The sequence below is a fragment of the Diadema setosum genome, chromosome 2 (assembly GCF_964275005.1).
Source record: "Diadema setosum chromosome 2, eeDiaSeto1, whole genome shotgun sequence".
In the NCBI taxonomy this organism is placed as follows: Eukaryota; Metazoa; Echinodermata; class Echinoidea; order Diadematoida; family Diadematidae; genus Diadema; species Diadema setosum.
Window position 1 is genome coordinate 33207856 of NC_092686.1, and position 121896 is coordinate 33329751.

The 121896-nt window shown below is 38.9% G+C and overlaps 2 protein-coding genes across 2 annotated transcripts; both read left to right on the forward strand.

Annotated features, from left to right (window-relative positions):
* The first annotated feature begins 15693 nt into the window (after positions 1 to 15693).
* On the forward strand, positions 15694 to 16314 carry LOC140244255 (GTP-binding protein Di-Ras1-like). Its single transcript, XM_072323897.1, has one exon. The coding sequence runs from the start codon at positions 15694 to 15696 to the stop codon at positions 16312 to 16314; it is 621 nt and encodes a 206-aa protein (XP_072179998.1).
* Positions 16315 to 28462: 12148 nt separating this feature from the next.
* LOC140244265 (uncharacterized) lies at positions 28463 to 121551 on the forward strand. Its single transcript, XM_072323908.1, is given in 40 exon segments — positions 28463 to 28571; positions 31228 to 31622; positions 32312 to 32398; positions 37740 to 37849; positions 38265 to 38384; positions 40743 to 40819; positions 44904 to 45041; positions 49041 to 49120; positions 53169 to 53334; positions 54249 to 54289; positions 54292 to 54454; positions 55613 to 55674; positions 55677 to 55757; positions 55760 to 55772; positions 56114 to 56213; positions 63474 to 63505; positions 64351 to 64558; positions 65912 to 65986; positions 76475 to 76627; positions 78899 to 79107; positions 82876 to 83030; positions 85328 to 85378; positions 87780 to 87862; positions 89183 to 89263; positions 89898 to 90048; positions 90549 to 90706; positions 94655 to 94739; positions 95305 to 95483; positions 97319 to 97360; positions 98665 to 98793; positions 100035 to 100352; positions 101923 to 101986; positions 110082 to 110999; positions 111895 to 111965; positions 112645 to 112700; positions 113344 to 113424; positions 114851 to 115002; positions 116498 to 116888; positions 117882 to 118025; positions 118629 to 121551. Coding segments are annotated over 39 exon segments (5733 nt in total). The 5' UTR covers positions 28463 to 28571; positions 31228 to 31363; the 3' UTR covers positions 118879 to 121551.
* The last annotated feature ends 345 nt before the right edge of the window (positions 121552 to 121896 follow it).

Below are 121896 nucleotides of genomic sequence, written 5' to 3' on the forward strand. Positions count from 1 at the left end.
CTTATTTTCGTTACAAAAAGCAGCCAATGAAATATAATCCCCTAAAATTCCATCAGAAAAGCTTTCATCTTCCAACCAAAATGCAGTTTTTAGAGGAATTCATACTCAGTATCTACACTGTAAAAATTTGTTTAGTTTCTAAACACCTAACTAAACACTTTTCTGTGACAGTTTTAAAACACTGCGACGCGTTTATATATTGAACATGTTTAGGAGCTAAACACATGCTGTGTTTATTTTCAGCACACCCTAGGTGTTTATCATACACACATGTTTATGTTTTAAACGGTTCTGATGTTTAAAAACTAAACACCTGCTCTGTTTATAGCCTAAACACCAAACGTTTACATCATAATCACTCACAGTGTTTAAATACTAAACACCGCACAGTCACATAATCACCCACAATGTTTAAGATCTAAACACCGAACCAAAAAATAAACATGACGCACTGTTTACAAAGTAAACACTGCGACATGTTTATTCCCTGTGACAGATTAAAAACACTGCGACATGTTTATTTGCCATTTAAGTGTTTATTCTCAGAACACATGTCTGATTTTTAGATCGATCACAAAATTGCATACACTAAACATGTGACATGTTTACATAGTAAACATGGCAATTTCTCAGTGTTTATATGATACATGTTTACACCTTAGACATGCTAAGTGTTTATATGAGACATGTTTACACATCATACATGCTAATTTCTACGTGTTTACGTGAGACATGTTACTCATCATACATGTTAATTCTCCATGTATTTATTAATGTAAAGTGGATTGTTTCCACTTTTGCATGGAATAAGATAAACGCATAACATTATATAGAATTTACCCACTATTCAGTTTTTTGCCAAATTGCATCGCTGATTTTTAATTAATTTTTCTCTTCATTTATTTTGGTATCTTTGGTACGAATTTGTGAAGGGGTCTGGGACATTCCATTTTATTTACAGGTGTGAGCCCTATATAGGCTGTGCTCATAATATGGGAAAAAGTCAAACTAGAGGGTTGGTCTAATACAAAGTTAACAGACGTTGTCAGATATACTGAATTATGAGTTTCAAAATGAATCTAAGATGTTGGTGATCATGGGAGCCTGAAAAAGAGTTGAAATTCCAGTGCAGTTGAAAAGAAAGAATAAAATTTTCTTATCACATCAAAAAAGCTTCATCAATATTGGATGAAAAATAAGACAGCGTATGACATTTTCAAGTTTCCCTTACTTTCTAAGAAATAATTCTTGAACACTAGATACATGTATGAATATCAAAATAGTACAGTAATGATGTTATCCCTCACAACCTGTCATATAGTTTGTTAGGCCTACATAGAATTTAGCAATTTCTATAGTTTTTCATTCAAACGCCCCAGTCTCTAATCCTGATTATATCTGATCATTGTTCTGAAGCTATTCAACCCTGTCAGCCAAGACTATCGTCAAATCTTACATTGAAATAACAGTAATGTTGAATTTTCGTCTTTTTTACGCAATCAATGGAAAATTTTAAGATGATGACATCATTAGCTCGCTCATTTGCATAAAATTATTCGCATGAACTGTATGAGAAACTGTTCGGCAGAAATTTACAATTTCCTATAACTTACCTGTAATTTTCATCCAATTCTGATCAAGTTGACATTGCTGTGCTCGTAACTTTTTACTCTTTTTATCAGACTAACTTATAATTGCAATACATGGAAGGGTAAAATGAACACAACGGAAGTTAGAGAATAATTAAGAAGGGAGAAAGAGCGGAATGATCGAGACTAAGGAAGGAGCAAGGAGACGGAGCACAAGAGAATATATATAGAGAGAGATAGGAGGAACAGGGATTGACAGGTAACAAATAGAACTAAGCAGAAGAATATTAAAATGGTGAAAGAGAGAGGAAGATAGGTAGAAAGATTGAGAGAGAAGAGAGCCAAAAGAACGAGAGAAAGTTGCATAAAGATCATTCACTTTTTCAAGCGCGAGGGTGATAAATAGTTATCAAACAAGTGCAACTGAAGGTATTATGATATATTTGGGTTTCAGGGTCTCGCTTGTAGCATGCATTTCCAGTGCAATTTAAGTTATTAATGCAATATAAAGTATATATTGCACTGAGTCATTATATCGTGTGCACAAAATCAATGAAGTTGCATAATAAATGACACAAATTGCTCCTGCGGATTTGCACGTAACGGGCATTCCAGGAGAAATGGGCACGTCATCATGGCCGTATTCCTTTTCAGTACACTTCGCTCTTGCTTCTTTACCAAGATTGCGATTACAGGCTAATGGATAACGCTGGAATTCATCTTTTATCAGATCAACTTCAGAAAGCAATAAAAGTGTGATTGGAAAAAGTGATCATCGGCAGAATTTCACGTGCGAGCGTGCCAATGACATGACAACAGGGATTTGCGCCTTCCGAAAAACACACCAAATATGTCAATTTTACCATCTGTATTAGTAGAGAAAATCCCCCTCGCCTTTTGTACAATTAGTTGTCTTATTTCCAGAATAGGTATTTTTCTCTAGAACATCTTGTCATCGTAATGATCATGATGATAATCTTGTTGAAAGTTTACCTATTAGAGAATCCAATTCATTAGATTTTCCCAAGCTAACCCTAGCTGAAAGGTGGAGTCTTCGTGGATGGTAAGTCTCTGTATATACAGTTACTTTCTCACCAGACCCTGTTGATGATGAACATTCAACTGAAAACTATAGAGTTATTTGAACTGTTAATAAATTGATCAAATGATGAAATTATATCATAACTTCATCACTTGAAATAACTTTGTTTAACGTATATTCTATTCTTTCAACCTCTTTATCGTAAAGACAAACGAGCCGGTTCAATTTAGTAAAATATTTGGGCTATGATATCCATGAGGCTAATGTTGAACAAACCCAAGACAGATCCAGAAACAAAATAATCATGTTAGAAGTGAAAGAGGATTATATGGAAAATACCAATGCTCAAACTTAAAATGATATAATTAACGACGAAAAAAAAAGAAGAGCAACATATTGGCAGGCTTTACAATAATTGACGGCAATGTTCATTTCACATATTTCATGTAATGTTACTACAACTCCTCCTCCCAAGCTAATATCCTGTTATATTTTAATATAGGTTTTCCCGCACAATTTCATTAGATTTGCGTTCGAATTAATGAACAGGCGTTCAAATTCAAGCGATTTGGGTCACTGCTCTCCTCTAACGGTTCAATTTAATTCTTTGAGTATTCAATTTCATTTCATGTCATTCCTTTTATATTTCATTTCATTCAATTTAAAGAGAGGTTTATTCAATCTAACTACTCAAAGTTAGCATTCAATTTCGCGCCAGCTCGATAGACGTTCAAATTCATGCCAAATTTCAGTTTCAATTTCATTTATGGGAACACAACTTTGTACTCTGATCGTTCGAATTCAATCAACATACACAACTTCTACGGGCCTTTTTTCACTGTCTTACGATTGGATGATGCAACAATTTATTTTCATTTCAAAGTCTCATCTAATGATCGTAATTGTATTGGGTGTATTTCTTTCCTGTCGACCTTTCTGTCACTGTCAATTCATCCCTAAAGGCCGTGTCACACCTTTCCGGGCAATTGCGTGCGACTTGCGAAGAACAATTTTTACTACCCGGATGTCCCCGCAGACAACTCGCACATGACAGTACCTAGCACGTATTTCACCCGTAGTCGCCCGGAGGTGCGCACGCAAATCTTTTTACCCGCAACTATGTTTAGGCCCTGTCACACGTCCTTGCTGCTTGTAGGGATTTTCCAGCATACCGGACAATTTCTGAGGGCGGACAAGGATTTTGGCGAGTCAGTGCATGTGTCTTTCTTGCTGGACGCGCTCTATTTGCGGGTATTCTGTGTGACAGGCGCGTGGGGGCTGACAACTCAGAGAAGGAATTCCTCTGAAGGAATGGCAGAAATCCCACAGAATGTCATTATCTTGGCCGCATACGGGGACTGCGAAGTACCTGCGTGGGAGTTGCCTGCGCGGTGCTGCCGCTAAGGGCCTCCTACTTGCGTTCTGGGTGGACCTCTGCGGGCAATCCCTGCAATTCACCGGAAAAAGTTTTGGTCATGTTCAAAACTTGTCTGCGTGTAAATAGGACTTGCGTGCGCACCTCCGGGCAACTACGGGCGAGATACGCGCTAGGTACTGTCAGGACGGTCCGGACCAACTGCGGAGAGCTCCGGGTAGCAAATTTGTTTCCAAGCAAGTCAACCCGAAAAACTTCCCCAGATCTGATCAGATGTAGATAGACCTATTTCACCAAAGGGTTGTATCGCCAGTTTTGCTGGTTGTCAAGGTCATGCTTCATCCTCTAATTCTGTCCGTATTCGAGATATTTACGCTACTCTGTAATGTAGCAGCGGCTAAAAACGTATGTGAATAAAGTGTAAATGTATGTGTTTGAAGGTGGGGTTATACGAGTTATTATATTAGTAGCTAGTATGAGTCAAAAATAAAATTTCAATGTATATTAAGTTTGCATATTCAAACAGCTGAGTAACTACCAAGAATAAAAGCAACAACGAAAAAGACTGCCCATAGACAATACATACTCAGCAATCGTTTGCCTCATCGTGAATTTGAATTCTCTCCACGGCGATGCTGATGCGAATTTGAATGCGTTGCACTTGCATTTTAAATTTGAATGCCCTTTACACCCTCGTGTGGGAAACTCATGCAATCGCTTGCTGATGAAATTGAATTGAATGAACTATAATGCATCCGTTTTGAATGTCGATCTCGGTGATCATTCAAATTCACTCGAACTTGAATGACCGCATCGTTAAATCGAATGCAAATCTGATGAAATTGGGCGGGAAAACCTGTACCATAAATCTTATCCTCGTGTGTATGATACATTGCAAAACGGATGAATGTAGTGAAATTAGAATATTTTACATAAACTGTTTAACTCTTCATAGCGGTTCCACAATAAAAAGTCCTTCGAAAAAACAAACAAACCGGAAATCCCTAACCAACCGACATACTAACACCATGTGCTGGAATTATGGTTGTTGACAGAAATGGATACATGAGTGTGCGTTTCTTTTTGTGGCGTAATTCAGATATCTTCATTTTGAGGGCATTTTCCCCTTTATATATCATTCAAAACAACTCCCAAAATACATGTAATATAGGTCTTTTTCGTTGTTGCTTTTATTCCTTGCAGTTATTTAGCTGCTTGAATATGCAAACTTTATATACCTTGAAATGTGATTTTTTTTTTTACTCATACTAGCTAATATAACCCCACTTTCAAAAATATACATTTATACTTTATTCATACACAATATTAACCGCTGCTACATTACAGAGTATGCGTGAACACCTCGAATACGGACAGAATTAGTGGATGAAGCATGACCTGGGGCCCGTTTCATAAAACTTGTTATCAGTGACAACTGACATTTCTATGACAAATTTGCTCTCCTTGCCAGTCAGATGCAAGGATTTCAGTAGCTTGTCACATCTATGACAATTTGTCACTAATGACAAGTTTTGTGAAACGGGCCCCTGAATTGACAACCAGCAAAACTGGCGATATAACCCTTTGGTGAAATAGGTCTATCTACAGCTGATCTGATTGCGGCAACTTATGGTATGGATATGGGGAACTAAGGAATGGAATAAAAATGGACCAATATGGATTTGGACCCCTAAGATATTCTGGGATATGGCTTTTTCCTAATGTTATATCCATGCTGTAAGGGATGAATTGAAAGTGAAAGAAAGGTCTGCAGGAAAGAAATACATGAAATACAAATAAGATAATTAAATGAGACTTTGAAATGAATTTGAAATTGTATCATCCATTATGTGCGAAGTCGTGTTCCTTTAAATGAAATTGAAACTGGTATTTGGCACGAATTTGAACGTTTATCCAGCTGGCGCGAAATTGAATGCCAACTTTGAGTAATTAAATTGAATGACTTTCTCTCTAAATCAATGAAATAAAATCTAAAAGAAATGACATGAAATGAAATTGAATGCTCATAGAATTAAAATGAACCGTGAGAGTAGAGCAGTGACTAAAATCGCTTGAATTTGAACGCGTTTTCATTAATTTGAATGCAAATCTGATGAAATTGGGCGGGAAAAACCTATAGTATGCTCACCAATAAAACTAATATGGTTGAATCAACAATACCAGCAACAGAAACAGTTCGACATGCAGTTCGACATTACAAACATAAAAAAAAAAAAAAACAGAGTCATCTGACATCCAGTGCCTGTCTGTTCATATGAACTCACCGAATGCAGTATCTCAAACTTGAACCCGGTTCTCACGAGACCAAAGAAAGCAATGCGGTTCTGACGAATAAGAGTTGACGAGTTTCGGACGTGCACGCATCGTTCTACGCAAAGGGGAAAAATACATAATATTATGATATGAATACGACCAAATTAACACCCGACCGTAGTCTTTCACCGATAATAGATCTTGCGTTTATCATGGCCAGCATACAGGCCGTCATTAAAAGACTTGTCACTGACTGGCGAGAACAGAACAAAGACGGAAAAAAAAATCCGTATGGCCCTGGATGGTGGATCAGCATTCGCCATTATTTCCTACATTTCTCTTTAATTGTCCCGATCCCAACAAAATTCTACCTTTATATCACGAGATTTTCGAAAAAAAAAAAACAGGTAAAATTCCCTCCCCCCCCCCCCACCCCATAACTGGTATGTGGGAGGGAAGCTAAGTATACGTATAATCACCGTGACGCTTGTACAGTTTGCTTTGCAGCAAAACGTGCACCAAAAAGCCGCATTTGGCTCCCCTGTTTCAGAGTTCTGGGGGCTTTCAAACTTACTCTGTTCGGTACCCCTTTTCAGGATTGTTTTCAAAAGACTTGAAGACTGCTCCTTGTGTCCGTGTGTTATTTAAATTATTTTGGGGAAAATGTGAAAAGACCTTCAATTCAACATTTTTTCGGGATTTTTACACGAATTGATGAGCCCTAAAATACACATCATATCCCGAAGAAAAAATGGAAAACACCTGTGATGTAGATAGCCACCTGAGTTGGGGGGGGGGGGGGGGGGGAAGAGGGGGTTTACCTCTCTTGATCTCTGAAACCATGGACCCTACAGGATCCATGCTGAAACGTTGAAACTAGCATGATCTCCGACCAACTTCACTTCACGTTTACCGATGTCACAAAAAAGCACGTATCATCGCTTGGGTTACGCTTCGGGTATTTCTCGCCAGTTCTCGCTCAGTTGGGATAATGGGACCTATTTTCATTCGACGTCTGCATCGACATTGATACGTATTTGATCAACGTTGTACAGGACGAATACAAGCGAGAAAGGAAACAAAGAACTCAAATGCCACAATACTGCTTGTGCTCGCCTAGGTTATGCTACCCTTCATTCCCATTTTTGCAGTGTCTTTTTGGACACTTTCTTCCTTGGACTTCCTTGGACTCTCCCGAACTCCATCGGACTGCCTCGAGCTCACTCTAGCCCGTGATATTGCCTCATCACAGCTAATTCTCTTGACCAGTTTCAGTAAGTGGCAGACTAGATGCAATAATATTACAAGATTACAAGATTCACGTACAGTTTTCATTACCTAAATGTTTGAAATTGAGATCCTAGTATTCACCATCCAAAGAGTGTCAGGGATTCACAGGTTACATTACTGTACAATATGTACCTAAATCAATGATGCGAGATATGTAAAAAGTCTAATGATCCACATTTGGATCGACGTACGAATTTTTGTATCCACTGTTGTATCTTTCAAGAATGGAACACCGCCATATTTTTACACTACGTTGGTTATGGTGTCCATCGCAGTCTTCATGAAAAAAAGTGGTTTCATGCTATTGCAAGTCCTACACGGAGAGTGTACACTGTCGTTAACTTTTTCTCGTATGTACATTTCTGCTTCAGTAGAGCACAGATGGTATACGTCTTTTTTTCAAGACCTTCTCTAATTTTACCATTTAATGTTTTGCCATACAAAATTTTATGTGGTATTTTATCCGTACGGACCTGCGGAAGAACAGTCTTCGGACTAAAGTATTTTGCCGTGCTTAAAAAATGAAATGAAATGAAATGAAATGAAAAGAAATATATATATATATATATATATACCGGCGGTTTCACACCATCGAGCACTTTTCATCAATCCTCAACATATATTCCCGACATAGATTATATATATATATATATATATATATATATATATATATATATATATATATATATATATATATCAATGGGCAAATGAATACACACATTGACACTCACGGACACAAAAGTCATGCACAATTGCTGTTGTTACCGTTGATGAGATCATTAATACCATCACAATATAATATTTATTCGTATATAGGCTTATATATATATATATATATATATATATATACATATTACCATTTTTATCTTTTTCGTATCATAATTCTTATTACGTAAATCCATTCGCTCAGACAGCAATGCTCAGAAATATAAAATGTGTATTTCATTTTCTAAGTTCGTTATTCGTTATCCCTTTTATTATCATAATTATATACACATTATGTTGAGTAATTCGTGGTCCACGTGTTGGTACAATAACATCAAAGATATAGAACAGAACTCAAGAAATATATCGTGCTGTCAACAACAACACTGTTTGAAGGACACAAATTTTCAGGCTCCCTGCCCTATACTTGGTAAGTGATTTTGATTTTGATTTTGACGAACGGGGGACGAAAATTTGGAGTTGTGATAAAAACCAAATGGCAATAATGCATTTTTCTATCGTGTCATTCCTTCTGTATAATACAATCATTACTGCCAATACGCGGATCAAATTATATAAATATTAAATACAAGGTGGAGTTGGCTTAGACACATTATATACGTGATGGGTGCTGTATTGTATACAAGTAGTCGTGACGAAGGAAGAGCTATAGCGGACGTTGCAGTAGTTAACCTATTGCCTTTCCTGACGCCGAGATTTCAACCTTTTTACGGGTCTTCGTCAGTGTTTAGGAAGTGAACATAACAAAAAGAAACCAGTTTGCGAATTGGTTGCTTTATTCGAACATATTCGGAAATAATATGTCAATCTCCTGTACTTACTATACACTGTATATGGAAGGGGACCTAAACGAGGGAGGGTGTGAAAGGGGAATACCCCCTCCCACGCCAGGGAGATTTTTTTCATCTTCAGAATTAAAAATCAACAATGTTGCTCACTATGGGTTAAGTATTTTGACATTTTTCTATCAGAAAAAAAAAGAAGGAAAGTTTTCTCCATCATGTTGGGAATTATTTTGGGGCAAAATAATGTGTTTGTACCCCCCCCCCTCCCATCATTATTTACCGCGGGGGCCTCCTCGTCCTTTAGCATCGACGTCACTGCATACGAGGGAGTTTTTGAGTTTTTAGGACTCAAAAGAAAATATCTCGTAAACATACTTTCACTAGAATTTGAGAAATTTTCAATCCCCAATGTGAACTAAATCTTCATGGAGGGGAACCAAACAAGGAAAGGGAAAGGATATTGTTATCCTTCCCACACGAATGAACTATTGCATTTTTTTTTTTACTGAAGTGACAGATACGGTGAACATTTTTGATACAAATTATTCGTCAATCTGTCAATGATAATAAATGTGTACTTTTTATATAGGTCTATGTCAAAGGACGAATTATGGGGAAGGTGCAATAAGGGAGGAAGGTCCTCCTATACGCGACGTGTTTGATTTGATTTGATTTGGTTTGGTTTGGTTTGATTTATTTCTGCATTTTTCACGAATACAACGTAACAAACAATAAATTTCCGATACCATTCACATTATATTCAATCCAAAATGATGTATCAATAATGAAATATTGTATAGGTGAATTATAATCGTGCAAAAACATTTGGAAAATCATTGATTACTCAATATACATACAATAATGTTTCGTCAAAGTGTTGCAGTAAAGATACTCACAAAGTCCACTGATTGGATCGCGATGTTTGAATAGGAGGCCCAAAAGTGTAATTATGGATCTGGAATGGACTTATGGGTTTTAAACTGTTTCGAACTGAAAGGGGATTTGGGAGTTGTTTACCCAACGTATACCGCTATCAGGGGCGGATCAAGGAATTTCGTAAAAGGAGGCGCCTTTGCAAAATCAAAAGGGGGCGCACTCGCCCCCCCCCCCCCAATTTTTTCTTTTTATTTCTTTTGTTTTAACGAAAAATGAAGAGGGGGCGCGTCCGGTGCGCCCCCTCTGGATCCACCACTGGCTATAGGCCTGTGATATCAATAGCAGTTGAGTCAATGGAATTGAGAGGGTGAATTATTGCTAAAATTTCTACGAGAGTTGCATGCATACATGTATATGTCTTACCTGAAAAGACGCATGATCAACGAGAGTTACGGGCGAAATGGATCACATTGCGTGTAACCTTTCTCAATGGTTACACGCGAGACTCATGACTTTTGTGATTTGTTGGCTTTTTTCCCCATCAGTGAAAATAATCATGACGCTACATGTAAACGTCTTGCTCCGTTATATATCTGAAAATACACACAGACACGCACATACATTATGTACATGTATAATTATGTGTGCGTATAGGCCTATATGCATAATGTTGATGCACATATACACACATAATTATACATATTCATTCATTCATTCATTTCATTTATTTTCGTTCTCATTTTTCTTCCAACAAAACATAACACAAAATAAATCAAGAATTCTATCATAAGCATACATTAGAAAGTATGACAAATAAACGATAATCAACAAACTAATATACATACATGCTGGAAATACAAAGTTATGTTTAGAGGGGGAAAAGAGAACTGAGAGGTCCACTAAGAAGCATTGCTTGTAGATTGTGGACCACTCAAGAATTTCTTCAAAAATACTTACTGTAATTACAAGTACATGATATAAAAATAATTAAGACAAAATGAAACAAACAACAAAGACACAACAACATGGCATGACTAAACCGAGGGGGATACGATTAAAAGGAAAAGGGCAAAAACAAAATTAAAGGAAGAAAGGAAGGAAAGAAAGAGAGAGAATACATGAATATTTTACATAAACAGAATTGTAGAGAAGTTTCAATGAAATCGAAATGTAGGTAGCAGTATTATAGATTGTTTCCTAAGTCCGATAAAATATGTTGTTGTTGTGTTTTAAAGAAAGAAGAAAAAGAAAAAATGGGACCCTATATATACAACAAATAATTTGCCCCAGACAATACTGACATGAATCAAGCATAATAAATCTTAAATGTATCAAACAAGAATAACAGAGATGTCAAGAAGAACCAGGGATGTCTCCACGAGGGAGCTCAAAGTCTCAACGAGGGAGCACACAACGTCTCCACGAGGGAGCTCATATTGGAAGTCTCAGCCAGTGAGCTCATAAAAGTCTCCACGAGGGAGCTCATACAAAATAACTCCACAAAGGAGCAATGCAAATATTAATTCTTAGAGTAATATTACTCTGATGATTAATTAGAGTAATATAATAAAATAATACGATAAAATATGAACAAGCGTTCAGTTATACCGGGGCAATGGTGTCTTCTCTTTACTGACCTGTAAATACAAAGTCCATGTTTATTAATTTTGATTTCTTTTTTTACGTGATAGCAATATGTTCTTTGTATTAAATCATTATAGTTTTGTAATATCTTGGCAACGGTGAGTTTCAGGGGGATATAATGTATGAATGTTCGTGACCGAAGAAAAGGCAAACATAATTAATTTTTGTTATATTTTGTGTCCAAATCAAGAGCTAGGTGAATGTACAGTATACATCATTGATTCTCTGCATTATGTGTTTACGCGTATACAGACAAAACATTATTCATATACTCGGTGGTAAGCATGTATGGAAACGTGAAATTCTATCCTCGATAACTTTCTAGAATAAGGTACGATTTCGATGGAACTCGCACCATTATAATGTTCGCCTTGTTATGTTCTATGCATTAGTCAGTTGTGGATAAGTCACAGTTTAAAACTGCTTTAGTAGTGGAAAAGTGATAAAACCGGCCTTCCGGGAGGGTACAGTTTTAAACACTTTCACATAATACAGCTCTGATTTACACTTTTGCACATATTTCTTGAAGGGATTGACCTTTGTTTAATGAGCTTTATCATTAAGTGAGATTTCGTTTTATTTAATTTAATAGATAAACAAGCAAAATATAGCCAAAATGAATCTTCAGATTGCTCAGCAAGACGGCGGCATCAAACCCCGCCACCAAAGGCACAGATGCACCTGTGGAATTCTTTTGTACATCAATAGAAAAGTGACAACTGTTTGAATAATTACAGCCAGTTGGAACTCCATCTCTTAACCCTAAAGGGGCCGGGCTTTTTTGGCTATGCTCAGACCGGGGGGGGGGGATGGATTCCGCCCCCCCCCCCCCCCAGATCTCGGCCATCGGTGGTGCGATCGCGATGAAATTTCGCATGCGTGAGACCCACGTCATAATCTACAAGATTGTGTCATAAGATTTTTTGAAACAATCAATTTCTAATTTTAACTAATTAATTATGCAAATCAAGCACAAGATCATATTTTAGCCTAATTAAAAGCATTGAGAGTCTAATTTTTGATCTGTGTATCTGTTTTAGCATATTCAACAATAATTGTACATCACAAAAAGTTTCAAAACTCATTTCAATTCTTATGTATTGTATTGTTTTCAGAATTTCTTATGTATTTCTCTGTTTTTCAACTTTTGTTTTTCCTTTGTTTTTTCATTGGAAATTGTCACTGACCATTTTTCTACCACAATTAGCACAAAATTAATAAATGAAAGTGATTAATTGTAAAAATAATCAGGTTTTTATGACAGAGCACTGTTTTCCATAGGAAATGTACACAAAATCACAAAATTGTGCCCGTTTTGGGGCGACATTCCGTTACAAAAATGGCCGTGGCTTCGCAAAAGTATGCACGGTCGTTGCAAATTTGGTCTCAAAAGTTGGGCGAGACTTGAACAAATAAAGTCAAGAAGCTTCGCGACGAGGCCTTCTCGCGTTACAGAATTATAGCGCGAAACGTCGAGGGGGGGAGGGGGGCGGATTCCGCCCCCCCCCCCCGGCCCTTAACCCTAAAAAGACTGGGCTATTTTGGTAGCTCGAAAGACTGGGGGGGGGGGGCCTAAAGGGCCCCCCCTTAAGATCTCGGCCGTGGATCACCGCGGAAATTTGCACAATGGTAGTGTGCGATGTAATCTACAAGATCGTGTATTTAAATTTTCCAAAATAGTCTTCTTTTATTTTATTTTGATTAATTATGCTAATTTATGCAAGAAATCAGACTTTTTGATCTAAATCAGTAAATAAAGCTCCAAAAGTGTTCATTTTTGGTCTAGATATTCTTTGTGGCATTCTTAGCAAATGCACTTGAAAAAAAAAATTGGTATCAAAATTAATTTCTTATTTATTTTATTGTTTTATGAATTTCTGATGTATTTCTTTGTTTTTACATTTTGTTTTTGTTGTTTTTTTTCAGCAAAATTTGTGGCAGACCCTTTTTGAAGCATAATACTACTAAAAACAAATTGATTTTAGCCATTGAGAGTAAAAATAAGCATATTTATATGAACCATGTGATAAAACTCAATTTGTATTGACTTTGTACACAAAATCACATTTTTGAGCCATTTTCGGTCTCACGTGCATGTACAAAAAGTTATGTAACTTCAGAACCGTACCCCCGGGCGTCACAAATTTGGTGTCAAAATGTGCGGGAAACTCGAAAGAAAAAAGTCATACAGCATCGCGGCGAGAGCATTGCGTGTTGCTGAGTAATCGCGCGAAATGTCGAGGGGGGGGGCCTTTTAGGCCCCACCCCCCCCCCCCAGTCTTTTTAGGGTTAACCTCCTTGCTCCAACACAACTCCTCATCCCGGCAAATCGCGTCAGCCAGGTAAGTTTCTTGGTAGACTCTTTCGATATAATTATTGCAGGAAATATGAAATGGTGTCAGACGGGTTCTCAAACCCTTACCAAAACTGTGTTTTCACGTTAGCGCCAAACACTGCTCTATAAATTTCCTTTCCTTTTCATTTTTTTTTTCTTTTTTTCACACAAAAAGGTAAAATATTGAAATGAGGGCCCTTTGTCAGCTGTCGGTACGTCTATTTGAATGCTTAAAAAGTATATATTGTATGTTTAACAAAAATGAATAGATATAGAGGGGGGGGGGGGCGCGCCCGGTGCTCCTCTCTGGATCCGCCGCTGAGTCATCAGAGCGTCTGACCGTTCCGTATACTAAACCCAAATAATAATAAAAAAAAAAAATACAATCACGATTCACAAAGATAATCATCGTCAAGAGAGATCTTTATATCGTATAAATGAGCTCTTCTAGTGGGTTGCAGACACACACACACAAAAAAAGGGGAGATGCCTTCAATCACTGGATTTTGTATTTTGTTTTCGAGGTGAATTAAGCACTTCAAGGGCAGTGGTGGATCCAGGGGGAGCACACCGGGTGCGCCCCTCCCCCTTAGAGTGTCAAAACAACAGAAATAAAAAGAAAATATGGGGAGCATGAGGCCCCCCTCCCTTTTATATTTTGTATAAAGGCGCGTCGTCATTACGGAAATACTGGATCCGTCCCTGAAGAGTATATATTTTATATGCGCATCTATATGTTTCTACCCCTTCATGCTTCGTGTATGGTGCGGCCTATTATGACCCGAAGGAGGTTCGAGAGATGGAGTCACACGGACGGCCGGCGCCACGTTTTGAAAAGTGGGGGGGGGGGGGCAATTTATGTTTCTGGTGCCACTTCCGGGTTTTATCAGCTAACAAGCAAAAATGAAATAAAAATGAAAAATAAAATAAAAAAATAAAAGCGGCTACGAGCATGGGATCAAAGCGAATAACATTCGATTTGATCACAATCATGCTCGTAGCCTCCACTAAAAATATTTGAAGTAGGCCTATGTGCCAGATTCGATCTGCCGCACAGACATAGGAAGACCAATGTATTTACGTGTCATTGCATAATCACCAGCTTATAAGGAATATGCTCAGATGGTAATTACTTTACACTATCCCTATATATACGATGGGCGGTGTAGACATTCTTCATGATAAAGACGGGAATAACTGAAATATATCAAAATTACTTGTCATAATCTTAACATTACCCATAACAGGCCTTTCAAAATACTAGCTGTATTTTCTGACTATACATTCTCTGTATTTTCTCTTGTTGTTGACCTTAGTGAACATTCATTAGGGACTTCTTCTATACAAACTATGGATGATCCAATGTTCAATCACCGCGGGCCTAGTAGATGTAAAAATAAGGGGGGAGAGAAGTCGCTGAGCAAATATGATGTACTGCATTGGTTTGTTACGTACTTCACCACATGCTTCACGTCTCCTGCGGTTCTGGATGTTGATTGGTTCCAAACTTCACGGTAATTGGATAATAACGACCGAGAGTCTCTGATTGGGCGGCAATCCGAGTGAAACCCTTAAAGCTCACCTAGTCGTCAGTGCGACATAGAACAGTGTGCAATTCGCCTACCATTTGCTTTTCATATGGAAAGGAGAAACTGAGCTCGACAGCATATAAATAGAGGTGTCCATCTCCCGATACAACTCACATTCTCGTTCACACCGAGAAGATTCGCCTATAGAATAGCGAGGCATCAGCAAACATGATTGGTAAACTCTCTCGAAGTAACTCTGTCACCAAACGGGTCGTCTTCTTCGGCGCCGCCCAAGTTGGGAAGTCAGCTATCATCCGCCATTTCACCAAGAAGTCGTTCCCTACACATTACCTGCCGACGGTCGAAGACATGTACGACTGTGATGTCGAATACAAGGGAATGAGTGTCAGACTGGACATCCTAGACACGGCGGGCAGCTACGTCTTTCCAGCTCTGCGACGACTGGCGTTGAACAGCGGTGATATCTTCGTTGTCGTTTACGCGAGCGACAACAGACAGTCGTACCTGGAAGCCTTGAGAACATGTGCCGAGATCACGGAGGTGAGGGGCCACGACGTCCCGATCGTTGTAGTCGCCAACAAAACCGACCTAACCGAGCAGACGGTCCCACGGCCCGAAGCCGAACTCATGTTCTGTCAGTGGAACACTTTCACGACGGAATGCTCAGCAGCGGACGAATGGCGAGTCAACCGGGTCTTCGACAAGTGTTTGAGCCTGATGCTGCCCTGCAGCGAGTACCCTCTCGAGTTGCTGTCCTCTCCGCAGCCAGCTAGGAGCAGTGGCTTGAAGGCAGTGTGGTTGCAATTACGACAGTCTCTTAAAAAGTGAAATTTATCGTGACGCAAGAAATTCGGACATGCAAAATGAGTCCACCATTCTCGTTGAATTTGACTAAAGATATCTTGTATCAAACGAAGTTTTATCTCTTTCCTCGGGAGATGGAAGAAGTTGAACGATGCAGTACTCCGTGAAACCAGTTTGAGAAGGTGTCGCAGAGATGGATGCGTGCAGAGCCGTTATAATCGCTTAAGAAATTTAATAATACGACGCTTTAAACTTTTAAACTGTGGTGATCGCCACCTGCACTTTGATCCGAGAACTTTCGTTAAATCAGAAAAGCTGGAACTCTTGCATTAGGGTGTAACTGGATCGATGAACATCGGAATGTGATGACAATCGCAAATTACTCTCGAACTTACTGCTTCAATTTTCTTTGATATCTCAAGCATGAAATTGTAAAATCGTGGATTGAACTCTACTTTAAACTGCAATGGTAAATAAATTTATGAATAAAATAGCGCAAAGTATTTTATATGTCATAACATTTCATTTGTTTTATGCAGTACGTGTATTGTACTATATAATATTTTATACTATAACCAGCTCGGTGTGATTGCGCGAGAGTTTGTGTTTGTATAGTTATAATCTTGCGGTGATCGTGGGATTGCGTTGGAACAAGACTTGATCTTGTAACTGAGAGGCCTATCTCTATTTTCTTTCGATTTAGTAAAATCGTGGAGGTTCAAGAGATGGAGTTCCAATATTGACTACATTATTCAAACAGCTGTGTGTGGATGCACCAAAGAATTCCAGCTCCACACGTCCATTTGTGCCTCTGATGATTGGAATTCGACAGTTCGTTACCGTCATCTTCTCGAGCAATCTAAAGATTAATTTTAACGCTAACGTGGTATCGGACATAATTTTCTTTGTTTACATAATGAATGGCGAAAAGTTATTTTCCGTCGAAAAGATATTACCGTATGGAGATATCTATAGCTGGTCATTATAAAAAGAGACGCAAATCCACGGTCCTCCTAACTGAGGGAAAGATTTCCAGTTTTGCACATAATTACACTGTTTCTTAGTCGAACGTGGGATAAAGAAAATAAGACTGTTGTGACTACTCACGAACCTTTTTGGGCAAAACTGAGAAAGCGTACCTTTTTGTCAACTTGTCGTGTGCACTGCATGTTATTAATTTCTTACTTAACAGTTCACTTCATTAAATCTCAGGGAACATGGACATCCAATGCCCCCGTCCCACCTTCCCCTCCTCTTTGTCTTCAACAATGCAGTCGACGTCCCCCATGTACATTCATTCATGGGCATAACTTGCATTACAAAAGCCATTTGGGTGATGCTCGCTATTCCGAAAGTCCCTAAGCCCTCTGCATGCCAGGATAATACCCTGTTCATAGGTTTTTGTGTGACATTTTGTGCACATTGGACTGATTGGCAAATAAGGGGTTGATCCGACACTAAAATGAGGTTCTTTATTCCTAAGGTTTCTCTAATCCAAAACTGAAATAAGGTTCGTTAGTCCGAAGGATGGACGGTCTGAAATGAAATAAGGTTCGTTAGTCCAAAGGATAAGACAGTATGAAAATGAAATAAGGTTCGTTAGTCCGAAGGTTCGTTATTCCAAAAATGAAAATATGGTTTCTTTGTCTGTAGGCCTTACGTGCTGAACCGTCTTTCAATTATTGAAGGGGATGATCAGTAGACGCGTGTTTTTTTTTTTCTGTCTGAATGGCCTCTTGATTATTCCAAGTGATGCTTTGCTCACACTGTTCATGGCAAAGAGGAGGGGAACATATAAGGATGAGGAAGGGAAATACTTCTTTGTTCATGGCATTAACAGGCTACAATATTGAGGATTGTATTGCAACTTCTCCAATAGGTGTGTACTAATGTCGTGTTTGTTTGTTTGTATGGGTGATTAAAAGTTTGTTTGCGTGCGCGTGTGTATGTGCGTGTGTGTGTAGTGTGTGTATATTAAAGGCAGGCAGATATAAGCATTCAGGGATCCCCCTTGGTAAAAGTATATCTGCTTCCCCTGAAAATTTTATTTGACGTTGAAGCTCAGATTAAACGTGAGGTTATACGAATGGTGTTATACGGGGGCGGATGAGATGGGCATCCAAAGAATAATATCAAGGGTTCTTCACCAACCCCCCCCCCCCCTCCATTTAATCCACACATACACACATTATATTACAGCTGTATATATACAATACATTGCACTGTCATCATAAATTATATATATATATATATATATATATATGTATATATATAATTATATCTATTATATGACGTAGTTTCATCACCCTGTGTTTCTGTTTTCTCTGTTCTGTTGTTATTTATTTTATGTATGAGTTAAGTTTTTCATTTCTGTACATTTATGTGGTATTTTATCCGCACGGACCTGCGGAAGAACAGTCTTCGGACTGAAGTATGTTGCCGTGCTTAAACAATGAAATGAAATGAAATGAAATGAAAAGAAATATATATATGTATATATATATATATATATATATATATATATATATATATATATATATATATATCGGCGGTTTCACACCATCGAGCACTTTTCATCAATCCTCAACATATATTCCCGACATAGATTATATATATATATATCAATGGGCAAATGAATACACACATTGACACTCACGGACACAAAAGTCATGCACAATTGCTGTTGTTACCGTTGATGAGATCATTAATACCATCACAATATAATATTTATTCGTATATAGGCCTATATATACCTATATATATATATATATATATATATATATATATATATATAGATATAGATATAGATATATTACCATTTTTATCTTTTTCGTATCATAATTCTTATTACGTAAATCCATTCGCTCAGACAGCAATGCTCAGAAATATAAAATGTGTATTTCATTTTCTAAGTTCGTTATTCGTTATCCTTTTTATTATCATAATTATATAAACATTATGTTGAGTAATTCGTGTTCCTCGTGTTGGTACAATAACATCAAAGATATAGAACAGAACTCAAGAAATATATCGTGCTGTCAACAGCAACACTATTTGAAGGACACAAATTTTCAGGCTCCCTGCCCTATACTTGGTAAGTGATTTTGATTTTGATTTTGAATCAAAATCACTCGACAAAGGGTTGGGCGTATTCATCCCTGACGAACGGGGGACGAAAATTTGGAGTTGTGATAAAAACCAAATGGCAATAATGCATTTTTCTATCGTGTCATTCCTTCTGTATAATACATTACTGCCAATACGCGGATCAAATTATATAAATATTAAATACAAGGTGGAGTTGGCTTAGACACATATATACGTGATGGGTGCTGTATTGTATACAAGTAGTCGTGACGAAGGAAGAGCTATAGCGGACGTTGCAGTAGTTAACCTATTGCCTTTCCTGACGCCGAGATTTCAACCTTTTTACGGGTCTTCGTCAGTGTTTAGGAAGTGAACGTATTAAAAAGAAACCAGTTTGCGAATTGGTTGCTTTATTCGAACATTCGGAAATAATATGTCAATCTCCTGTACTTACTTTACATTGTATATGGAAGGGGACCTAAACGAGGGAGGGTGTGAAAGGGGAATACCCCCTCCCACGCCAGGGAGATTTTTTCATCTTCAGAATTAAAAATCAACAATGTTGCTCACTATGGGTAAAGTATTTTGACATTTTTCTATCAGAAAAAAAAAGAAGCAAAATTTTCTCCATCATGTTGGGAATTATTTTGGGGCAAAATAATGTGTTTGCAACCCCCCCCCCCCCCCATCATTATCTACCGCGGGGGCCTCCTCGTCCTTTAGCATCGACGTCACTGCATACGAGGGAGTTTTTGAGTTTTTAGGACTCAAAAGAAAATATCTCGTAAACATACTTTCACTAGAATTTGAGAAATTTTCAATCCCCAAAGTGAACTAAATCTTCATGGAGGGGAACCAAGCAAGGAAAGGGAAAGAATATTGTTATCCTTCCCACACGAATGAACTATTGCATTTTTTTTTTTTTACTGAAGTGACAGATACGGTGAACATTTTTGATACAAATTATTCGTCAACCTGTCAATGATAATAAATGTGTACTTTTTGTATAGGTCTATGTCAAAGGACGAATTATGGGGAAGGTGCAATAAGGGAGGAAGGTCCTCCTATACGCGACGTGTTTGATTTGATTTGATTAGGTGATCCGAGTATCCTCTCGGATCACCTTCTGTATTTGTACGGATTCTTTGTTGGTTCTTCTTCTTATTTCTGGACAAAAGTTGTGTATCTACTTACTCAAAAAGTTCTCAGAGTATCAATTTCAAACTCATACCATATATGTATCATGTCCCAAAGACGACAAATTTTATGTATCACTGTGATCAGTCGACCGTGACGTCACTATGACGTCATTATATGAAAACACATTTTCATTCATATCTCATTAATGGAATAGAATTTTTCAATGAAATTTACGTCACATACATTTCAAGTTATGCGCATTTTACTCATATTCTCAAAATTCATATTTTCTCTTAAAACGTGCGCGTACGCGCGCGTTAAAATATTTTTATGCTCAAATCGAGCTCAAATTTTTTTTGCACACGTTTCAGACCATTTGGAGCATTTTTTGAAAAATTGAAAAAATTGGACGGACGCGTACGCGCGCGCACATATACGCACGTACAGCTCATACGCAATAGAAATTCCCCGTTTTTTCACACTTATCGGATGCGTAAAATGTCAAGGAATATTTCTACCAAGTTTCAAGTCGATCCGACTCAATATGACGTCATACGGGCCCGTCAAAGTTGAAATTCCGCGCGCGCGTCAATGGCGATATACAGTGCAACAATGCAAAAAAACCGCCAATTTTGAATCCGATTTTACTCGTCAGGATGGACGGTGACCCCCCATTTTCTTTACATATTCTGAAAGCTGATGAGTTGTACATGTCATTTCATGGGTTGGCGATGCTGAAAAAATGATAAAAAGATATCAAATTTCTTAATGAATTTTAAAAAGTAAATTTTCAAAATGACGTCATCAAATTTCAAGTTCATTCAAGCATATTTCACTTATTCTTTAGTTGATTTTCGTCCAAATTTCAATATGTTGTAGCTTATTAAATGGTCTTTCAGATATATAATAACAACAATTTGATTGGATGACGGTATCACCTCGTAAAAAGGGATTAAAAGTAACATTGTTAAATTTGACCAGTTTACGTGTTATCTCTATGGGAGTGCAGGTTTTCTGGAAATGAAAACTGACATGACTATCTTTATCGAGCACTAGCTCACTTATGCTTCGGTGAATTTCTTTCATATTTTAGTATGTTGTAGCTGAGACTTTGGGCTATCGTAAATGTGCCCTTCGTTTTTTCATACGGAGTCGGCATCATGCCCAAAAACTTGGTTGAAATTAAAGCTTATCTTCCATGTATTTTCATATTCCTTTCTTTCTGCAACTTTCTTTGCAATAACTCAAGAAAAACAAGCTCTATCAGCCCAATATTTTGCACATGTTTAGTTTATGTCACGTACATTATTTTATAAAATAACAACTACTTGATCGGGCACCTTCTTGGGTATGTAAATTAGGGTCAAAGGTCAAAAATGTTTCATCCTGTATCTTGGTGAATACATGTCTTATCTTTCCCATATTTTGCATACGTAAAGACCATGTTACAAGAATCATTTCACAAAATAACCACTTTTTGCTCAGACGCCATCTTGTCTGTTCAAAGTAGGGTCAAAGGTCATATGTACTTCTTTCTTTATCTTCATTATGACGTGTTATCTCTATGGGAGGGAATTTTTCTAGATGTGAAAATTGACATGATTGTCTTTATCGACGACTAGCTCAATTACCCTTCGGTGAATTTCTTCCAGATTTTAGTATGTTGTAGCCAATGTGATACTCTTTAAGTTTTCTTCAATCAAAGTTTTAATCGGATGATGTCTTCACCTCGTGAAAATAGATATAATGTAACCTTGTCAAATTTAACCAGTTTACGTGTTATCTCTATGGGAGGGAATTTTTCTGGAAATGAAAATTGACATGACGGTCTTTATCGAACACTAGCTCACTTACTCTTCTGTGAATTTCTCCCAGATTTTAATATGTTGTAGCTGAGACTTTGCGCTATCGTTTCTTTGCCCACTCTTTTTCATGCGACATCGAAATCACGTCGAAAAACTTCGCAAAAATTAAAGCTTAGCTTCGATGTATTTTCATGTTACTTTCTTTCTGCAACTTTCTTTGCAATAACTCAAGAAAAACAGCCCCTATCACGCCCATATTTTGCACATGTTTAGTTCATGTCACGTACATTATTTCATAAAATAACAACTACTTGATCAGACACCATCTTGGGTATGTAAATTAGGGTCAAAGGTCATAAATTTTTCAACCTGTATCTTGGTGAATACATGTCCTATCTTTCCCATATTTTGCACACGAAAGACCATGTTACAAGGATCATTTCACAAGATAACCACTTTTTGGTCAGATGCCATCTTGTCTGTGCAAAGTGAGGTCAAAGGTCATGTGTACTTTTTTCTCTATCTTCGTTATGACGTGTTAACTCTATGGGAGGAAATTTGTCTAGATGTGAAAATTGACATGATTGTCTTTATCGAGCACTATCTCACTTACCTTTCGGTGAATTTCTCCCAGATTTTAATATGTTGTAGCTGAGACTTTAGGCTATCGTAGTGTGCCCTTCGTTGTTTCATACGATGTCGGGATCATGTTAAAAAACTTGGTTGAAATTAAAGCTGCGCTATCGTTTCTTTGCCCACTCTTTTTCATACGACATCGAAATCACGTCGAAAAACTTCGCTAAAATTAAAGCTTAGCTTCGATGTATTTTCATGTTTCTTTCTTTCTGCAACTTTCTTTGCAATAACTCAAGAAAGATATTCCCTATTACCCCCATATTTTGCACATGTTTAGTTCATGTCACGTACATTATTATAAGATAACAACTACTTGATCGAACACCATCTTGGGTAGGTAAATTAGGGTCAAAGGTCATAAATGTTTCATTCTGTATCTTCGTTGTAGTGTATACCGAATTTGGTACCAAAGATGGCAGACCTGACTCTCTTTTCTAAATGAGAATTAAAACATCACACGGTCAATGTCATTAAACACAGATGAAGCCTGTATGGTCATGCCTATTGCGATCAGCACTCGAATCATCGATTAAAAAAAAATCGGATCACCTAATTTGTCAGTGTTGACAAATTCCAAGTCTAGTTTGATTTGGTTTGGTTTGGTTTGATTTATTTCTGCATTTTTCACGAATACAACGTAACAAACAATAAATTTCCGATACCATTCACATTATATTCAATCCAAAATGATGTATCAATAATGAAATATTGTATAGGTGAATTATAATCGTGCAAAAACATTTGGAAAATCATTGATTATTCAATATACATACAATAATGTTTCGTCAAAGTGTTGCAGTAAAGATACTCACAAAGTCCACTGATTGGCTCGCGATGTTTGAATAGGAGGCCCAAAAGTGTAATTATGGATCTGGAATGGACTTATGGGTTTCAAACTGTTTCGAACTGAAAGGGGATTTGGGAGTTGTTTACCCAACGTATACCGCTATCAGGGGCGGATCAAGGAATTTCGTAAAAGGGAGGCGCCTTTGCAAAATCAAAAGGGGGCGCACTCGCCCCCCCCCCAATTGTTTTCTTTTTATTTCTTTTGTTTTAACGAAAAATGAAGAGGGGGCGCGTCCGGTGCGCCCCCTCTGGATCCACCACTGGCTATAGGCCTGTGATATCAATAGCAGTTGAGTCAATGGAATTGAGAGGGTGAATTATAGCTAAAATTTCTACGAGAGTTGCATGCATACATGTATATGTCTTACCTGAAAAGACGCATGATCAACGAGAGTTACGGGCGAAATGGATCACATTGCGTGTAACCTTTCTCAATGGTTACACGCGAGGTTGGCGGTAACATATGAACGAAATAATAATGTACAAATTTAAAAGAAATGTAAGTTTTCATAGTGGTAATTTTCGCAATACGATTCTAAAAATTTGCGTCCAATTTAATGAAGCCTCGATGAATCTTTTCGTCCGAGGGCCCTTATTTTTTTTTTTAATCGAATTCGACATTGAGAAAGACAGTGGTTTCATTTCGACTACACGTGTACCATAAGTCATGTGCATGTCTCGCAACATAAAAACTGGCTTCGATCACTTTTGAGGGTTCCATTGAATAATTATGTTCATTAAAATAGATGGTTGCCTTTTTCTCTTTATTTCTATCTCCCTTTCTCTCTCTCTCTCTCTCTATAAATACTGTGAGATGTACAAGGAAGCAGTGTGTTGGATCTATAGGCCTACACGTCCAATTTGGAGTGCCTACGTCATCGATCGTCTATAGACTCATGACTTTTGTGATTTGTTGGCTTTTTTCCCCATCAGTGAAAATAATCATGACGCTACATGCAAACGTCTTGCTCCGTTATATATCAGAAAATACACACACACACGCACATACATATGTACATGTATAATTATGTGTGCGTATAGGCCTATATGCATAATGTTGATGCACATATACACACACATAATTATACATATTCATTCATTCATTCATTTCATTTATTTTCATTCTCATTTTTCTTCCCACAAAGCATAACACAAAATAAATCAAGAATTATATCATAAGCATACATTAGAAAGTATGACAAATAAACGATAATCAACAAACTAATATACATACATGGTGGAAATACAAAGTTATGTATAGAGGGGGAAAAGAGAACTGAGAGGTCCACTAAGAAGCATTGCTTGTAGATTGTGGACCACTCAAGAATTTCTTCAAAAATACTTACTGTAATTACAAGTACATGATATAAAGATAATTAAGACAAAATGAAACAAACAACAAAGACACAACAACATGGCATGACTAAACCGAGGGGGATACGATTAAAAGGAAAAGGGCAAAAACAAAATTAAAGGAAGAAAGGAAGGAAAGAAAGAGAGAGAATACATGAATATTTTACATAAACAGAATTGTAGAGAAGTTTCAATGAAATCGAAATGTAGGTAGCAGTATTATAGATTGTTTCCTAAGTCCAATAAAATATGTTGTTGTTGTGTTTTAAAGAAAGAAGAAAAAGAAAAAAATGGGACCCTATATATACAACAAATAATTTGCCCCAGACAATACTGACATGAATCAAGCATAATAAATCTTAAATGTATCAAACAAGAATAACAGAGATGTCAAGAAGAACCAGGGATGTCTCTACGAGGGAGCTCATATTGGAAGTCTCAGCCAGTGAGCTCATAAAAGTCTCCACGAGGGAGCTCATAAAAGTCTCCACGAGGGAGCTCATACAAAATAACTCCACAAAGGAGCAATGCAAATATTAATTCTTAGAGTAATATTACTCTGATGATTAATTAGAGTAATATGATAAAATAATACGATAAAATATGAACAAGCGTTCAGTTATACAGGGGCAATGGTGTCTTCTCTTTACTGACCTGTAAATACAAAGTCCATGTTTATTAATTTTGATTTCTTTTTTTACGTGATAGCAATATGTTCTTTGTATTAAATCATTATAGTTTTGTAATATCTTGGCAACGGTGAGTTTCAGGGGGATATAATGTATGAATGTTCGTGACCGAAAAAAAGGCAAACATAATTAATTTTTGTTATATTTTGTGTCCAAATCAACGGAAGAGCTAGGTGAATGTACAGTATACATCATTGATTCTCTGCATTATGTGTTTACGCGTATACAGACAAAACATTATTCATATACTCGGTGGTAAGCATGTATGGAAACGTGAAATTCTATACTTGATAACTTTCTAGAATAAGGTACGATTTCGATGGAACTCGCACCATTATAATGTTCGCCTTGTTATGTTCTATGCATTAGTCAGTTGTAGATAAGTCACAGTTTAAAACTGCTTTAGTAGTGGCCTTAAAGGGTGATGTATAGCCCTATCAATGTGCAAAAGATGTCAGAGCCAGATTACATCACTTGGTGCTTGGCTACTTTTATTTGAATTGATATTTATTGCTATATTTGCAGTAGAATTCGTGTCATAACATTCTTACCACCATTTGACCCTGTATAAAAGGAAACTATAATGTTTGAATAATGTTTACAGAATAACTAAGTTTCACGGACACTTCCCATTTGAGATTACCGTTTAATTCTAAAACAAAACAAAACAAAACATAAACACAAACATGATCTTGACCGTGGATTATATAGGAATGTGACATACTGTCTATTAAAGTTTACCCTTTAGCTGCGATTATATAGTTTAGTTCATTATATATACTGAGACCAAATCGACGGCTGACAAAGGGACATTATCTGGGCATCCAAAAGAAAAAATTTCCCTTAACTTTGGAGCAATATGAAATATTCGTTTAAAAACAATGGCAGTTTAATAAGTTATTACTGATATTGTAATAATAGTTGGTAGACAACAGGTGCCTCAAATTGTTTATCATTTAAATTTACTGTGATTAATTTGTAAATGTCACTTTCATGCTGAAGGATGACGGCAGACACATCATAGACACAGTGGATGATTAGATTGAACTGAATTAATTGAATTGAATAAAGTGCAAAGGCAAACAATAGCTAATTCAGATGGCCCTGCCTGAGAAAGTTCCAAATTAGGCTAATCAAAATGGTTCGCTGCTGCTCAGAAAAGAAAAAATGCATCTTGACTGTAAGGCTAATAAATAGGAAGATTTTTTTTTTTAATGAATTGACTTGAGAAAGTGTAGGAATAAATAATGGTGTTTTACTTTCCTATTCGTACATAGATTATTCATACCTGCTCGTTTAAATACAATAATTCCGAAGGTTCGTTACTCCAAAGGTTCGTTAATCCGGAAATGAAATAGGCTAAGGTGCGTAATCCTTGCATTAACCCTCAGAAGCAACCAAAAAGGTTAGAACCTCTTTGGAAGCAACAGATCATGAGATTTGAGAGTAGGAATATTATTGTAATAGGAGAAAGAGTGGGACAAAGGGAAGGGAGAGACGAGGGAATTGGGAAAGGAAGAGAGAAAAATTCAACAGTGGCGGATCCAGATCTGAGGGGGGCATACCGGGCGCGCGCCCCCAATGCCGTTTTATTTCTTAAAGACTAAGAGCATGCGTTAGTTACTGAAAAATCGGGAGATAGGCCTTCTATAGAAACAAGACCTATACTTTCCGAAGGTTTCGTCCTAAGACTACAGGGATAGCAAGGAGGTACCCCTGAGAGATTGGTACCCACAGAGTTTATTTAATAAAAATCTCGTGTACCTTGCCTGCCCGCCGGCGTGTTTTTTTTTTTAGACGGCACAGATTGGGGACCCTATCCCTAAACCGTACCCTAATCCTAATCCTAACCCTAACCATCAAACCCTAACCCTAACCCCAACCCTAACCCTCACCCTAACCCCAACCCTAAACCTAACCCTAACCCTAACCATAAACCCTAACCCAACGTTTTTCCCATAGGTTTAATACGCGCCATGCCCCAATCTGTGCCGTCTTTAAAAAAAATGCTGCCCGCCGCCCACTGATCTCTGGAAACGATAGAGGGCGGTATTCATTTATAGACGATTGACTAGTGGCTGTAGGTAAGCACTATTTGGGCACCCGTCCCGCTTCACCATGAATATTCATCATCTACATGTATCCGTAATACCGTGGAAATACATGATTTTTACATTTCCCGGCAGCGTTTTGACATTTCCCGGCAAAACTGAACATTTTTCCATCTCCCGGCGAGACGTTTTAACATTCCCCGTTGATGCATTTTTTCGAGATTTTTATATTTCCCGGCGATACGTTTTTACATTCCAAGGCACGTATCCAGTGTTCTGCCATTTAGTAGTACAGTATCTTACTGCCTGATGAATATTCATGATGAAGCGGGACGGGTGCCCAAATAGTGCTTACCGTGGCTGTATGGCGTTACGTTTCCAAGCGATGATTCCCCAGCCCTTTCGATGGTGCAAATTTGCAGTGACTTGTGTACGGTGCTGCTGGCGGCTAGCGCAGCAGCGAGCCTAGCCTTGATGTTCGCCGTCGCTAGCGCTGCTGCTACTCGGTCGGGATCGGGCGCTCGCGCTATCATTTTGACAGGAAAGCTCGCTCCGGGCCGGTGTTTACGTTTGGTTCTATAGTATCCAAACTACGTTTAGACTCGCTCTTCTCTCTAGCAACGACGTGAACGAGCTGGCCATACATTCCACCACTCGGCTACCGTATATAAAAGGTATTACAGACAGTAATGGTCTAGACTATAGGCCTACTAAATTTTCGTAGCAGTGTAATTCCCGGGTATTGTTTAGATGGGAACTAACGTTAGGAACTTACCCAGTGCAGTCGATCGAGTTTTGACGGAGCCGGAGCGGATATGTTGAGAGGCGCGTAGGCGCGGACAGTCCCTTTTTACCTGGTAAAGTTATATAATGCATATAACACTCAGAATCAGATTGAGATTGTTGGTAATACAGCCTTGTTGGGGTTAAATGCATTGTCCTAATGATTTGAAGGAATATGTGAAGACGACATCAACTGACATAAGATTAAGAACACAGGTATGATTCAGACAGGAACAGATCTAGAGAGATCAGACAAGAACAGAGATGAAATTGAAAAGGCTAGATAGGGGCCTATTAAATTTTGATATGACATGAGATGAGAATAATGAGATGATCTAGCTAAGACTAAAGAGCTAATTCTAACAGTTACATGTAACTGTAAGAGAAGAGGGAAGAGGTGAGTTACCGGAACAATTGGTCATTGGTACATTGTAACGTTTTTCCATAGATAATTAAATTCACTATTAAATTCATTTCAGGTTTGATCATTGAGCAGAAGAGAACTTGTTAAGTTTCCCCCTCAGAAGGCATGTTTTGAATTTGAGAGTGAAGTTGACAGTAGATGGTTCTAATTCCTAATTATCCCAGGCACACTTGCAAAGTATTGTTTTGTAGGGCCAGCACCTATATGCCCTGCATGCAATACGAAACAATAAATCGCAAATGTGGCCAAAGGCATGTTGTTGTTCTTTTAATTTTATGGAGCTCTCTGCCGGGTGGGCAATTTACTCCAAAAAATATATTGAATTCAAATATTTATCTAAATACATTTATAAAAATCTACACTACTTTTAATTATCTACAAAATCTAATTATATTTATTTTAATATTCACAAATGAGAGTATTTAGGCCTACAGAGAAAAAAGGGGACAGGTTTTAGGAAAGATGTCGCCTGCCTACTCCTGCACCGAAATGCAAGGTTACGCCGTTCCCGTCGGCCAGGTAGGTAGAGGACCCACCGGCCGACGCCGGTGAAGTCTCGGCCTTTCCCGGGGGCAGGCGCCTCTAGTGACTTATCGGCCTAGGTGTTATATTATTATTAGCCTCGTAGGCATGCAGGGACATCATGGAAGAGGGCACCAAAGGCACCAAAGGCACCAAAGGCACCAAATTAAAGGTCTTTATCAGGACATCTTGACTTTGGAGAGTTCTTATTACTATACACAGCCCAGTCGCTGTATAAATAGCTTTGCATGGCATCTGGTTGTGCTAGAGAGTTCTGATCCTATAAAATAACATCATACAGTCACAGGATGATCTATACAGATAATGTGTTGTGCATATGACATTCAAAAAAAGTGATGAGCTTCAACCCCTGTGGCTTCAGATAGGGTGTTGCTTTGAATGTTTGTTACCACTTCTGGCCTATAAATGTTTGTTATGCAGTAATCCTAAAATTGATTCTAGTTCACAAAAGTCTCATGTTTACACTTTCCATGAGAGGGTTCTACCAAGGAGGCATCTTTCTTCCATCTCCCTGGTTCAACCACAGAGACTCCAACTCTCCGTTTTCGACGGGAGATCTCCCGCCGAAAACCCACTTTTGCAAAATCTCCCGCTCTCCCGTTTGAGATTTAATTTCTCCCGCCCTGGCTCAATGTCTCCCGTTGGAAAGGATTTCTTACTTATTGCTATCGTATATTGCAAAAATAAGCCTTAGATAGCACCAGAGAGCATCTATAACCCTAGGAACTTCGCGCTTCGCACACATAAACTTGGGTCTCCCGTTTGCTAGGGGTTTCAGGCGGGAGAATCTCCAGATCAGAAGGTGCTTGGGGTTGGAGTCTCTGCAACCATGCTGTCCAGTTTTCAGGTGTGAGAGCAAGGGATGTGCGTAGCTGAAGGAGGTGAATCAGTCAGAACTCAAAAGTGGAAAGTTCCCAGAGCAAACAGAAGTATTCATAATTTGTGCAACTATTACATACTTGCCAACTCTACCACATTTGGCGGTAGACTACCGCTTTTGAAAGATTTCATTAGCATTCAAGCTAGCGCTGCTCGCATAGGCATCCTGGATTCTACCGCTTTCTCAAATGAAAATGTTGGCAAGTATGCTATTACATTGACACATGCAGTCCTGCCGCTGTACAGAAGGCGCTAGTGAGTTTTACACGGCGTCTGGTCGGGCTTAGTATACTGTAGGAGCTGAAATTTTTGCGAATTTCGCGAATCGTCTTTGAACCGCGAAAATAACAACACGCGAAAATAACAACGTGCAAATAGTTACGTTCAGTTAGACCGTTGCAACCGCGAAATTAACAACACGCGCAAATGTCCTCCAAGTAGCAATTCGCGAAAATATCTGTACGCGAAAATTTCAGCTCGTACAGTAGTTTATAATGTGTTTTGCCTTGATGTTCAACAGCTATCCAATGAAGTGCTGACTTTGAAATCAAATTTTACTGCATATCATAAAAACATGGATTTTTGTGTCAACTTCGATTACATGCATTCTATACATGTATGGACAAACTCTCTAGTTTCAAATGCGAAGGTCAAAGTACTCTGATTGTATTAGATCTTTTTCTGGTTTATTCTGAAAGTAGCATTGCTTGGCTAAGAATGAGGACGTCATTCAACATGTGAGCTGCAGATCATGGCAAAAGACTGTCATCCAGTTTTCTGCCACACGTGAAATGCACTGCTCACTTGTCACGTGACCAGTGAGCGGGAGCGGATAACATGGCGCAGGAAAAAGGGACAGCAACGCCTCCCCGAGATGATGAGAAGACTGGAGAAGTGGCAGGAGAAGGGCTGAAATCCGATGGATCGGACCACAGGAGTGATGGCCCTGAAAATCAACGCGTGGGTTCTGCAAGAGGAAGTTTGTCAAGCTCAGAGGAACTGGCCAGGGCATCCTCAATGTATCAATTTGTCCAGGATGGCTTCCATCTGAAGAACTCTTACGAGCACAGCAAGAAGCTGACAGAACTAGTAGATGGTAAGCTCATACAGTCAGTTTTGATGAGAGAGAAAATGTATGTTGTAGTTAATCTTTATGTGTTTAAGAAAGTCTACAGTCAATTCGTATGTACATATCAATGATTGGGGATACAGCCATGTATGGTAGAAGCCTTGTTTTTTTTTTTTTTTTGCTCTTACTGGGTACTTTCTTGATGTAACATTGGTGAATTGTTTTCAGCTTGTCAAAACCGGCAGAACTAAATCCAAGAAGTTTGCCTTCGTATGGTAACGTTGTCTCTCTGTAAGCTGCAGTGTACACAGACATGAAATCCTATCTACAACTGTATGTTAGTTTAAGTCACAAGTAAAAGGGATTCTTTACAAGTGTGATGTCAATAATTCTCAGTTCACATAATACCGCATTTACTGCATGTAGTCACAGTGCCTTTGATATCTGCTTTTAAAAGTAACATGAACCCCACTCCCTTAATAGAATTATGACAATGGACTCGTGTCTCATGAAATGAAATTTTAACATTGGCTCTGTCAAGGTTTCTAAATCATGTTTTTGTGAAAGTTAGTAGACCACAAATTGCACAACTTTTATTAGCTCATTTTTGCAGCATGCTTTGTCCAATTCTTTTACTGCTGTGAGTGCACAGATATTACAGCACATGATTTGTTGATAAGTTTTATTCCCCCCCTTTTTTTCCCCTTTTTGGACAGTCACATACAATCCCAGAACGAAGCAGTTCATCTTCATGGACACAAGAGGAATTACAACGTGGTACAAAGATGGAATCGGACACACTGGTGAGATGTCATTCATAATGGAGTCTTAATCATTCTGAAGATCCCAGTTCTAGAACCTTCTATATGCCCAGGAACTTAGCATAACGTACCATATGCTTTTTCATCAGCATTTTTTAGTAATCCAATCAAAGCTTGACCTAGTTGTAAAGTTAGCAAGCCCATTCAGGTGCACACTTTGTAACGATGTGCTGCTGTCCAACAGGATGGCCATGGTGATGCAATAGTGATTAGGGGGATACAGGTTCAATGCACTCTCTATTCATTGGCAATCAGCTGCCTGACATCTGTGTCAGTTAAAACAAAGTGCATTAGGCTGGGTTCACATACCGGTATGTGGTATACGGTATGAACACGCTATTAGCTATTCGCTATTTGCTATTCGCTATACGCTATACGGGCATGGCGGGTCACATAAGGTAGCACACGTGTCCTACTTCAATATTCTTTTGGCACCTACCTGAAGTTAATTTCTGTAAAAAAAGAAAAGAAAAAAAAATTTTTTTTTTTAATATATATATAACTTATTGATATTCGAAAATAGACTTGTTTTGGACTAACTTAAAGCAGAGAAATCACCTCTGCAAATTATTTAACTTCTAATTACAACTTTTCATGATTTTTTTAATGGGGTTTAGTTCAGCCAGTCGTTCGAGATGGGGTTATTTGAGCCATATGATCTTACACACTAAAAACTAAATTTTATTTACTTTTTTTTTGGGGGGGGGGTGGGATGGGGTGGGGGGATGGGGAATATGGAAATACTGTAGATATTTATTTTAACATTTCAAACATGTATCAGCCTGATTGATTTTATCAGTTATTACACTATTTTTGCTTTAAATTGATGACATCATTTTTTATGGTGGGGGTATATAGCTTAGTTCTACTCCCCCATCCAAGCTCTGTGAACTCATAGCAAAAGTGAAATGATAAAGAAATCATTTTATAAACAATATTTTCCTGGATTAAATCTATTTCCACATTTATTTTCAACTTATTATAAGAATAATTCAGTAATTATTAAATATTCCAATAAAATGAGTACCAAGAAATCCTATACAATCTGTAATTTGTAACTTACCTTATTTAACCAAAGCACACATTCAGAACACCAGCTGCCACACCCGAACAGGATGGTGTACGCTGCATGAAAATCGAATAAGCACGATTCCCAGAATACTATGCTATATGCAGCTATGCGGCATTTTTGAATAGTGCCCTCTTATGTGACCCGGTATTAGGAAATCCTATTGTTCGATTCAAGCTATTCGCGTGCCCTCGAAAACGTGCACCGTATATACTTGAATAGTATACTCCTATGTGAACCCAGCCTTAAGGGTAAACAGCCCTGGGAGCAGAGCATTATGTACCCATGACATGAGGTCAGACACCAAATAACAGATTATCAGTCATGTGTGTGTATCTGGTCCTCAATTATAAGCTGCAGCTGCACCAGCCTGAACGCAAAGTATTTGGGCCGCAGGGCAAAGTTCCCTCGCCCAACACATTTCTTGACATGGCTCACTCAGATCACGAGGATTGGAGACCCAGAATACAGGGTTTTGTTTTGAAGAATTGGTATCTGTGCTGTTAGATAAGATATTAACAATTTGCATCATGGAGAAATTGGTGCAAAATATAATCTTTTATCATAGTCAACTGAAAGATTTTGTCTGAGCCTTTAATCCTTTCTCTGCATTTCGGCAGCCATTTTGCCTACATGATACTGTACATTACAATACAGTGTATATGCCATTTGTCCTGAAGCATACACAGCAGATGTACTAAGAGCCCTGCTGTCGGTTATGCGTATGTTACATTCAGGGCTGCACACTAACCCGTTTTTTCTTCTGGTCCTACCTGTCTGTTGGACCAGTAGGTACCCACTTTTTATGCCTCCGCCACGAAGTGTGGCCGGAGGCATTATGTTTTCGGGTTGTCCATCCTTCCGTCCTTAGTCCGTCGGTCGATCCGTCTGTAATCAATTTTGTAGACAGCGTAACTAAAAAACCGTTTGAGGTATCCTAATGAAACTTGGCATGTGTGTGTATGAGTGGGCGAAGTTGTGCCTATCAACTTTTTAGTGCGAATGCTCAAGGTCAAAGGTCAAGGTCGAATGCTCAAAGTATCACTATTTCCCCCATATCTATGCAATGCCAGAAGGTATTTTCTTGAAACTTAGTGTATACATGAACTACCAAATGAAGATTCTCTAGACAGAGTTTTGGGTCATGAGGTCAAAGTGCAAAGGTCAAAGGTCAAGTCAAAATATTAAAATTTCATTTTTTTCTCCATATCTCGGAAGTGGTTGAAGGTATCTTCATCGAACTTAGTACATATGCATGTACTGACTGGCAGTGATTATGTAAAGAATTTGGGGGTCATGGGATCAAAGGTCAAAGGTAACTCCTCAAAATTTCACTTTTCCCCCTCATATTTATGCAATGCCTGCAGGATTTTTCTTGAAACTTAGTGTATACATGTATTACACAATAGAGATTCTCTGGGAAGTCTTTCGCCAAAAAAAGGTTAAAGGTCAAAATGTCAAAGGTCATGTGAAAGTGGTAAATTTCACTTCTTCCATATCTAGAAAGTGGCTCAAGGTATCATGAAACTTAGTATGTATTTATGCATGTTCTGCCTGACAGTGATTCTCCTGGGAATATTAGGGTCATAGAGTCAAAGGTCAAGGGTCAAAGGCCGGGTTAAAATGCTAGCAATTTACTATTTAATACTGAAATTATAAGTACCTTTTCTCTATACCTTGAAAATTACTTAATGCATATGTATATAAAACTTATAAAAGAGTCAAAAGTCAAGTAAAAATCCTCAAATCCCCAAATACATGCTCTCTTAGAAAATATAGCCATTCATCCAATTAAACCTAGTTCAATGAAAGTGAACATTCAAGACATTTGTGACAATGAATGTCATTTTAATATTTTGCTAATTATGTTAAACTGGTATCACACATTGTCAAGACGTACTATAGAGACCTATTAGGAGAATCATGCATTGTGGCGGAGGCATACCAGTCACCATAGTGACATTTCTAGTTCTATTTTTTACTGATCCATTCCTTAAAAAGTTACTGATCGGACAGTGATTTTTACTGGTCAGGGACCATTGGCCTAGTGCTATTGTGCTGTGGTGGTTATATGTATTCTGTGAACTTTCTGAAAGTACGGATAAAACGCAACACATACAGTATCCAAAAACTCCTGGATATTCGCAATCTGAGAACTGATATGAATATTCATGAGCCAATGTTCTACACCCATAAAGTAATAGAATGTATGATGTTTTATTTTCTTTCCCCCGTTTAAACACATGGTAAATGTAAGAGTTCATTAGTTGTTTGGAATTTAAATGAATCACAATAATTTGCGCATGTGCAGTTAAACCTACTTTACTATTCCAAGGGAGGTATGTGATTTGGACAAGAGTGCAATCGGCTGGAAATGGGGTTTTGAAGATCCATCTCAAAGATGATGACAGTTAATATCTTTGTTTTCGGAGACCTAAGTTGTAAATGGTGGTGATACATCTAGTCGAAAGAAATAATCAACAACATGGCATTAAAGGTAGGGGATACCTTTTACAGACCTCCCAAAACGCAGCAAAACATTAAATATGAACCTCAGGGGACTTGTTTAGCCCACTGCTGAGAAATTTGGAAGTCAACAGTTATCTACAATTTGAATAATGCACAAAACTCAACTACTCAGTAGTTCTGTGTGTCAGCCACACTTAAGCCTTTTTGTTGCAGTCTTCTGTATTTTTTTATCTATAAACACAAATCTAAAAGTATAAGAGCTGATGTAATAACATATAGAGCGTGTGGCAAGAATATATGAGGGTTTGTAAGTTTTGATGAACTTTCTTCACAAAATATACATGAATTGATGGACACACATGCAGTGCATGGGTCTGCAAAGGTAGCCTAGTAATGTACTGGAATTTACGGTGAGCCCCGAAAAAAAATTAAATTCAAAATCTAACGGTCAATAAAAATGTACTAAATGTTACCTTCCACTTTCAATACTTTATGGGAGTTTCTAAAATGATACTCTCTTCAACATACCACTGTATTTATACAACTCTTCATTTGAGGCATGCAAATGGGATTCCCTACCTTTAAAATGTGCAGCTTTTGGTCGCAAATTCAAGTTTTCTTTTGAACGATGAGTGATTGAAAGAATTGCATGAATTGCAATGCCTTTTGATCACTTCAACAAGCTGTAGGAATAAAGCTGTCAGGGTGCTGCCACCGCTTAATGGCAGCGCCCCAGAATTACTTTAAGGAGCCAAGACTAGACGTCATAGATTTCCTTTTCTTTATTGAGACGTTGGCGAACTCTCTTGTTACCATTAGCAATTAAATTGTACAGTGTTTTTTGCATTTGTTTGATATTGTTTCTGGCAGGGTTAGGTAGGCAGTTTGTACTTCTGTCCCAAAGTTCGGGTCTAAGCTGACAGAAGCAAATATCATGTATTATAGTTGATTTAAAAAATGTTTGTTTCTCTTGCCAATGCTGGCAAATCACTTTTTTTCTCTCTCTCTCTCTCTCTCTCTCTCTCTCTCTCTTTCTTTCTTTCTTTTTTTTTTTATTTTCCCACAACTTCTGTAAACAAAATATCTGGAGAAATGTCAAGTGTTTCATTGTGAACAAGTTATTTCCAGTGCACAGTAAACAAGTACAGTGAGGAAAATAGGCTTAGCATGCAAACAAAATGTCATCATGCAGTTTAGTTTGGGAAGGACAGGAAATACTTGGTTGTATCAGTGAGGAAATCAAAGAAAATATGTTGATGTTAGTGTATGCTTTCTAGAGCAAGGTTAAGATGTTATTGTTTGCTTTGCACAGCACAGACTACCTTGAAGATCAAGGTGTTCTGTATTTGAGTCAAAACATTTGACCCTTTATGATATGCTAACTGGCTAAATCTCTCCTGGCCATCATGTTTAGCACAAACAAGAAACTTGACTGAAGTTACCTGCAGCTGAAGATAATATTTAATGCAATTCAAAATATATTGTTCCTGTTTGTACCTTCACATGAGTTGTTGCACTGTCATGCCAAACAAAGAAACAAGAAACTTGACTGAAGTTACCTGTAGCTGAAGATTATATTTAATGCAATTCAAAATATATTGTTCCTGTTTGTACCTTCACATGAGTTGTTGCACTGTCATGCCAGGTTTACCTAGAGCCAGCATTTCAAAGAAGTTGCATACGTACTTTGTAAAAGGACAGGGAACTCTTCGATATCAATGTCATGTGAAGTTGTCATGACTTTCACAATATTCTCTTCTTTCATGCTCTCTTAAACTTCTACAGTGAATCGGAGCATGACGTTTCCAAAGTACCAGAACAAACTTCTGAGGAATATTGTTTACACCCGCAAATACAATGTGTATTTTTGTCTTGCCAAGGACTTTTCTCTGAAGGTGAGTGCGCAAGTAGGAAAATATAGATTTATTTCATTTCTGGGTACAACCCCCCCCCCCCAAAAAAAAAAAAAAGCCATGAAATCAATACTGTGACGTTATATTCAAGTGACTAATTTTTGTTGGATATGCAACTTTATTCCGATGAATATATATTGTTTTTTCTTCTTCGTTATGATCTGCTCAGTGTTCTGTTATGAAAGGAAAAATTGAACAAACAAAAAGAAACAAGGAAAGTGGTGGTGAATCTGTGTGAAAGATAATTTACAGACCAATAGAGTCAATTTGTGTGTGTGTGTGTGTGTGTGTGTGTGTGTGTGTGTGTGTGCCTGTGATCAGCCAACTGAATGTACTTAAGTTGAATCCCTCTGAAGGAAAGAGTATCCAACTGCTGCGCATCTCCCCTCCCCCACAGGTGCTGAATAAAGACTTTGAAGAAACATGCAATGTCAACTCTGATTTGAGCTCCGTCATGTTCCTTGTATTCAATCCTGTCCAAGATGAACTGATCACAGGTGGTGTCAAGGGAACAAAGGTATGTAGGTGAATGCTCCTGTGAGGTGGTTATAGCTTTATGCTTTTAAGGATGTCACTCCCAAGTGCAGCTTCTGAGACAGAATGTATGCTGCAATGTACTCCTTCATGTGGCAATATGCACAAATATTGATACACATATTTACATCTGCTAAGGTGGTTATGGTCTTCTTTTTTTTCTGGTGTTGGTTAATTTGATGTCTGTTTGCAAAATAACTCAAAAAGTTGTGCGTGGATTTAGATAAAACTTGCAAGAAAAGTTGATAATGACACAAAAAATATATGATTCAATTTTGGTAGTGATCCGGGAATTTTTGTTAACTGTTGAAGAATTATTTTTTTCTATTGGCAGAAAAGGTCAATGAACTTTGGAGTTCTAACTGGGCATACTTGAGGTTTGCATATATGCGCACTAGAGTGCTTGCTCTGCTCGGGCGAGGCGCTGCGCAGCTGGAAGCTGATGACATAAACAAAAAGGCTTCCATATTGGGAAACTGGGCAATTTTCAGCATGCATTTATGTGTGGGAAATGAGCTGCTTGGCAGAGGTCTGCACTCTCTGAGTGTTTTTCTAGTTTGCAATGTTCTGACTTCTACTAAATTCTACTAATTTCATAGCTGTTGAAATAACAACTTGCAAAACTTTGCGTGCTGGAACTCATATGCGTCGAATATGATTTCCAGGGTGGGAAATTGCTAATTTTTCTCTTAAAATATGATAACTCATTATGTCAGTGTTACTCTAGATTACTAATTCCACCACTTACAAATCATCTCACACGTCCCAATTTGCAAAATACTATGTTTTGCGAAGTATGTGGCATATACACCAGCATGTTTGAGGTTCACACAATTTGCAGTCTACAGTATTTTTATGGTGGGGAAGTTTTCATGCATGTTGTTCAGTGTATGACCAGTGCAAGAATGAAAGTATCAAAAGTGCTGAGTTCACCACTTTGCCTAGATGTAAATTTCAATGCTATTACTAGTATTGCATTAATCTGCAGTGAAATAAAAAAGAAAACAAATTGATTTCTACTGGATTGAGCACCAAAGATTAATCTTTTGAAAATACCATGTTTACAGTATTCATTGTGAATCACATTTTCATTGTATTCCATACAAATGGGAGTATCAAAAAGCATATGGCAACAGACCTCAGAACAATACATTAAAAATCATTGTATATGTACAACATTCTTATTGATTTTATTCTATGCTGCTTTGCTTTGATTTTTTATAATTTGTTGACATAATTTTTTATTATTTATTAGTAGTAGTATTTTTATTATCTCGAATTTTGATATGAGGTTTTTGTAATCTTGCTAATTTGATCAATAAAAACTCAATGATAAAAAAAATCAAGCAGCAGTGTTTTTTTTATAGATTATGTGTATTGAATTCAACACTATTGGTATATGTTTCGAATGAAAGTAAGTTACAAATAGCAATTTAAAAAAAAATGCGATAAGAACATAATATTGTTGTTTATGTGTAGTTTCAACCTTCCTAAGAAGCCATGCGAACAGGAACTTTCTTTCAGCCTGCTAAGAACCAGAGGGGGGCAAATAACATCTAGGCCTTCAGCTTGTGCTACAAAGGAAGTTTTGGTTCTCAACTGAACATTTGCAAATTAGCATGATACATGCTTTCCTATATTTAGTCTATGTGATCTTGGTGGTGATCATACATGAGAATCCATATACCACATAAAACAGTAATTTGAAGATAATCAATGTCACTGTGTTTTTCACTTCCTTTGAACTTCCAAAGTTGAAGAGAATCTGATATCCAATATATTAATGATATGTATTTTACTTCAAAGTAAATTATTATCCCAAATTAAAGTGAATTAGCATCTCATATTTGGAATCCTTCTCAACCAAGTCTGCAAGACCACAATGATTAGCTGTAATGCCAAGAGGCAGGGAAGATTTTCATGTCATAGTTGAGTACTGTAAAACAAGGAATGCTCACATGCATTTTAATTTCACGAATTTCGTGAGCGGCAACATTCGCGAAATTAAAATGCACGCAAAAGTTCTTGCCTACACAATATGCATTGGATGCCAGTGGCAAGTCACAAAAATTTCATGCTGTGAGAAAGGCCGTCGGCTCCAATTCGCAAACTTTTCATACCGAGAATATATCGTATTTTACAATACTCTGAATGTGATAAATCTGTGTAGAGTCCATTAGGCCTACATAGTTTTCCAAATACTTTGCACAGTGTTGTTCCCAGCAAAAAAGAAAAAGAAAGAAAGAAAAGAAAAGTGTACAGTCACTCATTTTCATAATTGGTGAATCACTGTCAGAGGCAACGTGGATGATTGCTGGTTTATTGATGTTGCTCGTTACAGGTCTGGCAGTTTCGTCAGGTTGCAGATGAAGTGTGGAGAGAAATCAAGCCAATGGCAAATTACAAGCTGCTGCTAAAGTAAGTTCATATCATTTTTGTCTCAACAGGAAGAGAGTGAGGGAAGTTTTTGACTTCCTATGAGAGAAGCATGCCTCGTTCAGTTGTGTGTCTTCTTATCAATTCTTATTTTTTAGTGATTTTGATATCAATATTCTATTTCCTCTCCTTTTCGCCATGGTGATTAAGGAATCACATTCTCTCTCTCTTAACGTTCCATGGGTGTTGCCTGTTTAAACATGGTATATTATGTATATGTCCTTCTGTTTGAAATATTTTTCTCTAGAGAGAGCATGGAGGGTGCAGACGTGACAAATCATGTGCATTATTTGTCTCCAGAGGGGGCAAGGACAGTGTAAACGTGGCACGCCATGTGTGTTCTAGTGATATCCTTGCCCATGGCCTCAAAGGGACTTACCGGTATTTACATGCAAATTTGAATCAATTTCATGTTTGTCATGATCGACTTTTGACTCTTAACTATTTTTTTTCCCCCACCCACACTTAGCGTGGGTTGGGGTAACATAGGAATCACTCTGATGTCAGGTAGCTGGGTGGTCGGGCGGTCGGGCAGTTGGGCCGTTGCAAAATCTTTGGATCAAACTACTTTCTTATTTTTTGAGCAATTGACCCCAAATTTGGCATGTGTGACAGCTATCAAAGGAAGATATGCAAAACACCTTGTTGTTTGTATTGCATAATGCATTGCCATGACAATGGCAAATTTTTAGAAAATCCTTCAAAATGTGGGTCAAAATAAGTACTCTTTCAGTTTTACAGCAATTCAGGTTAAATTTGGGATATATGATCAGAGTAAAGTGTAGTTGTTCAAGACACCTTTTTGTGTGTGAACAAGTCTGTTGCCATGGAAACAGCAGTTTTTTTACCAATTATACAAAAATATGTGGATTGACCTAATTCCCTAAGTTTATGAGTATTTGGCTCGAATTTTGGTACATGTGACCACTACAGTATGTAGATTTGCAGAACACATATTTTTTTTGTGTGTGTGTCTTAGTAATCTTTACTTGATTTCTACAATTCTACATACACTCACACAAAGACGGACAGACAGACAGACACACACACACACACACACACATGTACATTCATTCGTTCGTATCGTAAATTAACAGTCTACACTGTATTAACTGCTCATTTTCCCACTGAAATGGTTCAAAATTCAGGATGCAGTTTATACACCATTACAGCCAATACGTGTACCTGCATAAGTGTGCAGACAATGTTGGCAAATACATGTTGTACAATCTACCATTCTCATCTTGCCTGTGAGTGGGTAGTATAATGGAAAGTTCAAATAAAGACACATTGGAGACATTTTAATCAGTCAACATTTGATTGTGCACCATGAAATTTGTTTTCAGCAATACAGCTGTGAACAGCCATATCGCAAGCCATTCAGTAGAGCTAACGGAAGAAACACCGTCGTACCAGTGGCCTTGATGTTCTTAATCTCATATATCAACTGTCTATCACTTATATGCATCACTATCACTACCAAACAAACATACAAACAAACAAACAAACATACAAACCACCAAACAGCCAATGAAAGGTGCCATTACCAAACAAAGAAAATATAATACAAATGATCAAATAAGAGAGAACAAACCCTTCTATTCTTTCTTGCTCATTTTCTCATACGTGGTCTTTCCTAAACCGAAATTGGTGAAATAATTTCCTCTTCATTTCATTAGGCAGGCTACTGTACAAGCTGTACTAGTATATTTCCTTCTTTTTTTAATGACACAAAAATCAGCACGTTTTCTCCCCCAAACATTTCACTTAATTTGACCAACATGTCGGCAGTAGCCGCATTTGCGATTAATGCGGTTAATACATTGGTGTGGTTAATACAGCGCTATTTACAGTACATAAATACATACATATAATACATATACTTACATAGTACATACATACACACATACATAAGAACATCAATACATGTGATTAACGAAATTACTAATAATAGTACTGGGGGGTTGAATTTCAAGTAGTTGCTAATAAAATGTTGTTTTTCGGGGGAGGGGGGAGTTCCTGTGGCATTTAATTTTGTTTGTCTTCTTAAACCTTTTTTGCTCTATTCATATTAATTTATTTTGTTTTTATACCCCCGCCAAACGAAGTTTGAAGGGGGTATATAGGAATCAGCGGACAGTCGGGCGGTCGGGCGGTCGGGCGGTCGGTCCGTTGCAAATCTTGCGTCGCGAACTACTTCCTCAGTTTTCAACCGATTCCCATAAAACTTGGCACAGATGTGTGCCTTGGGTTGTAGATGTGCAAGACGTATTTTTTGACAGTACCCAAAAGTACGTTGCCATGGTAACGGCATATTATGGGCAAAAATGGGTACAAATCTTACGTCGCGAACTCCTCCCACAGTTTTTGATCAATTTTTATGAAATTAGGTACAGATGTTCATCTGAATATGTTAATGTGCAAGACACATATTTCCGCAGTGGTAAAAAGTGCGTTGCCATGGTAACGGCATGTTATTGGTAAAATATAGGGCAAAATGCTTCATGGCAAAACTGCTTCATCAGTGTTCTTCCAATTCTCATGGAATTCATATTGAATGTTTGTCTAAGGATATAGGTCAGCATGACACATTTCTTGATAGTGACAAAAAGTATGTTGCCATGGTAACAGCTCACATATTATGAGCCAAAATGATGGAAAATTTTGTGTTGCAAACTACTTCCTCAGTTTTTGCCCAATTTCCATGAAACTTGGTACAGATGTGTGCCTTTGGTTGTAGATGTGCAAGACGCATTTTTTGACAGTACCCGAAAGTACGTTGCCATGGTAACGGCATATTAATGGCAGAAGATCAAGGAAAGATCTTGCGGATTTAACTACTTCCTCAGTTTTTTGACCAAAGCTTATGAAATGTGGCACACACTTTGATCTTGGTGGGAAAATGTGGAAGACATATTTTTCGGACGTGTCGGAAGCTGCGTTGCCATGGTAACGGCATATAAATGGCAGAAGATCAAGGAAAGATCTTGCGGATTGAACTACTTCCTCTGTATTCGACTGAAGCTCATGAAATGTGGCACACACATTGGTCTTGGTGGGAAGATGTGCAAGACATATTTTTTGGACGTGTCGGAAGCTGCGTTGCCATGGTAACGGCATATCAATGGCGGAAGATCAAGGAAAGATCTTGTGGATTGAACTACTTCCTCAGTTTTTGACAAAAGCTTATGAAATGTGGCACACACAATAGTCTTGGTGGGAAGATGTGCAAGACATATTTTTCGGACGTGTCGGAAGCTGCGTTGCCATGGTAACAGCATTTAAATGGCAGAAGATCAAGGAAAGATCATTCCTTGGGTAAGACTGTCTTCACGGGGCGGGGGTATTAATCACCTTAAGTGATATTTCTAGTTGATATCTCTTACTCATCAAGGTGATCGAGACATCCCTTTCTCTCTCTCTCAACATATGGTTGGCATTTCCTTTTTTCACATGGCATAAGTCTCGGGGATTCTATTTCAAATGTTCCTCTCCAGAAGAAGGCATGGACCAGGCAAACATGACGTGTCGTGTGCACATTAGTGCTATTTTTGTCCAAGTTCTTTTATCAGACACATCAATTTGCTAATTCAAAGCAATTTGTGGATGTCATGATCTAGTTTTGACTGTTTTTGTTTATTATTTCTACAGAGTCAATGCATTGTTTCATAGTAGGCCCAATATAACATTCTAGTGTAAATAACATGCGATATATCAATGTATTTGTATAAGATACAAGCATAGATTTTTATGTGTGTACATTGATACACAGTAAAGCACATACCTAGCAACACTACATACACACACACACACACACAAAAAAAAAACACCAGACACACACACATACGTGACATACACATACACACAAAGTACCGGTAAATGATGGAATTCTGTAGAAATTCAGCAAGGAGAAGAGCCTGAAATAGACTGCCAACAATGGGAACCCTGCACTTCAGCGTGTTGTTGTTAGGAGTACTATTGCCCATTTCCATCTTCATCTGGCATCCTTCCATTGTGAAGCGATGCGCCACTTATTTTGTCATCCATTTCCTCTGTACGTTTCCAGGAAGGAGCTGGAATCGGTGAAAGGGAGCTGGATCAAGAAAGTAGAGCTGAATGAGCAGTTCCAGCACATGTACTGCTGTTCCGACACTGATGTCCAGTGCTATGACATGGATGGAAAGCTTCTCTTCAGCATTGAGAAGTATGCATTAAATTATGATTCCTTTCTGCTCTGTTTTGATTTTTGTTTGTTTTGTTTCGATTTGTTTTGTTTTGTTTTGTTTTTTTGTTTTTGTTTTGTTTTGTGTTTGTTTTGTTTTGTTTTGGTTTTTGTTTCGGGTTTTGTTTTTGTTTTTGTTTTTGTTTTGCTTCCACACTTCCAGTACTGATTGGATTGATTCCTGGGGTAGGGGATTGCCTATTCTTCTTCTTTTTTTTTTTCTTAATGTCACTACGTTTGACAGCAACAATCAGATTTTCATCAAACTTTGCATAAGGATGACAAGGTGCAACAATTACAGCATTAAAATTATGTGATTTTAGGCAAAATTTTGGTGAGAGTCATGTCAAGGTTCCATTCAAAAGTTTCACTGCTCAGAGCCTCAAACTCAAACAGTGTATATATTTATGCAATTCACACTCGGTGCTGAGTAACAGGGTAAAGTCACTTGGGAGATTCATAGCAAAAGAGAGGAAAAAAAAGTGGCAATAGTTAATTGTCAGGGGCAATAGTCCCACTTTAAATTTCACTGTAACTTAAAGTAACTCATGAGAGTCAGTATGTTATCAAATTTTATACTGTAAAAGTGGAAATTTTCACGGTGTTGAAATTTTTGTGCATTTCGCACAACCAGAAACTGGTGCGAAAATAGAAGCATGCAAATATTTTTGCTTGCCATATGTTCCAGTAGTTGATGTCTTGATTCCGCAGAATTAAAAACATGCGAAACTCCTCTTACCCCGCCGCTTTTACAGTACACAGTAACTTTTGAACGAAGTCTTAACCCGTTGAGGACGAGTCCCGAGTATACTCGGGCAGAGGTCTGTGGGAAATGCGTGTTGTAGCAAAATCAGTCCGTCCTCAACGGGTTAAAAATGATGGGGGTTGGAGGTCAGAACAAAAATCTGAAGCATTTGTTATCTGCCTGATGTTCAAGACAGATTTGATGGTATTTTATTAAGCCTTTTCCGTGGCCAAAGCATAACTGGGCATTTTACAAAATTCACGAAATTACAACGCACACAAACATTTCTGGTTTTACAGTACCTTTGGCAGGTGTTGTGCTGGTGTTATGTGAAAGTGTGAGGGCAGTGGTTGTGCTCTGGTGAGAATGGACATTGATGATTTTTGTTGCTTCAAGGAAGGGGGGGGGGGGATATGTGCAAGGCTGCTGATTTGTGTTTGATTGATTGCAGCTGTGAGAGTTCATGACCTCCTTTTTTTTGTTAGATTCTCTACGGGGGCGCGGGGGCTGCAGCTATGCTTTTGTTTTTATTGAATAAGTTGATCTTTGGTGGTATTTAAAGTATCCCACTGAGGAATATTTTCCCTGAGTTTGATACTTGAATTCTCTATATAAAATTTTATTTTTATGTTTAGTAGGACCTCGATTATCTGGCCAAATCGGGACTGGTGGGTGTCTGGATAGTTGATTTGGCTGGATAAGAGAGATATAATTAAAAACACTTTCTAGTATATCATGCTAGGGGTTGTATGATATTACCAATTTACTTATATTATGATTATCTGCATGGCATTGTCAGGTTTCATACTGTACTTCAAAAATTGATACGGAAATAAAACAAAATACAAGAAAAATATCCCTTCATGTCTTGATTGTTTGATTGATATTGACCGACAAGTGGATCGTGATTGCGTCTCATTGAATACTGCAGGTACATTGTACTGTAACCACTGCTGTGCACTCAGTGCCAATGACACCGCGGCACCAGTCTCTGACATCGTCTCACGAACTGACTCAAAAGTTACACACAGTCTGCTGCTATGATTGGAATATATGTCTTGAAGTGTATTCATAAGATAATGGTTGAACTTGTGTTTGTTTTGAGTGATATTGAACCTGAAAATACTCAAAAACTTTTTAAAATGTCACCGAGTCAATGTCCTGATAACGGAGAATCAGGATAATCGATGGCCGGATAATCGAGGTCCTACTGTACATGAAATAATTCCTGTTAGGTCAATGTATATATTTTTTTTTAATACGTTTGTCTGTGCAAATTGACATTTGATCGCCAGTCAGTTTCTGATATCGAAAGACCTTTTCAATTCAACATGTGTTATTTCGCAAATGAAAATAAAAAGCACCTTTGATGGTAATCACTCATTACTTCCTTGACATTTCTGTCTGTTTATCACCAGTGGTAGGGTCCACTGAGCTACAGTAGCTCAAAGGTGTTGCCCAGGAAATGAAACATCAGACTTTCTATCATGAAACCCTTTTTTGGAGTGGTCTGGCAGCCAGGGTTATGCCCTTTAGGCAGGCTTCACCAATTTTTTTTTATTCAACATTCTTTACTTTCTGATTGTCTGTCCTGTGACCTTGAATGGCTGCTATACTCCATTTCCTTGACATTTCTGTACCGTACGTATGTTACCAGCCTGAGTTTTACTTAAACCTACATGTCTGAACTGTAATCTCATACCCAGGTAATCTTTTCTCAGCATTCTTTGCTTTCTGATCGTCTTGGTTATGTAAAAAATGGTTGGCTGTCCTTTGATTACTCCACACTGTTATCTAATATATGTGACCCTGCACCTCAAAACAAACAAAAAGTCGCCAGACATGAATTTTTAGTTAAGACCATATTCTAAAAGAGCAGACTTTAAGCTTTAAAGTGATGTATAACTCAAATCAAATTGACTCTCCTAATCTATCTAAATATTGGAAAGAAAGCACAAACTCAGGAAAAGTGTGAACTGAGAAAAGAGGCTCTGAAGTACAGTGTCTATTCAAGCGCTTAATCTTTACCAAACCGTGCTGGCTGTGCGATGAATGGGACAAAAAACAGGGAGTAAACCACCAGAGTAACAACAAATAAGGGATTATCAGATTAAACTGAAATTAAGCATGCCTCATTGACACATTCTGTCCATAATTAATGCCATCTTTCAAAGCAGTAGCCCTATCCTTTCAAAAGTTATTAGAGTTGAAAGTGAAGAGTGTGGACAAGGTTTTTCAGAAATGAAAAAGGGATTCTAAAGACACACCTAATCACACTATTCTACCAAAAATGTTCGAGATAAACTGCTAAAAAAACACACTTTCCTGCCCGTTTTATGATACCAAATTTTAGCATAATGTAAAAGAAGACCCGCTCTTCCAGAAAATATGAAAAAGTCAAGTTCGGCTAGGTTGATCCATTTCACTTATTTTCAGTCCTCGCGCAAAATCAGTGTGTGCGACTTTATGTTCGTTTTGAGGTGCACGGTCACATATGCTTAACTTCAATTTCAAATGTCAATGCTCATACACTTAAAGACTTCTACTGTGTCCAGTAATGCAAGCCTGAATCTTCAACTTTCTTTTTTTTTTATTTTACCTTTAATACAAAAACCCATGTCTTCCACACTGATGTTCAAGTTGACTGTAACAAATATAGTTTGACTGGGCTCAAATAAACAGAACGGTAGAGATATCTTCAAAGTCAGACCATTATTTGAAAAGAGAGTTAACAGGCTCAGACTCACTAATAACTGATTTGTGCATTCTTGAAGCTTTGAAAATCCCATTACCTGCTGATTTCAAATCCCATTTTGATGAAAGCATGGCCATTCTCATTGTCTGGTTTCAGTCTATTTGTTCAAACCAGCTTTAGCGTGGTGTGAAATTTGCTTGCTTTAAATCAGTGCTTGAAAGTTTATGCTCTGATGGCACCTTTACATGCGCAGGTTCATTTATGATGTGTGCAAGGTTCTTTAACCATTCCTTTGGCAGTGCGCATATTATGAATCAAATGTGCACAAATTTCACACAAATGTAAATGTATACATTTATGTATGGGAAATAGACATGGCACCCAAAGGGTTCATTTTTCTGTTCATAGCCTGTGTCCCTGTCACAACCCAATCAAACTTGTCATACATATACGCGGTGTACTTTAATAGAGTTTAGTGATATGATGATATGTACTTGGTTCTTCTTGTTTCATCTTTATTGTCGTATTATTGTGATTACAGGGCACACACAGCTCAGATTAATGGCTGCAAATATTCCCCTCAGGCCCGACTGCTGGTCACGTGTTCCAACGATCATGAAGGTACGGTCTCCAACGAGTACATATCACATCAAGTGAACATGTTGCTTTAAGTGTTTTGGGTTTTTGTTTGTTTGTTTGTTTGTTTGTTTGCTTGTTTGTTTGCTTCATGTTCAGCAGGATGGGTTTAGCTACATTTCTAGATCGAAAAGGCAGGCCCGTTTTAGAAATTGTGTGGTGTACACAGTCACTATTAATAAAACACTTATTGTAGCATTTGATAATGTTACTGACTCCGTCAGGTGATAGAATGGGACAATTTTGAAGAAATTAGAGTACTTGGATGACCCAACCAATTGCCTCTATGGCAGGAAGGCTTTATTGGGATCAAATGTTATACAATGATCTGTGCCAAAACACGGAACTTTCTGACCCAGTTTTTTGCTCACCGGGGCCTTAATCTTTTCTTGATATATTTTTCAACTGTTTTTCTTGTTTTTTGTGTGTGTCTATTTTTATGTTCCAAAGCATGTAAGGTATAACTATTTTTGTCACTATTTCCATTATATATCTGAACTATTTACTCACTATTTATTGAAGCAAGAAGTAGTTAGAAAATATATTTTTAGGGTCAATTTTTGTTTTCTATTTTCCGTCTAATTTTAAACTATTTCATTTCGACTGGGGTTGCAATAATTCATTGTCCAGTGTGCATACACTTTTGATGTTTTCACCTTCTTATTGAAAACACCATGATGGATTTTCAGCGAACTTGACAGGTAGCATCCCTAGGGTGATAGGATTTCAATTTTATGTTTCCACATGGGCACTACATACCCTTTGGGGGTGCCCCAGGTGTGTGTTGCTTGGGGGGGGGGGGTGGGAGCATGGGGGTGCACAGAGCCCCCCATAAAATAGATAAATAAGTAAATTATTAAAAATTAAGGAATCATTAAAAAAAAAAATTCTCTTGAGCCAGAAGTTATAACAATAGCTTGGTGCCATGATTTAGTACTATGGTGACTGTTGCTTCAAGTTCAGGGTGGATTCCGGGGGAAGAGGGTGCAAATTTGTGCCAAAATTTTGACATTTTAAACTTCTTCCTGTAAACCCTGTGATGGATTTTCACAGAACATGGCAGGTAGCATTATTTTGGTGATAGGATATCTCAATTTGAGGCCAGTTTGCACATTTTGATTTTTTCTTTTCTTTTTGAAAACGCTTGGTCGAATTTTCAACAAACTTGGAAGTTAGTATTGTCAGTGTGATAGAATATACAAATGGACACCATGCCCTATTGGAGGTCCTTCAGAGTGCCTTAACTTTACTATGTTCTTCTATGTTCTTCTTTGGCCATGATCTGCGAGAATGTGTGGAAAGTGAACTTGCAATACTCAGATGAGCATGTGGTCCCATGTCTCATGGGTTCCTCCCCCCCCCCCCCCACTATTCAGTGGTGCCTGATTCTTAGCTGAATGATACGCATATGTAGTGAATGTTAATTGTTGAAGTATCCTAGTAAACAGGGGATTGGAGCACGTGTCCATACGTGTGTGTGTGCCTGTTTATAAAAGATGAAAAAAAAAAAATAAATAAATGAGTGTTTGAGCATTTTCAGAATGGAGTGGCCAAGTACTGTGCATGCATGGCTTCAGTTAAGATGGCAATGGAGTACTGAATATTTTAGAATGACATCAGAGCCTGTCACACCAATGAAAACCTCGTAATTATTGCATATCAAGGCAGTTAATCTTTTCCTTCAGATTCCATTAGATGGATGCACAAACCACTGCTGTAACTGTAGAAAAAACTAAGATGCTCGGAGCTGGCGTGCTGTTGCCTGGCTTTTGGCATGGTAACTGCAAATGCTAAAGGTCACTATCCTTGCAACGTGCAGAATTAAATGGGCCCAGATTGTCACTTGAGCTTGAGCTTGAGCTTGAGCTTGCTTGGTTGATCTATACTGACTTCTCATCTCAGGGGCTGCAGAAAGGGGGAGGGGGAGTGGTTGGCTTAGGTTGTCCCCCCCCCCCCACCCACACACACACACACACACACATACCACATACACACACACACACACACACATGCACACGCCCACTTTTGGCTTGTTATGATAAAAAGAAAATGGAAAAAAAAATCACAACAAATTTCCATGACTGTCCATGGGCTGTGTCTGAAGATTATTCCCATTGAAGCGAGGGATAAGAAACCGTTGACCCTTGACCCACAGCTCTCTCCCCCCCCCCCCCCCCCCCCCATCAAAATGTTGAACAGCCCCTGTACATCTTACTGGCCAAATAACTCAAAAAGTATACTGTAAAAGTGGAAATTTTCGCGGTGTTGAAATTTTCGCGCATTTCACGCAACCAGAAGCTAGCGCGAAAATAAAAGCACGCGAATATTTTTGCATGTCATGTGTTCCCGTAGTCGATGTCTTGATTCTGCGGAATTAAAAACACGCGAAACTCTTCTTACCGGGCCAAGCGCGAAAAATTAGTCGCGCGAAATTATCCACTTTTACAGTAATCAGGGTGTCTTGAAAATCAAAACTTACTTTTTCTGATGTCATTTTCAGATTTTGTGTGATGCTGAAAACACTACAAAGTCTGAATAATGCTTAACTGTCCATGTGTTTGTGTGACCATCCATGCATTCATATGTGACCCTGCATCACAAAACCAACAAAAAGTTGCCAGACACAGATTTTTAGTTAAGGGCAGATTCTAAAAGAGCAGACTCTAAGCTTTAAAATGATGCATAACTCAATTCAAATGGACTCTCATAACCTATCTAAATATTGGAAAGAAAGCATACACTCTGCGAAAGTGTGAACTGAGAAAAGAGGCTTTGAAGTATTAAAAGGGTCTATTCAAGCGCTTAATATTTACCAAACCGTACTAGCTGTGCAATGAATGGGACAAAAAACAGGGTGCTAACCACTGGCGCAATAATGAAGGGATTATCAAATTAAGCTGAAATTGAGGATGCTTTATTAACACATTCTGTCCATGATTAATGCCAACTCTCAAAGCAGAAGCATGATCTCTTCTACTATTCTACAAAAAAGTGTCCAAGAAAAACTGCTAAAAACACACTCAGTTTCCTGTTTGTTTTATGAACCCAATCTTTAACATAATGTAGAAGAACACTTGCTCCTTCAGAAAATATGAAAAACTCAAGATTGGCTAGGTTGACCCATTTCACCTATTTTCAGTCCTCGCACAAAATCGTTGCATGCGACTTTTTGTTCGTTTTGTGATGCACGGTCACATATAATATAGCCACAAAAAAATCTTTAACTTGAGGATGATGATTAAGTGGGGGTGCTGTGGTATAGTGGAGAAGAAACCTGAGATGACTCCTAATTGGAGGACCCGAGTTTGATTCCCACCAAGTGCTATTGTCCTTGGACAAGTTGTTTTTACCTACCATGTCCCTCTAGACCCAGGTGTATAAATGGGTACCTGGCAATGCTAGAGTAATAATAATGGCAGGACCCTGTGGTAGAGCAGTGGCAACACTTAAGAGGCTACCCTGGGTAAAGAAGACATTATCATTATCATTATGTGCCGAAAATCCTGGTGAAACTTGTACTGATACTATCATGCATTCATACATTTGGTATTTGCGTATATACTAGTCATATACACTTTGCAGATGCTCAGATTTAGATGGGGAAATCACAAGGTCAGATATTATAAAACATTAATTGTTTTCAGATATATATCGATCACAGTTAAAGGACGCAATATTGTTGAGTTGAGGTGAGATTCAATGGCAGAACTTTTTCTATAACTGTCAAAGTGAAAATCATTTCAGTGAAACACACAGTTTTACAAATCAGTTTATTGAGAGCTAATTTTAGCCCGGATTTGTTGGAGATCCGGATGACACAGTGGCAGTGAACAGTATTCACCCAGTCTTGGAAAAGAATAAACTTTGACAGTTATTACACAGAGTTAGAACTGGCTTAGATATCTCAACTGTGGGTCATTAAAAAAAAAAAAAAGAAAAAAAAGAAAAAAATTGAGAGGTGCAGCAAGTATTGAAGGCTTTTTCATTCATTAGCTCATTCTATTCCCCACTGCCCCTATGCTGTCTATTCTAGTCAAGGTATGGAGCCTCAATGGTGGTCTAATCAATGTGTTCCGTGGTCACTCCAAGCCAGTCACCAACGTCGTGCTCCACCCGGAAACCTCCATGCTGGTGTTGACCTCTTCCTTGGACGGCTCCATCAAGATTTGGTCCCTGGACATCATGGAGCTCATCTATAGGTGAGCTGTACTACTTGGGTTGTCCCATGTCAATATCCATGCCATCTTGGTAGGACCTGGACCATATTATGTGCATGTACATAGCAATTGATTTGGAAGGGATTTTATCCAATTCATTCTTGCTCATTTAAAGCATTGTAGAAGAAAAGCACAATAGGCTGTATTGTCCACCCCGTGCCCCCCCCCCCCCCCCCCACCCCCACTCAGGCGGGCAACCGTACACATGATTATGCTTGTTCCATATTCTTAAGAAATAACCCCTTTAGGGATGGGAATGAGTCAGGATGGTGACCCCCTACACTGTACATGTACCACAGGCTTTTGGAAGGGAAACCATAAAAATCACCCCCGTCAGAGGTTCTTGGAAGGAAAGATTGCGAAATTCCCCCCTGAATGGTGGTAGTTTCAAGGTGAAGAGTGTTCATCATTTCAGCCCTTGCATGGACACGAATGTCCTTAGAGACTTTCCTCATGCTGAATGTACCAGAAAAAAAAAATGTACGTTTCTGCGAAAAGAAGGCCTTCCCAGTGTGCTTTGCAGCAGAACATGCACAGTAAGCATAATTGGGAGAATCGGGGCAAAAACCAAGAAGCCGCACTACCCCCTAAAAATTTACCCCTTCCCCAAAAACCAGGAGTGTGGATGAGGTACAGAATGACCACCTGAGTTTGGGGGGGGGGGGGGGGGGGAGTGGGGAGGGTAGGGTGTCCACTAAAAACCCTTTTCATACATTGGTTTACTATGTAAAATATGCTGTACAACACTACATTTCTTGTTTACCATCCATTAGTTTAAAAATACATATAGCTTGGAGGGGGTATATGAAGGTATGTGAACTTCTACCTCTTTGTAACTATAATTTCCCACCACTGCTCTCTCTCTCTTTCTCTCTCTCTCTCTACCCCAATCACAGCATGGTGGTGTCCACAGAGGGAATCTACTGGATGGGACTGACTGTGAAGGACAGCTGTGGACGGCCACGCTGCACGGCCTCAGCCTGTGGATGGTGAACGAGGTGGTGTCCTTCTACGCGCTGGCCAGGTGCCGCACCACATCGCTTCAGATCGTCCATGCCGAAGGCAAGGCTAGCCGGGTGGTTGCTGTGGGAGAGGACAGCAGGTCAGTGGAGTACATGTCCAGCCACTTCTTCTTTCATGTTATCTTGTTTTCTTTTGTTCATATAGACTTAATTCTTCACATCACAATAAATTGAGCTCGGATTGTGTTGTCCACAGTTGTAAATACAGGTGCATCATCTACAAATCCATTCTGTGCATTTACAGTCACATATAAATTAGGTGTATACTGTATATTCCATATATTAGCCAAGTCTTATTATTTTTCACCATTTGGAACTTCCTGATAATTTTGCAAGTTGGTAAATTTGTGATCATGGAATACAGTACTATCTTGCACTTGTCCCTATACAGTGCTCTGTGTTCCAATACATGTACGCGCTCATGCCGCATTCATGTTAGGATCACAGTTCATATTTTTGTGTGTTCTTGGAATTCATGAATGGCACCTGACTTGCAAAATTCACTGAAACAAAAACCATGCAAATAATATGGCATATACAGTATATACCAGTCTCCTACCACTCTCTTCTTTCACACTGTGGCATTTATATCCTGTCGAGGGCAAGTAGAGCCCATGCATTCACAGTTATGGACTTTATGAGTTTATTTTCCACGTTCCTGTATAATATGCACCTTTCATACATGTGAGTATGGTCTGTGCAGAGGATGAGATGAAGTACTCTTATTACAGTTGGTGGAGTTTGTGAGTCTGTTTTCTGCAGCCCTGCAATTGCTCATTTCCCAGTGGAAGACCAAAAGAGCTCATAATCATGACAATGTGTTTGAATAAGCTCCTGTATTCCATAGTCCCATTTCACTTCATTGCTTTTACAGTGTGAAACTGATCTCAGTGAAGGTCCCTGTCCACAGATGTGGATGATGTCAGCTTGTATTCCACAGTCCCATTTTACTTTCTCCTGCTATGGCACAAGATGAGTTCTATTAACCCGTTGAGGACAAGTCCCAAGTATGCTCTGGCAGGTTGTCTATGGGAAATGCGTGTTGTAGCAAATCAGCCTGTCCTCAACGGGGGAAGGACCAAAAGCACTTGTCCACAGTTGTGAGTAATGTATAGCCAATATTTTTTGAATACCTCCCTCCTTGTTCATGTCCAGACCAGTGGTAGCTGCTCCTGCATTTGGGATGTACAAACTTGAGCCTGCATTTCACAGTACCCTGTATCTTTTGTCTCCCACAGTGTGAGGTTGGTCTCCATGAAGGACCAAAAGAACCTTTCCACCGTGCTCCCGCCCCCCTCCGTCTCCCACTCACCCAGGTGCTCTCCGTGACCTACAACCGAGAATTCAGCCTCGTCTACATGCTGGTCAACCCAAACGAAATCTGGTTTACACAATGAAGTAAGTACATGTAATATTTCTAGATTGAGCAACTTCGTCATTGTTATTTGGGGGTTTTCTTTGTTCAAATGCAGAGGATTTTAATTTCATGAATTTCGCTCGAGCTGAGTTTCGTGAAATTAAAATGCACGCTAAAGATCTTGTCTACCCTATATGCACTATATATCGTGAAAATATCTTGTTTTACAGTAATTGGGGTTCAGGATATGAATATATATACAGTGTGTATACATGAATATATTCATTCATATGTCTTTCTGTTACACATATCATGTATCCACTATTCATTTATTTATCATCTTCTTTTCATTTATTCATTATTACTATTTTTCCCTGAACAGGACTGACCCAGCATGCCGCACTGCTGTCTGGGATGTCATGCGTTTACAGGAGCGTGTGAGAACCAGGGCTCTGACTAGCCTTGGGACCCAGCCACCCCAAGTATAGGGTAAGAACTAGATGGACTGTGGGTTGATTAGCAGGGTATCTTCTTAGTATTACATACTCCCTCTCTCCTGCCATTTGGTATGTTAGTTTCCTGATTGATGGCCGGAGTGGCGGCTTATGCATACGTAGTGGCCAGGTTTGCTTTCTGCACTTTGATATGCACATGTTACATTATAGCATTACTGATAGCTGCTTGTTGTATACCTGTGGAGTCTGATCAGGATTCTGTCCTAACAGATGTTAGGACTGATTCGAAATCAATCATAAATCCTTCTTCTTCTTTTTTCTCCTTGTGAGTACTGGGAAACACTGTGAAACATACACTTATACTTGAAAACATACGAAAGACAATGGATTTGTAACTACATTATATGAATAATTGTCCCAAGTGTCTTGTCAAGAGTAAGCCAAATATGATATCCAAAAAGTTGTTCTCGAATAACATACATACCCAAGTACAAAAATCCCTTATAGGGATGGCTAGTGACTGATCAGTGGGAATCATTGGGAATGCTGGGGGATGATTGTTCCAATTCTTATGGATTCATTTAAGAGTATGAATATATCTATTGTTGTGTGAAAATCATTTGCTTTAGAACGGCCTCATATTCAAGTAATGTGCAGTTTAATGCCCCGTCATTGTACAGGCATGCTAGCCTGGAAATATTAAACTGCACATTACTTGAATATGAGACCATTCTGAAGCAAATAACTTTCACACAACAATAGATATATAATGTACTCTTAAATGAATCCCACATGAATTGGAACAATCATCCCCCAGCATTCCCACTGATTCAAACTGATCAGTTACTGGCCATCCTCTTTAAAGATAATAAAAAGTTTGGTACCTCAAAGTTTCCTGAACTCCGTGTTCAGGTAAAGTATCTATCATATAACTAACACTGTGAGACTTACTCGCCCCAAAATGCTCTCATTTCTCAGTAATCATGCAATTAACTGCGACCAGCAGCCCCATACGCATAGCGTATTATGGGGCTTCGCATTGTAGCATTCAGGATCATGACAGATTTAGTATCGCGCGTAAATATCAACTTAAAATCCACAAATTCTTCAATTTGAAGACTTACCAATTAAGTTGAAGTCTTGAAAACAGGCTTCATCATTCAATAATGGTTTCGTACCAGAGCCGCCGCCGTACGGCGGTGGCGAGGTAGTACACGTATTGAGGGAGGGGGGTTCCCCCCTCCCACGGTAAGAACTTTTTGCATTTTGATGTTGTAAATGGTGCAATTTGATGCATGTTTTTGCGTGTTTTATCGACGTGAAACACTCCCACTTGTTTAAGGTAGCAGTATATTTTAGTGTAGATTATTATTGAACAATTTGCCCAATAAAATGGTATAATTTTAAATACACTTCTTGTATTAATTCTTTTCACTGAATATCATGAACGCGACTGAACCCGAGCGAGCGGAGCGAGCGAGGGGGAGGGAGGGTGTGGGAGGGGGGTGTCCCCCTCCCACGGTAAGAACTTTTTGCATTTTGATGTTGCAAATGGTGCAATTTGATGCATGTTTTTGCTCATTTTATCGACGTGAAACAGTCCTACTTGTTTAAAGATAATAAAAAGTTTTGGTACCTCAAAAGTTTCCCTGAATTTCTGTGTTTCAGGTTAAAGTATCTATCATATAACTAACACTGTGAGACTTACTCGCCCCAAAGTGCTCTCATTTCTTAGTAATCATGCAATTAACTGCGACCAGCAGCCCCATACGCATAGCGACCAGCAGCCCCATACGCATAGCGTAATGGGGCTTCTCATTGTAGCATCCAGGATCATGACAGATTTAGTATCGCGGGCAAATATCAACTTAAAATCCACAAAATTCTTCAATTTGAAGACTTACCAATTAAGTTGAAGTCTTGAAAACAGGCTTCGGGCAACGTTTGGTTCTGCCAATAGTCCCTTTCTGTTCGAATTGATGACTGAATGTGACTCTGTCGAGAGGACCTTGGGAGACCTACATACACTGATTACTGCGGCCAGCGCATACGCACACATCACATGCGAACAAATTTCAAATCCATGAACGGCTAAGATGTTTGTGTGCGCATGCGCTGGTCGTCAATTCAGTGTAGCTCTCCCAAGGTCCTCTCGACCGAGTCACATTCAGTCATCAATTCGAACAGAAAGGACTACTGGCAAACCAAACGTTGCCCAAAGCCTGTTTTCAATACTTCAACTTAACTGGTAAGTCTTTAAATTGAAGAAATTTTTGGATTTAAGTTGATATTTACCCGCGACACTAAATCTGTCCTGATCCTGTAAGCTACAATGCGAAGCCCCATTTAGCTATGCGTATGGGGCTGCTGGTCGCAGTTAGCTACACAGTATGCGTATGGGGCTGCACGCTGCTGGTCGCAGTGATATTCGCACAATACGTGTACTACCTCGCCGCCGCCGTACGGGGCGAGTAAGTCTCACAGTGTTAGTTATATGAAAGGTACTTTAACCTGAAACACAAACTAAGACAGGAAATTCAGGGAAACTTTTGAGGTAATACCAAAACTTTATATTATCTTTAAGGTAGCAGTATATTTTAGTGTAGATTATTATGAACAATTTGCCTATAAAATGGTATAATTTAACACACTTCTCAATATTAATTCTTTTCATTGAATATCATGAACGCGACTGAACCCGAGCGAGCAGAGCGAGCGAGGGGCGAGGGGAGGGTGTGGGAGGGGGTGTCCCCCCTCCCACGGTAAGAACTTTTTGCATTTTGATGTTGTAAATGGTGCAATTTGATGCATGTTTTTGCGCGTTTTGTCGATGAGAAACAGTCCCACTTGTTTAAGGTAGCAGTATATTTTGATGTAGATTATTATTGAACAATTTGCCTATCAATTAGTACAATTTAAATACACTTCTTGTGTTAATTCTTTTCACTGAGTATCATGAACGCGACTGAACCCGAGCGAGCGGAGCGAGAGAGGGGGAGGGGAGGGTGTGGGAGGGGGTGTCCCCCCTCCCACGGTAAGAACTTTTTGCATTTTGATTTTGAAAATGGTGCAATTTGATGCATGTTTTTGCGCGTTTTATCGACGAGAAACAGTCCCACTTGTTTAAGGTAGCAGTATATTTTGATGTAGATTATTATTGAACAATTTGCCTATAAATGGTACAATTTAAATACACTTCTTGTGTTAATTCTTTTCACTGAATATCATGAACGCGACTGAACCCGAGCAAGCGGAGCGAGCGAAGGGGGAGGGGAGGGTGTGGAGGGGGGTGTCCCCCCTCCCACGTGAGAACTCTTTGCATTTTGATGTTGCAAATGGTGCAATTTGATGCATGTTTTTGCGCGTTTTATCGACGAGAACCGTCCCACTTGTTTAAGGTAGCAGTATATTTTGATGAGATATTATTGAACAATTTGCCTATAAAATGGTACAATTTAAATACACTTCTGTGTTAATTCTTTTCACTGAATTCATGAACGCGACTGGAACCCGAGCGAGCGGAGTGAGCGAAGGGGGAGGGGAGGGTGTGGGAGGGGGGTGTCCCCCCTCCCACGGTGAGAACTTTTTGCATTTTGATGTTGCAAATGGTGCAATTTGATGCATGTTTTTGCTCGTTTTATCGACGTGAAACAGTCCTACTTGTTTAAGGTAGCAGTATATTTTAGTGTAGATTATTATTGAACAATTTGCCTATAAAATGGTATAATTTAAACACACTTCTCAATATTAATTCTTTTCACTGAATATCATGAACGCGACTGAACCCGAGCGAGCGGAGCGAGAGAGGGGGGAGGGGAGGTGTGGGGAGGGGGTGTCCCCCTCCCACGTAGAGGACTTTTTGCATTTTGATGTTGCAAATGGTGCAATTTGATGCATGTTTTTGCGTGTTTTAACGAGTTGAAACAGTCCCACTTGTTTAAGGTTGCAGTATATTTTAGTGTAGATTATTATTGAACAATTTGCTATAAAATGGTATATCATTTAAATAATCTTCTTGTATTAATTCTTACACTGAATATCATGAACGCTGTCTGCAGTTCAGCAATCAAACAGAAAAAGCATGCACACGAGGGTGTAGATAGGGGCATATCCCTCCCACACGAAGGTGATTTTGCGTTTTCAGACCTGAAATTCAGCGATCTGGTGCAAATTTTTGGTGCAATACTTTTTCATCGAAGTGTTAAAATCACGGAATTTAGCTCTTATTCCGAATGTGCACCATCTGTGTATATGTATAAAGTCTAGTGAGGTAGAGCTTAGAGGAAGGGGATTCCCCTCCCGCTCACGGAGCTTTTGCGTTTTTAGAATTGAAATAAAGCGTCTAAACAGTCTACTTCTGTGCATGGCGGAAGGGGCGGGCGATCAGGGAGAAGGCTTGGGCGAGTGTTATCTCCACCCTTCCCTTCCGATGGAGCTTTTGCCTGAAATTGAGATATCTCGTATACGCATATTTGATGGAATCAACATTTGGGAAATCACCAAAAAAACAAAACAAAAAAAAAACAAAAAAAAAAAAAACAACTGATGGGGGGGGGGGGGCTGGGAGGAAAGGGTAGATTAAAAGGGAAATTCCCCTTATACCGTACATGAGGGAACCTTGAGTTTTCGGAATATAAGTGATAAGTCTTGTGCACTCAGAATTATTCATATTTTGTGTGTGTGCGTAAATCTAAAAAGTGTACTAAGCTAGGGAAAGAGGCACAGAGGGGGAGGGTTTGGGAGGGGGATACCCCCTCCCAAGCACGAGAGATTTTGCATATTTTGAATTGAAATTCAACGATCTGGTGCACACTTTGAGTGAAATATTCAAAAAATATCTTATTTGATGAAAGGTTGCAAAGGAGACCCGCTTCATGTGCATGCATACAGTATACACGCATTTTTTTTTCCGCCTGCCAAATCCCTGGTCCAAATCTTAGGGGGGGCGACTGCCCCCATCGCCCCCCACCCCCCCCCCCCCCCCCCTGGCTACGAAAATGTAGCCAGTGCCTACAATACTTTCAGTTCCTGCACGTGATGCCATCTCGTGATCTTTCAGCCATGTATTGCACATTATTTGAGATTCGGGGTACTGTAAAGGAAAGCAACACTGGGTCTGTTTGGCAGAAATGTGTCGTCCAATGCAGTCTTCTCCTGCTTTGTTGGGGGACGAAACATGCTGAATCCTGAGCAAGATGATTATAAATCTCTTATCCTCTATTGACCGATTCGGGTTCGTTGAGGGCAGCAGACATTTTACGGCACAGGGCGCAGCCATAGTGGGTGTATCAGCCGACCCCCCCCCCTGCTCTCCCCCACCCCGGGGCAACATGTAGACACGCACTTGTAACAAAGGTTCGCGCACTAAGCAAGCATTCGCGCACTCAGTACGAGACGCCTATTGGCTAAAGCAGTTTTTCATTCTGCGCGCGTGCTAATGTAGGGAGAGGGGTGGGGGAGTGCGGAGGGGGGGTCGGCTGATACACCCACTATGGCTGCGCCCATGCCAAAAATACACATAGCGTGTCACAGAATCGGTCAATAGAGTTTAGGGATACCTGAGATGAAGGGCGAGATGAACAATGTAAAGACCAAAATAAAATCATATGGTATCATGTAATTATCTGCTCGGCCTTGAAGCCGATGCCTTGTGCTGAATTTAGAATCAATCAAAAATCTGTATCATAAAACAGGGCTACAAATTAATGCTCTTTTGTTCTTAGAAATAGAATCATCTGTGGATGTCTTCAACTCTTGTTTTTGAATAAGAACAAAGTGTGTTTATCATTTTGTTTCTATTGTTGTCATCATTTTTAATCTATTAGATCTTTTTAACTGATATGTTTCTAACCAATATTTGAGTTGGGAAGAAGGAGGGAAAATGAGAACAAAATGTTTTGGGTCAATGTGTAAATAGTATATGAGCAGAGGAATCCTTTCCTCCTTTTCTAGCATTTTTCATACTATACCCTTCAAAAATAAGTCCTGTAATCCCATTTTGATGTATCAGATTTCGCTAAAAACTGCATCATATCATTCAAATGTGACATCATAAGAAAGCTTGATTAAATTTTCTTTACAATGAAAACTAACATGTTTTACAGTATGCACCCCTGGAATGCACAGTATGACTGAGTATGAGGAAAGGTCAAATGTGAAATGTTGCAAAATTGGAACAAACTTGTTATGTCAAATAGCATAATCCCCATTTGTTTTGTTTTTTTCAGGGGAGGCATCTGCTTAACCCTAACTTACCTGGGGGGGGGGCATAATGGCCCCCCCTCGATGAATTCCGCGACCATTCCGGCGCGCAAAATTTTTTGACCGCGCCATTCGCTGACTTTTTAATTTCAAGTCTCGCGCAACTTTTGAGACCAAATTTGTAGCGCCCGGGCATACCGTTCCGAAGCCACGCCCCTTCAAAAAACTTTCGTCAACCCCAATATTGCTCAAAAACATGATTTTGTGTACAAAGTCAATACAAATTGTGTTTTTTTCAATTAATTCATATAAAGATTCATTTTTTTAATTCTAATGGCTGAAATCAATTTATTTTAGTACAATTATGCTTCAAAAAATGTGTGTGACAAATTCTGCTGAAAAAACAACAAAAACAAAAGTTCGAAAAAACAAAGAAATACATAAAGAATTAAAAAAACAATAAAAAACATAAGAAATTAATTTTGATACTGAAATATTTTTTACACACAAATGTTCGGAATGTCACTAGGGATATTTACACCAAAAATCAGCATTACATAAGCTTTTATAAGCCATATTACAGACGAAAATGAGTTTTTTTGCATATATTTGCATAATTAATTGATTTAAAATAGAAAATGCAAATTTTTTGAAAATTTAACTTAACAGTCGTGTAGATTACATCTGGCTTTATGTTCATGCAAAATTTTGCGGCGATTGCGCGATCAACGGCCGAGATCTGAAGGGGGGGGGGGCCATAATGGCCCCCCCAGGAATTCAAGCTCGCTAAATAGCCCTGGTAAGTTAGGGTTAAAAAGAATGCATTGTGAGATTATCATTAGATTCCAGGCTTCATCCTTGAATCATAAACTGCAGTTAGTATCTCCAGATTACAATGAAACATAAAGGTTGACCAAACAGTCATCAAATGTTTAGGTAATTGGAGTTTTGGGAAGTCCTCACATTTCATCATTACTTTTCCAGTGGCCTTATTTCATCAAAACAGTACCTTAATTGCAGAACTGTTGCCACTTACATGTATCACTTTTGATCTGTCCTTAAACTAAGCTGTGTTGCACATTCCAGGAACACCCAATCATATCAAGTGAGGTGCCATTGTAAAGATAATTGAACAGGCTTTAATTCTTTTATGATGTAATATTTAATGAAGATAATGCTGCTTTAACAGAAATATGGTATATGAAACTCTTATTCCAGAACTTAAATTTTGAGGGGTATAGATTTTTAGATTGGATTTGTGTTCAAAATGGTTACAGCAAAACATTCATGATGTAGCCTTTACCGATTTGTGTTCAAAATGGTTACAGCAAAACATTCATGATGTAGCCTTTACCAGGAACAATGCAGAATGATTTTGGGGAAACTTGAGTCAAGCGTGTTCAACTTCTTGTATGCATGAAATATAATGAGCTCCATGACTATGTTTTTCAAAAGTTCAAGCATACATTGAACATTGATTTTTTTTATTCATTTATTTATTTTTAGTATATTAATGAATTTACCATTGAAACAGGTGAATGTTTGATTATTAGTGCAGATAGGTTAATGACGCAGTGGCTGATGTAGGAAAGAATATCACTGACTATCAAAAATTCATAAGTTGCATATTAAAAATAATATTTGTCAATAATTTTCTTTTATGCATTTTTGTCTCTGTAAATGTTGGATTATTGTATTACATTTTCATGGTGTATGTGATATTGTATGTTAATAATGTTCAGTTTCAATAGCACTTTCTGGCATGTCTTTTGGTGTACTTGTACTGTATTCTATGTATACTTGTTGTAATATGCAATGGGGGACCCCCCCCCCCAAAAAAAAAAAAAAAAAAATAGTATAAATCAATCAGTCATCAATCAGATAACTGACTCTTTGTCAATATCTGCTTTCAATTAACGGAACAAACTCAGGCACACCTTTTTTAACACTCCCTCGCATCCAGGGACAAGAAGTTGGCACCCAGTCAGCGTACATCCAGTGCACACTCCAAGAGCTTTCGAGTCCGATCGGCCAGTGCCGAGAGTCCGGCCGGCATAGACACGGCGTCTCCCTGCCACTCCGTCCTGGCTGTCACTGCTGGCATCCACTACTGGCTGGACCAGGGCTTTGTGTGCCCGCGGAACAGGAACCTTCTTCTCATGGGGCTGGAGGTATAAAGGCAAAGCCTATTTTGCCACATTCTTCATATTTTCCATGGACTACATCTACTACAATCCCATATTTTTGTTCTTAAAACTCTAGTAAAAATTAACCTTTTGTAGCTCACCGTCCGGCATATGATGTCTGCTTTCCGATGTCCGTCGATCACTGGTAATGTTTTTCTCACTCTCATCATCTTCTGGAACACTGGTGGCTGGATTTTGACCAAAATTGGTAGGAATCATCAAAGGGGGAGGGGACCATAGTTTGTGCAAATAATTGTGTTTCCACATTAGGGGGTCATTAAGACAGGACCAAAATATGCAAATTCAGCTAATTTTCACATGCTTGTAACATTTTCATCTTCTTGAAAACAGTGAAATTCTGGCCAAATTTGATAGAAATCAGCAACTGGCAAGAGGATTATAGTTTGTAGAAATGATGATGGTGTCCCTACAGGAGGCATCTCTGGTGCAGGGCCAAAAATTCCCCAAATTAGCAATTTTTTTTGTAATGTTTATCTCCTGTGTGAAAGTCATGGGTTGAATTTAAGCCAAACTTGTCAAATATCATCAACACAGGGAGCAGATTGTGCTAGTGGCAATGGTGTCCCAATAGTGGGCCCCTGGGGCAAGATCAAAATACCCCAAATTTTTTTCGTTAAAAGTGGTGGCTGGATTTTGACCATTTGAGTCTTTAATGGGAAAGAGGATGAAAGTTCATACAAATGGTCATGGTGTCCCCATAGCACCCTAGGGGTGTGTCCCAATTACCAAAAATTAGGAGGATGATGCGGGGGAGGGGGTTGATTTGCTGCCGATCCCCGTATGTCAATATTGTTTGAAGAATATACCACAGAAGGAGTTTCAGACTGCAGATCTCATGGTCTGCTTGTTTGTGTGTTTCTTTTTTTGTTTTTTGTCTTCCTGCCAGATTGTGAACTCTGTTCCACCCCGTTTTGAGAGAGGGGAAACTCTCATTGTCATTATCATCATCGTTGCAAGTTTATGTTCATCACTAATCATTGATAGTGTACTGTATGCACCAAATATTTTGCGAATTTTGCGAGTCCGGTGCTATTCGTGAAATTAAAGATACATGAAAATATTGACTCTGATCCTGATGTGAATATGATATACGCATGTACGTTTCTCCGTTCAGTACAGGACTCCTCGATCGCGAATTTAATCACTGGCGAAGTCGTCGGGAATTCCCAATTCGCGAAAATTTAGACTCGCGAAATATATGGCGTGTACAGTATTCACTCGGGGGCACTTAGAAACTGCCACTGTCTACACTGGCTAATCCATGATGTGTGTGGTATCTTCTTCTTTTTCTTCTTGCAAATGTCACTGCCCTGGTAGGACGGGAGAATCCTCTTCATGGATGCAGTGAACTTTGGCCAGAAGGTGTGCGAACTGCAGGCTTGCAAGGATGCGGTGAGGCCACAACCTACGTTTCATCAATAACCCGTCATTTCAGACACAACGTTAACTAATGAAAAACAGCTCACATATAATTTGATGAATGAATGAATGAATGAGTGGGCCAATGAAATGAATGAATGAATGTGTGGGCCAATGAAATGAATGGATGAAAAATATTTGCTTGCATGAATTAATAGATGAAAAATAGTGGCATGAATAAATGAATGATTGCTAAGTAATCATTGGTAGATGCTAATAGTTAATCCATCAATCAATCAATCAATTAAAAGATAAAGGGTATCCCCATTTGGTGTGCACAACTTAATATGTTTCTGTTTTAGGGTTGCATTTTTTTTGATGAATTTGTATGTGAAGTCCTCTTTTTCAGCTTTATGAAAAAAAAAAATGCTCATGCCAGGCCTTGAGTGGCATTTGAAAAAAAAAAAGAAAAAAGATACTATATAGACTGCTGCCATACATTACAGCATCATCAATGTACACTTACTTTTCATTGCAAAAAGTGATTAAAATAAAAGACAGTTAGGAGTTGCACTTTTTAAGAAGAGGGAAGAAGGACGATATGTGACCATGTACCACAAAACGAACAAAAAGTCGCATCCCTTGATTTGACGTAAGGACTCAAAAAAGCTGAAATGGGTCAACCAAGTCAATCTTGGGTTTTTCATAGTTTCTGAAAGAGCTTGTTTTCTTCTATATTATTCCAAAGTTTGAGATCATAAAGTGAATGAAAAAGTGTGTTTTTCTACAACCCATTTTTTTGTAAAGTAGTGAGATCAGTTATGTCTTAGAGGCCCCTTTTCATTTCTTGAAAATCCTTTGCACACTCTTCACTTTCAACTCGAATAACTTTTGAAGGGATACTGCTTCTGCTATGAAAGTTGGCAGCAATTATGGACAGAATGTGTTAATAGAGCATGCTCAATTTCAGCTTAATCTGATATCCCCTTCATTGTTGCTGCTCCTGTGGTTTACAACCTGCTTTTTGTCCCATTCATCGCACAGCTAGCATGGTTTGGTAAAAAGGTTAAGCGCTTGAATAGACCCTGTACTTCAGGGCCTCTTTTCTCAGTTCAGAGTATGTGCTTTCTTTCCAATATTTAGATTAGGAGAGTCCATTTGAATTGAGTTATACATCATTTTTAAGCTTAGGGTCTGTTCTTTCAGAATCTGCCCTTAACTAAAAATCCATGTCTTGCGACTTCTTGTTGGTTTTGTGATGCAGGGTCTCATATAATGACTAGGGTGTCACTCAGGTGTGCTGTGCAGAATTATCAGTGAGAACATGTTCTATTTCACTGTGAACTCAGTGCCTGTCCAAAAAAAAAAAAAAAATATGGTCCAGAAAAATTGCTAATAACTCAAATTTGGTTCTATGTTAAGCCTCCAGATTTTGACAGTAGGTAGAGAAAATATTCCTCTCCCAGATAAGACAAATTAAAAAAAGTTTAGTCGGTCAACCCAAATAACATATATTTTGGTCCATTACAGAAAATCTTAATCTGCAACTTTTCGTGGGCCATGAGGCTGGACATGTGTGCATGTATGTGTGTGTGTTGGGGGGGGGGGGGGGAGGGGGGAATGGATGCAGCTCTGCAATAAATGCTGGAGCCAAGTTTGGTATGTGTGTGCAGTGGAGGATGTTGATGGGTTCATGTGGCAACCAATTTAGTAGGCAAAACTTTGCTCCTACTGAGATAGGGGCACAATTTAGAAGATTTAAAGAGAATAAAAATGAATTATGCAGTCTTGGCAGGTTATTTTTGTAGGAAATTTGAAGTTTGGCATGTGGTAGTACCCTACAAGAGAAGTTACAACTTGTGAATGTTATCCAAGTCTCTTATTGTAATGCAGCTGTGAAGAATTTTCATTTTGTTTGCGCAGAGGAAAGGTATGGAATGCTGGATTCCATATCATTGCACTCTTTATATTATTGTGCTGAAGCTATCTTTAAGCACAGACACGGGATCGTTGTTGTTTTGTGCCAAAGTTTCTCTACCATTTTGTTGAAACCATATGTGACCCTGCATCACAAAACCAACAAAAAGTTGCCAGACATGGATTTTTAGTTAAGATCAGATTCTTAAAGAGCAGACTCTAAGCTTTAAAATGATGTATAACTCAATTCAAATGGACTCCCCCAACCTATCTAAATATTAGAAAGAAAGCACACACTCTGGAAAAGTGTTAACTGAGAAAAGAAGCTCTGAAGTACAGGGTCTATTCAAGCGCTTAATCTTTACCAAACCGCACTAGCCGTGCAATGAAAGGGACAAAACACAGGATGTAAACCACAGGAGCAACAATGAAGGGATTATCAGACTAAGCTGAAAATGAATATGTTCTATTAACACATTCTGTCCATAATTAATGCCAACTTTCATAGCAGTAGAGTTATCCTTTCCTAAGTTATTAAACTTGAAAGTGAAAAGTGTGTTAAGGATTTCAGGAAATGAAAAGGGAACTCTGAGACATACCTGATCATTCTATTCTCCCCCCCCCCCCAAAAAAAAAGGGTTGTAGAAAATCTGCTGAAAACACATTTTCCAGTTCATGTTATGATCCAAAACTAAAGAATAACGTAGAAGGAGGATAGCTCTTTCAGAAAATATGAAAAACTAAAAATTGACTCGATTGACCCATTTCACCTTTTTTGAGTCCTCATGTACAGTAAAATCAAGGGGTGCGACTTTTTGTTCATTTTGTGATGCATGGTCACATATAGAAACCTGGCATAACTAGTAGTGGTCATCATAGTACACGTGATATGCACCCTCCCCCAATGAGGCTGGACTGTCACATTTCATCAAAACTTTCGGTAATGATGATGAAGCCGTAATTCAGGACTCTCAGATGAAGGAAAACTTATACGCTTTCCATATCTAGTCTTTTGTCAAATGGAGTCATTGTGTGTGACAATATTTAATGAATGAATGAATGAATGAATAAATAAATAGATAGATAAGTAAATAAATGAATAGATAAATGAATAATGTTACGGTCAAGTTCACACAAATGAATGCAAGGCGGTCTCAGTGAATTGAAATTAACAAATCTTCCGGGTTTTTATTAGGAAATCATTTAACAATCAGTTTCCAACCGGAATAACAAAATTGTTGGTTAACACATTGCAGCGAAATCAACCATAACAATGAAAGATAGACGGGATCGTTTCAACTAAGAAAACATAAGTTCAGATTGAGTAATACCTGGCCAGGGTTTCACCCTAAGAGAGTCAACGTTGGGGCCCAACTCATCTGCGACGTGGCGGGGAGGCGACGTCAGACGCTACCACGTGGAGAACGCGTCAATACACGGGACGTCGTCGGATCAGCGGGCGACGCTATCTCAGCACAGTTTGCAGCGCTGTGACTATGCCAGACAGAAGGGCATTGGCCGCTGGGTGCGCGTGGTCCCTCACAGCGTCTCGGCGCCCCGTATCGACCTCAGCGCGACTCCCACTAGTCACCGTGCAGCAATCACAGGTGGGCGTTGGCTCAAGATCGTCTGGTGGTTCACCTGGAAATCGACGAAAACTTATTATCGCCGTCGTCGTCGAAAGAAAACGGGCTAGAGGCAAATCGGCATGTCCTGGTTTATCTCGCCTCGTAGCACTTAGAATTCACTTAGCAGAGCACGTTCCTTGGGGAAAGCAATTCCTCCCAAGATTGTAGACGGGAACGCCGAGAAAGTGATAACGGTCCTCTCTAACCAGAGTCCGATTGTCGACTGACACGACCAATGTATTTTTAACATGAACATTATTACATACATGGAAAATTCCGTCAGGCGTGCCCAGCTTAATATATTCATAACATTAAACTCAACCTGGGCGAAGTGTGTAAGGCTGCGGTTCGAAACGAATGACTCGAAGGGAGATTACGTAACCGGTGGTGTTTACAAACATTCGCGATCGTGCACGTGTGATCGTATACACATGATCATAAAACATAAAACCACATTATAAAGTGATTACATGGGCAGATTCGTAACAATAAATAGATGAATAAATAGATGAATAAATAGATGAATAAATAAATAAATAAATTACTAAATAAATAAATATAAATAAATAAATAAATGAGTGAATGAATGAATGAGTGAGTGAGTGAGAGGGAGTGAGTGAGTGGGTGAGTGAATGAATAAATAATTGATTGAGTGAATGGAATTGAATGAGTGAATGAATGAAGCAATCAATCATAAGTTGAAGGATGAATGAATGAGGAGAATTGCTCAAAGTGACATTTCTAAAATTTGGAGCAGTGTTGGGGACGTAGTTTTAAAGATATCACTAAAATTAGGTAAATCACTAAAACAGGTGACCTTCCTCCATCTACTAAACGACCTTTAACATCTCATCCTGAAGCACCTCACATTCTGTTCATGGTCATGACTGATGTACAGAAATCCCCATTTGGTGTGCACAACTAAACATGTTTCTGTTTTAGGGCTGCATTTTTTAATGTGAAGTCCTCTTTTTCAACTTGAACCCCAAAATAATTGCTCATGCCAGGCCTTGAGAGGAATTTGAAAAAAAAAAAAGATACTATATAGACTGCTGCCACATACATTGTATGTTACAGCATCATTAACGTACACTTACTTTTTTATGCCTCCGCCACGAAGTGGTGCCAGAGTGTCTGTACGTACGTCCATACGTATGTCCGTCCGCATTCGTTTTCGCGATAACTTGAGTAATATTGACTGGAATTTTACCAAACTTGCTCCAAGTATAAAGTATGATAGGGCAATTACTTGATTAGATTTTGGGTGAAATCGGCCAAAGGTCAAAGGCCAAGGTCAAATCATTAAATTGTATCTGTTTAAGCGATAACTCAAGACTGGATTCAGCAAATTTCAACAAACTTTGTCTAAGGATGAGGTATGATGGGACAATTACTTGATTAGTTTTTGAGTGAAATTGGACAGAGGTCAAAGGTCAGAGATCAAGGTCAAATCCTAAAATTTATCTGTTTACTTGATACCTCAAAACTGGATGAAGCAGCTTTCACCAAACTTGGTCCAAGGATGATGTATGATGGGGCAATTAGTTGAGTAGATTTTAGTGACATTGGCAAGAGGTCAAAGGTCAAAAGGTCAAGGTCAAATGCTAAAAACATTGCTATTTCCCCCATATCCATGCAATGCCCGAAGGTATTTTCTTGAAACTTAGTGTAGACATTTACTACTGCATAAAGATTCTCCAGAGAGAGTTTCATGTCATGAGGTCAAAGGTCAAAAGGTCAAAGGTTAGGTGAATGTGTCCCAATTTCACTTTTCTCGCAAATGGTTCAATGTATCTTCATATGGAACTTGGTACATACGCATGTACTGACTGGCAGGGATTTTCTAGGGAATGTAGGGGTCATGGGTCAATAGTCAGGGGGTCAAAGGTCAAGGTCAACTCCTCAAAATTTTACTATTTCCCTCATATACTATTATATGCAATGCTTGCATTATTATTTTTAAAACTAAAACTTGATATATGCATGTATTCCCTAATGGAGATTCTCTGGGAAATTTCCAGCCAGAAGGTCAAAGGTTAAAGGTTAAAGGTCAAAGGCCAGGTTTAAATGCCAAAAAAAAAAATTTATACTGTAATTACACTCTTTCTTCATACCTTGAAAATTACTCAATGCATAAACTTACAAAAGGGTCAGTCAGAAGTCAAGTAAAAATTCTCAATTCCCGAAATACAGGTACCTGCACTCTTAGACAATTATAGCAAACCTAGTTCAAGGAAAGTGAACATTCACGATATTTCTGACAAACCTGTCATTTCAATATTTTGTCAGTTTTGTGAAACTGTCATAACACATTGTGAAGACATTGTACCATACACCTATTGGGAGAATCATGCATTATGGTGGAGGCATCAGTCGCCATAGCGACATTTCTAGTTATTACCTCCGCCAAGGGAGGAGGTTGTTTTCGATAACGTTGGTTTGTTGGCTTGTTTGTTTGCAAAATAACTCTTATAAGTAGTTAACGGATTTGGATGAAACTTACAGGAAAGGTTGAGAATGACATGAGTAACAAATTATTAAATTTTGGTAGTGATCCGAGAATTTTGGGGGGAATTTATGAAGGATATTTTACATTTTGACAGGTAGGGTCAATGAACTTGGGACTTCAATCTGCACATTTTTGAGGTTTTCAAACGCGCTCTAGTTGCGTGCTTGCTCTAGTTTCTGCTAGGGCGAGGCGCACCATGCAGCTGAGGGTTTATGACGTAACAAAGGCTTCAATATTGGGAGATCGGGCGATTTTTCAGCATGTATACCTATGGGTGGAAATCACTGATCTCTATGGAGGAGCCCAAAGAGCTTTTCCCCAGTGGTAGAGAAGAGAAAAATCTCTTTGGGAAGAGCAAGATCATCGGTAGAAAGCAGCTGCTTGGCGGAGGTCTGCGCTCTCAGAGTGTTTTTCTAGTTGCAAAAAGTGATTGAAATGAGAGCCAGTGAGGAGGTGCAGTTTTGAAGAACAGGGCAGAAAGACGATATAAAGACGATGGTGTCAGTCAGGCGTGCTGTGCAGAAGTATCTGGACTGTTGCATTTCACCAAAGCTTTCCATCATGATGATGAAGCCCTAATTCAGGAGTCTCAGATGAAGGAAAACTTACATGCTTTCCCAACATGCGTATTTAGTCTTTCATCACTAGAGCCAGAGCCAGAGAGGCTCATGTGATTCGGCAGCCTCACGCTGTCATGTACTGTACATCTTTCATTAACTTTCTTTTCGTTCTCTCACTTTCGTGACATTTTTCCAAGTAGATCCCATTTTGGTTTGATTCATTATCAGTGGTAAGGGATCCTGAGCTGTTCAGGGATTGAGTCCATGATGGCAAAAACTGAAGCTTTCTTCTTTTTTTTTTATTTCATTCATATAAGATTTTACATAATATATTCATGATGGCAATGGAACAGTGATGAATGTGTTTGTGAAGAGTATAGTTATGCTTCCGTGAATGAAAAAAAGAAAAGAAAAAGAAGAAGACATGATCCAGAATAATTTCATGGCTTGCATGTCATGCCATGTTAAGGTCCACATTGTTTTTGCTTGTTCATAATTTTTTTTTCTTTTAATGGGGATTACAACCAATTAAAATATGAATATAAACATTTCTCATGGAAATGCTATAATCAGGCTTTAGATCTGGGATGCAAATGCTAAAATGACACCAATGAGGGAAAAAGGAGTGCTCTGTACATGCATGAGACAGCTGTTTCCATTGTCTGTTGAACCGGGGAGGCTGCGTCGTCTTAGTGATCGCATTGCAGATCTAAACCTCTCTATATTGTCCACTTCTGACAAACTTGTCGAGAATGATCCGTGCTGGGATAGTCGTGAGATGTTTGTTAAAGTGTGCATGTGTGTGTGTGGGGGGCGGGGGGGGGGGGGGGGGGGGGGAATGGGTGCAGCTCTGCAATAAATGCTGGAGCCAAGTTTGGTATGTGCGTGCAGTGGAGGATGTTGATTGGTTCATTTAGCAACCAATTTAGTAGGCAAAACTTTGCTCTTACTGAGATGGGGGCACAATTAGAAGATTTAAAGAGAATAAAAATGAATCATGCAGTCTTGGCAGATTATTTTTGTAGGAAATTTAAAGTTGTTTCAATTTGCCATGTGGTAGTACCCTACAAGAGAAGTTACAACTTGTGATTGTTATCCAAGTCTCTTATTGTGATGCTGTTGTGAAGAATTTTTATTTTGTTTGTGTAGAGGAAAGCTATGGAATGCTGGATTCCATATCATCATTGCACTCTTTATATTATTGTGCTGAAGCTATCTTTAAGCACAGACACGGGATCATTGTTGTTTTGTGCCAAAGTTTCTCTACCATTTTATTGAAACCATATAAAAACCTGGCATAACTAGTAGTGGTCATCATAGTACACGTGATATGCACCCTCCCCCAAGAAAAAGAAGCTATGTGGTAAAATCTAAATCTACTATTTATTAGTAAAATAGAATGCAGAGTGAACCTCTAGATAAACATGACATTTGTACTATGCTTATCAACATGAAGGGATGGTATAGTATTGGTTGAAGAGAGGATTCAGCTTTTAACATTTTGCGAGATATTTAGAAACCACTCTATGAAATGTTAAAGTGCACACATTTCTAAGGGGAATTGAAAGTTATTTGATGAAAATCAGTTTTGGAATGACTGAGATATCCTAAAACACGGTAAAACAAAGAGATTCTAAAAAAGTTGTGGCCTGTCGCATTTTATTAGGATCATTTTTTTGTCCCCGCCGAACGAGTTCGAGCAGGGGACTATGAAACGGGCTCCGTACGTGTGTGTGTCCGTGTGTCCGTCTGTCTGTCCCTTTGTCCGTCCGTCCGTCTGTGCGTTCGTGTGTGATCAAAATGTTCAAAATGCTACTCCTCCATTTCTAACCCGATTTTGATTCCGTTTGCTTTATATGATGGCACTAGGTGAGGGCTTCAAAACTTCTACACAGAATTTTGACCTTTGACTTCTTTGACCTTTGACCTTGATTTTTGACCGATATTGTACATTGCCTACAAAATGCTACTCTTTCGCCATTTCTAAGCCGATTTCGATTCTGTTTGCTTTATATGATGGCACTAGGTGAGGGCTTCAAAACTGCTACACAGAATTTTGACCTTTGACTTCTTTGACCTTTGACCTTGATTTTTGACCTGTATTGTACATTTTGCTACAAAATGCTACTCCTTCGCCATTTCTAACCCAATTTCAATTCCGTTTGTTTTAAGTGATGGCACTAGGTGAGGGCTTCAAAACTTCTACACAGAATTTTGACCGTTCACTTCTTTGACCTCTGACCTTGATTTTTGACCTGTATTGTACATTTTGCTACCAAATGCTACTCCTTCGCCATTTCTAACCCGATTTCGATTCCGTTTGCTCTTTGTGATGGCACTAGGTGAGGGCTTCAAAACTTCTACACAGAATTTTGACCTTTGACTTCTTTGACCTTTGACCTTGATTTTTTACCTATATTGTACATTGGCTACAAAATGCTACTCCTTCGCCATTTCTAACCCGATTTCGATTCCATTTGCTTTATGTGATGGCACTAGGTGAGGGCTTCAAAACTTCTACATAGAATTTTGACCTTTGACTTCTTTGACCTTTGACCTTGATCTTTTTACCTACATTGTACATTTTGCTACTAAATGCTACTTCCGGCGGGGACATACATGTATGTGACAGTGCACCTCAAAACGAACATAAAGTCGCACACATTGATTTTGCGTGAGGACTGAAAGTAAGTGAAATGGGTCAACCTAGCCGAACTTGACTTTTTCATATTTTCTGAAAGAGCGAGTCTTCTTTTACATCATGCTAAAATTTGGTATCATAAAACGGGCAGGAAAGTGTTTTTTTAGCAGTTTATCTCGAACATTTTTGGTAGAATAGTGTGATTTGGTGTGTCTTTAGAATCCCTTTTTCATTTCTGAAAAACCTTGTCCACACTCTTCACTTTCAACTCTAATAACTTTTGAAAGGATAGTGCTACTGCTCTGAAAGTTGGCATTAATTATGGACAGAATGTGTTAATGAGGCATATTTAATTTCAGTTTAATCTGATAATTCCTTCATTGTTGTTACTCTGGTGGTTTACTTCCTGTTTTTTTGTCCCATTCATCGCACAGCCAGCACGGTTTGGTAAAGATTAAGCGCTTGAATAGACACTGTACTTCAGAGCCTCTTTTCTCAGTTCACACTTTTCCTGAGTTTGTGCTTTCTTTCCAATATTTAGATAGGTTAGGAGAGTCCATTTGATTTGAGTTATACATCGTTTTAAAGCTTAAAGTCTGCTCTTTCATAATATGGTCTTAACTAAAAATTCATGTCTGGCGACTTTTTGTTTGTTTTGAGGTGCAGGGTCACATATATTACGCACCGCGTAATGTCTACTTTTCCTTGTTTTTTTGATAGCTCAGCCATGTCAAGAGCAATTTTCGTCAAATAAACTGTGAATTTCTCTAAGAATTTCATGTTCTTTCATATTTCAGAAGAGATTTCTCATTATCTCACAAACACACACATAAAAAAAAAAAAAGGTGGAAACCTGCAGCCCCATCTAAACTAAAACTGTACCATCCCTTTAAAGAAATTTAGTTAAACAGCAAAATCGTTATCATCCTCCCAGGTCTTAGGATTTCACTAAGCCACTGGTTCTGCCTGTGGGAGAACTGATGAAGTGATCTACTGCCACGTAATCATGTACTGTAAAACCAGATGCATCTGGGGCATGGAACTTTCTTGTGAATTGCCTCTGGCATTCAGTGCATTGTGTGGGAAAAAAAACTTTTCGCGTGCATTTTACTTTTTTGCTAATCATGGCACCTCGTAAAATTAAAGAAAGTTTTTTTTTTGAAAAAAAAAATGTATGGTTTTGCAATACATGTATACTCAGTCGGTGACAGATTTTTGACAAGTCGAATGTAAACTTTTTTTTTCCGCTTTGCGCTCCTTGTCTAGATTCTGGAGATGCGTCTTGATGAGCCACACAGCACCCTCGTCATCAAGAGTCACCTTCGTGAGGAAGACCTCTTCCAGTTCTGGTCGATTCCGGAGCTCCAGCTCAAACATGAGATCCTTGTCACCACAGACGTAACGGGGCACGCACGATTGGTAAGATCCTGGAGAAGGCCAAGATAGAAAAAATGAAGGATAAAAATTAAAAGGGTAATCTCAGAGGGCCTTGTGCATTTTTTAATCTACTTTTCATGTGTCTGCAAAGTGCTAACATTGTTAATTCCTCTTGTCTTTTCATGTGGCTTCTCATGTGTTTTTATCTGCTTTTCAGGGATTTGCAGTTTGCTGATGTCGTTTATCCATTGTCTTTTGTATGGTTGTATTGTTTGCAAAGTTTTATTAGCGTTGTTACCATAAACAATTACATACATGTAGCATTCAGCTTCTTGTTATGCTGCAAAGACAGTGAGAAGTTTTCTGTTGGAAGTAAAAGCACTCTACAGTCCGACCTCTCTAATCCGGCCTCCCCTTATCCAGATCTCTCTATTATCTGCACGCTATCTAGCCATGATTTCTTTTTTTTTTTCCATCTAATAATTACAGGGAAAAGGGGGATTTCAAACTTAGACAAAATTTCTGCCCAGACTCACATGAATTACATATCATTCCCAACATAATCAACATACATTCGCATCAAATTTTCATCTAAATAACATGCATTTAGACATTCTATGCCCCTAAATCACCGCAAGAACATAGACAGAAAACTTTGCAGTAAATCAGGGCACGATACAAAGAGTTTTAGTGTACGCTACCTGCGATAGTTTACATGTAGTAGCTACCATTGGGTAGGCAGCCACATGTATTAAACATTGAGTCCCCCATATGCCGCCAAATCCTTTATCCGGATGAGTGCCAGTCCCAACATGTCCGGATAAGAGAGGTCGGAGAGTAATGTCTAGTTGCCTATCATCTACATTTGTATCTCAGTCTGCAGTGCCGCATTCAGGAGGGGGCTCACTGAGCACTCACCCCCCTTTTATTTTGTTTTCTTCTTTTTTTAGATTAGGGGAATAAAAAGAAAAAATTAAAGGGGCATGTGCACCCCCTTTAAAGGGATCTTATAGTTTTGGCTGAGACCTGATTTCAGGTTTCTAAAATTTTTTGGTAAGATAATGAGAAACCTCTTATGAAATATGAAAGAGCATGTAATTCCATGAGGAATTCAACATTTATTTGATGAAAATTGGTTTTGAAATGGCTGAGATATTCAAAACAGAGCGATTCTAATAAGTGTGGGACCCACCTTTCATTACGATCACTTTGTTTTACTTTGTGTTTGGATGTCTCAGCCATTCCAAAACCAATTTTCATCAAATAAATTTTGAATTCCTCTTAAAATGGTATGCTCTGTACTTTTTCATAAGTGTTTTCTTAATGGTATTTTGCAAAAAGTTAAAAGCCCAGTTTTCATCTCCACCAGTACTGTACCATCCCTTTAAGTTTTTTGTTCGTGTTTTAAAATAAAGAAACTATCCTTGTCAACTGATTGTATTACGCTTAAGCCTTTTTTTCTTTTTTTTTTTTTTTTTTTTTGCTTGTCAGTTGATTAAACCTAGAAGTGGCACTAGAAATGTAAACTTCTTTACTGCTTTGAACACCCCCCCCCCCCCTTTAAGAAATTCCTGGATCTGCCCCGGTCTCTGTCTGCTCAGTCGTCACGTGTTTACAAAGTGCTGACATCTCTAATCCCTTTGTCTTTTCGAATGGTTGCATGTGGGTGTTTTGTTTTTGTTTTTCCTCAGCTTTTCATGGATTTGCAATATACTGACGTCCTTCTTCCCTCTGCTTGTTAATATGGCTGCACTGCAGCACTTTGGATGACATTGTTACCGTAAACAAGTGGCATTTGGCTACTTGCTATGTTACCAAGACAGTGAAGAGTTTTCTGCAGGAAGTAAAAGGCGCTCTATTTTGTCTACCTATTTGCCAGTCATCTAGTGTCTGTCTGACTATCTGTCTGTCTGTCTGTCTGTCTGTCTGTCTACCTTTCTGTCTATACGATGGATGCACTAATATCCATTTACAGGTGCCATGTATATGTGTGTGTGTGTATGTAGGGGCAAAGAGATCTCAAATACTTCTCACCAAACGCTACTCTAAAACAAGAAATGTTCATGTGCATTTTAATTTTGTGAATTATGCAAGAGCCAAGATTTGCAAAATAAAAATGCATCATAAAGTTCTCGTCTACATTACATGGAAATGAATGTTAGAAGCAACTCACAAAAATTTCATGCCACGAAAAAGGCCATCGTGTTTTACAGTATGTAAAAGGAAATGGAACAAATCATTTCTGAAGTTTCAAACACACAAAGTTGAAATGAAACACACAAGTTGTGTAGCCTCTGTTGCTTTTCTTTACAGGATGATAGATTTTACACCGGTCATTATGATGGGTCTGTTGTGGTGCACGACCTGGCACCGATGGCCTATGACATGCACGCTGGACTCCGCCACACGGGGCTGTCTGCGAGTAACGTGACGGAGGAATCTGGGCGGAGAACCCTGGAACACAACGGGCCCATCGTTGGCATGGCAGCGTGTGCATCCCGCAGCATCTTTATCTCATGCAGGTGCGTCCAGGGCACGCTTGTACCACTGATGCTTTATGTGAGCGATTGGGGCACACATGTCTCCTTGCAGCACAGGCACACTTTTTATGACTCTGGCACAAAAGTACATATCACTGGAGACATTATGTTTTGGGGGTTATGTGTCTGTCTGTCTTTCCTTTAATCTATTTATTTGTCTGCAATCAATTTTGTGAACGGTGTGACCGAAGAACCATGTGAGTTATCCAAAGAAAACTCTGCAATTGTGTGTATGAGTGAACAAATTTGTGCCTATCAACTTGTGGGCACACATGCTCAAGGTCATAGGTCAAGGTCAAAGGTGAAAAACTCACTGTTTTCCCCTAAATGTCTGTAATGCCTGAATGTATTTTCATGAATCTCGGTGTATACATGCATTGCAAGAGTAGGGTTCTCTGAGGAAAGTTTTCAACCATAAGATCGAGGTCAAAGGTCACATTAAAGTGGTGAAATTGTACTTTTTTTTTGGCCATATCTCAGAAATGGATCAAAGTATCTTCATTATTGACTTAGTACAGATATACTTGTTTTGTCCGACATTGATTTTCTTTGGAATTTTGGTACATGAGGTCAAATGTCAAGTTCAAAAACTGAAATTGCATTATTTTGTGCTGAAATCGCAATGACTTCTCAATACCCCGAAATGTATGGTGAATATAGGCCTACTGAATGTACATGTATACACCTACTGTGTAATTAGACTTGGTATTTACCTGCATTTTTTTTAATACTACACTGTAATATATGTAAAGAAAGTTGGAGCTATAGGGGACAAGTGGCAAGTGAAAATGCTAAATTTTACCATTTTTCCATATTTTGCATGTGGCTCAGAGTTGTCATGAGAATTGGTGTATTAATATTACCAGAAAGTTATTATTTGCCAATCACATGAAATTGTCGTCTCAACACTGGCAATACAAGTACATGTACTATAGTCCTGTTGATCGAATAAGGCGATATGGCAGGACTTGGCATACATACCAGTAACCACTGCGAAATTTCTAGTTTTCATTTTTTCTGTTTATTTTCATTTTGTTTGATGTTAGCATCTTACACTCCCACAAACAGACACAGTAGAGCACAAACAAGATGATTTGTTTTAAACATGTCTACCCGGCAATTACATGCATATTATGGCTTCAGTTCCAATCTCGGTGATTCTTTTTATGCCTCCGCCAACAAAGTAAGTGGCTGGAGGCATTATGTTTTCGGGTCATCCCTCCGTACGGACGTCCATCCCGTTTTGTTTTTGTCGATATCTCAAGAACCGTGTGGTGGTTTTACATCAAACTTGGTATGAGGGTATATCCTGGGGGGATAAAACTTTGTTTGGATTTTAGGGTCACGGGGTCAAAGGTCAAAGGTCACAGGTTATTTTGTGAAAAAAAAAGGTTGAAAATTCATGTTTTTCTCCATATCTCGCAAATGGTTCAAGGTATCTTCATGGAACTTAGTATATATGCTTGTTCCAATGGGCAGTGATTATCTAGGGAAGTTGGGGGTCATGGTTCAAAGGTCAGGGGGTCAAAGGTCAAGGTCAACTCCTCAAAATATCACTACTTTCCTTATATTTATGCAATGCCTGAAGGTTTTTGGTTTTTTTAACTTGATGTATGCATGTATTACCTCATATATATTCTGTGGGAAGTTTCTTGCCAAAAGGTCAAAGGTCAAAAGGTCAAAGGTCAAGTGAAAGTGCTGAATTGCACTTTTTCCTCCATATCTCAAAAGTAACTCAAGGTATCATCATGAAACTTACATATTTATGCATGTTCAACCTAACAGTGATTCTCTTTGGAACTGTGAGGTCAAAGGTCAAAGGCCAGGTTTAGATAATGCTATTTTCCCATTTGATACTGAAATTATACTTTTTCTCAATACCTTGAAAATTACTCAATGCATAAACTTATAAAAGGGTCAAAAGTCAAGTAAAAATCATCAGTTCCCCAAATGCCTGCACTCTGACATTTTAATCATTCATCCAATTGAACCTAGTTCTAGGAAAGTGAACATTCAGCACATTTGTGGCAAACCTGTCATTTTAATATTTTGCCAATTATGTGAAACTGTCATCACACATTGTCAAGACATTGTACTATATAGACCTATTAGGAGAACCATGTATTATGGCGGAGGCATATCAGTCGCCGTAGCGATATATCTAGTTGAGTAATATTGTGTCAGAAATCATGCGTTACTTCCCCTCCGCCACCCCCAGCAAACAGGATGTAAGATCTAAGCCCATTGTATAGAAGAGAGTCTTGACTCTGATGAATTGTAATGTTTACCACGTCACTCCTGACAGAGAGCATACGTCAAACTCAACAAAATGGTTCATAACATGCGCGCGCGCACACACACACACACACACACCATAACAGACATTAATGATACCAACCTTTTTTGAGTTCATCTCACTGACTTGCAAAAGTTGGCAAGCATTTTTATGCCTCTGCCACAAAGTTTTGCTGGAGGCATAATGTTTTCTGGTTACTAGTTGTCTGTCCGTTCAGCCATCCTTCTGTTCATCCATAATCAATTTTGTCTACAGCATAACTTAAAAGCAATTACAAAAAGTATCCAAATGAAACTTGGCAATATGTACACTGTATGTATGAGTGGATGAAGCTGTACTTCTTAACTTTTAGTTGCACATTTTCCAGGTTAAACGTCATTGGTCAAGGTCAAATTCTTACAATTTCACTGTTCAACCATATCTTCTTAACTTTTAGTTGCACATTTTCCAGGTTAAACGTCATTGGTCAAGGTCGAATTCTTACAATTTCACTGTTCACCCATATCTATGCAATGCCTCACTTTTTTATTTGGTACATTTGTATCGGGAAGATTTCAAGCTGTCTTTCATGCACTGCATGTGTGCACTAGTTGGTGCATGGAAACTGTGCTCTAGCCCAATAACTTGAATGCGCAGCTACTTGAAGTCTTGCCTTGGTACATGTACTTACAGCTGTACAACATGTATGTAATAGATAGAAAAAAAGGAAAATGAACCGATGAGATTTTAGCTGTGATATATAGAGTCTGGCAGGCCTGCATTGTCAGCATTGATATTCATGGATGACGGACATGCTGACTCTATGGGTGTCACCATTTATTTTCTCCATTTTTCAGTGAAAATTTTCCAGGTGATGGAATTGCATATTGCTGTATCTGTGTATCTTACAGCCATCATTGCAAGATGTCTTATTTACACGTACATGTATTTCTGATAAGTGTAAACTCACCTGCCTCCTTCCATTTTCCTTTAAAAAAAAAAAAAATCAATCTATCTATCTATCTGTTGGTCTATATATCTCTGTATCTATCTATCTCTCTATCTATATGTCTGTCAATCTATCTATCTGTTTGTCTATCTGTCTATATTTCTTTCTGTCATTTATCTGTCTATCTACGTGTATCTATCTATCTGTCTCTTTCTATCTCTATCTGTTTGTCTATATATCTATCTCTGTCTTTCTATCTGTCTATCTGTATATCTACAATATCTATATATCTGTCTCTCTATCTACAAATCTATCTATCTATCTATCTATCTATCTATCTATCTATCTATCTATCTGTCTATCTATATGTCTCTATCTGTCTGTCTATCTATCTATCTATTTATCTATCTATCTATCTATCTATATATCTATTTATCTATCTATCTATCTATCTATCTATCTATCTATCTATCTATTTATCTATTCCCTTTAATAATGCCTTCTATTTACCCCAATGTTGGAGTAGCTCCGATGCCGTCATCAAGGTGTGGGATGCTAGCAAAACTCTGATGACAGAGATATCCCTCAGCCAGCGGCTGTCCACGGCAACGTTCCTCAACACCCGGGGCGACCTGCTGATTGGCTACCTCAATCACCTCTTTGCCATAGATCATACCAAAGGTAGGAAACCACATCTGTAGAACAATGGCCCTTTTGCCCAAAATGTGATTGGTACATTTTCGCAGCCGTAATGACCTTGATTCGATCTTCTACTTCTACTACTACCACACTATGACTACTACTACTGCCACTACTATTACTACTACTACTACACTATTACTATGACTACTACGACTACTACTACCCTTACTACTACCTCTTTGTTCTACTACTCGTTCTACTACTACTACTACTACTACTACTACTACTACTACGGCATGAAAGTCGACATCAGTACTTACGCTTCCCAATGAGCGATTTGAATCAAATTTACATGAGCTATTGGATATGAGTCATAAAGTATTTCCTGTGATTTTGGTGCAATTTGGTAAGGTGAACTTTGAGATATCTACATGGATACAGAAGTACGCTAGCACTATGCCTACACTACAGCGCCAGATTTACCTTCGTTGGCTAAAAACATTGGAAATCCTTAAACCAGATACCTTACCTTCAAAATTCGGCACAGGAACAACAGAACCTTCAGGACAAGGGCCTAGATCTAGACCCTGGATCTGGACTTTCGTCTGGACTTTCTTCAAGTTCTGGCAGCGGGGGTAACGTTACACTGTGCCTTATTAGCGATGTGCACATACAGCTGTTGATGGCGACGTCAGTGTTACTCATCAAAACTATACTGCCACTTGACAAGTCCTAGTCCTATAGTTCTAGTCTAGAGCCTATGTGTACTGGGTGCCGTTTTCTTCTAACTAGGTGTAAATCGTGCGTGCCGTTGAAGAGAGTCTATTTGGATTTAGATTTTAAGATTCACTCAGCCCTCATCTAGGTTAGATAACAAACTGTCGATATGTAACCCAGTATCGCCCGATGCATTTAGTGTAACATTACTTACACACACGGGCAGCACGTTCGGATAACGATGCCAATTTCATTTTGCATATCTGGAAATTTCCCAACAAATTTTATCTGAATAAAAAGCTTTTGAAGACATTCCTTTTGAAATTAATAGATATTGTTTGACATGTTTATTTCAGATCAGTATTGCAATTTGACTAAACAATAGCCTTTACAGTACTTTGTGTGAGATTTCATCTGTAAATTGACATGTGTAGTGTGTCTTGCCAAAGTCGGAGTTGTTCACCTGTCACATTGTACGCCAAATTGTGTGGATCATTCCATGGCTTGCTCGTTTTCATTTTTCTTTTAAAATCATTACAGGCGTATCCTGGGTTTTAAATTCCTCTCTTTCCAGTAGTAGGCATTAAAAAATGTAGATAAGAATTATAAGACAATGAGAAAATGTCTTTGCAGTCTTCTTTTAAGATTATTTTGCAAGGTAATTTGACATGTACAAACGTATGCCAGGATGATGCTCCATAATTCTTCTCGACCGCTTCCCTCCCCCCCCCCTCTTTTTTTTTTTCTTCTTGTTGTTTCAAAAGGTGCTAAATCCACGTAAGGAGAAAAACCTGCAATTTTATTTCTTGTGCTTCTAAGTGTTTTCTTGGAGAGATTTTTATGTTCTGTGAAATACCCCATAACAGAGTGAGAAAAATGTGCCTTGGAAAAACCTATGTGTGTACATGGATTTTTAAAGAATTAATATTCTTTTGGATTTTGTAGATTCAACACCTTTTGGAACAGACATTTTTGGCATTGTGATGTTCATATACCACAAATATTTTCTGTATGACTAGTTTCTGATACCATGTGTATTTTTTTTTCTGGGATGCAGATTCAGCACCTTTTGGAACAGACATTTTTGGCATTGTGATGTTCATATACCACAAATATTTTCTGAATGACTAGTTTCTGATACCGTGTGTATTTTTTTTTTTTTTCTGGGATGATATGTTGCCTTTACACATTCTCCTAGGCTTCCCCCATCTCTCAATTTAAAAGAAGCCTTTCAGATCCAGTATTCAAGTAATGTGTGGGTCATCTGGAAAGCTGCACAAGCAGGAAAGCTAGTCAGCCTGGCCTAATACTCTGGGGGTCAAAGCGCTGTCAAGCATGCGCATTTGTTTCTAATTGGATCTGCTTGACTTCCATAGCACCTTTTGGAACAAAACTCATTTTTTGTTTTCTCTATTTTCTCACAAGCATTTCACTCCTCTGAAGTGGTTACTGTATTGGACGACTGAAGAAATGAATACATTTTTTAATCAAAGAGTCAACTTTGATGAAAAATTGATTGATTTTGTACCTTTTGGAAAGGAACTCTCCATTTTATGAGCAAGGCATTCCTCAAAATTCTCATGGTTTCCATTTCTTTTTCTCCTTATTCGTCATTGCAGTCTTGCCATTGTCAAATAGAGACACTACTTCTTCTGACATCTTTGAAATAGGTAAGTCTTTTTTTTTTTTTATCTTCTCCAGCTCTAGTATGTAAGTTTTATCTCGTGAAGGAACAGTGGCAGTTATATAGTTATGCAACAGGAGATGGCTTTTTGTTGATTCTCTTTTCTGAGCTTTTTGGCATAATGAAACGAGACTGGATTAGGCATTTATCAGCACATATGTAATACATCTTATTTGGATTTCTGCATGAAGGGAATGACAAGATAGAATGTTGTACACAGTGATATAATCTTGCTTTCCCTTTCTCATCAAAAGAATGGATGATTTTCTATGTCAAATAGTCATTGGATGATAATGGTATGTTAGCTCTGACATGAGATAAAAGAGGGGGCAAATTGCACTATGGAGATTGCTGTTGATGGCATGCATTGTGCCCATTTGGACAACTTATTTGATTCCCCCCCCCCCCCCCCATCTGCATGCCCTCCCACATCCAACTTGCGTTTTTCCTGTTTTGTCTTTTTTCTATGTGTTTGTATTGTGCTTTTTTCTTTTTGTTGTTGATCTGAACTGCGTCTGAGAAATTGCAAGATTAGTGTTGCCGTTGTGTGGTTTCTTGATTGTTTGTTATATTCAAAGTACAGTACTGCAGTAATTCAAAAGCATCATCTGCCTGATTATCTTTTACTCACAAGCAGTAGTACACACCCAGTACTGTATGCACCCAGGTACTGTGCACAATTACAGTAGGACCTCGATTATCTGGCCGTCGATTATCCGGATTCTCTGTTATCCAGCTGTTGACTAGCTAACATTTTAATAATGTTTTCATGTATTTTCAGTGCCAATAATCTCACTCAAAACAAACGCACATTCAACCAGTATCATGCAAATGCATGACTGGACATATTCTAATCATCCCAGCAGATCAGACTGTAAGTTTTAAAATCGGTTTGTGAGACAATATCAATGGCTGGTGCCGCGCTTGTCACTGGCACTGAGTGCACAGCAGTGATACAGTTCCATTCAACAGTAGTATTCGATGAGTCACAATATCAATCGCATTGTCTGTCAGTATCAATCAAAAAATACATACATTGTACAAGAGACATACAAGGGACATGAAGGGATATTTTACTTTAGGCCTATATTTCATTTCATGTCCATATCGTATGAAGTATCAAACATGACAATACGGTGCAGATAATGATAATATTTGTAGCAAACTGGTAATAACATGTGTATGCGCATAGCATGGTATGCTAGAAAGTGCTGTAAATTGAGCGTAACTCTCGTATATATCCGGCCAGAACAATTATACGGAGAGACCCGCCAGTCCCGACATGGCCGGATACTCAAGGTCCTATTGTGTAAATCCTGCCCTCTGTTGTTGAAAGATTACAGATTGCGTGTGCTAGTTCAATGCCATTTTGTTTGTGATTATTACACGTGAGATATTGGGCGTATGATCGAGGATCAACATCACGCGATGTGGGTATTAGGACCTAATGATTGATTCGCCGCCTACTCCTCCTCCCCTCCCCCTCCCAACTTCTGTTTTTTTGCCATTCATCTCTTTGTTCTTGCTGTTTGTATGTGTTCTTCCTTGTGACGTTAACCGTGGGATGTTTGTATATGGTGGGATTATCATCCCGTCATGCCGTGCATTTTCAGTGCTATTTGTTATATTTGCAGTGCTCAAAAGTTGCACACACTCATTACTGCAGCTCTGTTACCACAATTCTCATGATTACATTATTTAAAAAACAAAATTGGATTTTAGTATCTGTATTTTCAGCACAGACTATTTATCATTTCGATGTGCAAAACTACTATTCAAAGAGCAAAAAAAAAGGAGTATATTTGCGGAATGCTTGGTATTTGCTACCGTCATTGTTGTACCAGCTGGTTAGATCAGTTTCAAGAGAGCTTTTCCGACATGTTTTAAGAGTATGGGTTCTTGGATGCTGTGAGTATCCCTGTAGCATATTATAGATGATGTCGACTATCATCTGGAATAAAAGAGAACAATCTAACCTTGGAGTTTGAAATGTTCTTATGTGGAACTCTAATAATAGTCCCTAAACTTTACCTCAGTACCTGTAAACTCCATTTTTAAGATGAAACCCCTTGGATGGAACATTCTAAACATTCTCTTTCCATGCCATTCATCACCTGTATAATGTACATGTAGAAGGGCTCCAGGTGCTGGACTAATAAAGCAAGACTACTAGGGATATTGGTAGTCAAGTAATTAGGTACAGTGTTATTTTCATATTCTCTCTCTCTCTTCATCAGGCAACAAATAGTATTAGGGAAGATTGTAAAAGTTGCAGCATACACATTAATCAACTCTTATTATGAAAGGATGTGGATTTAAGAAACTACATTGTACACTAATCATGGAAATTCTTTGCATTTGCTTTTGTGTGTGCTTGATTTGTGTAGAGTCCGACATTTATGAGGACCCTGCCGTGAAGTATGAAGGGGCAGCAGCCAATCCAGACCCTCTTGACTTGGAGAATTATCTGGTAAAGTTATCATTCATTATCACTTTTAGCCTTGTCAGCTTTCTACTCCATGTCCTGTGGTCATGACTCTCAAACGCATACAATGAAATGGAGCGAGAAACCAACGTAACAGGCAAGCAGTTGCCATTTTGCCGTCATCTTGCAAAAACTTTCTGCAGTCTATAATCTGACGAACAGCAGGTCCCCACATGCAAATTTTACAGAGTAAACCAGTCTGCTTCTGCAGTTGTTGTTTCTTGTGTTCAGTGAACATCACGGTAATCAACTTTATAAACAAACAACATGTCATTTTTTATTTAATCCTCCAGAACTTAATGGCATGATTGTGTACTCTTCAGCACTTAGAAACTCTGATGATGTTTTTGCTTTCAACCTTGATGTATGTGAGAGGCAGTAAACGGCGGTATTAAGCCTGGCCCTAGCAGTTCTCTTCTTCCAAGTTTGTGCATCCCTCTTGCAGAGTATTGTCGCACTTGAGTACAGAAAGGTAGTGCAGTCACGGAAACACGCATGTGGATGTGCGGAAATTAACATAAAACTTAGCTAACGTGCGAGTTTTGTCAGACAGTAAGGCTTCATCTGGCTCTCTGCAACAAGCAATTTGGTGACTAAATGTAATTGACATTGATTGGAAAGCGCGCCTTGCAATTAGGCGAGAAGCCCTCATGCCTTAAAGAGAGTCAAGAGTTAAGTGTTTTTCTGGCACTAAGAAGCGTTGTTGTAGAAAGAGGAATGAAGAATTGCAAAATGAAACTGAGTTGTGATGTAATGAATCTTATGGCTACTGATAGTTGCAAAGGTTGGCACAGCTGATGATGAGAAGTTGTGTTTTCTTCTTGTACTATGCAAAAGGAATATTACGTCCATCAAATTTGATTTGATAGATCTCTGTTTCCCAAACGAAGTGCATATTGTACCTGCCAATTGTTCCAAATTCATTGGAAAGGTCCTTCCTCTTTAATTTTCCAGGAAGGAAGAAGCATTATCAACCTTGAAGTTGTGATTGTGTTTCTATGACCGTCTATTAATAGTGACCTGGTGTGGGAGATGGATGGAAATTCCTATTTTTGGCAAATTTTCCTCCCATTTGTCCTTATTTTACAACCTGCTGGGTGGACAAGGTACATTGTATGCCAAAGTATTTCGTGCTTGAAAGAGGTCAGTAGGTCTAATTTCTCACGACCAGTACATTAATTCTTTATCTCTCAAGCAACTTGCAACCACAGACACATGCATCATCTAGTCCCAGTTCTGAATGTTGGGGGTGATGTACAAACTCACTTCCTGCCCTCATTGTGTCCTTCCCCCATCCAACCGTAGGTTCCGTTCAACCTTGACTTGACCCAGCGCTTCTTGGCTGGAGATGGATCGGCGTCCAGCTCCAATAGGTCATCCGACGAGGTAACTTTTCTGACCCTCTACATGTACTTCATCAGTACCCTGTAGAATCAAAATCATCAAAATGCCAACGACGCCATGGACATTATAGATGCCAGTGATGACGATACACAAAAATTTGTGTGTATGTATGTGTGTGTGTGTGTGTGTCTATCTGTCTGTCTGTGTCATTTGATGCATTGAGTTAATTCATATCAGTTACAATGACATTTAAGAAAATGAAATGTATATGTTGAGTAGGGATGTGTTGTTTTTTCCCCCAGAATTATTTAGTTTCCAACTCCCATGTGATGTGTGATGGGTATCTATGATTGTATCTATTGACTTATGACCATGTGAATTTCAATGTATAATTGCGAATCCTACGTTATTCCTACTTCTTCTTCTTCTTCTTCTTTTTTTTTTAAATAAAATGACCTAGTGTTTGTATTTTCTCCAGTGAACTTCTGTTGTTATTGTTTATGAAAAGCCAATGTACTTGTATTGTAAGATTTGATGGCACAGTGCTCTTACACATCAAGGTAGAGCATGAGTGTCTATTCCTGTAGAAAAGATAAGGGGGAAAAAAAAAATCAGTGTTGATCTTTCCAAGCACAAAATGAATGGGTTGAGTCCTTGATTTAACCTCCCCATCTAGGACGAGGATGAGGAAAAAGAGAGCCAGGCTTCTTTTGCAGCCACCGAGGTGTACAGGTCCCCCGCCACCACCCCCAGGAAGCTGTCTGCTGTGGATATGCTGGTGTCAAAAGAGGTCGTTGACCTACAGGATATATATGAGAACAAGGAATGTGAGTTCATACACTTGTACATACACATGTATGCACAGGTCAGACATTCATGAACCCACTTCTATGACACCAACTTGTATTACCCTCATATACTTTGTCTAAGAAGTGAATTTGTCCCCCTCCCTGCTGCTTCAATGCCAAACCTTAATCCTGACGCAACATCAATAGGTTTTGAAGGAGAGGAGTTTGATAAACTTCATGAAATGTAAGCTTGTAGTTGTTCTCGTGGCAGATTTTTTATTCTTTTAAATTTTGGTGTTTGCATAGAATTTTAGTTTGACTTCTAAAGATAGGATCGTATGAAACAAACTGCTTGTGTCAGTGTGTAGGACAGTGTGTTTGATTAATATGCGTTATCATTTGCCAGGTGAACAAGTATCAGTTGGTCCTTACAACTTTGTGAGACTGTTCATAAAGGGGTATTCATAGCCCTCTTTCATCCAATTCCCTGTTTCCTTCCTCCTCCTCCTCTCTGTGTTTCCCCCTCTGTCACCCTGCAGTGTACTCCCTGCGAAGGCGGCAATCTCTCAGACGCCATATGTCCCATGCCAGCAAGGCGGAGGCGGGCGACTTTGAGTTCCCGCGGTTTGGCCACTCCCCCGGGCCATCCCCCACCCCGACACCGCCGTCCACGCCGAGCGAGGCGTCCATCTCCGAGGTGAGAGGACACTGCTGCCTTCACTCTGTTTTTGTGAACTTCTGTTTTATAAAGGCACATGGTCCCGGTGGTTTAGTTGAATGCGTACACGGGCGCACGGCGCAAGTTTCGTATAGAGACCTAGTACGCTATCGACTCATCTTTAGTGCTTATGCTTTGACCCATTTCCCCGAGTCCGAAGAAGTCCGATCCACGACAAGTATCCACATCAAGTATTTGATATGTAATGTTTTATGTATCCATTTTGTTATGCTGCATTTTTTTTTCCTTTTTTATGTGATTCTGTGATTCACTTGATTTTTTATTCTTTGCTGTGTAAATTCCATTTATTTTTATACCCCGGCCACACGTAGTATATTAATGAATACTGAATTATAAAAAAAAAAGTATGATACAAATTGCAGCTTGATGTTTTTCACTCAATTCATAATGCAGTATTTTAATGGAAACCTATGTGATGGAGCAAGCAGTGATAACCATTGCTTCTCATGTGCTGTATATAAAAACTTTGGCCCAGTTGTGACCATATGCCACATGAAAAAGGAACACATTACTGCCAAAGAGTCCCCCCACAATTCGATACTCTTAGCAGTATGTTCAGAAGCCACGCAGTCGTGTTTTCATGTTGTTTTCAAAAGTTTTGAGGGGAGGTTTTTTTTTTTCCCCCATTCCTTTGTGTTTACCCATATGGCACAGCGTGGTTGTTTTTCTATTAAAAGGGATATGGCTTTTGAGAGAGTACTAGAGTAAACAAATTTTGCAGGATGGAAAACATATTGATTTCCTGAATTATCTTCCTTTGAAGTCGTATACTGCCATGCAGCTGCATGCAAAATATTTTGTCTGCAGAAGCCATACCATCGCGCATATAAGAAAAAGAAAAGTCTGCCGCAGATCTCCGGCAGACTTGAGGTAGGTCTGCGGCATACTTTTTAGTCTGCGGCAAGAGTAAGCGTGAGTACACGGCAGAACCAAGCTTTGCTGCAGACCTCCCGCATACTAACTGTTAGTATGCGGCAGGAACAGTCTGTGGCAGATCCGCGGGAAGGCTGCCACAGAGAGGAACTTGTGGCAGACTTCTCGCATACTGCATACCTGCATGTGTAGAAATCTTGCCGCAGATCTGCCACAACCTCTTCCTGAAATTGTACTTATGAATATTCATCATTAACAGCCTGCTGCAGATCTGCTGCAGATCCGCCACAGATAGTTTAGTAACCGTGCCATAAAACATAACAATTTTTTGTGGGTATATAAATCATGTGATGCATTGCAATTGTATGTAGAACTATAATAGCTGAGTCTAAGCATTAGACTGCCGCACACCTGCCGCCCACTTGCAGCAGCCCTGATAATTCGTGCATTATTGACATACTTGCCGATGTAGGTTAAATTTATTTAATTAGGTCATTTACTAGATCTATACATATTTAATAGGCGTCTGCTGCAGACTTGCCGCTGACTTGCCCCAGCCTTAATGCCGCTTACTTACTGCATATTATACCTTTAGAAATCTTGCCGCAGATCTTCCTGAAATCGTACTTATATGAATATTCATCATTAACAGTCTGCGGCAGCAGCTAATTTGCATGTGAAAATGATGCCCATCTGTGGCAGATCTGCGGCAAGGCATCCGCAGCAGTATGCGGCAGGCTGATTTCTTTCCTATGACCTGTTCAGACATTCAGTATTAAGCGTCAATACATTACCTGTAAATAAATTCATGAAGCTACATGATATATATCAAGAGCACCGTCCAAGGGTATGTGACTGAATAACACACTCCTGCAAATGTCAAAGGTAAACTCGCATCAGCAAGATCATCGTGACTCATCTTTTTTTTCTTTTTTTTTTGTCATTTTGTGGCTGTGATGAAAATGTGTGGATTTTTTTACCTCAAATGGAGGATATGTACACCTTTTTCCATGTTCATCATGCTGTTTTGTGTGCTAAAACTACCCCCATTCAATGTTTTCTCAAAAGTATTCATATGTCATTGTAGTATGACTGTATTTGTGTGACTATCATTCATTGTGTAAGTATCATTGTTAAAATGAATAGGTGAATAGAAAAATGCTGATGACATATCAAAGTGGAAATCATGTCTAGCAAGAGGATTTTCGAATAGAAATAGATGATTGGTGATGAAATGACATGTTTAAAGAAGAAAAAAAATTCATGCATACAGTGTAGCTGCAAACCCCCCCCCCCCAAAAAAAAAGAAAAAGAAAAAAAAAACCACATATGAATGTCAGAATCTGGAATACTAGACCATACTTGTTGTCAAGCAATGTCCCACTTTTCACATACAAGGTGAATAAAAAAAGCCAACAAAAGAATTCCAAGAATATCGATGATTTCAGAGGTGAAGCTTCACAAAGTTGCGAAGAGTCTTGCTTTTCCATGGACACCGAGTTTGACAAACAAGCATTTCACCTCGTACTTTGTAAATTCACATCAGATTTTCGTTTTGTGTTGACAACACAACGCGTGATCTACAGAATGTCTGGAATTGCGAATGGAGCTCTGTTTAGCTCTTGAAATTTTGTTCTTTCCCATGGATGCGTTCATACGACATCTAATTTATTGCTTCTTTCTCACTATTTCCACTGAATGTGCATCTTGTCAATTGGCACTTTTGTCTCCCCATCGTAATCTTGTTCATTTTCTCAGCTGCGTCCATAAGTTGATTAGAATGGGGAAAGAAAAATTGTACATTCTGAGCCCCTGACCCCTTGTCAACAACAAAAATTAGGGAAAGTAAGGTAACAACTACAATAGTTACTGATACTACGACTAGAAAAGCACTTAGAGAGCACAGACCTCTGCCAAGCCAGCAACTCGTTTCCACCCTTACACACATGCAGTTTCCCAAAATAGAATCCTTTTTTTTTTTTACGTCGTTGCACGCCCGGGCAGAGTGCGCGCTTTAGTGCACATATGTAAACCTCCTGTATGTGCAGCTTGAGCTCTAAGTTCTTTGACTTTATATGCCAAAAGATGAAAAATTCATCGAAAATCCTTAAAGGTTCCTAGATCACAACCAAAATTGAATGAGGTGTTCCTTGTGTCAATATGGGCTTTTTATGCAAGTTTCATTTTAATCCGTACACAACTTTTTGAGTTATTTTGCAAACAGACAAACCAACGCCGATGATCACTTAACCTCCTCCTTACTCAGCGGAGATAACTACTTTGTCCCTTACATTATGTACATGAATGGCACATTGGTTCCTCATCCAGGGTAGAGCATTTCAGGGTCAAGATGTACCTGATGATCCATGTGTTCAGAGTGATTAGTAGTACCAGAATGTAATGCAATGATAAGAGACACCCATATCCCCATGGCCAGGGGAAATGGTTACAAGCTAGCTGTACAGCATTGGCGTATCAATTTAATAGTACAGGCCATGTACCTACATGTGCGTGCTGCCCCCGACAGCAGGGAGAGTGTGTGTACGTCCGTATTAAAACAACCATCTTGATGATTCCCATCTCTTTCCAACTGATCAACAAACTGCTTTCTATCTAAGCAATGAGCGGGGAGCGATTAGTTCAAATGTACATAATGTAATTGAAGAAACCCTATGCAAAGGATTTGTAGCTGTGTGCAAACTGTGTTTTACGTGTATTCTATTGATGCTCTATGTTTACAGTCTGTGTACATAATATTGTACATGAAGAGAGGCAAATTATCTGGTACTCGACTTGATTCATTCAGTAGGGTATCAATATGATAATTCATGTTTGATTTGTGATCATTGAAGTTGATGTATTGATGTAGATCAATAATTGTGTGAAAGTTAATACAAGTAGATCTGTGTTCAGTGTGGATGTTTGATCATTTGCCTGAGCGTATATCAATGACCGTTGTCTCGAAGTGGTCATCGTGAGACACCTATATTGATTTTGTTTCAAAATTGTGGGCTTTCAACTTGAATCTTTCAGCTTGCAAGTGAGACAGAATCGGAGGAAGAAGAGGCAGAAGAACTAGCCGAGGAAGAACCTGAACCTTTGTTCCCTGCCATTGAAGGTACTCTCTCCTCTTTCTCCATTTTCAGGGGGAGCATATCCAGATAGAAGGGCAGATGCTGTCATTTGTAAAACACTGTGGGGTAAATTCCATGGTGCACTCATTGAAAAGAAGTAAACATGTATATAAGGTTTTTCTTTGATCATCTTCTTTATTCATCTTGTCTGGGATGCATTGCGAGATTCAACCATTTGTCTCACAGATCTAGTATTTCTAAGCAAATTCAATGAGTGACACATGTACGGCTATGTCCAGTAAAACGTGATATAGCTTTGGAGTCTGTTTACTCATCAGACATCAGATGTAAACACCTCCTCAGGTGTTTCTGAGATACATGTTGGTACCATAGGTCCTTTTACAGAGCTATCTAAAGAGGAGGGGAAATGCAAATAGTGTAGGGAAGAGGGCAGCTAACCCCAGTGTAACAAATTTATAGATGAAAGGAATTGTGATGTCAGAATGTAATTATATCCAAAAAAGAGGAGCATGAGAGGGAGGTAAGTCATTGCTTACAGAAGCCTTTCCCTTTCCTTTTCAAAACTGCCAATGATCGGCGTTTCATCAGAATTCCCAGAAGAAGAAAAGCCCGCTGTGAGCACCCCTGAACCCAAGCCCTTGGCCGTGGAGGAGGAGGTGCCCCGCTACGGCCTGTCGACCATGAAGATCGACTCCAAGGCCCTGCTCAGCATGCGGAGGGAGGCTGGGTCCTCCGCAAAGGGCAGGGCAAGCCCACTCCCACAACAGGTATTCGTAGAGAGGGCAAGATATTAAAAGTTATGAGATTTTCCTCATTGGATCGTCCCACACTGATTGGATCGTCCCACACAGGGTCATCTCATTGTCAAGTGATGACACAATGACAAAGGGAGTTGAAAACAGCTGCATGAGAATAAGAGAAATATGAATCCCATCTATAAATGCTCAAGAAGTTTGGACTGTGTTCAGACAAGATACAATCATGAAATGCTCTTCAGTGCCAGAATGTGCTGTTCCACAATGCACCAGAGTGTGTGTGAACACACTCTTATGCCATTAGGCAGCTATTAGTCCTTGCATGAGGAACTACGAGGATAATGCTGCTTCTGTGTAGGAGAGAAGAAAGTTTTTGAAATCTTGAATGGTCACAGGTAGAGAAGTTTGAAATGTCATGGAAAACGTCACTGCAGACCATGGAAGGTGAATTATGGGTGTTTTACATACCAGAGGGAGGACAGAGAGATAATTAACTAAAAGTAGTTTGTAACCAGTGTCAGACACAGGGAACGATACGATACGATACGATACGATACAATACAATACAATACAATACAATACAATACAATACAATACAATACAATACAATACAATACAATACAAGGGGGAGAGTGGCCGATTCTGTTAAACTCGTGGGGTACAGAAACCAACTCATGGGATACACTAAAAAATAAGAAATAAAGGTGTATATGACATATAGATGGGAACTGCGTGGTGGTGTGTCTATGCGCAAGCTCAGCTATGTTTGGTGACAGAGATTTTGACAAAGTATTTGCACACGCTAGTTTGTATGTTTGTTTGTTTGTTTCATGCCTTACCTTCACATCGTAATACTGCAAACGCAGACATTTTTGTTGTAAATTAGTTTTCACGTATTGCGCATGATATATTTTCGGCTTGCGCAAAATCTACAACCCTGAATATATGTTCACAATTTTCTCTGCACATTTCGAGTGGGTTGACAATTGCACTGCACAAATTCAAGAACCTGTGAATATGTTTTCGAGCTGCTCAGCGCAACAACAAAAAAATAACTAAATATATACTCAATAAAAAATAATGATGTTTACAGTATGTAACTGTGGTCCTTGGACCAGAACAACGATCAGAGCTTATCACAACTGCACACGCAGAGTTTGATTGTGCATGTTTCGGTTGGTAGGATTACTGTGCATAACAGTCTGGGCATCATACAGTGACCATGAGAGAATGAATCTCCACATGAGTAACAAGAAAAGCACTCTGAGAGCACAGACCTCTGCCAAGCAGAGCTCATTTCCACCAATGATCTTGTCTTCCACAGAGATCAGTGATTTCCACCCATACTTACCACAAGTAGTATGCATGTTGAAAAATTGCCAAATTTCCCAATATAGAAGCCTTTGTTACATCATAAACCTTCAGCCGCGTGGTGCGCCTTGCCCTAACAGAAACTAGAGCACGCACTGTAGTGCGCGTATAAAAACCTCAAAAATGCGCAGCTTGAACTCCCAAGTTCAATGACCCTACCTGCCAAAATATAAAAAATCCTTCATAAAATCCATACAAATTTCTGGATCACTACCAAAATTTAATCATTTGTTCCTTGTGTCATTCTCAAAGAACCTTTCCTGCAAGTTTCATCTAAATCCGTGCACAAATTTTTGAGTTATTTTGCGCACAGACAAACAAACAAACAAACCAGTGGAAATGAAGACATAACCTCCTCCCTTGGCAGAGGCAATTAATTGTTCTGTAACTGTTCCCACCTTGCCAATGTACTTTATGTACTTTACTGCTGTAGACTGCAGTTTGCCTTATATTCACTCGTCTCAATATTTTTTCAGGTTCTGGAGGTCAAAACTGAGAAGACCAAGCCATCTTCAGCGGTCTGTATTGCTTTAACTTCTCTTTGACTCTATGTGCCATGGTGGAAAACCCCTGTGTGCCTCATTATTCTGAGACACTAACTTAGTTTTGCTTTGAGAAAACATTCAATTTTTCAAGTCTCTGTAACTTCTATAAATTTCTGTTACGCTGGACAAATAGTGAGTAAAGCTGTAGAGAAAATGCCAAGTTTTGCTTTGAAGTGAATTGTGTGACAAATCTACGATTGTTTTTCTTTCAATACACCAGTAGCTACATTACTGTAAAGGCATGCCTTTAGACCCAGAACAGCAAAAGAAGCTTACTATCGTACATGCAAATCCAGCAGGGAACATCGCTTGATAGTCAATCACCTCATAAAATGCAAGCTACATGTGAGAGGAACGAAAGCGTGAGAAAACGCTTTCATGGTACTGCTACATTTGGCGATTGATCGATCGGATTCGGTGGGTTTGTGCGTTTGAGCGGAATATGTAAAGTTGGCACGCCGTCGATTGAGTCAGACGTGCAAATGTGACACATTAAGAGTTAATATATGACATGTGTAAAAACAGACTTTTGCAGTATTCATGCAAGATATTATGCTATGATGCAATCTGTAGAAGATATCATGTGAAAAGACCAAGCCAACTTCAGCAGTCAGTATTGCTTCAACTTCTCTTTAATACCCAACGTGTAAACAGACTATACAATATTGATGTAAGATATTAATATGTTATGTTGCAATCTACAGTAGACAGTAGTGTGAGAAGACCAGCCAACTTCAGCCCTCAGTATTGCATCAACTTCTCTTTAACCTGTTGAGGACAAGTGGGAATAAGCGTGTTGTGGCAAAATCGACCCGTCCTCAACGAGTTAATACCAAACGTGTAAACAGATTATACAATACTATTGCAAGATATGTGATGTTGCAATCTATAGTAGATAATAATGTGTGAAGACAAAGGCAACTTTAGCAGTCAGTATTGCTTCAGCCTCCCTGTTATACCCAACATGCAATTTGGACTTCCTCAGTGTTGAACTCAGCCCTCAAATCACTTTCGTGCAAATTAGGGCCTTTTTGTTTCTTTGATTCAAATAGAAATTCATCTCCTTCTCTAAAGAGATTGAACCCTTTATGTAGATAGACAGATGATGGAGGAGGAGAAAGAGAAACATATGAATTTAAATAGGCCGAGTCACAGGTGTACACACATTTCATATCTATGTACAAGTACCTTTCAATATGTCATACAGAGAGGGGAGGGGAATATGTGCGTACCATGTCGGTCATTATTTCACTTATTGTCTGACATATCTCAAGCAGAGAGCACCAGTGAAGAAGAAAGAGAAGAAGGCCAACAGACTTCGTGTCGGGCAGAGATCGGGACAGGAGGAATCAGGAAGCAGTCAGCCAAGAGAAGGTGGAGAGAATGTGTCCACAACCACTGCTTTGGTACGCTCCCAATCATGATCATTACAGTGTGACCTCAATAATCTGCCCATTTCTTATCTGGAGACGAAGAAAGTATTTTCAATCTAAATCAAAACTCCTACAAAACTCACACACTTTACATACAACAGTTGTAGCATACATTCACATTAACAGAATGCAGTTGTGATCAGAGATTCAGATATTCACAAACAAAAAATCCACCATAAGAGCAGGGATGGAAACTTTTTGATAAATCACAGTGGGGTGAGAGGTGATCAGTCATCAAGCGAGTTAACAGAGAACACCCCACAGCGTTGGCAGCAGTGCGATTGTCACAAACCATGTACAACATTTAAACAAGCAAATTCACAAATTGTACGCCCAAAACTTTTACACAATGTGCTTTGCATGTTCATCGTGGTCATCCCGGCCATTGCCAGCTAGCGTACAATTTCCCAGTTTCTGAGTCTGTCATGACCGTGTACATTTACATCAACATTGTTTTTCCTGTATGCGGCCAAACCGAATGGTCACTGGTCTCGACATGGCCGGATAACAGAGGTTGGACTGTACAAAGTTGTTTTTTTTTTTTAGAGTTCACAGTTTGTCATTTTCTGGCAATGTTCTTATAAAGAGATGGTGTGACAAGATTGTGTGTCTGTCATTGTCTGTGTGTGTTAAATGCTCATTGCAATCAATGGTAATTCTATTATGCCATAGTTCTAATCTTAACTCCAGTTGCCATCAAGAATTGGACATATTATATAAAATGCTCTGAAATATTTCCAGCTGAATAAATGCATTGATCTATGTATTTTCACGGCCCAGTGAAATCAGATCCTTGTGATTTTTATTGAATATAGTATGCTGAAAGAAGTGGGACTTGATTGACTTCACATGTGCGATGAAATTTTGTATAAAGTAGTGGTGTCATCATGAACAGTTTCCACTTTGAAGTGAATGATGAGACATCAAGTGAATCAAGCACCATGAATTATCACTCTACTGCTGCTTTAAAGGAGTGTTTTGGACCAATGAAGAAGATAACTTGTAGGTCAAATGTTAACAGGGCCTATAACATCTAGTATCTAGTCATTATATCTCAGTTGGATGTCTTATATATGGCCTCTGCATGAGTATTTTTTTTTTTTTTCATAGGGGGTGTGTAGGATAAAGATCCAACACTGACAAATTCATCTCAGCTTGCCCAGCTAGGGTCTCTGAAAAAAAAAAAAAAAAAAAATTGGTGTTTGTACCCCCAGAAGTCCAAGACTGCAGATGGCACCAAGTCCAAGAAGGTCGAACTGAAGGATCAGGTGTCCAGCAGGGAAGGGAAGCCAGCCAAGGACAAAACGCAGCAGGGAGCTAAAGCAGGTATGTCAACCGTCCAACTGGGGGTTCCCCCGCCGCCCAAGCTGAGGGGTGCTTTTGAGGGCGGGGAGGAACAGGCAGGAGGGAGGAAGCCCAACGGCAAGAGGGAGAAGAAGAAGAAGCAGCCCATCTTCACGGGGGATCGGAAGGTGGCGAGTCAGAGGCGGGTTACCACGGAGACGAGTGATGCAGGAGGCGGCAATGGACAGGTTGGTTTTATTTCCAGCATTTATAGCACTGAACATGTCTGGGGACTACTTTATACATAGTAACTCCAATGCCTAGAAACAAGTGAGCCTTGTTGTTGTTGTTGTTGTTGTTGTTGTTGTTGTTGTTGTTGTTGTTGTTGTTGTTGTTGTTGTTGTTGTTGTTGTTGTTGTTGTTGTTGTTGTTGTTGTTGTTGTTGTTGTTGTTGTTGTTGTTGTTGTTGTTGTTGTTGTTGTTGTTGTTGTTGTTGTTGTTGTTGTTGTTGTTGTTGTTGTTGTTGTTGTTGTTGTTATTTAATTTGACAGAAGGTATGCATTACAAAATCAGTTACAAACTGAAAATAATAAATCATCACAAGGACACAAAAATACTTGAACACCGGATGTGCCTGACAGGGCTGCCAGGCAACCATTCAAGTTCCTGATCACATTACATTGTGATCAGGAACTTGAATGGTTGCTGAAGGTGGGGGCTGACATTTGTTTGCAATTAAGTTTTACCTTGAGTCAGATCAAAGTATAAATAAGTGTACATATAAAGTCATTATCCCTCCTTGAGGTTGCTTTTGCATACATGTAAATGACTCGTTTTCTATGATGTATTGCCATGCTATTAACCTGCTTGCTTACGAAATCACAAGCCTCTGGAGATCTGCTGTAATAGATTTCTTTTCTCTTTGAAAAGAAAGAGAATATTAGAAAACACTGTACAGGAAAAAAAAAACACAAATAAATAAATATGTTATATATTAGAGTGAATTAAACACTAATCAAATGTGTATTGTTTGATTTGTCCTGGTGTGGTAAAGTTTTAAGTATGATATGGTATTGAATTGATATTGTTACAGTGTCTGCTGTTTGTGAGTTTTGATTGGTTTTGTGTATTATTGGTTAGTGCAATTTGGTATGGTAGAGTTCTGTTCGGTGTAGACTTGGTTTTATTTCGTAGAGTTTGCTGTAGTGTGTTGTTATGGATGAAATGGAAGAGTATGGAGTGCCACAATTTGTGGTTCCTACTCCCTGTTTATAGTGCACTATGTAAAGAACAATTAGTTCATGCTGTTCTTTGGTGTAGCAAAATACTGCCTTAATAGTATCAAGATATATTATTGTTTAGTGCAGTATAGCATAACATTGCATGGAATAGTGTGACGTAATGTGTTATCATACGTTGAATAAAATCTTGCAAATGGCACTTCGAGCATTTTATATGATACAGTGTGTTATATGATGTGTTGTATAACCCATGGCATTATTATGAGTAATAAAAGTGAATAGGATGTTTTGCAAGTATGTGGCTTTAAAAAGTACTGCGTGGTAAAATGTGGTATATTATAGTCCGCAATGTTTTACATGATACAAGTTTGGACTGCAGTAGTGTTATTCTATTTATGTGGATATGATGTTTAATCACCTCACTCCCATTATCTTGCAGCATACCATTGCTGAGTGAGAAATGCTTTTCAGATTCATTTCATCTAGATGTTGATAATATACTTTGATGTGTATTGTAGCTTAGCATTCATTCTCACCTTTTCTCATGTCTTCTTGTTTGTTGCTGTCTGTCTGATAGGCCAACGATACAAGCGATGACCACCTCGCTGAGGCAGTCAGTGATGGGAATGACAAAGGACTCGGTGAGTGTCGGGGAAGGAGTGAACGAGTGATATTCTATGTAGATCAGTATAAAGTGATGGGCAAAGCTCTGCAACAGTATCTACACTGAATTTGATTGTGCAACTAAGGAAGCAAAAAAAAAAAATATATAGATATCATAGATAAATTGGAATATATTACAATGATATGCACCATAAGCAGCTGCATGACTGTTATCATCATCATACCGCCCAGCTGGAAGCCCATAAAAAGTAGACCAAAATGAATTTCCACTTTGCTGCATAGTTTAAAAGAGTAAGCTCACTCTCTCCTGGAAGCCTTAAAATGATTTATACAGTAACTTGTTGAAATTGGACCATCCAAATCCATTCAAAAAGTGAATGAAATGAGTAAGAGTTAAGAGGTGCAGTTTCATGGTAAAGGGAGAAAAGAGGATTTAAAGATTAGGGTCACCCAGGCTTGCTGTGCAGAAGCACACATATCAATGAAAATATACTTTGTATTCTGTTTCTAAGTGAAAGCAGCATCTGTCCAAAAAACTTTGTGGTCCACAAACACTGCTTACATCTTAATTTCAGTTTTGTTTTAAGCTGCCAAATTTTGACAGTAGGTAGAAAGTAGGTTGCTTTTCCAGTTGAGACATACTTGCAAATTTTGAGTCAGCCAACCCAAATAGCATACATGTATGTTGGTCCATTACAAAGAATCTTGATATGCGACTTTTCATGAGCTTTGAGCTGGGAGTCTCACAGTGATCCACATTGGCCCCTTTTTGAAGCTGTAATTTAATAACACCAAGTCATCTACTCTTGGTCCGACCTTTTTACATTAATGTATTTTGCATCCATCCTCCTTTGCCTAATATTTGTCATCCCTGCTGGTGGTGATATGGAATAATGATAATAATACAATTCATTTATTAGGTGCTTAATACAGATGTTTCCAAGTGCACAGTTTAATGGAAAATTGATATTTACTCCAAAATAATACAAGAATGTGGAAGATGTGAATAAACAGGTGCTCTGAAGTATCTTGCACAAGAGTAAGTAAAGATCCATCAGTCATGTCTATTTCTCAGTCAAAGGTCAGATAAATGTGAGAATATTAAAATTAGAGAATGGTAGTATTGAAACTTGCTTTATAGATTAACCCTTTGTTTGCCTGGAGTGAAGATTGGGATAAAAAATTCCATAGCATTGTGCACACTCTCCAAAGTTCATGGCACAGAAAGGGGTAAAGAGTAATGACCGCAAGTTGCTGTCTCATGTAACCTCATCCATGTCTGCCTTGCAGGGGAGGGCGCTTTCCAGACGCAGCCAAATGTCTGCAAAAACGGCCATCAGTTCTATTCGCGAGTGTGCGATAAATGCGGTATACGATGGGAACATTCTTTATATCCTTCTACAGTGCATCATTTCTAGTAGCAAGCATGCTTTGTGCTGTGTCAACCCTTTCTCCATTGCAGTCCATGTTGAAGACGCACTTCTTGCTGTCTCAAATTGTCTTCCAAAACTTTCTGTCATTCTTTTACTTCCGTTTCCCAAACTGGTAGAGACAAACCAATTTCCACTTGCATGTGATCTTTTCAAAAGTTGGAAAGAATGGTGTGCATGTTCTATTATATTTCCCATACTCTCCCCCTCCCTCTTTTTCTGTCATGTAAAGCTCTTTGTGGATTGCATGAATCGTAACTCTTTTGTGTCAAAGTGGGTGGAGGAAGTCTGATCACACCTTGAATTGAAAGAGTTCCACAGAGCATTTCATCCGCTTGTTTTACACCACTCAGATACTGGAAATAGTTTGAAAGAAAAAGGAAAGAGAAGAGAAACATATCAATTGAAGTCATGCTGTGAAAGTAAAATCTCACATAACAAAGTGAAGACACTTTGTCATTTGTATGTCATTAATGCAGCATTCAAGAGACATTGTGAAACACTTATTTTCCTGTCACAATGGCGATGCTGCATGTGTGCTTTATTGTCCCCGCCGAACGAGTTCGAGCAGGGGACTATGAAACGGGCTCCGTACGTGTGTGTGTCCGTGTGTGTGTCCGTCCGTGTGTCCGTGTGTCCGTGTGTGCGTTCGTGTGTGATCAAAATCTTCAATTTGCTACTTCTCTGTCATTTATGAGCCAATTTTGATTCTGTTTGCTTTATATGATAGCACTATGTGGGAGCTTTGAAACTTCTACACAGAATTTCAGTTGTGACCTTTGACCTTGACATTTGACCTACATTGTACATTTTGCTACAAAATGCTACTCCTTCGCCATTTCTAACCCGATTTCGTTTTCGTTTGCTTTATGTGATGGCACTAGTTGAGGGCTTCAAAACTTCTACACAGAATTTTGACCTTTGACTTCTTTGACCTTTGACCTTGATTTTTTGACCTGTATTGTACATTTTGCTACAAAATGCTACTCCTTCGCCATTTCTAACCCGATTTCGAATCCGCTCGCTTTATGTGATGGCACTAGGTGAGGGCTTCAAAACTTCTACACAGAATTTTGACCTTTGACTTCTTTGACCTTTGACCTTGATTTTTGACCTATATTGTACATTTTGCTACAAAATGCTACTCCTTCGCCATTTCTAACCCGATTTCGATTCCGTTTGCTTTATGTGATGGCACTAGGTGTGGGCTTCAAAACTTCTACACAGAATTTTGACCTTTGACTTCTTTGACCTTTGACCTTGATTTTTTACCTATATTGTACAATGGCTACAAAATGCTACTCCTTCGCCATTTCTAACCCGATTTCGATTCCGTTTGCTTTATGTGATGGCAGCAGGTGAGGGCTTCAAAACTTCTACACAGAATTTTGACCTTTGATTTCTTTGACCTTTGACCTTGATTTGTGACCTGTATTGTACATTTTGCTACAAAATGCTACTTCCGGCGGGGACATATATTACGCACCGCGTAAATTCTACTTTTCCTTGTTAGATTTGGGTTTCTGCTTAAAATGACCCAAATTTCATCACTATTGCCCAAGACATTGTTTTTCCATAATCTTACCAAAATTTCTTCACACTACAGATGCAATGTTGCTCAACATCGTCCAGACAAAAAAAAAAAAAAAAAACTATTTATTACTTCATACAAATTTCTGAGAATTAACTTGCTCATGTGTTGTTGTTGTTTTCCTGTGAATGCAGCATATATGAGAAACATTGAATGCAACATTTGATAAGATTTTGCATGCTATGCGGCTATCCCAAGGTCTTTGATAGATATGCATATTCCTGGGAAGGCATCCTGAACTGCCTTCGTTAGAGGAATCCTTGCTAATGAACCATTTCTGTGAAAAGGATTAGAAGTGCAGTGTTGTAATTACAGAAATTTCCTCATCCTAGCCGTGGTGCCTTCCAGTGTAGTGTATTCTTTTTCCCATACCCCATGGTATTCCCATCACAAGGTAAAGGTTAGTGCAATTTTCTATGGTATACCAATTGATAAAGCCATCCAATAATGAATATAATTATTATTATCTGTAGTCATTTATCTAGAGATGGCATAAACTGTAAATAGGTTCTAGAATTTTAAGTACACAGTCCGTCATGTACTTGTGCTAGCAGACTCTGCACTGAAAACAGTAGTGACTTACAAGCAACAATTTGCAAACTTGATCAGCTACTGTTAGCACAACAGATCATCCTCAATGACAAGTGATCATTCATGAACTGTCACATCTTGCATGCACACATCTCATGCCAAGCCAGGCTGTTGTCCATGACTGCTCTTGGAAAAAGTTTGCACAAATAAAGTTTCTTGAGCTTCCAGTGAATCCTTACAATCCACTTCAGGGGATAGTTCCTTGGAATGCCTGCAGCATGGATCATCTGAAGGGGGTCAGTGAAGCCTTCACAACAACCAACTAAAACTTAAAAGTAAAGTTGGAAGCAACTTATCTGGTATTTTTGGCATGGACTGGAAAAAAACAGGGTAAACTGTTCTCAGTATGAAAATCCTTCTACACATGTGACATTACAAGCTGTAGTAGTCTTCTCATCCAGCAATGATTGAGCAGAAACTTCAAAAATGTGTAACTTCTGAACAGATTGTCCGAGTTTCCTCAAACTCTCACTGATATGTTCTGCTAATGTTGCTTCATTCACTCAATCCACATGTCCACTTATCCTTTAAAGTACTGTAAAAGTGGATATTTTTGCGTGACTAATATTTCGCGCTTGGCCAGGTAAGAAAAGTTTCGCGTGTTTTTAATTCCGTGGAATCAAGACATCAACTCCTGGAACATATGGCATGCAAAAATATTCGTGTGCTTATATTTTCACGCTAGCTTCTGGTTGCGCGAAATGCACGAAAATGTCAAGTAATATAGTCTTTCTTTTACAGTGATACAGATGTGGCATTTTTTTTACCTAATAATGCCTGCATTGTCGTTCAAGTAATCTTTAACCCATTGGTTCCTGGAACCAGGGGCACCGTCCATAATAGGAAATTATAGCATCTCAAAGGCAAAAGATAGAACAGTTGGTATTTTCGGCATTGTTTAAATCTTTATGTGCCACAGTGTAAACACCTTGTGTGCCTTTATATTCTTAGACCGCAGTGCATGAGTGCTGTTGGAAGAAAGCTCTGTTTTTCGGTGCCATGTAACATTTCATAGAAGCCATTATGTGCCAGGCCATCAAAGTTGTAGAGAAATTTACAAGCTTGCAGTGATGTGGATTTAATCTGTGTCTATTTTTCTTGCAAAGAGCCAGTTTTCAAAACATAATCCCAGAACAGACTGCAAAGTTATATTCTTGGTCATGATTACACATACTTTCATGACATGATCAGGGAGGCGTGAATTTTTGAAGGCACAATTAACCTCAGATAAATCAGAGTTTACTTTAAAAATTGTTCCCTTTGGAACACAGCTATTCCGGCACCACGCAAGTGATATGTGTAAGGTATGGAATCGCACTTGACATTCTTAATGTACAGTGGCATATCACAATATATATAGATCCCTTTCTGCGCAGTTGTACAAACTGTACATTTGGGCAATATATGCGAAGCTGGCAGACTTTCAACTGAGTCGGGCGTGTGAACATTGTAAACAACGGGTCCATGGCATTACATGGCTTCAATCATACATGCTACTTTCACTATTACTTTTGCTTTTGCAAAATTACTCCTATTACCACCATTTAATTATTACTACTACTTGTACACCTACTTCAAGCTGCTACAGTAGATTGACTCCTACTGTAAAACTAGAAACATTCTTAAATTGTTGCCAAGGGCTTTTTTTCACAATGTGAAACTTAAACAAATCTCCAGCCATGAAAAAGTTAGGAGTATACTACATGTAGTATCATTATGCAGAGAGTCGTACAATTTTTTTTTATGCATTTTACTTTTGCGAATTTTCACCCCTTGAAAAATTCACAAAAGTTTCATGCATTTGAAAATTTCTAGTTTTACGATATTCCTTGGCCCTCCCCTGCAAGTTGTATCTCGCTCACTTCATAGCTTCCACCTCAGTATCTTCATTTTCATTTTCCATTTTCAGATAAGATTCATTTCATTTACTTGGCAAAATATAAAGCAATAGACAAATCATTACATTTTGCGGTGTTGAAATTTTCACGCATTTCGCACAACCAGAAACTAGGGCAAAAATTAAAGCATGCTATAATATTGTTGCTTCCCATGCATTCCAGTAATTGATGTCTTGATTCTGCAGATTTAAGAACACACAAAATTCTTCTTACCGGGCCGAACGCAAAAAAAAAATCCACTTTTACAGTATATAAAGAAGCAATTATGCGTTTGTAGCTGGAGACAGTCAAACAAAAAACATAAAATACATTCAGCCAACACTTGTTGTGACATGGACCAATGCATACACAAGATCAGTCAAAATTGAAATAACATTTGATATTTAATTCATCAGTTAACAAAAAGAACTCAGAGCTTCAGATGAGCCTACTACCATATCTTTCTCTCTCTCCCTCACCTTTCCACTCTTACCTTATTCCCCCCCCCAAAAAAAAAGTGAAATAAAATAAATGAATAAAATAAATAAAATAAAACTCTTCCAATCTTTACCTTCACATAAATAAATAAATAGATAGATAAATAAATAGATAAATATATAAATAAATAAATAAATAAATAGATAAATAAATAAATAAATAAATAAATAAATAAAATAAAATAGAAATCTTCCAATCTTTATCTTCACATTATCAAGAGATGATCTAGTTTATTCTTTGAGTTAAAGATAATGTTTTCATATTTCTGTAGGTAGACTTTTCAGACTTTGCAGAAAAGCAAAAACTGTGTATTTTTTGTATCAATCTGTGAGCTGTGTTCGTTCATTTCTTTTCTCTATTACATTGTAGCAGCTCCTTTAACCCGTTGAGGACTGTTTGATTTTGCTACAACATGCATTTCCCGTAGACGCCTGCCCGAGTATACTCGGGGACTCGTCCTCAACGGGTTAAAGAAAATGCATGATACTCTTTGAGCCCCCTGATTGTGTGTTTTATTCACCATGGAAATGACCTGTATTCTGATGGTTACACTGGAAGTGATTGCTTTTTCTTTGTCTTCTGTTGCATGGATTGATGTAAAGTGATAAGCACCTTTTGTTTGCATGTTTTGCTCTTGCATGATAAATGCCTAGTGAGTTTAAATGTGTACTGTTTTGTATTGCAAGTACCACTGTCCTTATCAGTTGATCATGAAGGAGTCACTTAAATACTCTGAGTCAGTTAAATGTCAAAATAGCAAATTCTCCTACTGCAAAAATTACATAGGAGCACAAAATTCCACTGCTGAATACCAAGTTTCTCCCTTCCACTGCCTCACTCACCCCCCCACCCCCACCCCCCCCCCCCCCCATAATTCGAGATGACACTTTAAAGGGATGGTATAGTTTTGGTTGAGATTGGGGATTCAGATTTCAAGTTCTTGCGAGATAATAAAAAAAAAAGACTTTAAAGAAATATTACAGAGCATACAATTCTGAGAGAATTTGAAGTTAATTTTATGAAAATTGGTTTGTAAATGGGTGAAATTTCCCAAAACAAAGTAAAACAAAGTGGTCCAAATAAAAGGTGGTCCCACCTTTTATTAGGACCTCTTTATTTTTGGATACCTCAGCCATTTCAGAACCAATTTTCATCAAATAAACTTTAGATTTCTCTTAGAATTGTATGCTTTTTCATATTCATTAAGAGGTTTCTCATTATCTCGCAAAAAAAATTGTTGGATACCTGAAGCCCCATCTCGACCAAAACTACACCACCCCTTTAACTCATTTTGACATGGTGCCATCTTCAGGTGGGAGGGATTTGGTGCATGGCAAGCAAATCTGCCAGAGAGACTGACTTCTCAGCAAGGCTGTCGATTGGAAACAACAAGTACATTGGTCACTGTACACACTCACGAACAGTGCCACTATGAGCATTGCGTTCCTATGCATCTGACCGGAGTAGATGTGGTTGTGAAATTTGACTTTCTGTTATTAACTCATCAATTCCCAGAGAGCACAAATTTGTCATATGATGCTGTATGTGCTTATGTAAAATACATATCATTTGTCATGCATTTCTCGTAAGGTAGAGTGGAGTTAATCTCTCTCATTTCAACCATTCATTGATTGTTTATCATTGTATCTTTCTGTTGGAGGATTTTGAAAGCCTCCTAATCTTTAAATTCATGGCGTATGTGTAAATTGGGCAACTCATCGTAGAAGACGAAGAAGTTCCTGTTTGTTTCTTGAAATTAGCAAAATGTTTGTATTGTTCTGATTATGTGCAGGATTGATAACATATAAAGGGTCCCATTCAAATTTTCTCCTGCACAGGACATGAAGTAAAATTCTAGAGTTGCCAATTTGAGGAAGACAAAATGATGATTTCTATGGCAAAATTACTCCAGGACTCAGTGGTTTTAATGCAAACAAAAACTGTTTCCCCTCATCATGGCTAAGTTGAGAGCAAAGTGTAAATTGGCTTCATGTACATTCACAAATTCACACTGGTATCTGCATTGATACATGTTTCTTTTGTCATGGTTAGATCATTGAATTTGTCATTAGATCACCTATGTTGTTATTTATTTTTGTTTATTTTCATTGTATGGCCTCTCTAGGAGCAATGGCCATGTTCAAGGCCGCAAACAAACTGCAAATTACCCAAAAGTATGGACCCCAGCAGGCACGGATTGCTGTTGCGCCTTCAGCCGAACTGTCCACAGACCAAGCAGTCGCAGAGGGTACCCCAGCCGAGGAGAACAACCTGTCAACAAAGGCAGAAGTGCCTGGGGCAGGTGATGACGGAAACGGGGCAACTTCTGTCGAAGGAGAAGGTGAAGATATAGCACAAGCAGCAGATTCAGAGATAACCCGACCTGAAAGTGGAGAGGAAGACATCTTCAATGATGATGGGAATGAAAGTGGGCAGGAGGAAAAGGATATGTTAAGTAAAAGAAGGATCAAGAGTGCTAAGGAGAATCGCGTCAGGTTCGCCGTTCCCGAGAAACGTGTTAAGTCTGCCACACCCCGCCTCGCAGTGCAGAGCCTCCCCGGGGTTGCTATCGACCCGGACATCGACAATGACGTTGCGTCGATGCACTCTTTGCCTCAGACGGAGACTGAAGCCGAGCTGGTCAGCATCCCGGGATCCGGGCAGAGCATCTTTGACGAGATGGACTTTGAGAGGAGCCCCACCCCACCGAACATCTCCGTCTCCGTGATGTCACGGGCGAGCACGAGAGTGACCAGCCTGCGGGAGGAGAACAGGGTGGGGTCCGGCCTCTCCCAGTTTGAGACGGACTCCCCTTTCTTCCACATCCCCTCCCTGAGGTCTGCCTACTCCCCCATGCCCACGCCCTCCCCCCTTGGCATGAAGATGCTCGACTTGGGCGGGCGGGCTTCAACTGTCACCGATGTCGCCGGCAACTTTACGGATGCGGACGCCGTGAGCGAAGTCGCAACAGTCAACATCAACAGGGCGATTCCATTCAGTGCCCCTCCGGAAGGGCGGAGGGCAAGACCCAACACCGCTGAACGTAAGTACAGTGCAGTTGGCTTTAGTACGGTTTTGATTGGCAGCTGTGTATGTGAAAGTACACTGTGTGAAATATGAAACAGACATTGTATGCTTCAACGAAGATTCATTAATACAATGGGCTGCACATTGGCCATAATGCTGCCCCTCTACTAAAACAAAACTGAAAAGAATAGGGAAAGGAGTAAAAAAAATGCTCCTTGCATCATGCCATTCAAGGTTTCATCTTGCTGTATTGCAGTATTTTATGGAATATCTCTATTTCAGGGGTTATATGGGTAAATGTGATCAATGAATGTAGCCGTTCCCCCCCCCCCCCCTCCATAAAAAAGAAATGAAAAGAAGACAAATAAGAGGTTAGTCATGTAATATCACAGGGGCATACATGCAGGCACCTTGTAATGTATAAGAAGACAAAAGAAGATCTGTTCATGCAGTCTCCATACTCTGATCACAAAGAATACCCCGTCGCCCACGTCAATTTCACTTCACGCATTTTGGAAAGGAATTATATCTTGTATCTGATGACCTTCTTGTACCCAAATGTCAAAATACTGAAAAACAAATGGAAGCACAGCTTTGTGGTCTAATAGCTCGGAAGTAAACCAAGTATGATTTCAATTTCAGGTCAAAATGGCACTAATTTTTATTCTTCTTAACAGATTAACAAGAGTTTGTTACTCTGTGTTCCAGTTGGGACGCAACTATTTTCATTTCTGTGATTGAGATCAACGTCACTGTTTATATATCAAAACTTGTATATTCTCACATGCATCACCAACTGAACAGAATGAGTAAATCTTGTGGATCTCTGAAACCTGTTAGCCTCAAGTGGCTTCAGGCGTCTGTATAGTTGCATTCATCACCATTTGCCCTAAAATTCTGCCACATTTCAGGTGCGAGAGAGGAGCAGATGAGACCACTCACAGCGGGGGACCCTCGTGTGACCTTTCCCGATGACTTACCAGTTGTAAGACCATGTGCAGTAGACTATACACACCGAATATTGGACAAAATAGTTGCTGCTGTCTCACCACGGCTCATAATCTCGCAATAAAACAAAATATCAAAGAAGAATGTAAAATTTGCATTTTAGCCTGTCACATGCTGTGTGCCAAACCTTACAGATATTTCGTTATGACAGGATTTTAGAGTTAACAGCACAGTGGGTGTTTTTATTCTTATTTTGTACATTGTACTTTAAAATAAAATCCTTTGTCAAGTAACTTCGTGCCCATTACATCCCAAGACAGAACACGGTGACGACCAGAATCGCTATCATTGGGCATACAGTTAACCCGTTGAAGACTAGCTCCGGGTATACTCGAACAGGTGTCTATTGGAAATGCATGTTAATAACAAATTCAGCTTGTCCTCAATGGGTTGAAGATTACAGATGTATTTCTAAATGATCTCTTTGTTTTCATTAAGTTATTTTGTTTCTCGTTTGTGTAAAACTATTCACCCATTCACCCCATACATGTATATCACAGGCATATGTAGCTAACTGATATAATACTTCCTATCACTTATCAAAGACATCTTTACACTAAAATCACATTTTGTGTTTGTATATGAGATGTGTCACCTAACTGTAGAGGGAGTCCTATCTTTTCTCTTTTTTTCTCTTTTTCTTTCTCTTATAGGAAGACTACGGGAGTATGACTGAGGAAGAATTTCAGAAGCATTTAAATCGTGTCAGGTACTTATGAACACCAAAGGGTGCTGATTAATTTGTGTACTTGTCGATAGTTTCCTTTTTTTTTAGTGGTGGAAACTGCTTTCCAGGAGGCGTGAGTCTTCCAGTTCAAAGGCTGTGATTAAGTTTCAGTTTCTCCTGTTAGACTTTAGATTGTTATCGTTAATCTTTACAGTGAGTGTCAACTGTGAGTGTATCAAGCGCATCTGTTTTCTCATTTTACTGATCAATCTGTTTATGTATATCTGTCAATCTATCAATTACATTTAGTTCCCACATTACTTGATATCTTATTCCAATGAATGATTTAAAGAGATTAAATGTTTTTGCATGTTTTTACTGCAAGTCAAAACCAAACTTGTTAATTGTACTCTTACTCTTTTATTTTGGATAACGACTATCTGATTTTGAGCTTGTCCAATATTGAAAGACAAAGTGATAAAGCACTTTGCATTATTTTTAATTGACTAGCCTTACACCCCTCAGGAGAAAAGTAGTATTCAGGATTTGTCTCTTAAAATTTCTGAAGAAGACTTTAAAAGTATTTTGGTCACCATGTATTCAGAATTCATGTATTTAGTACCAAACTATTATGATAGTGCCTGACTCTCTTTTGTGTATGTTTTTGTGATGATTTGACTTCCAGCACTCCAGCTGATCTGAGTGGTTACATGAAGAACGACGGGCTGAAGTTTGATGGAAATTGGCAGGATAGAATGATTCTAAGGTGAGAAAAATGTTCATTTTGTTTGTCTGAAATGCATTGAAAAGCTTCCATGGTAATGATTATATGCTGCACTCATTCTACTAGCAGTCTCTTGATTTCACCTTGGTGGCTTTTACCACCAATTGACCGATTCGGGTTCGTTGAGGGCAGCAGACATTTTATGGCACTGGGCGCAGCCATGAGCTCAAATTGAGGTGTCTCAGGCGACCCCCCCTGCTCTCCCCCACCCCGCGGGCAACATGTTTATCGCGCACTTGTAACAAAGGTTCGCGCACTAAGCAAGCATTGGCGCACTCAGTATGAGACGCCCATTGGCTAAAGCAACCATGCATCAGTTTTTCATTCTGCGCGCGTGCTAATGTAGGGAGAGGGGTGGGGAGTGGAAGGGGGGGGGGTCGGCTGAGACACTGCGTAATGGCGCTGCCCATGCCAAAAATACACATAGCGCGTCACAGAATCGGTCAATACCTTTAACAGAGTGACAACATTCTGACTTGTACTGTCTTGTATTTTATGCGTAATAGGCTGCAAACTTTTGTCTCACTGACAAACCTAGTTGAGCTCTTTGTTCAGTTCTTAGCACACAATTCAAAACAAGATATCTCTCCTTGTTTTTGTACAGTGTTTTGTCATTTATGTAGTGTACAAACTTATGCGTACGAACAGCCACATCTGTTTATTTCATTTTCCATCAGTCCCTTGGCTGTTACATCAACTCTTTGTTTTTTTATGTTCTCGGGCACCCATGCTCTTGTATTTTGACTTCATATGACAGTATACACAGTAATAACACAAATGTTAAAGGGACTGTACAGTCCTGGTTGAAGTGAGGATTCAGCTTATCACGTTTTGTAAGATATTTAGAAATCACTCTATCAAATGTTAAAGAGCATTCAATTCTTAGGTGAATCAAAAGTTTATTTGATGAAAATCAGTTTTGAAATGACCAAGATATCCAAAAACAAGGTGAAACAAAGAGATCCTAATAAAAGTTTTGGCCTGTCAATTTTATTAGGATCGATTTTTGGATATCTCAGCCATTTCAAGACCAATTTTCATCAAATAAACGTTGAATCCTTCTTGGAATTACATGGCATTGCTCTTTGATATATCATAAGAGGTTTCTCGTTATCTCACCAAAAAATGTTATAAACCTGATGTTAGGTCTCAACCAAAACTGTATGATCCCTTTAATGTAGACTTTGCTATAGATCTAAAAGTACTTGGAACGTGTGTAAGTGTGTTTCTACCATTAGTTGAGAACAGTTGAAGATTATTAGCATGCTAACTTTTGCTTCTGAATTGACAGTGTAAAACAAGTAGATAGTATTCATGCTTCGGCTACTTTCGAATCAAAGTTTTTGCTGGATTTGAAACTGATCTTATGTGTATCTTCCTTCATCCCCTTGCCCCTGTGATTTCCAAGGCACAAGTTTCTGAAGCTTCAGAAAGAGCAGAGAGCGAGGAGCGCGGCCGACCGCCGCCAGCTCCTAGAGCTGAGGCAGAGGCAGCGGAGAAAGGCCCTCCTGGGCCACCACTTCTGTTCGTCTGAGGGGCCCGATGGCCACCAGGCACAACGTAAGTGTGATCATCTTGTGGGTGCTGGTCATCATCTTCTTCTTGTTTATCTTATACACTGTATATTCTGTTCTGGTTGTTGTTATGGAGCAGAATGTCTTGTTTCCTTGAACTTGATGTCATTCTGAGAAACAGAACTGTAAAGTTCATTTGTCCCTTTTTCAACCCTGAAAATTCAACTCTTTTCATAAGCTGGTGTATCATAGAGGTAGATAATTCTTCAGACCTTTCCTCAGAATGATAAACCTAGGAAACTTCTTCTGATGGAGGAGGATTTATACTGTGGAGTTTCAGAGAATCTATTCAGACCCTGAACAAATTCTGACCATTATTCTTGGTGCAAAAGGGGAACATGTTCCTGAGTGAAAAGAGGTTAGTTTTTCATTTCATGTTTAAAAACTTGAGGTGTTTTACCGTAACATTTCATACATAATGTTGGGAAACATTACTCTTTGACTTTTCAAAATTTTGTAATATTTGCAAGAGGGATATACAACCTTTGAAGGGATGGTAGTTTTAGTTGAGATAGGGCTTATTTTTGATGATGATTTGTAGTGATAATGAGAAACCTCATGAAATAGCATGTAATTCTAAGAGGAATTCAAAATTCATTTGAGGAAAATTGGTTTCGAAATGGCTGAGATATTCAGAACAAAGTGATCCTAATAAAAGATGGGACCCACCTTTTACATACTGTATTAGAATCACTTGGTTTTTCTTTGTTTTTGGACATCTCAGCCATTTCAAAATCAATTTTCATCAAATAAACTGTGGATTTCTCTTTGAATTGTATGCTCTTGAACATTTCATAAAGTGGTTTCTAAGTATCTGGCAAAAAAGTTACAAGCTGAATCCTCACCTCAACCAATACTATGCCACCCCCTTAACAGAAGAGCTGTTATAGATCAGTGGATAAGATGAAGGATCCCCAATCATGTGTTCCGTAGTTTTAGTCTGCTGGCAGCAGCGGTAGTTTGCATAGGCAAGCCACTTTATTCACATCGCCTTAGCAATATCAGGGTCATTGGTCCCTTGGTTGTATGCAACCATGTGAGTGTATCCTCAGTGATCACATAAAATCAACCGAATGCAAAGCCAAATACATATGTAGTTGTGACTGCTTTTTGTAAATATTCTTTGTGTAAAAAGAACAGTAAAACATCACACTGCAATTCATTTGGGATTATTTTGGGGGAACTATTCTCTGAATTTTATATTTGCCCTTTTTTCTTCGACATTCTCTGATCTAGACAGCAGTAATAGATCTGGTTAGCCAGCTTTGAAGATCCGTACAAAGTTTAATGCTCCCTTTCCTGACATTTTGTTCACAGTTGTCCAAATTGTAAACCTAAAAGAACAGAAACAAACGCTTGTGAGGTTAGAACTTAATTAGAGCAGTTGGGGATGATGATCACTGGTTGTTGTTTTTTTTTTTGATAGTTTTTTTTTTGGCTTCATTCAGTTCCATCTTTTCTCCTCCTTTCAATTCTGCCAGACTATGTGACCAGGTCTGACCCATCACTCAATTCTGGCCAACGCCTGCGGGCGAAGAGTGCCCCCGTGAGGCAGACCGCTGCACACTCTCAGAGGAAGCAGGAGAGATACTCCCCGCCCATCCAGCGGAAGCAGGCATTCGTCGGCTCCCCGGATCGATGGCCAACCGATCAGCGGCAAGAGAGTCGGTCAAGTCACAGACAGGAAAGTCGGCTTGGTCAGCGGCCAAGCAGCCAGGCCAATTCCAGGCTAGGGTCAAGGTCCGGTCACCGCTCCAGTGAGACTCCGGCCAGTCAGCACATGCCCGGTCACCATCAGTCCAGCCATCAGGGCGGTGGCCAGAAGGACCAGCAGAGGCCACACCAGGACCTGTCAGTGGACAGGCCGTATAGGTACTGGCCAGAATTTAGTTCCCCCCCCCCCCCCACTTCTGGACCCCATTTCATAAAAGATGTTAGGATAGCAACTCTTGCTGGAATGGCAACTTCCCGTAGCAACAGCTAATGAGAAAGCTGAATTCTTGTCATTGCCATGACAATTGCCATTCCAGCAACTTTTTATGAAATGAGGCACTGAGCTCTAATCCTGGCCTTTCCCTGTATAAACTGTTATTCACTTTGCTGTCAAAAATATTGATCGATTAAAGATGGATGCATTTGCAGTATAGAAGGCTAAGGAATGTGCACCTTGCTAGACCGGTGTGTTACTGTTAGTTAAGTACTTGCAAAAATGATGAACATCATAGTCCTGTAGATCTGTGTATCCATATAGTTTCCAGACTCTTAGCTTTCCGTGCAAGGACAAGCAACTTATCACACTCCAGAAGTATTTCCAAATACCTGCCATGTAACAGCAGTTGAAAGCTGGCAGTTGGGTGAGCCTCTTTGCGGTTTTTGCATTTTTGATTATTTTCTAGGTATAATTGCAGTCTGGTGTGCAGAAGATTTGGCACTAAAACAAACACCTTCATTCCATGTTTAACAAAAACTGAAGCTTTCAAAATTCAGGACATTCTTGGACTTGATATTGAAATTGACTTATTTGTTAATTGAAGTTGAGACAGTGTGCATATCTGGAAACCCCTCTTTCTCTTTATCAGTGTTTCTGTCTTTCTATCTATCTATCTATCTATCTGTCTATCTATCTTTCTATGTATCTATCTGTCTATTTATCTATCTGTCTATGTATCTATCTATCTATCTGTCTACCTGTCTATCTACCTCATTATTTATCTATCTACATATCTATCTATTTACCTCTCTATCTACCTATCTGCCTCTCTGTCTGTCTGTCTATCTATCTATCTATCTATCTATCTATCTATCTATCTATCTATTATATGTATCTTTCTCTTTTTACTTGCCTTCTTCTTATTCACGAGTCAGATTCCGGTTAAATGAGTCTCCAGGGAGACAGACCCAGCTTCAGCAGGAAGTGTCAGCTGAAGATGTGATGAGCAGGGATGCCTCTTCAGGTCATCTCTTGGTCAAGAAGAAGCAGTCAGCACAGTCCATACCAAGCAGACCGAGGTATGGGTAGTCAGTTAATATTCTATTTTAGAGACTGCCTATAATGATTGACAAGATGTGTCACTTTTTTGGTTCACCCGAACCAAAGGTTTATTACATAGTAAGCTGTTGTATTCGTTCATTGCTTGGCATCTGTTGTGTTTTGTCCTTGCTACATTTTCAAATTCTTCTTCAAAACTCGATTTCCACCAAACTTCCCCCCCCCCCCCCAAAAAAAAAAGGATACTGGCAGCTGACAGAATCTTGATCTGTTCAAAGGGCTACTAGAGCGTTTGGGTAAGCCCCCAAAGTAAGTAATCTTCACCAATTTTCTTCTCCAGAGCCAGGAGTAAAGTGAAGGTAATGCCAAAGTTCAGTACATATGTAATTTCAAGTTTGTTCATGACAGATATGGGGGAGCCCCTTGCGAGGTTTAGCCATTTTATAGACTTATTTATCAGGTTAGTAACTGCAAATGGAATAGCTGTAACTCTGTCTAGAGTGTTCAGGTGTCTGTTTATGTGGTTAATGACTTTTCTTCATCCATTTTTCTGGCCAAGTCTCTCCTACGCATGTTTTAATTGCCTGTTCATGGTTGCCGATTTTCATCTTGCCATTCTGCAGACGATACGTCCTCATCACGCAGCCAGGCTCAGAGCCCCCCGTCATGACTCCGTCTTGCCTGGAAGAGCAGCTGCTGGCCAAGCGATTCCCAAAGATGTACAAGCGATGGCAGCAGGTGGCCCCGCCCACAGTCAGTGAGCCGCAGCTTGATGGAGGACCGCAGCCTCCGCCCCAGCGCAAGAACTCCTTGAACTCTGGCTTTATCAATCGACTGCCAGGCAATGTTGATTCTGGTAGCACCCTCTTTTGAAGCTTGCAGGAACATGGTTTTATTTTTAGATTGTCTGACTTGTGTGTGCCTCGTAATCATTCCGTCCAAAGTTTTCCAGCAGCGTTTTAATGACTGACAGCATACAATGAATTTGTAATCCATATTTATCATAATGTGTAGACACTTCTGGATCGTCGTCACCATTCTTGCTGTAAGTAAAAGGTGTGTGAGTGTGATTCTTGATTATTCAAAAATCTGTCTCACCCTTTGTAAGACAAGTGCTACTCAGAGTGCAAAACACAGTCAGTATCTGCTCTCAAAGATCATGTTGTGTCCATGGGGGGCTCTGGCAGCACCAGTATTGTGAGCAGGCATGAAACTTTGAATACAGTATGTAAGACCACTAGATCAAAAGAACGTCCACAAAAGTTTGTGATGTGGAGATGATGGCCAGTGCTTAGGTGTGTTCTAAAGCTGTTGAGTGAGATACAAAGAACTGTGGTCATTAGGCATTCTTTATAGAGCACGGTATATTTCTTTTGCTTTTCCTTGTTTTGTGTATACTTTTCATCTGTTGATTTGTAATTGCTTTCCACTTACATGGAAATCTAATGTCAGCGTGTATCTTTTGGAATGAGCCCAATAGATGTTGAAAAGTTAACCTTTTAGTACCTAATGGTTTAACGTACACCTAGCACAGGTACATGTATGATTCTAAAGTAAAACAATTGACTAATTATCAGGTACAATTTTTTTGTAAATGAAACGCAGTGTTCACCATCCAAACATCATAATACTGACACACAAATTTTTTATAGTCTTCTGTTTATATGACATCTCTCTCAGATATTTATAAAATTTACCGTAAAATCAGTCATTCAAAACCAGTTGCTTGTACTTGTAGTTCTTAAACACTTCTGTTATCAGAAATATATTAAGGCCTTGCGTGCAGCCCTGGAGGACTTTGATAACGTGCATCGATGTACGATGCTCAACCTCTTTTTGCTCATGAAGCATTGGAAAAAGGTTTAGTAATCTTGTCTGATGTGATGTAGAGGCTGAAATTTACCCTATTCCATGCTTTTTCGTCATCACTGGTCAGTTTGGACAAGTAGATGTCATGTCCTATGATTGTGCTGTATCTATCCATGATGAAAAAAAATTTTAAAAATAGAATATATATAAACAAACAAACCTTAAAAAAAAAAAAACCCAAACAAACCTAAAATAAACAAACAAACCTAAACTGAGCCTTCACTCATCAGAAGCAAGATGGTATTGAGCTGTAGGGTTACTCTTAGTCTGAAGGGGCTATCTGTCAATGAATTTTTGGTGTGGCTGTGTCATCCGAGAGATCTTTCTATTTTCATCCCGTGCACTGTAAACGCCATACATTTCCCGTTTTTTTTTTTTATTTTTCATGAATTTTGAGAGTAGGATGCTGATCCCAAATTTAACATCACTCATCCCAACATGAATATAACATGTAAGCTTACATTTCTTTGTTCATCACTGTACTCCACTATTGCAAATTTAACCACTTGTGAAATTGAAGGGAAGTCCTGATGGGCTAAAAACTAGACTTCCTAAATATATGGCACCTACAGTAGTCCTCTGCTCAGAATGTGATGAGTTGTGCAAAATATTTTTTGGCATTATTTCTTCCATTCTAATCGGTCACAAAATTCATTCATGAATGAATATTTTGTGTGATTTTTACCCACTGTGTGAGCTTTCTTTACCATATACTGACAACAGATGTATTTAAACTGGAGACAACTATAGTATGACTTCACAAAACTTACATGAAAAGTATTGCAAGCATTTGTTTAGGTACATCATGGGGCCCATATCCATTCTGTTTCTGTTTTTGGGTGGTTTTTTTTTCCCCACCAGACATGTGCAACAGCATGTAATCTTGAACTCTTGTGTGTGGTTATTTATTGCACATGAGTTTATATTTTGTTGTGATTGTTTTCTTCTGTAGTAGTTTGATTGTGTTTGTTAAAGAACTTTATACGTCTACACCTGTCTATAGGCTTCACACTTTTACAAATGATCTAACCCTGTAGGTACATTCCTTTCCAGACTCATACTTGATGAAATTTGTCTCTTTTTTAAAATACTTTGTGGCTTAGAGTCTAAAAATTGACTGGCTGAAAATTCTTGAGCAGTAGGAAGAGGTGTTTGCCATAAATCTGTCAATAATTCATGAATGTATACACAAATATAACTGCAGCTGAAATGATAGTGAAAACACATTTCAATGATAAATGTGATTGATATGTAGTGAAGATTCAAATTTAGGTGTATGCACAGGCTGATTTCCCAAAGAATTTGCCTCACATTCTTTGTCTTTACCTGTAATATTTTCCACTTGTAAGAATAGAAATTGCAAGAGAAATGAATATACATATGATTTCAAAAAGTGTGTGTACATGTATATTATGATGTTTTATTTTCCTTCTTTGTGAGCATTTTAAACATGCATTTGTGTATTTTTTATATATAAGTGTCATTCAGAAGTTTATTGCACATGAAAAAATATTTTGATGGTGGCTGAATCAAACCAAATAGTCTTTCATATGGTAGATGTCTAACACTACTGCAAGTGCACTTTGCACTCTCATAATTTAATGCAGGGTGCTTCACAGGCAATAAATTGTATCCAGTCTGAACTACAGTCTGCCTGAACTGTGGTGATGAACTCTGTATCAGTCATGAATTGCTTGCTTTTATGATGGTCTAGATGATGGCATTGTGTGGTTGTACTCTGGAATTGTGAGTCTGTGTGCGTGCGTGTGTGCGTGCGTGTGTGTGTGTGTGCGTGTGTGCATGTGTGCATGTGTGATTGTAGTTGTTTGCCTGTGTATGATTTGAATGAAAGCAATGAAGATTACAGAAAAAAAAAATTAAAAGTGACATCCTGTTGGCCCTTTGGGTGGTCATTCTGGTAATGTCATTGTGGTGACATGCATGGAGTACCATTAGCAGACCTCCCAACCAAACTAAATCTGGAGGAAAGAATCTGATTTTTTACCATTCCCAGCTCTTGTT

Coding starts and splice junctions, on each gene's coding strand:
- LOC140244255 (XM_072323897.1), top strand. CDS start 15,694: ATGATTGGTAAACTCTCTCGAAGTAACTCTGTCACCAAACGGGTCGTC.